The sequence below is a fragment of the Hyperoodon ampullatus genome (assembly GCF_949752795.1).
Source record: "Hyperoodon ampullatus genome assembly, chromosome: 5".
NCBI classification, from domain to species: domain Eukaryota; kingdom Metazoa; phylum Chordata; class Mammalia; order Artiodactyla; family Ziphiidae; genus Hyperoodon; species Hyperoodon ampullatus.
Genome location: NC_136918.1, coordinates 73602873 through 73730469, shown reverse-complemented (window position 1 = coordinate 73730469; position 127597 = coordinate 73602873). Strand labels below are relative to the sequence as shown.

The 127597-nt window shown below is 39.6% G+C and overlaps 1 protein-coding gene across 1 annotated transcript; it reads left to right on the top strand.

Moving 5' to 3' along the window:
* Window positions 1-40191: 40191 nt before the first annotated feature.
* On the top strand, window positions 40192-127149 carry PIK3R4 (phosphoinositide-3-kinase regulatory subunit 4; the record flags this gene model as incomplete). Its single annotated transcript, XM_079704569.1, has 19 exons — window positions 40192-40924; window positions 49136-49269; window positions 50399-50981; window positions 55741-55875; window positions 57486-57707; window positions 68641-68814; window positions 76916-77061; window positions 79019-79222; window positions 85919-86124; window positions 88081-88264; window positions 89035-89245; window positions 91768-91933; window positions 117165-117329; window positions 120077-120288; window positions 121920-122051; window positions 124902-125002; window positions 125625-125713; window positions 126015-126123; window positions 126979-127149. The coding sequence occupies 19 exons, from the start codon at window positions 40192-40194 to the stop codon at window positions 127147-127149; spliced, it is 4077 nt and encodes a 1358-aa protein (XP_079560695.1).
* Between the last annotated feature and the right edge of the window lie 448 nt (window positions 127150-127597).

Below are 127597 nucleotides of genomic sequence, written 5' to 3'. Positions count from 1 at the left end.
TCGGTGGACAGAATGCCGTGCTGGCTCCGGGCCTAGTGCTTGGAAGCCCCGAGCTGCGTGTGAGACGTCTGACCACGCTGCTGGAGGGATCACGTGGAGATGGGGGATTCGGACCCTGAACACCCACACCCAGCCCCCGCTGAGCCCTGCCCAGATTCCCGAGCCACGACTGTGTTGACACAAGATGGGCCCATCCAGCTCTGCACGCAGGGTCTGCAGCAGCAGACCATCAGGACACTGAGAAAATTCTGACCCACGCAGCACCTGTGGTATTTATTTCTTCTCTCCTCTTTCTAACAGACTGTTTAAACGGTCGTGTTTGTGAAAACTTCACTCCTGTTTAAAATGAAAAAGCCTGAAAAAGATAGTATATACCTTGAGAATTTTTTCCCAAGCTGCGCGGGCTTCAATTACATTTAAATGCTAACGATGACTCAGGTTTTACGCCATGATCCATCCCAGGGGAAGGACTAGTACAGAATGGAAACCTTCAAACAGAAAACACACAAAATTAAAAATCACACGTAACTGAACTCTCTTTTTCGTTCCCACTAAGTATGGTCACCTCCCATTTCCATGTCCAGCTCTGCAACTCCCCCACCCTGGGCCTGGGCCCACACTCTCCCAGGACACTTGGAAGCTTGCAGGAGTAGCTGTGGCATCAGCACCTGTGCCACCAAGGACCACGCCACTGTCCTGGTCACCCAAGTCTTTCTGCAGGAAGGACTCTCCTCTACAAAACACAGTTCTCACCAGAGACAACATACAACGTCATCGTAAATGCACTAAAGAAATCACCCATGTAAAAATAAAGTAGTGCTCTGAATCAGATTCTTAACACACAGTTAGACACTCTTCAAGAAATCTTGGGCTAAAGCTTAAACCACTGCAAACAAATACTAATGTCACATCAGTTTCTTTACATATAATGCTGCTTTTGAAATAGAAAACATGACATCTAAACTGAAAATTGTGTTGCTGGCGTTTAACACTATTGCCACGTTACCTGCCCCACACGGAAGCTTGGGCGCTTCTTCCGACTTCCTAGGAACAATGAAAACCTGGCCGATGCAACTGCGGGGTCCAAGGGAAGCGCCAAGCCCCGAAACCCTGCTGCTGCCGGTCACTATTCACAGATTACAATGCAGATTATCTCGAGACTGTCACCACGCAGTAAGCTCCTAAAAGAAGACAACAAAACAGTTTAAAGATTTAAAGCAACTATAACTAAAATCATGTTTAAGAAAAAAAAGGCATGAAGCTTTCCAAACAATCTCTTATTTGAATGTACATTACATGACCCACAAAGACACTGGGCGAGTCGACAAACAATATCCACAAAACAAAGTCCCCTGCTTCCTTAAGGACTTTTAAAGAAGGGAAGATACTTTGACTACACTCTCAAAGCAGGGGGCTGGAAAGGCCTCCGCTTGCGCACTGGTGGGGAGGAAGCTGGTGGGCAGAGGGCAGAGGCCTCAGTGGGAAGGAGGGTTTCAAAACTGATCATTGGTACCAGCTGCTTTCCAATTACAATCGTACTTTTAAGATGGACCCAGGTCAGTCAAAACCCAGAGACAGAGAGAAAGGAACAAAACATGAAAAGATGAACACAAAAATTACACATGAAAGTCATTATTTAGAAATTCTTTTCTTTTTAAATCTATTTATTTAAGTTTTGGCCGTGTTGGTCTCTGTTGCTGTGCGTGGGTTTTCTCTAGTTGCAGTGAGCGGGGGCTACTCTTCATTGTGGTGCGTGGGCTTCTCATTGCGGTGGCTGCTCTTGTTGTGGAGCACGGGCTCTAGGCGCATGGCTTCAGTACTTGTGGCACGCGGGCTCAGCAGTTGTGGCTCGTGAGCTCTAGAGCACAGGCTCAGTAGTTGTCGCACACGGGCTTAGTTGCTCTGCTGCATGTGGGATCTTAAGTTCCCTGACCAGGGATCAAACTCGTGTCCCCTGCCTCGGCAGGCGGATTCTTAACCACTGTGCCACCAGGGAAGCCCTACAACACTATACCTATGTGATCCTTTTAGTTAAAAATCTAAGGAAGATTTCAGAGGACTAATGTGATGATGATTGAACATCACCGGGGTACAGCTCATCTATGTGTATTTACACATTTAAAGAACGTTTCTCCTCCTGTGCCCTCATTCAATCACGATACCTAGTTTGCTCCACAAATGTGTCTCTGTTTCTAGGTAAGTCCGCAGTGTTAACATTTTAACACATTTTGCTTTCTAGACCCAGGACTCCCTGCCCGCAACTCACCTCTTCCTCACCTCACACCAACTGCCTCCCCTCTAACTGTGGTCTCCTTGGGTGACCTCAGAGCAAACATTCCGTCCCACCTCCTTTTAAAGAGATAGCGACCATCTCACTCTGGTCACCCCCGGCCCCCCATGGCCACCACCTCTCTCACATATGGTCAACCCATCTCAAAATGAGAAACTTCTCAGGAGAAACTGTTCAAAACAGTGAACATGTATAAAAGCAAAGAAATTACGATGGTCTCAGGAATTAAAAAGTTTTTAAGGTTTGTGTTAATCTCAACCACCCACCCAAGAAAAAACCCATGCCTCTGGATTTGACTTCTGAATCATCAGAAAAGGAAAATCCAGCTATTTCTGTTAAGTGGAATGAAGTACTTTATTCAGAATACATCATATCATTTTAGATCATCTGCTTCATTTTGGTTCTTTTTTTTTGATTTTACATTTGCAAGATCGCTTTCATAATTTCTTCCCAGAAATGCTAAGGTAAAATTTCAGGTCACGAAACAAAAACAAACCCCTATGATCAAGGCAAAAGTTAAAAGAGAAAAATTGTGTTCTGTTCCTAACACAACTTAAAATGTGGGTCCACACACAACAGCAGGTCACCAAACGGTGCTCACACCGTACTAGTAACAACTTTTCCCCAGAGGAAAAGAACGGTGGGCGGTCATCCCTGAAACTGGGAAAAAGAAAACCTGGAGGCGAACATGATGCACTGAGATACTTTTAGATCTTTACATTTCTAAGTGCAAATGTCCTCTCAGCTGAAAACGGCTCCACTTCCTAAGCAGACCTAGGAATACCAACACGAAACCTTAGGTTCCCCCAGGCCACCCAAGGGCAGGAAGCACCCCACCACCTCCCAGGCAGCTCTCCAACGTTTTGCTGTCAAGGTCCCTTTATACCCTTACAAACTGAGGACCCCAAAGAGCGGTTGCTCATGTGGGATATGTATTTCCAAAATTAAACCTGAGAAAGGCTTTCAGAATTGTGGATGTTCCCTGATACTACATCAAACCTCGACAGGCCGCAGTTCCATGAAAACTACTAGGGACACGAATCTGCAACCATAGCCATGAATGCTCCACACCTTCCTGCGTCGTAACACACTCTGAAAACATCTTTTGCCTATGTGCACGGTGGCCAGTTGGACACGTGCAGAGTCCACACGCTGGCACATTTCATTAGACGACATGAGACGCATCTCTTAATGTGAGCGCCCATCTCCTGAAATGTCTTTCATTACTGGGAAGCCATCAAGCTCAGGGTGGCAGATAAAAGCTTTTCCAAATGCTAATTTTCCTTTAACACCGGAATTTTGTCATCAGTAACAAATATAGTCAGTTGATTTCCTCGAGTCTCACGCTGTGCATCTTCGAGATAACGCCTGACACACACCACCTGAAAAATGCAGTCCATCGGCACTGCTCTGCGGCCCCTGGCTGCGGGCGCCTCTGGCCCTTCAGGGGCACTACCAGGAACCTCTGTGCCAGCAGTGCAAACGCCGACCCGGCAGGGCTGGCTCACGAGGCCGACTGTGACCCTGGACAGGGCTTCTGAGCTCTTAGCCTCCAAAGGGTTTCAAAACACACCATTTCCGGTAGCTCAAGAACGTTCTGGATACACGCCAAGCACTCACACGAATCCGCACTCCAGTGTCAGAGGAGAGGAAACATTTGCTTCCACAAAACTGTTCTAAAGCCCCACTGCGTTTTCCCTTCAGACTATACAACCCTTGGAAAACGTTAAGCTGCCAGAAGTGATTTTCTTTCAAGCAAAACCCAAAATACGCTCCCCAAACAAACAACGTGGGTGCTGCCCGACTCTACAAGCACCTAAATCTGAAGGCTCCACTACTACAAAGCTCGCCACAGGTAAGTAACCGCATCTTACCCATCTGAAGATGCTTAGTTCTATGCACTGGAGACTAATTTCTCTGGGATACTTTAAAATGTAGTATATAACCACAATGAAGCTCCTATTTTCACAGCACAACAAACACGAGAAAACCGTTGCGGCTTCTCAAAAACATAACACACAAGCGTGCACCTGCCCTGCCCACCTAGCGGCAAAACAAGGTGGTCCTCCGAATCTCACACCCCGAAACAATATTCAAAGCTAACAATTTTAATTTTGAAACAATTCTAACCTGCGGGTCACAAATTATATCCAGTGCCAGAACATAACCTCATTATTTCGCTCACAAATTATATCCAATGCTACAACGTAACCTCATTATTTCGGACTCTGCTAACTCAACTTATGGTTCTAATAGGCTGGGCCAAAGTTCACAGTTACTGATATTTCACGTTAAGAGTCTTCCGTCTCATGACGAATCCTTTGCTGGGGATGAGGAGGGATTGAGAAGGTGCTGAAAGTTCTATGAAGTACTGAAAACAGCAAGCTTGCACAATTTCACAAGCCTCTTGCACAATTCCGTTTTTGTTAATGGGACAGTCACTAACGAGGCCACGCCCAGGAATTTGAGAGGACATGCGACATCCTGCCGACCTGGCAGCGGTCCCTCTCAGCGACCCCACGCTCATCCTGACTCGACTGCCCTAGTGGCACTGCAGTCCTTTAGGTGGCCAATCCAAAGTCTGCTGCTTGCCAAATAACACTGTCATTCAAATTCCACTGAAGCCAAAGGACCCACAGCACGATAAGCTTCTCAAGCGGTAACTACAGAGAGAAATCTAGGAACCACCTGCTGTTCAAAATTTCTTAGGTGTTTTTGCTTCACAGGTCTGTGCAGACAAAAAGTAAAACTTGTTGCTTAAAAGCTCGCCACGACTGGTGCCTCGGCAAAGCTCTGGTGAGGCCGGGACCCCAGCTCCCCCTTGGCGGGCGGGCAGCGGGCACTCTGCTTTCTCTCTATCCACTTCCTAGTGAAAACACAGGCTTGTGACCTCGGTGGCCAGCTCTCCAAAAGTGTTTCAGGAACAACCAGCAGAGCCACCTGAATGCGTCCAGGGTAAGGTGGAGGAAACGAGGCTTTCCCTGTCCTCTACGGAACCGCTTGCTACCTTGGATGGACTCCTGCTGGGGTCTGCACGTTTGTGCCCCCGGAGCCCTCCTGAATGGGATATCTGCCCTGGAAAAGAGGCCCCAGACCCCACCTGGCCCTGCCACCGGGACCCAACTGCCCCGGCATCCTGACCTCGGGCCTCCCGCCTTCAGAGCTGCAAGAAATCAAGTCCACTGTGTCAAAGCTCCTAGTCTGTGGTCCTTGCCACGGCAGCCCGAGTGCACTGAGGCAGCTCCCTCTTGTCTCTCAAGGAACAAAAAGACATGGCTTCAAACACTGGCAAGGGACTCTCTGAATCCTACACCCTGGGGGTTGGTGCTTGTAAGACAAGGCCCCCGCCAGGGTCTTAGGGACCCTCTGAACTGCACAGGCTCCTGTCCTCACCGAGTCTGCAAGATGGGGCAGGTCTGGCTAAATGCCCAGGACAACACTGGGATGGGCCCCCAAACGGGAGCCTCCCCCATCCTTCCCCAACCAAGACAGAGGGTGTGGCTCTGAGGTGGGGGGGGAGGGTCACAGAAGGGACCTGGGCACAGTAAGTCGCTCCCCAGGACAGTCAGCCCTGCTGGGCACCTCAGGGGTTGCTTCCTAGGGACCCTGATCCTCCAGCTCCGCCCCCCTAACCACCCACCCTATCGCTTTCATATCCGCAGTGGTCTGTCTGGGCCCCGAGTGCACCCGGGCTGACTACTCCCTTCCAGCACCCACGGGGGCACTGCTGCCAGATCCCCGTGTCACCCGTAGCACCCAGCGCAGGCCCGGTGCACCGTGTCTCGCTGCGGCAAGAGCTGTTGGTAAGGATCCGGTGAGAGGCTGTGGGTGAGGACAGCGTACGATAAAGGCAAAATGCCACCGTTCCCTCAGGCCCAAAGACCCCTGGGGCCTCCTCACCCACAGCGCACCCCGGCTGTACTCTGGGGCTCTGGTTCCCGGCGGTCCACTTTGAGGGGGACGTGTGCACTGAACCCTCTTCACTGGGGACCACAAACTAGCCAGACAGTCCACGCTGTTCCCAAAAAGCAAGAACGTGGTTGAGGGCCCCCTGAAAACATTGCCTATCTTCTTAAAAGTAACCCATTTCCCCAGGTGTAAATGTTCAGAGTCAACTGCCTTTTGAAGTTCCCATTTCTCAACAACAAGAGCATTTCTAACCATGACCTAGAGCAGAGGTTCTCAAAGTTTGGCCCCCAGGCCTTTCAGGAGGACCGCACCAAGGTCAAACTATTTGCACAACACTAAGGGCACGGATGTGGTGGTTTCTCAGAAGCCAAATGACAGAGATAGGACGAAGGAGACAAGAGAATCCGGCTACTGTCGCTTAAGCCAGACGTTCAGGAGACCTGCAAAACCCTAGGACAACACTATCTTTCTCATTAAATTGTTTTTCTTTTGGAACATAGTTTCCATAAAGTGTTATTTACGTTATTATTTTTAAGTATATTTAAATGTCTCATTTTTAATGCCAAATATGGAAAATATCAATAGACACAACATAAACAAAAGCCCTTTGGGGTCCTTGTTAATTTTAGGTGTAAAGGGGTCAGTCTGAATATGGCCAACAGCACAGACTTGACACTACTGGCTACTTCAAAGGGCTGCTCTTGATGGGCCAGTGAGACTGAAGGGCCGTGACAGTGATGCTCCAGGAGGCTGCTCTCCCAGACCCTCCCCACCTCTCCTCGGATGACTGAGAAGGCACCAGTTATGAAACGGCAGCATTCAGAGGGACGGCCACCCAAGTCCAAAGAGAAAATGGCTGGAGGAAAAAACCAAAGGCCTGCTGCTGTCTCACAAGTACGTGCTTCATGAGTGGAGCTGCATCTCATGCCACAGGCCAAGGGGCAAAAATAATGCTTGGAGACCTTGGAAATGCAAAAGTCAAGAATTCAACTGTATACTTGAGCTGGAATCTTCCTTTCTTTCTCTGAGATTAGAAGAGGCCAATGTCTACCTTTGGGGGGCAGTGGGGAAGGTCCAAGCTTAAATAAAGCAGTTATTAAATAAAAACAGGATGTTCTGTACTGATTTTTACAGATCCAGGCTGAGCTCAACTTGAGGCAACTTCTCCGACTCCTGCCACCACTGCCTGGTCGCGAAAGTGCAGAAGAAAGCCACCTTACAAGTAAAAACACAAATACTGTTTAAATTACAATCTAACAAACCTAAAGAGTTGATGGCTAGCACTGACCTAGCCCTGTCTCCATGGGGCACTGGGGGCATTTCAGGGGGACCACTCTTTGTGCCGGCTCAGCATCCCAAGTCCTGACCAAGGCAGCCCCCAGTGTCCTCCTCCGCTGACCACAGCATGACCACACCCACACACTAACAAGTAGGGTAAGTCCTCTTTTAAGCAGATAGGGGGCTGGGAGGCTCAAGGGGCAGCACCACGGAAGAAGGCAGGCTTCACACCAGGGTGTCCCTGCCTTCAATCCCAACTGCAAACCTAACAGCTAGGTGTGCTGCCCAGGGAAATGGGGACAACTGTGAAACTCCATCGTGTCAAGTGCCAGTCAGAGTATGATAAATAGCCTGTGTCATTTGTAAGGGGGCTCCCAGCATGCCTTTTTTTTTTTTTAAATTAAGGGACACAAACCAATGTCCATCACCAGGCGACCAGTTTGAGAAAAACCCAGAAACAGCCATATGATGTAATTCTTTAAGACTGTAATTAAAGGATGATGAACTCCACAGCCCCTGCCATGGAAAGAGCCCCACACCCTTGAGCGAAGCCAGCAGGTAACAGTTCCCAGCGCATCTTGACCCCCACCCCCACCCCGCCCCAACCAAGTTCACAAACTCATCCACAGCTGTAACTGGGCTTCCAAATGGTGCCATTTCTGGGGTTTCTGCTTTCTTTATATCCTTTCATATTTTATATCTTTTCTTTATATCCTAATTTTCTCTATATATAAAGTTATCTTTGCAACCCAAACACAGTACAACTCTCTTTACATTGGGGGAGAACCTCATTTCCCTTCCTGTAGTAAAGGTGTATTAAATACTTCTTGAGTGTCTCTATCAGTATATGGAAAGCAAAACCATAGCACCTAAGTTGGACCCTCAACAGAGAAACATCTGCTTTACAAATTACAAACAAGATAATCACACCTACTAAGTAGGTTTTACAATCACGGCTACAACAAATTCTTATTAAAATGTGTACAATTACCTATTCAACTTCATGTAACAACTTACACTCAAAATTAGTGGTGACCTTTGAACAACGCAGGAACCGGACTCCAATCCAATTCCTGTGTATAACTTATACTTGGCCTCCGTATACAGCAGACTGTGCAGTACCGTACTATTAACTACTGGAAAAAGTCCCTGTGTAAGTGCTCCCAGACCGTTCAAACCCATGTTGTTCAAGGGTCAACTACACTACTCAAAAAAATAAAATGAAGAGAACAGTATGGATGTTCCTTTAAAAACTAGAGTTGCCGTATGATCCAGCAATGCACTCCTGGGCATGTATCTGGAAAAAACTCTAATTTGAAAAGATACATGCACCTCAATATTCACTGCAGCACTCTTCACAATAGCCAAGACGTGGAAGCAACCTAAATGTCCACTGATGGATGAAATGGATAAAGAAGATGTGGTTAATGTATACATCAAAACATTACTCAGCTATAAGGAAACGCCATTTGCAGCAACATACATGGACCCAGAGATTATTATACTAAATGAAATCAGAGAAAGACGAATATATATCACTTATATGTGGAATCTAAAAAAATTGACATAAATGAACTTACTTATTACAAAACAGAAATAGACTCAGACGTAGAAAACAAAGTTTATCCCACTGTCCACATGCTCGGGCAGGGGGATAAATTAGAGTTTGGAATTAAAAAAAAAAAAAAGGCCTAAGCGAGAGACTCCAGGAAGTGTGGGCCCTTAAGATCACCTAAGGACCTTACAGTCTATAGGGAGCTGGGGCTTACCCCTGGGAGCTGCCATCCCAGCACTTGGTCTCCCTGTGCATCTGGGTGTTGCTCACGGTCAAAGTCACAAGTGCAAACAGCTGTGCCTGCAGTGCTGCCATCGTACAGGACGCCCCCGTCCCCCAGATGCCTTCCTCGTGCTGCCCCTTTGAGACCCCCCACCCCACCCTGTCTGCAACCTGGAAACCTTAGAGGTTTCCTCTCTAAGGAAGGAAACCTTACAGTCTATAGCCCAAGAGCCACAACTACTGAGCTTTCACACTGCAACTACTGAAGCCCACATGCCTAGAGCCCATGCTCTGCAACAAGAGAAGCCACCACAGTGAGAAGCCTGCACACTGCAACGAAGAGTAACCCCCACTTGCTGCAACTAGAGAAAGCCCGCTTGCAGTAACGAAGACCCACTGCAGCCAAAACTAACTAACTAAATAAATAACTATAAAAAAGAATAATTATTCCTACTCATAAGTTGCTTATGATCTTTTTTAATGCACTTTTATTGCAAAATTAATACACGTTAATGATAGAAAGTTAAACAGTACAGAAGAGAAAGTCACGGCTTCTCCAAGACCTAAACTTCTCAATGATAACTATTATTAGTAGTTTCTTTTGTATCCTTCCAGGATTTAGACAATCATACACAAAAATGGCATCACAGAAAACATACACTTTTAAGTTGCTTATGGTCTTATGGTAGAGACTAGGATTGCCAGATTTAGTAAATAAAAATACAGGGAGCCCAGTTAAATTTGAATTTCAGATAAACAACAAATAAACATTTTTAGTGTGAGTGTGTCCCAACTATTGCATGGATATACTTCTACTAAACATTTATTTGCTTATCTAAAAGTCACGTTTAATTGGACACCTTGTGTCTTATTTGTTACAACATGGTGCTGTATCTGCAGTCACGGAAGCCAAGGCACAGGTTGAGGGACCACAGAGGAGAGACTGACTGAGTCTATCAGGCAGAATAAGGAAAAGCTTACAAAACAGGGCTTCCCTTGTGGCACAGTGGTTGAGAGTCCGCCTGCCGATCCAGGGGACATGGGTTCATGCCCCAGTCTGGGAAGATCCCACATGCTGCGGAGTGGCTAGGCCTGTGAGCCATGGCCGCTGAGCCTGTGTCCGGAGCCTGTGCTCCGCGATGGTAGAGGCCACAACAGTGAGAGGCCCGCGTACCACAAAAACAAAAAAAAAAAGAAAGAAAGAAAAGCTTACAGAACAGACATTTGCACTGGGACCCAATGTATGCATAGGAGTTTGACAGTTGGAATAGGAGAAAAATGGCAGGAAAGGAGATATACAAAGGACAGAGTTGTGGAAAGATTTGGGTGGGTTTGGAAAATAGGATGACCTTTAGTGTCCTGGAGGCTTTAGTGCCCAAGAAGTCTGTGGGTATAAAATAGCTGGAGCAGGAAGAAGCAAGACCACAGGCAGGGTCAGACAATGAAGGATCCTGCACACAAGCTACCAAGAGGAGTTTTTACTCTATAGACCAACATTTGCCAGCCTCTTCCTACTTCTACCTTTAAAAAAGGAACTCTGGAACCCCTTTCACAGAAATGTATAATATTGCAGATCCTTTTCGAATCATTTTTAAAATCATTTTTATGGTATATTATAAGTGAGTGAATGAAAGCAAAAATATATAACTGTTGTGTTATAAAATTTATTTTAAATACACTCCTTAATATCAGTAATATACAAAGATAAGTGTTGACTATCTCCCAATTAAAAATAAATGCATGCTGTTTGGTTTACTTTTAACTCTGTAATAAGTGTGATTTATCAACTAATAAATTAGGATATTGAGACAGGCTGGAACTTGGGACACTTTACTGCAGTGCTGCAATGCTGCACCTGGACAACCATCTCCTTGAACAGCAAAATACAAAGAAATTATAAAGGACTAAAAATAACTGCATGCATGCCCAGTTGGGGCAAATTCTGGACAGAAGATACAAAAGACCAAAAAAGCCCAACTGCTACATCTGAAGAGCTGGGAGCAAAAACAGGGTGTTGGGAGCAAAAGCAGGGCAATGCGCATGCCCCCTGCGCTCAACACCGCCAAAGGGGTGGGCAAACCACCTAAGCCACGCCTCCGGTCCGACCCCTGGACACACCCCTCCCCTCACCCCATATAAGGAACCAGCTCACCCTGCTCCCCCCTGCTGCAGCAGGGGCCCCAATAAAGCCTTGCCTGAATTTCTTGTCTCGCCTCTGATCGATTCCTATTGTTTGGGGAAGGTCAAGAACCCTGGTTGGTATCAATATGACTTATTCTGTGTTTGTCTGATGCCAAGTATACACTAAAATGTTGAAATGGAATTTAATTTTGTTCTATGGCATCAAAACGATTTGAAATTCTTTTCATGACATGATGCTTGGAATTCTTGCATTTTTGCAGTTTAAAATATCAACAGGTTTGTATTTATCTTTTTATGTTTGACTTTTTAAATGACATGATAAAAGGACTTCCCTGGTGGCGCAGTGGTGAAGAATTCACCTGCCAGTGCAGGGGACACGGGTTTGAGCCCTGGTCGGGAAGATCCCACATGCCGTGAAGCAACTAAGCCATGTGCCACAACTACTGAGCCTGCGCTCTAGAGCCCAAGAGCCACAACTACTTAGCCTGAGCTCTAGAGCCCATGAGCTATAACTACTGAGCCTGTGTGCCTAGAGCCTGTGCTCCACAACAAGAGAAGCCACTGCAATGAGAAGCCCGCACACCGCAAAGAAGAGCAGCCGCCGCTCACCGCGGCTAGAGAAAGCCCGTGCGCAGCAACTGAGACCCAACACAGTCAAAAGTAAGTAAATAAAACAAATAAATGACAAAAAAAGTAAATGACATGATAAGAGACAAGGTTTCAGACTTCTCTTGGTAAATAACACACGTACATGCTGTTTATATCTAGCAAATTAGAAGCCAAACGAATATAATTGCCACTATATTCCCTCTTTTTAATACTGTTTTTGTAATTCCTTGATGTGATGTCAAAGCTTTTGGTAAGAATTATACAATTTACAGATCTACTGAAGTTCCACTTGAGGCAAATTAGTAGCAGTATTATTTATTTTCCCTCATCATCTTGTTATATTTCGATACTTTTGTTCTACGGGCTTTCCATCTTTAAGCAATGGTCCTTACAGCTTGATGAATTATTATAGGGCAAACATCCTTGAAACCACCATTCATGTCAGAAGATAGACTTTCTAACATATGTCCTGTTCAACTTCAGCTCATCCTTACCCCAAGAGTAAGCACTACCTTAACTTTACGATATTTACTTCATTTTTTTAGATGGTTTCATAGCCCAAGTGTGCTGAACTAAACTTGTTAATTTAGTTTTGCCTGCTTTTTTTTTAAAGTTTGTCTTTGAGACTCCTAACTTACAGGTTTCCTCTTCAACTCTTTTTTTCCCCTTGTAATTATTTGTTACAGAAACATGCTGATTTCTCCTATAGTTTCCCACAGCCTGAATTTTCTGGTTATATTCCCCTTCTAACATGTTGCTCTGCCCTCTGTGTCCCTGTACATTGGTGTTGGATCTTGAGGCTTAGATTCTGATTTGATTGTTTTGGCAAGACTGTTTCACAGGTAGTATGATTTCATCAGGAAACACATATGTCTGATTGTCCCTTTTTTGTTCCCAGAGAAGCTATGGATGTCTAATGCCCAGATAATTTAATTCTTTAGGGCTTGCAAAATGACAATTTTCCCATTCTTACTTTCCTTCCTCATTTATTTGTTGGAAATCATTTGTAAAGAGAAACTTTGCCATATCTATTATTTATGTGGCAACATAGTTCACACAGGAAAGGCAGGATAAATAATTCTTTCCTTTTAATTACCAATTTTCAAATGAATAGCACTTCCAAGGTGACCAACTACCTGCGTGTGTGTGTGCGTGCACGCACATGTGCAGTAATGAACTTATGGATTTAAATATATTTGATGTGTTTAGACCTCTGCCAACTAAAGAATGTCCCTCACCATGTGGTTCTACAAAGATTAAGTCATTAGTCACTGCAGTCACTGACCTTTAACACACCCTGAAAGGAGTTCAGGGTGGCGATCAGGAAGGAGACACTCTGTGCTCTGGGAAAACTGGCAGAACAGGCCTTCAGATAGTGACATATTTTCAGGAGAAAATGTTATGAACCCAATTTCTTTCATCTTCCCATATTTAGAAAAGTACTAAAAGCATTCACTAAGATATCTGCTCCTCGTGACTAGCAGAAACTTTCTACTGAGATGTGTGCTTGGTTGCATGTACCCACTTGGTCAAAATAAAAAATATGCTGATCTCCTTCCTTACCTCTTCTGAGTGGTCCTTCAGAGCTCTCTGATAGGCTGTCTCCCAGGCTACAGTCCTCAGTATGTCCCCACATAAAACTGAAACTCACAGCTCTCATGTTGTGAGTTTTTATTTCAGTTGACACACCTCTTACAGATACTACCCTTATACATATGAAAATTGTCCCATCTTTGGGACAACTCTTCAAGTTGGCTCCCAAGTCCTCAAAAGATATATTTTTAAAGTCTTTTAACAACAAGAATCTGGATGTAAAAAAAAAAAAGGAAATAAGAATTTTGCAGCAGGGACTTCACTGGTGGCGCAGTGGTTAAGAATCCACCTGCCAATGCAGGGGACACAGGTTTGAGCTCTCGTCCGGGAGGATCCCACATGCTGCGGAGCAACTAAGACCGTGCGCCACAACTACTGAGCCTGCGCTCTAGAGCCTGTGAGCCAGAACTACTGAAGCCCACGTGCCACAACTACTGAAGCCTGCATGCCTAGAGACTGTGCTCCACAACAAGAGAAGCCACCACAATGAGAAGCCCGCGCACCACAACAAAGAGTAGCCCCCGCTCTCGGCAACTAGAGAAAGCCCGCGTGCAGCAACGAAGACCCAACGCAGCCATAAATAAATAAATATATATATAATTAAAAAAAAAGAATTTTGCACCAAAATGATTTGGTTTGGCTCAATTAAGGAATTTTATTTTATAATCTATGCCTCCCATATTTTTATTGGAAACTGAATATTATTCAGTATCGTCAGTTTCATGCCTGTGTGGGTGGCAACATTTATCAAAGACAAGCGACATTAGAATGTGAGTCACAGAAATTCTACCCGACTTTAAGAGAAATTAGAATGCTGTTTGACAGATCCAAACTATCTTTCTTGCTGGGAAATGACCATGAGTGGTCTTGAGGAGGAACTGCCCTCTACCCTCGAGGATGAACAGCCAGGCTTTGACAATAATTCACAGTCTCTGGAGCATTGGAGCTGTCTGGATCCATTTATGTCAAGACTCTTTGTCCTTAATTGCAGCGTCTCTTACTAGACCCTGGGTTGAACTGCTTTGAAAGTGCTTAGGATAGGGAAATGGTTTTTTACTGAAATATTTTAAACACACAGAGAAACAGAAAGGCTAACGTTACAAACAACTGAATGGTGGCTATCTAGACTTCACAAACTTTGTTATTTTGTTATATTTGCTTCAGACCATTTTAAAAAATTTATTTTATTGAAGTATAGTTGATTTATAATGTGTTAATTTCTACTGTACAGCAAAGTGATTCATCTACACATATATGTACATTATTTTTCATATTCTTTTCCATTATGGTTTATCACAAGATATTGAATATAGTTCCCTGTGCTATACAGTAGGGCCTTGTTGTTTATCCATTCTCTCTATAAAAGTTTGCCTGTACTAACCCCAAACTCCCAATTCATCCCTCCCCCAACCCCTCTCCCTCTTGGCAACCACAAGTCTCTTCTCTGTATCTGTGAGTCTGTTTCTGTTTTGTAAACAAGTTCCTCTTGTCATATATTAGATTCCAAATATAAGTGATACCATATGATATTTGTCTTTCTCTGTCTGACGTACTTCACTTCATATGAAAATCTCTGGGTCCATCCATGTTATTGCAAAAATGGCATTATTTCTTTCTTTTTCATGGCTGAGTAGTATTCCATTGTATATATGTACCACATCTTTATCCATTCATCTGGGGATGGACATTTAGGTTCTTTCCATGGCTTCAGATTGTTTTAAAAAAGAAAGGAAACATTAAACATATGGTCACCTTTGTTCTCTTCACTAATCCTAGTTCCCTCCCTCATTGTAGAGGCAGCCGCTATTCCAGTGTTGTTGGACATCCTTCCTGTGCTTGTTGTTATGCTAATGTTTACAGGTACATATCTGTGAAAAATACTTAGAACTGTGTGTGTTTCAAAGTTTAGATAAAAGTTATCATATTGTATGACATCTTGTCCACTAACTTGCTTTCCTCTCTGAACATTTTGTTTTTGGAATCTATCTTTGTTGATATATCAAGTTTATTGATTTCACTGCTACATAGTATTCCATCATTTGAGTATACATGAATTTATTTATTCATTCTGTTATTAGTGTACACTTATTTTTTTCTATTACAACACAATGCTTCAAATAACATCCTCGAGTATGCACGTGGTGGAGTTTCTCTAGGGATATCTGTAGAAGCAGAATTTCTGGGACACAGAGTATCATAAATCTTTAACTTCAATAAGTATTGCCAAATTACTCTCTGATATCGTTATATTAATTTACATGTCCACAAAAAGGAGTTGAAAGTTCCTATTTCCCCATGTTTGGTGTTATCAGACTTAAAAAATTTTGCCAATCTTGTGGATATGAAATGGTACCTCATTGGTATTTTAATTTTTATTTGCCTGATTACTAATGAAGTTGAATATTTTTTCATTTATTGGCCATTTCTTCTTTTGTGGGTTGTAGGGCAGGGCTCTTCAAATTGTTGGGGTGTGATGGCTGTAATGGGATGTACTTACACACTGACAGTCCTCATATCTTCTTCCCTGATCTACATATTTACCTTACCTTGAATCTATGTGTCTCCGCATTCTTCCGTACATTTTTGTATCAGGTATCTGAGAAGATAATATAAGGCAAATGAACTGGAATAAAGAGGAAAAATAATAAGCTCAAGGTTAACAATAAAATGAAAGATAATAGAGACAGTGAAATCTACTTGGACATAAGAATTGTAAGGCTCTCTCACTCTCTATTTTGTCCATTGGCTTGAGTAGCCCACTAATACAATATTTCACTAAAGAACTGACAAGGGAATCACAGACTTTAGATTTTAGGCTTTGCCTATACACTCCATAACTTTGCTTTTTGAGGTCTCCACTTCCTTCTTTATAGTCTTTGAAGGTGTATCTTCATTGTCTGCTGTTTTGGGTAGATGAACTATTGTCTGAGGTGGGCTATGCAGCGGGTAAGATTGGGGCTCTGGAATCTGGTACTAGGTTCATTGCTGGTTCTCTCACTTACTAGCTTTGTCAGTTTGGAAAAGTTTCTTAACCATCCTAGATTCAGTCTCTTCAAGGTAACAACAGTACCTACTTCATAGGGTTGTAGTAATGATTTATGGAGATAATATATGTAAATACTAAGAACAGTGCCTAGGACACAATAAGTCCTTAATGTCAGTTATGATTAATCATCTAAAGAAATAACACATAAATGAAAATATACTATATAAATTCAACATTCTTATCTTGAGTGAAGAACTCTGAACGTTTATATGACTTTCCTCGAAGTACATGTGCTATTTTCTGTGATTGATAGACATACCAGTAACTTCAGGGTGATTTAAGTGGAAATGATTCAACTGATGATAGAATTTCAGCCTGGTGTTGGAGAAAAGATGATGGTATTATGAAAGCAGTCATTCATTTATTTATTCATCAAGCATTTATTGAAGACTTAATAATGTGTTGTGAATCCCCTGTATAAGACAATGGGGAAATAAAAAAGTTAAATGATACTTAGTATCTGCCATTAAGAAGTTGAGTAGGGGAAATAGCCACATAAGTAAATTAATTAATTCAACAAATTTTACAACAAGGGTACAGTGGGAGCACAAAGAGGAGGTTGCCAATTCTACATGAATGCATTAGGAAAGCTTCCACAGAGAAGCAAGAAATGAGGAAGGAGACCTCCACAGCGCCTTTCAAATTCCAAGAGGTAGCTGCTGTTGCATGGAGCCAGGGGAGAGCACCATGGTGAAGGGTGGTATTGGGAAGAGAGTCAAGTTAGGAGGGTGCTTGAACCACGTAATCTACAGACTCATTGCCAGGCCAGAGATGCAAGGTAGTCATTGAGAGGAACCAAAGTCATGGCCAGGAATGTGGAAACATGGTCAAGTTCAAACAGGGCCACACACTCTCTGGAAAGGATCAGTGAAGTTGGAGGTCCAGCCCAGAGAAACAAGAGTAGATTTGTGGTCCAGAGCTAGCTGCAGATTCAGGCTTGTTCAATCAATAAGGCTCTTTAGCTTTGTGAAGCACCAGCCTTGGGATGGTGTGAAGTTATTTCAAGAAGCTATGCCAAGTTGAACAGATGCCGCCTAATTTGCCATCTCATAAGTTTGGTTTTCTGGCTATTTTTCCTCTTTATTCTAGTTCATGTGGATACTATCATCCTTAGCACAATTTTTACTAACATGTCCTAAAATGCTAAAATCCTGCTTTAAAAGTCTCTTTTCCATTGAGCCATATTCAGGTAGTAAAACACATGACTAACTTGTATTCTATGACCTGTGTACTATGGAATTGTGTCTAGTGTGTTAGATATAAAATTACACCATCCTAGTTAAGGCTAAATGAGGGAGTCCAAGAGAAGGGGAGCAAAATGTGATGATTCAATGTGGAGAGTGGCCCCAAAGAGAGAGTTGCTTGATGTCCCAGCTACTGAATTCATGGGCCAGATTTAAATGCTGCAAGCATGTCCAGTACTGACATCTATCACCAAATGCATGACAGAACTGCGGCCCATTTGGTAAATAACGCACATAGCGTGACTTACCTTCCTACTTGTGCTATTAATTTGCTTTCCATGGATCAATTACGGTAAAGCGTGATGAGAATTCTAGCCAGATCAAGAATGACTTATCAGTCTCTACAGGAATGGTCAGCTTGCTGGCAGGGCAGTAGCACTTCTGTAACTTTGCCAGAGTTCACAACTGGGGAGAGATAATTAAACCCAGGTATGAAGCTCAGAAGTCTTTGAAAGTTTACTGTAAGGTTACTTTCTGCTTCAGGATTTGAGGCTGAATTCAAAGGTCATCCTCTGAAAAGCCAGAAACCACCCAAATCAGCACATTTAAAATAATTCTACTAATAAAACCCCCAGATAGCTTTCTTATCATTAATTAAAAGCAGACCTGTCTCTCGTACATCTTCTTAATAAATTACTTTAGCCCCTGGACAAACATATCCTCTGTCACTCTGCCAAGTCCCTACCTACATGCTGGATCCACGTTAACAGAAGAACATAGATGCTGTCAATTGCTGCCATAAGAAAGCTCAGCCTTCCTGGATATGAGGAAGTTAGCTTCTCTGTGGTTTGGGCCTTTCCTGGAATCCAAAGTCAGACATAGTACAAAGCTATACTGAATCTAAGGTATTAAACTGAACAGAAAGAACCTTGTTCACATACTAAGCATAGTCTTAAAATTCTATATTCTCAACTTCCTACCCATAGTGGAAAAGCTTAGGAGAGTGAGCCCCTTCCAACTTGTTTAAATCTCTCTGACCATACAGATGAAGGCCAGTGTGTGTGCGTGGGGACAATGGAAGAACACGGTATGGTACTCAATGTAATTGAATGAGAATCCAAAACCAAAGACAAGGATCTAAGGAAATGTGAGCAGGTATATGAGGGACATTATGGGCAAATCTTGGGAGAGGCTGTGGGCACTCGTGTGCATTCCTTTGCTCTCTGTAGGGCAATATGTAGGTAAGTCAGATCCACTTAAAGGACTGGCATTGGATGTGTTTTCTTACATGTGTTTTTGTTTTGTTTTGTTTTTGTTTTTGGCCACACTGCGTGGCTTGCAGGATCTTATTTCCCTGACCAGGGATTGAAACTGGGACCTCTACAGTGAAAGCGCAGAGTCCTAACCACTGAGCCACCAGGGAATTCCCGGATGTGTTTCCTTTGATTCCCTCCGTTCATTTGGCTTTACATGGTCTGCTATATTCCGTTTCAAAGGCGAAACGCAGAATTCCGTGATTATTCTTGCAGCCCCTCCCTTCCTAGTGAACCAAGCACTGGTTCAAGCTTTGATATTCTCGGGAGCCCACTGCATCTTTTCAGTCTTGGTTCAGTGGGTCTTGACTCTGGGGTATGAAGTGAGATAGGGTTTTTGTGGCCAGCAGAGAAGAGTGGAATTTCAGTGGAGGCATGTGGAAGGGGGATTCTGGAATACACACAATGGGCAGACTATTTCTGTTATCCAGGAGTGTTCCCAGCAGAGGTCCTCTGGTCTTCGGCAGAGGTCGGGGTAGTAGCAGCGGGAGGAGAGTCAGATGGAAGCTACCACTTTGAGTTTCTCTATGCCTCTCTGGCATGCAGGCCTTCGTGAACTGTAGGTATGGCATCTTGGCACAGACTGGCTCCTAATTATTGTGGAGGGCCACATTCTGGGTGGAGAATTGTATCCAAATGTCATGGTAATTCGATCAGCCTTTAACTCCAGGGGTTCTGTCTCAGCAGCTGTTCAGCAACTGAGCAACTTCAGCAACTTCAGTTCTGTTCAGCAACTCTGAACCCAAATGTTGTGCTCTATTAGGTAAATGGTTTATAGAGGGTGGGAAGTGGGAAGACGGATGAATGTTTTGATATCTTTGAGTGGTATCCTACAGAATAAAAATATAATGAGGATGCTAGAGTCAGAGACTGTGCGGTTGGCCATGGAGACGGATGATTTCCTTGCTGATCAAAGAGGCAGAAGCTGGAATATATGATGGAGGAAGACAATGGTGAGAAGGGGACATAGCCATTCTTTTTGAGGATACAAGTAGGAATGTCTTTGTATGGGGGTGGGGGCAGTCTTAAGTGAAGTTTGTTGCCAAAGTGTCCCCATTTAGATTTAGAACTGGGAAAGGATATATCAGATTCTTACATCACCTTGGCCTTTTCCTTTTATGATTTTTTAAAAATTGAAGTATAGTTGATTTACAATGTTGTGTTAGTTTCTGGTGTACAGAAAAATGATTCAGATATATATATGTGTGTGTGTGTGTGTATATATATATATATGCATATATATATGTGTGTGTGTATATATATATATATATATATATATATATATTCTTTTCCATTGTTACAGGATACTGAATATAGTTCCCTGTGCTATGACCTTGTTGTTTATCCATTCCCTATATAATAGTTTGCATCTGCTAATCCCAAACTCCAAATCCATCCCTCCCCTCCCCTCCCCCGTTGGCAACCACCAGTCTGTTCTCTATGTCTGTGAGTCTGTTTCTGTTTCATAGATAAGTTCATTTGTGTCCTATTTTAGATTCCACATGTAAGTGACATAGTATGATATTTGTCTTTCTCTTTCTGACTTACTTCACTCAGTATGATAATCTCTAGGTCCATCCATGTTGCTCCAAATGGCATTATTCCATTCTTTTTTTATGGCTGAGTAATATTCCATTGTATATATGTACCACATCTTTATCCACTCATCTATCGATGGACATTTAGGTTGCTTCCATGTCTTGGCTATTATGAATAGTGCTGCTATGAACATAGGGGTGTATGGATCTTTTTGAATTATAATTTTGTTTGGATATATGACCTTGGCCTATTCCTAACTCCCAAAGTCTTTGTGATTATATTAAGGTTTTAAATGGAGTCATCCAGGGTAGTTTCTGGGTGAGAGTCTTTCAGGCTGTGAAACAGAGCAGATCATCCTACTAGATTAGAGACCTTTGAAGCCCTTGACCCCTGGGCCTCCTTTGCATAGCTCTGGAGCTCCAATAAAAGCTACCATATCTTCTTGGTCAGCTGAAAACTGCGGCTGGATGATAAAAGATTTCTTGCCCCAACACTTTCTTAAGGCCTGCAGACATCCCATTATCATCTATTGTAGATTGAATTCTCTGCCTGGTGGGGCCAGAGCTGGGCAAGGAGAAGCCAGGGATTCCACCTCAGGCTCTTGGGCACTTATTATCTGGTGTGGTCTCACGGCTGTTCTATTGTCATCAGCCAAAGAATACTCAGATCAGGGAGTTTTGTGATGTCAAGATTGATGAAGAGCTGAAACTGCCATCTGTATCCTGTGGTGCTCAAGCATAGAGAATCATCAGAATCACCTGGAGGAGTCTTTGAATGATAGAATCCCAAGCTTCTAGAACTTATTTTTTTTCTTTTAACATCTTTATTGGAGTATAATTGCTTTACAATGGTGTGTTAGTTTCTGCTTTATAACAAAGTGAATCAATTATACATATACATATGTTCCCATATCTCTTCCTTCTTGCATCTCCCTCCCACCCTCCCTATCCCACCCCTCTAGGTGGTCACAAAACACCGAGCTGATCTCCCTGTGCTATGCGGCTGCTTCCCACTAGCTATCTATTTTACGTTTGATAGTGTATATATGTCCATGCCACTCTCTCACTTTGTCACAGCTTACCCTTCCCCCTCCCCGTATCCTCAAGTCCATTCTCTAGTAGGTCTGTGTCTTTATTCCCATCTTACCCCTAGGTTCTTCATGACCTTTTTTTTTTCTTAGATTCCATATATATGTGTTAGCATATGGTATTTATTTTTCTCTTTCTGACTTACTTCACTCTGTATGACAGAGTCTAGGTCCATCCACCTCACTACAAATAACTCAAGTTCGTTTCTTTTTATGGCTGAGTAATCTTCCATTGTATATATGTGCCATATCTTCTTTATCCATTCATCCGTTGATGGACACTTAGATTGCTTCCATGTCCTGGCTATTGTAAATAGAGCTGCAATGAACATTTTGGTACATGATTCTTTTTGAATTATGGTTTTCTTAGGGTATATGCCCACTAGTGGGATTTCTGGGTCGTATGTATTTTTAGTTTTTTAAGGAACCTCCATACTGTTCTCCATAGTGGCTGTATCAATTTACATTCCCACCAACAGTACAAGAGTGTTCATTTTTCTCCACACCCTCTCCAGCATTTATTGTTTCTAGATTTTTTGATGATGGCCATTCTGACCGCTGTGAGATGATATCTCATTGTAGTTTTGATTTACATTTCTCTAATGATTAATGATGTTGAGCATTCTTTCATGTGTTTGTTGGAAATCTGTATATCTTCTTTGGAGAAATGTCTATTTAGGTCTTCTGACCATTTTTGGATTGGGTTGTTTGTTTTTTTTGTTATTGAGCTACATGAGCTGCTTGTAAAGTTTGGAGATTAATCCTTTGTCAGTTTAGAACTTGTTTTATAGAAACAAAAAATTAGCCTTCATCAAGTGGTTCTTATTATCAGCTAGGTTTAGGAACCACTGTATGCAATATCTTTTACATCCAGAATACTGAGCCAAATCCTATAATTCAGCAAATTATTGTTCTTGCTAAACTGGTCAAGCTCATTGATACCCTGGAAGCCCAGCTCTGTGTAGGTCAGGGCCACCAAAAGGGCAGGGATCAGAGACTAAGTAAGTTGAAGCAGCTGTCATGTTTTATTTACACTGCTTATTTTTCTCCTTGATACTTATGGAGGCCCTTGTTTTCTGGAGTATACCCTGGTGCTGAGAACTTTCCTTGGGATCCATCACAGTACATCTGTGATGGGCAAGTATGTTGGAGGACAGTACCTCAGCTTTCTGGTCTAATGGTGTTTCTTAGTGGTCATCAGGAGCCTGATGTTCTAAGACTCCATCCTGGTTTGGATATGGAGGTGACTACCTGTCATCCTTAGTTTCATAAGAATATATTGTAATTTAAACCTGAATTTAGAATACAATTATGTAAAGGAAATCCCTAGCCAATTTCCTTCCTCTCTATTAACTAAACATGTGGGATCAAGTAAGTAGGGAGATTTAAAAAAAGTGTACAATGAGTTAGTCAAGGCAGAGGAAGTAATGGTGATGGTGGAGATGTTGGTGATGGTGCTGATGTTGGTGGTGGTGGAGATGGTGGTCATCTTGGTGACACTGGTGATGGACATGATGTAGGAATGGTGGTTACAATCGATGCAAATCTAGCTGTCTGAGATGGCAGCTATTGCCTAGGGATAGCCTGGGGTTAGCCTTTATTTGATCTTTTTCACATGATGACTGGAGGTGAGTCAGCTACTTTTAAAAGGCTAGGAACAGTGAACAACATATAAATCAAAGCTTTCTAAATTAAATATTTCCAATTTGACTCACCATAATTTCTGAGGCATTAAATCTTTATTTCTGAATGACCGTTCACTGTCAGTGATGGAATATTTTAGCCTTAAGTTACTCTGCCCTATTTGCCTCTGTAACATCTAGTTACTTTGTAAAGAAACTCCTAAATGATTATTGGAACTCATATTTGAAGAATCATTTTGTGATGAGTAATTGGCATAGGTACAATCTATTAAATATTTCTATTTTCCATCAGATAAAAATTTTTTACACTGAGAATTCTAAGAGAAATATACTGTACCATCCCTGAGGCTACAGAGCTCATGAGGAATAATATTTAAAAGGCTTAGAAGACAAATTATCTATATATTACATTTTTTCCCTTGGGATGTTGACAGATGATTCAGTTAGGAAATTTTAAAAAGTAGCAAAAATGTGGGACTTCCCCGGTGGTGCAGTGGTTAAGAATCCACCTGTCAATGCAGGGGACACAGTTCAAGCCCTGGTCTGGGAAGATCCCACATGCCGCGGAGCAACTAAGCCTGTGCACCATAACTACTGAGCCTGTGCTTTAGAGCCTACAAGCCACAACTACTGAGCCTGTATGTCACAGCTACTGAAGCCCACACGCCTAGCCCTGTGCTCTGCAACAAGAGAAGCCACTGCAATGAGAAGCCCACGTACCACAACAAAGAGCAGCCCCTGCTTGCCTCAACTAGAGAAAGTCCACGCAGAGCAACAAAGATCCAACGCAGCCAAAAATAAAATAAATTAAAAAAAATTAGTATAAAAGAATAGCAGAAATGTGATAATGATATTCCAGACTTTAAAATGACTAAAATAACACTTTGTAGTGACATGAGAATTTTTTACTCTGATGTTTAAAAGTGCTGAAGATAGGATATTAGAAAAAACAGAATATTTATCTAAGAGAATAATTTCACTTAAAGTAAAAATATATTCCACCACAAACTGTCTAATATAAATTTCAATAAGATAAAGCAATTCAATAAACCTATAAAGAACTTAGTTCAATAACTAAAATTATTTTAATTTTCTTATGCTCCTTTTTAGTGTTTTTTGTCATTATTGTCATCAACCTGCATTTTTTGTTGAGCAATATTGTATGCTTGGCACCACGCTGGACATTTTACATATATGATCCTTTTGAATGCTCATAGCAGCCCTAGGTGGTATCTGTAATTGTCTCCATTTAACAGATGAGGAAACTGAGGCTCAAGGGTTTTTAAGCAGCTCACCCAAAGACACAGGGCTTGTAAGTGAAGACAGGGATGATTCCGAATAAGACTACTATGCGATGCTTGTCCACAAAAGCATACATAATTCTTAAAGTATCTGAATTCTATTTTTTTTTTTTCACTTAACATTATATCGCAAACATTTGCCATGTTTGCTACATTCTTAATCCAACCCCCTGGGCACATTAGCCGTGATCCTCCCCGGGGCGCACTGCCCTCTAGTGGAATTCTGTTCACAAAGCACTGTGGCCCACTCCCCAGCCCCTGGGATGAAGAGGGGTTTTCTACTGTATTACTGTCTATCGTTACTGTATTATCTTAGATGTGGTAAAATGTTAAAAGGTCTTTTTCCTAGCTCCTTTAATGTAGAGAGAGATGATTATGTCCAATTTTCTGCATTGGGGAGTTGGAAAATAAAGTGAACCCCAGAGAAGTTCTGAAATGCCCTCCAGGGAATGAGGTAAGAATTAGTTGTTATTGGTGTCGAAATCTCCATGACTACTCTGTTCCCTAAAGTAACAGGATATTTCAAACATCTCCCTTCAAATTGCAAGGAAAGGCTCGAGGATGTGTCAAACTGTGTTAACACCAGCACTGGAAGACGAAGTAAGACTTTACTGGGATCCATAAAAAAAAACTTGTAAATATATTTAAAACAGGAAATTCAAACAGATCAGGACTTGTTTTCCTCTGAGCTCACATTAATTCTTCAGTTTTCATATTCTTCTAAAGAATCTCTTTGATATTGTTAAAAATCTTCATTGGATTAAAATGCATAATTTCATGGACTTGGTTTAATTAGGAAGGACTTGGGTTAATATTGCATTGTTTTGCAGACTCACAGACATAGATAACAGACTTGTGGTTGCCAGGGGGGGAAGGTGGATGGGGGAGGGAAGGACTGCGAGTTTGGGATTAATAGATGCAAACTATTACATATAGAATGGATAAACAACAAGGTTGTACTATATAACACAGGGAACTATATTCAATATCTTGGGATAAACCATAATAGAAAAGATTATGAAAAAGAATATATATATATATATATATATATATATATATATATAAATGAATCAGTTTGCTGTACAGCAGAAATTAGCACAACATTGTAAATCAACTATATTTTAATTTAAAAAATTGTTTTGGAGAAAGCGACAGGGATGGGTTTTTGTTTTTGTTTTTAGTGAATTAGGCCATTATTTCTGCCATTGTTCATCAAAAAAAAGAAGCCCTGAGCAAAATTGCTGATGCTATCACACAGGAAAGGGCTAACTGGTGAGTTGTAATTGCTTTGTGTGCCGCTGCTGGGACACAGTGTGGAGAGGAGGGGGGAAACCTGCCAGTTTTATCTTTATTAGCAAGCTGGACCTTAAATATTAGATGTCTTTTTATGCTTAGTGAATGACCAATATGAAAAAGGAGAAGCAGCAAAGACAGGCTTACATGGCATGTATAGTGTTGATAAGAGTTATCCAAGTGTTCTTAAGGAAATTGTATTTCTTCATGCCCTCCCATTAAAATTGCTGATTTCTTCTGAGCTTAGATTTCAGGATAGGGAAGGGGATGGTCTGAAACCTAACAAAAAACAAACAATTTTTGAGACAAATACTCCCCCAAGTAATACACAAATAAATTACTCACACAAAGGGTAAAAAAGTCCATGACAAAAATGCTTAATGTAGAAATATATGTGAAAGTCATGGAATATACATATAGTAAACTCATTTTGTTCACTGAGAGTTCTTCTTTTCCAGCTTTATTGAGATATATTTGACATGTAACATTGTGTAAGTTTAAGTTATACATGTGTTATACCTGACATATAACATTGGGTAAGGTTAAGATGTACAGCATGTTGATTTGCTATACATATATTGCAAAATTGTTACCTCCATAGTGCTAACTAATTCCTCCATCACCTCACATAATTACCATTTCTTTATTTGTGGTGGGAACATTTAAGATCTATTTTCTTAGCAATTTTCAAGTATATAATACAGTATTATTAACTATAATCACCATGTTATACATTAGATCCCCCAAACTTCCTCATAACCAAAATTTTGCACCCTTGACTAACATTTCCCCATTTTCCCCACCTCCCCGCCCCTGGTAACTACCACGCTACTCTCTTTTTTAATGAGTTTGCCTTTTTCTGATTCCACATATAAATGATATCATACAGTATTTGTCTTTCTCTGACTTATTTCACACAGCTCACTGTTCTCAAGGCCCATCCATGTTGTCACAAATGTCAGGATTTCCTTCTTCTCATGGCTGAACAATATTCCATTGTATATCTATACCACATCATCTTTATCCCTTGATGGAAACTTGGGTTGTTTCTATATCTTGGCTACTGTGAATAATGTTGCAAAGAATTTGGGAGTGCAGATATCTCTTCGAGATCCTGATTTCGTTTCCTTTGGATATATACATATAAGTGGGATTGCTGGATCATATGGTAGTTCTATGTTTTTTTTTTTGAGGGACCTCCATACTGTTATCCATAAAGAACATATATATATACATATTATACATATTTCATCCCACTTGCTCTTCTTATAATGTGACCTTGACATGCCTCCACTGAGAGGTGTATAGGCAAGAGAGGGGGTTTATGTCCCTTTCTCTTGAATCTGAGTGGACCTTTGTAACTGCCTCACCCAAAGTAAGGTGGCAGATGTGACACCGTGTCACACTGAGGCTAGATTATAAAAGGCAACACAGCTTCCCCTTGGCTCTCTCTCTGGATACCCACCCTGGGAACCTATCCACCATGTTGTGAGGAAGCCTCAGTCACATGGAGAGGCTCTGTGTGGGGCTGCAGCTGACAACCGCAGCCAGGCCTCCACCATGGCCAGCACCAACCTCCAGACTTGTGAGTAAAAGAGCCTTAGGTGATTTCAACTCCCAGACTTTAAGTCTCCAGCTGAGGCCCCAGACAAGTAGAGCCGAGACAAGCTGTCCTCGTCTGAATTCCAGATCCACAGAAACCATGAGAGATAGTCAATTCTTTTTATTTTAAACCACTATGTTTTGAGGTAATTTCTTATATAGCAATAGATAACTAAAATGTGTGGGTCCATATATATATGAGGGTCTCAATCAGGAGAAAGGAGTCTCAATCTTCCTGAATTTCATTAAATACAAAACAAAACAATCAAAACAACCATACCTATCCTATAACTACCAGATTCTTCCCTATACCACCATCTTTATCAGTAGTTCACAAAAACATCATGGCATTGATTTATTATGTGGCAAGCACTGTCAAACTGAATCAATTAACATTTCTGGGGAATTTTCATTCCTACAGGCAAACCACATTCAGCTGCTAGAAACACATGAACTAAAGGCCATGGGTTTAGTTTTATTTTTCAAGCCACATGGGCATCCCTACTTGCTATAAACAAGAGACCTGTAAAGGTCAGGCTATAATATAAAAGCCAGCTCCAGTATAATGGCAAACTCTGAACAGTGATGTCCCCTGGAATTAAGTGACTGTAAAAGTTCTAGAGTAAGATAAATTTGTTAACTTTTTACAGTAATTTATCAGTTAAGGGAGCTATTTGGTTAAAAGTAGTAGAAAATCCAACCAACAGTGGCTTAAACAAATGCTTATTTTGCTCCTGTAATGAGAAATTTGGAGACTGGGGCTGTTGACGTTGGTTCAGAGGCTTGACCATTATCAGGGCCAGAATTTCTGTGATTCTCTTTTCTTTTTTCTCATGGTCTTAAACTGTGGTCACATTATGACTATTGCAGCTCTGGACAATCTGTGATCAGGGCTGGAAGAAGGTCAAAGGGAAAAAGGTAGTGCCAACAGATTTCTCCTTACATCTCAATGGGCAAAACACATCAAGGCCATTCCTATTGTAAAGGAGACTGGAGAAAAACAGTATTCAGCTTTCACAGCCTCTATAGTAGAGGCAGCAAGCGAGAAGTTGGTTGGGACTAGATGTTGGATGAACCCGCAGCGTCTAAAATTAATACAAAAATGACACTTTACCTTGGTCAAATATTCCTGAAAACATTGACCAATAGAATGTATAGATATATCGGGCCTTCTTTTCACTCATAAACTCATCCATCTGATTATAACCTATATACATATACATTGCAGCTTCCAAAACGGCATGGATTTTTCATCGATCAATTAGTATACACCGTATAATCCTATTTTTGTGAAAAACAAACTTGAATGAATAAGCATTCAAAATAATGTGGAAGAATAGACACACACTGAAATATTGACAGAATTATGCATCTTCTCCCTTTTATATTGTCTCACTTTTTTATAATAAAACATATTAACTATGAATAAGAAAAATGAGTAATACATGTAGAAAATTGGCATTTAAAATGTTAACTTTTATGAAAAAGAATATATATATGTATAACTGAATCACTAATTTGCAGTACATTGGAAACTAACACAACTTTGTAAATCAACTATATTTTCATTAAAAAAATAAAATAAAATGTTAACTTTTATATCTTTTTTTTTTTTTTTTTTTTTTTTTTTTGTGGTATGCGGGCCTCTCACTGTTGTGGCCTCTCCCGTTGCGGAGCACAGGCTCCGGATGCGCAGGCTCAGCAGCCATGGCTCACGGGCCCAGCCGCTCCGCGGCATATGGGATCCTCCCAGACCGGGGCACGAACCCGTATCCCCTGCATCGGCAGGCGGACTCTCAACCACTGCGCCACCAGGGAGGCCCTAAAATGTTAACTTTTAAAAATATAAATCAATGAGAGATAATCTCTATTAACATTGGTATATATCCTTTCAAATGGATGCACACACACACTCACACTTTTGAACATTTAAGATATGTCAAAATCCTAATATATATTAGTATTGTCTCATTTAATCCAAAATATTATGTGATAAAGTTACTGCAGAGAATCTTCATTTCTCATGTATTTATTATCGAATGCCCAGAGCTACAAAGCTGAACATGAAAACAATGGTCATAAAAAATAATCACTAATGAACAGACCCTCGATAAACCTACTGCCTAGCCAGATATTGTCCTCACTCAAAAAAACTAGCACATATTTTTGTCTAGCATATCAAGGTCTTTGTTTCTCATTTACTACTTTTGACTTACTAAGAATTTGATCTTATGTAAGGTATTAATCTCTCTGTGCCTCCATTTTATCATCTGAAAAATGGGGATGTGGAGTTAATCAACTTCATGGAATGTGTGCACAGTTGAAATGGATTAGTATCTGGCACAATTTAAGCCCTGTACAAGGGGTAACTTTTAAGTTTATTATTACATGCTTAAGTATAAAGGTCAAATAGATATTGGATACAGGAGCTCTGGGGCTGGGTAAGGGTTTGAGAGAAAAAGAAATTATTGTCAGCATACTGATGATGTTTGAAGCCAAAGAACTTGAGAGAAGAAGTCTATTTCTTTTTTTTTTAAACATCTTAATTGGAGTATAATTGCTTTACAATGGTGTGTTAGTTTCTGCTTTATAACAAAGTGAATCAATTATACATATACATACATCCCCATATCCCTTCCCTCTTGTGTCTCCCTCCCACCCTCCCTATCCCACCCCTCCAGGTGGTCACAAAGCACCGAGCTGATCTCCCTGTGCTGTGCGGCTGCTTCCCACTAGCTATCTATTTTACATTTGGTAGTGTATATAGTCCATGCTACTCTCTCACTTCGTCCCAGCTTACCCTTTGTCCTCCCTGTGTCCTCAGGTCCATTCTCTACATCTACGTCTTTATTCCTGTCCTGCCCCTAGGTTCTTCATAACTATTTTTTTTTAGATTCCATATATATGTGTTAGCATACGTTATTTGTCTTTCTCTTTCTGACTTACTTCACTCTGTATGACAGACTCTAAGTTCATCCACCTCACTACAAATAACTCAATTTCTTTTCTTTTTATGGCTGAGTAATATTCCATTGTATGTATGTGCCATATCTTCTTTATCCATTCATCTGTTCATGGACACTTAGGTTGCTTCCATGTCCTGGCTATTGTAAATAGAGCTGCAATGAACATTGTGGTACATGAAGAAGTCTGTTTTTCATTTTTTTATTTTCCATTATGGTTTATTACAAAATATTGAGTATAGTTCCCTATGCTATACAGTAGAACCTTGTTGTTTACCCATTCTGTATATAGTAGTTTGAGTCTACTAATCCTAAACTCCCACTCCATCCCTCATCCACCTACCCCCACCCTTGGCACCCTTGTTTTATATATCTGTGAGTCTGCTTCTGTTTCATAGAGAAGTTCGTTTGTGACTTATTTTAGATTCCACATGTGATATCATATGGCATTTGTCTTTCTCTTTCTGACTTACTTCACTTAGTATGATGATCTCTAGGTCGATCCATGTTGTTGCAAATGGCAAGATTTCTTTTTTATGGCTGAGCAGTATTCCATTGTATATATGTACCACATCTTTATCCATTCATCTGTCGATGGACATTTAGGTTGCTTCCATGTCTTGGCTATTGTAAATCGTGCTACTATGAATATAGGGGTGCATGTATCTTTTCAAATTATAGTTTTGTCTGGATATATGCCTAGCAGTGGGGTTGCTGGATCATATGGCAACTCTATTTTTAATTTTTTGAGAAACCTCCATACTACATACTTCTCTATAGTGGCTGCACCAATTTACATTCCCACCAACAGTACAAGAGGGTTCCCTTTTCTCCACACCCTCACCAGCATTTGTTATTTGTAGACTTTTTGTTGATGGCCATTCTGACTGGTGTGAGGTGGTACTTCATTGTAGTTTTGATTTGCATTTCAGGAGAGGGAGTTTAGATGGAGATCAAATACCTAGAAAAACAGAAGATGCTATAAGCATATTATTGAAAAGGTCCCAAGTGGTAGGCACCATATTTACTGAATCATTTACCTAACTCTATAGGAAATCTTTGCTTCTGATGCTTATTTAACATGTTAACCAATGTCTTTTCTATAAAGATTCAAAGGAAAAATCCCATCTTGAAGCTGGTCTAGGGAAAAGTTTTCTTTCCCTATTAATTAGTTTATTTCCCTTTCCTGGACAATGTGAGATGTGTAAACCACAAATTTAACTCTAGGGATTAGTTGCCACAATTTCAAAGCTCAATTGAAAATTCATCTGCAGTTCAATTCACTGATTCTAAGTACTAGTTCTTTGTTCTTTTATTTATTTATTTATTTACTTTTGGCTGTGTTGGGTCTTCATTGCTGTGCATGGGCTTTCTCTAGCTGCCGCGAGCGGGGGCCACACTTTGTTGTGGTGCGCAGACTTCTCATTGTGGTGGTTTCTCTTGTTTTGGAGCACGGGCTCTAGGCATGCGGGCTTCAGTAGTTGTGGCACGCAGCCTCAGTAGTTGTGGCTCACGAGCTCTACAGCACAGGCTCAGCAGCTGTGGCAAATGAGCTTAGTTGCTCTGTGGCATGTGGGATCTTCCCGCACCAGGGCTCAAACCCGTGTCCCCTGCATTGGCAGGTGGATTCCTAACCATGCCACCAGAGAAACCCTTCTTTGTTCTTTTAAATGAATATATATTGTTTCTGTTCTCACTGTCTGATTTAACTTTGTAGAGTCACTCCAGATCCTTTGTGGAAGAGAGTTGGTGGAGGAGCAGAAGTGGAAGAACAGTGCTGGAGTAGAGGGATGGCTCTGAGGAGTGGATTCTGTGTGCCCACCTCGCACTGTAACTGGGTCCACTCACAGTCGCTCCCCACCCCCTACACCAGACTTCTCTTGGTTCCTTGGTTCAAAATTCTCCCATCAACAGGCTTCACTTTTACTCTTTCCTCTGCTTACAACACTTTCCCCTACTCTTTAAGTAGCCAACTGCTCATCTTCCAATTCCCAGATGAAGTGCCAACCCTTCAGGAATGTCTTCCCTGAATGCTACCCTCCCCCTGCTATATATCCTCAACAGACCCTTGTACGTTTTCTTCATAGCACTTATTATCATTAAAATCATTTTATTTTTTTGACAACTCTCATCCTCTTTTAAAAACTTTCTTTCGCTCTTGCATTCCCATCTATTCAAGGACAAAGTTTCACCTAATTCCATATTCAAAGGAGTCCAGTTTTCTGGACTCGGTCTGCCAGTCCCTTAGCGCGTGAAGGGATGCAGCTCTAGGTCAGACAGCTTAGGTGTTTTTAAATAAGACCCAGAAAGTGATAGCAAAATGAAATAATTAGCGGTTTGAGAAACATTTTGGTCACTTCTTTCTATCTGAAATATTCAGTCCATATTCAGATTTCCCCAACTTTGCACCAAATGCCTTTTATGGCTATTTCTAACCCTGAATCAGGTTGAGCTTCACACATTGCATTTGAATTTTATGTAAGTTTAGAGTCTTTTGGTCTAGAAAAGCTTCTCCACTTTTTTTTTTGAAGAATCCAGGCTAACGTTCAATTTTCTAGGTTCATAAGATTGTTTCCTGATGATATGGCTTAAATTATCCCTCTATTTTATTTTTTTATAGTCTGGAAGTTAAGGCTAGAGCAGGGCTTTCTAATAAAAATATAGCCTGAACCACATATGTAATTTAGAATGATCTGGTATACACATTTTAAAAAGTAAAAGAAAATTAAATTAATTTTAATAAGATACACAAGATATTTATTTAACCTATTATTTCTAAAATATGATTTCAATGTATAATAAATACTGAAAAGGTATCAGTGAGAGTTTAAACATTTTTTTGGTATTAAGTTCTTTAAAGGCTGTGTGTTTTTCACACTTAGAGCACAACTCAATTTGGAGTAGTCACATTTCAAATGTGTCAGATGTGGCTAGTGTCTACCATATTGGACAGTGAGGTCTAGGGGCTTGATTAGATTCAGGTTAAAGATTCTTGGTAAGAATGTTTTATTGGGTGATACTGTGTACTATTAGTCATGTTACATTTGAACATGTGGATAAAGGGTTTACTGCCAGAGTTTTCCACTATAAAAGATTTATTTCTCCCCCTTTCTAATGTAGAAAGTAAACTGTAGGTATTCTTTGGGCACCATGAGTCTATCTTCTTGCCCCACAGCCTTTCACCCAATGATTTTAGAATCCATTGATGATCCTTGTGGGAACCAGTTGTTATACTGCAGGTTACAAATTGGTAATTTCCAATTCCTTTTACATCTATCATCTTGCAATCATCTACAAAAAAAAAAAAAAAAGGAAAAGACGTACTATTAACTGCAGGGTGTTGTTTACATTAGGGATTCTCTTTACTCCTTTCCCTTAGGATGCAAGCCTTGCAGAGAGTCCACGTGGACACCTCCCGGGAGTGGAAGTGAGGCAAAAGCAGCTGGGAGGAGGGAGGAATGAGGAGAGGTCAGGACGATGATGAAGTGTGTGTTAAGGTAAGGCTAATGTCCGTAGCGAATAAACATCAGCATTTCACTGGCTTAACTCATGGATGTTTGCTTTTGCTTATGTAAAGGTCCTATATGGGTGCTGGTGTTTAACAGGTGGTCTTTCACCAGACAGTAATTCAGGGACACAGGCTTCTACCATTTTGTGGCTCTGGCATTACCTACAGCCTTGAAATCCCCTGCATCTAGGCTGAAGGGAAGGAGAGGGTGAAGTTCATTCCCCTAACTGCCTTGACCTAGAAGTGAAACACATAATTTCCACTTGTACTTCATAGTGAGAGCTAGTCAAATGGCCCCACTTATATTCAAGGGGTGGAATGGGGTGGAAAGTATAGTTTCTATGGTACAGCTACTTTCCGGAAACATTAATTTTTTTCTGTCACTGCCACAATGCAGCTGAGAGGCTGTTGGCCAGAGAATAGAGGAGTGTTTGCTGGCTGTTTCTTCTTATTACTCTGCCAGTGGCAAGGAAATTTTATTTTTTAATTTACTCTGAAAAACACTAGGTGAGATTCTTTTTAAAAAATCTCCACTGGGCTTCCCTGGTGGAGCAGTGGTTGAGAGTCCGCCTGCTGATGCAGGGGACACGGATTCGTGCCCCGATCCGGGAAGATCCCACATGCCGCGGAGCGGCTGGGCCCGTGAGCCGTGGCCGCTGAGCCTGCGCGTCTGGAGCCTGTGTTCCGCAGCGGGAGAGGCCACAACAGTGAGAGGCCCGCGTACCGCAAAAAAAAAAAAAGAACATAAAAAAAATCTCCACAGGTAGACATGATTGCTATTTATAAACACAAGAAAAGAAAAGAAAGGAAAGAAAACCAAGAGGCGAGTACAGAAAGCATTAAAAAATATTTCATGAGTTATTTCACAAAATGTAGTGGTGGGGAAAAAATAGATGTGGAGAAAATGCAGTAGTACTCTAAACTGAGACAGATTTATCACATTTTTACACCATGACTTCTCTATTGGAGAGATGTTTAAAGCACTTACATACATGGTAATCAGAGTCTGAAATGTAAACATAATCTTAAAATACTAACTGCTAAATAACTGTATGTGTGTGCTAATTCTTTTATTTATTTGTTTTTTTATTGAAGTATAGTTGATTTTCAATGTTAGTTTCAGGTGTACAGCAAAGTGATTCAGACATATATATGTGTATATGTATACATATATATTATTTTCCATTATAGGTTATTACAAGATATTAAGTATAGTTCCCTATGCTGTACAGTTGGTCCTTGTTGTTTATCTATTCTATATATACTAGTGTGTATCTGTTAATCCCAAACTCTTAATTTATCCCTCCCCCCTTTCCCCTTTGGTAACAATAAGTTTGTTTTCTATGTCTTTGAGCCTGTTTCTGTTTTGTAAATAAGTTCATTTGTATCATTTCTTTAGATACCACATATAAGTGGTATCATATGATATTTGTCTTTGTCTGCCTTACTTCACTTAGTATAATATTCTCTAGGTCCATCCATCTTGCTGCAAATGGCATTATTTCTTTTGTTTAATGGCTGAGTAATATTTGTACTAATTCTCATATGTATTTTAGAACTTCCTCATCCTGGGACTCATGATCTTGTCTTTAATGGTAACATATCTGACAAGGCCACATCTATTTTATTCAACAGGCATTCTACTGAATGCCTACCATGTGTCAGATACTGTCCTAGGTGTTGAAAATATCCTGGTGAATAAGAATTACAAAATCACTGTCCTCATGGAGTTTATGGTCTGGTGGGAAAACAGACATTAAGCACGTAGTTACCCTCTAAAATGAAATGATTTCAATGATAAGTGCTATGAAGAAAAAGTTTAGGGTCCATGAGATTATTATATAATGGGCAGGGGGCGGTTTCAGGGAAGGCCTTCCTGAAGTGTTGGCACTTAATCAGGAACCTGAAGGATGAGCAGACTTTGTCAGGGTGGGCAGGGGTCAGATCATGCAGGGTCTTGCAGGCCAAACAAGGGATTTCTAAATTTAGTCTAAAAACAAGGGGGAGAATCTGGAAGGATGTGAGCATAGATATCTTGTAACTGTAGCTGTATTCTAAAAAAGATTACTGGAATAGTAGCCATGTTAGATGTTGATACAATTTTGTAGTGATTAAAACAGTACTCCCAGATGAATTAAATGTCAACTCAATGGACAGAAGAGAGACTTCATCAGAAGACTCACTATATATAGGAAATTTGTATATGGTAAATATGTCATTTCAAATAACTGGAGGAAAAATGGATTACTTGTTAACATGTTTTGATATTACAGTATCCCTCTAGAGGAAAAATAAAGTTGGATCCATACTTCAGAAATTGAAAAATACAAAAAGACCCAGAAGAAATCATGGGAGGAGTATAAAAAATAATATTGTGGGTGCAGAATGCCTTTTCTGAGCAGTAGATTTCAAAATCCAGACATCATAAGAATAATGGTGGTTTGGCTTAGGCCCTGGAGAGATGGCAGTGGGTGGCTTCAAAGCATATTTTGGAGGTGGAATCAACAAGAACAGGTGATTATTGAATGGGGTGGGTGAAAGAAGGAAAGAGTAGAAAAATGTCAAGGATGATCTAAGGACTTCCAAATCTGTAGTTTGAGGAACCCAGTGGATAGTAGTGCTGCCTACTGAAATGGGGAAGAATGGAGGAGAGGAAGTTGCTGGGATAATAAAAAAAATTCAGCTCTGGATTAAAACATTTTGTGCTTCAAAGGACACCAATATAAAAGGAAAAGACAGCATAGAGAAAAACTATTTGCAAATCTGATAAGGGGCTTGTATCCATAATATATAAATAAATCTTAAAACTCAATAATAAAAAGACAACAGGATTAAAAAAATGGGCAAAGGGTTTGAATAGACGTTACTTCAAAGAAGATATAAGAATGGCCAGTAAGCACGTGAAAAGATACTCAACATCATTAGTTATCAAGAAATTGCAAATAAAACCCACATGAGATACTACTTCACACCAAATAGGATGGCCATAATAAAAAAGATAAATAATAACGTGTCAGTGAAGATGTAGAGATATTGAAACCTTTATACATTGTTGGTAGAAATGTAAAATGATGCAGCAACTTTGGCAAATAGTTTGGCAGTTTCTCAATACGTTAAACAGAGTTACCATGTGACTCCACACTTCTGTAACTGAAAGTGGAGTCTGGCTGCTCTCCACTCAAAAGCCAATATTGGTGGAAAGGAAAGTTTGCTTTATTTTGGATGCCAGCAACTGGGGGGGGAGGGCGAACTTCTGTCCAAAGGCCGACTCCTGCCATGACAGTCAGGGGGCAAGAGCTTTTATAGACAGAATGAGGGGGCTACATGCAGAAACAGCACTGTCAGCTCTGACAGTCACCTTGAAATTGGTCATGTGGTGGTCTGACCAGCGTCATCTTGATTGCTTTAGGTACAATTAATCTTCAGTTCTAGGGTTGGTTTGTTCCCAGTTCCTTGAGGCCAGTTTTTGGAATTGTGGTAGCTTAAGTCATGGCTACAGTCTGGTCATCATGTAGTTAACTTCTTCCACCTGGTGGGGGTCTCAGCATCTACAAGGCAGCTCATAGGATATGGCTCAGAATATTATCTATAGTGCTTGAGGAGGAGCTAAAGGTCCTTGACTATGCTTAATGACTAAACTATTATTATTTAGTCTTGTTGAACTGTTTTCCTTTGTTTCTGCATTTTCTCACTTCTCTGATTAAACTTATTCTTTGGCTAAAGTTTTTCCACAGACAAAAGGCAGGCAGAGGACATGGCTGGGAAGGACCATAGGGTCCTGCTCCGTTTCACTTCCACTCCTAGGTGTTTACTCAAGAGAAGTGAAAACATATGATCACAAAAAGCCTTATGCACGAATGTCCATAGCAGCATTATTAGTAATAACCAAAAAAGTGGAAACAACCCAAATGTCTATCAACTAGTGAATGATAAACAAAATGTGAAATAGTCATGCAATAGAATATTTGGCAATAAAAGGGAATGAAATACAAGCTACAACAGGGATAATCCTCAAAAACACATGAAGTGAAAGAAGTCAGTCACAAAGACTCACATGTTGTATACCATATACACAAAATGTCCAGAATAGGCAAGAAACAGAAAGTAGATTAGTGGTTGCCTAGGGCTGGGATGGGGAGAAACAATTGGCAGAATGGGGAGTGACTGCTAATAGTTACAGGGTTTCATTTTGGGGGTCAGGAAGATGTTCTAAAGTTAGATTATAGGTATGATTGCACAATGCTGTAAAAAAAATATATAAATCCATTGATTTGTGTATTTCAAACAGGTGAACTTTATAGTATGTAAATTATATCTCTATAAATCTCTTAAAAATTCAACTTGGGATATATTAACTTTCCTAAGCCTGTGAATCCTCTTAAAGGACTCTGCTCTGGTGTACTTGGGTGAAGGGCATCTGAACAGGTCCTCGGGGATGTCAGAAAGCCTCAGAGTTTAGGGATTGGGTAGAAGACCTGGATGGGGAACAGACTGCTGTCAGGGAATCTCGTTTTCTTCGCCCAGGCTCAGGGAGCTCGGCCACTCCCCTCTCTTGTTTCCTAGCAACCAGCCCCGGACTCGCGCTCCTCCTCGGACCGTCACTTCCGCTCCGAGACAGGAAGTGGGGTCAGAGCCGGGAGCTTTCCTGGGAGTTCAGCGTTCGCAGCGTCTGCAGCCGCTGGAGAAGCGGGGTTTCCCTGCACCTCGCTGCCTACCTGTTTCCCGGGTTCCACCTCCCGCGGGTGAGGAGGTCCTCAAGGAGTTAGAGGGTCTAGAGGGTCCAGGCCCGCGCTAGAGGAAGGCGAGGCCCGGGAACGCGTGGCAGGCGGGGCGGAGGAGGGGGCTGGCGGGGCGACCCCCTGGGGTCTGGGATCACCTCAGCGTGGCTTGGTGTCTGCTGCGGCCCCGAGAGTTTCCCGCGTCTCCCCCGCGGACCGCCGGGGTCCTGGAGACTGGGACTCCTCTGCGTCCTCCTGCAGTATCCCTTTCTCCCCTCTTTAAAGGGGGACCCCTCGTAGAGAAGACTCGCCGGACTGCAGACTCCCTTCCCCGCCCAGACCCTGAAGTGACCTGCCATGACCTCCGTGTGAGCGAGCGATCGGCTTGTGACACTTCCCAGAGTCCCCCAGGGTAAATATTTGCACGTGTGTACGGTCGTGTGTACATGTGTGTTTTCATTTCCTGCAAAATCTGAGCTAGGAGAATCCTGGGCTGTGTTTGGCAAGTCGGTATTTTGGTTTACTTTTCTTTAGCATCTCTACCAGGGGTTCTTCCTTGTCGTTATGGGAAACCAAACGACTCTGTGTCTTCTGTTAGTTGAGTGGGAAGGCACACTGGAATTAGGCTGGGCGGGCTCAGGATATGCTGATTGTTTGGATTTTTTTTAGCCCGACCTATTTGTATCAAGCGATTCTTAGTTAGATTTAAGTTTTTTATGTGTTTGGGTTTTCTATTCAAGACTAAAGATTCTTCTTGGACAAAGACTGTGTCATATAGTACTTTTTTTTTTTTTTTTTTTGGTATGCCGGCCTCTCACTGTTGTGGCCTCTCCCGTTGCAGAGCAGAGGCTCCGGATGCACTGGCTCAGCGGCCATGGCTCGCGGGCCCAGCCACTCTGCAGCATGTGGGATCTTCCCGGACCGGGGCATGAACCCGTGTCCCCTGCATCGGCAGGCGGACTCTCAAGCACTGCGCCACTAGGGAAGCCCATATAGTACTTTTGTAACTCTTATAGCCCCAGCATAATACTGAACACATTAGTAAAGGCTCATTTAGTTTTAAATTTAAATATCATAAAATACACATTCTAACATTTTCAACTTAATAGAGATGGGGCCTATTTACATATAAGTCAGCTCCTGGAAAGGACAATATAAAATAACAAGATCTTTTAAGATAAATATGTCTGAAATTTAGAAGCTGCCCAGAAGGCTAAGTACAGTGCTCTCGATGGAAGAGAAATATGGTTATATCTATCTTATAGGAAGAGGCCACACAAATAATGGTGTTTCATTGCTTTTTTCTTTTTCCCTTTCTCCTTCCTTCCTTTTTTCTTTTTTTTTTTTTTTTTAAATAGGTGTTGTATCCTAACTTACTGAGGTGCTTGCTGCCATTATGGGAAACCAGCTCGCCGGCATTGCTCCCTCCCAGATCCTTTCTGTGGAGAGTTATTTCTCAGACATCCATGACTTTGAATATGATAAGAGTCTGGGGAGTACTCGGTTCTTTAAAGTTGCTCGAGCGAAACACCGAGAAGGCCTGGTGGTTGTGAAGGTCTTTGCAATTCAGGATCCCACGTTGCCTCTAACCAGCTATAAACAAGAGCTTGAGGAACTGAAAATCAGGCTTCATTCTGCACAGAACTGCCTGCCTTTCCAGAAAGCAGCAGAAAAAGCATCTGAGAAGGCAGCCATGCTCTTCAGGCAGTATGTGCGAGACAACCTCTATGATCGCATCAGCACCCGTCCGTTCTTAAATAACATTGAGAAGCGCTGGATCGCTTTCCAGATCCTCACAGCTGTGGACCAAGCACACAAATCTGGAGTCCGTCATGGGGACATCAAGACTGAGAATGTGATGGTCACCAGTTGGAATTGGGTCCTTCTCACTGATTTTGCCAGTTTTAAACCCACTTATCTTCCAGAGGACAACCCAGCAGATTTCAACTATTTTTTTGACACTTCACGGAGGAGAACTTGTTATATTGCTCCTGAACGTTTTGTTGATGGTGGATTGTTTGCCACTGAGTTAGAATATATGAGAGATCCTTCAACTCCACTTGTAGACTTAAATAGCAATCAGAGAACAAGAGGAGAGTTGAAGCGAGCAATGGATATCTTTTCAGCAGGTATGTGAGTTGGTCAACTTTGCTAGGGTGGGAGTGTGCATTTATTTTAACTCTTGAACATAGAAAATTAATTTTTTTGGTAAATCCTCCTGCACTTTTCAGATAGATGCAGTATTCTTTCACTGGATGTGTTTCAGTACTTAGAAAATCCAAAGAGTGGTCTACTCATTCAGATGTTTAAGGAATATTTGAATTCTTTCTTCTGTATATGTCAGGCACTGTCTTAAGTGCTAGAGACATAGATGGGTAATTACCTTTCTCTTTTCAGGGTGCTTACACTTTAATGGGGAGATAGATATGATATTGAAAAAAGACATTTCAGTGCACTGTGGTTTGCTGTGGTGGTGATAAGCTTAGGCTGCTGTTACAGGAACGTATGGATGCTTAAATGAATCTCTGTGGTGGTGATGGGTAGAGTGGCAGGATCAGGAAAGGCATCTCTATTGGAAGGAAGGTATTTAAACTGAGACCTGAAAGGTGATTGGGAGCTAGCTATGGGAAGGGTAGTTTGTTTCAGGCAGAGGGTGTTGTTTATATGAAGACTTGAAGACCAGAGCATGATGCATTGATTTATTAGGGGACTTTAAGTGCTTTAGTACATCTGGAATGTAGGGTGTGAGGTAAGCAAGGCCCAGATCAGAAGGGGTCTGGTATGCCCATGCTAGTCTACAGGGACATTATCAGATACATGTTTTAGACAAAACACTGACTGTAGCAGGAGATAGGAAAACCAGTTAGTAGTCAGCTGCCACAATTCAGGTAAGACATGGTCCTGACTGGCTTCAAGTTGTGACAGTTGGAGAAGGAGTGGAGAAAAGTAATGCTTCAGAGATAATTAGTGGGTAGAATTGTTAGGATTTGGTGATGGATTGGAGGATCAAGAACACTCCTGTTCCCCCGGCTTGGGAAACCAGGGGGATGGTGATACCAGTCACTGAGCTAGGAGACACAGGAGGAGGAACAGATAGTGGGTGGGAAGATGCTGAGGTCTGTATTAGATGTTGAGTTGAAGGTGTCAGGGGATATGCAGGAGAAGATATGTGACAGGCAGTTGTTACAAAGGTTTGGTACATAGAGATGTGGGGTGGAGATGGAGATTTGGTAGTTATCAGGAAATAGGTAGTAGTTACTGTAGCCAAGGGAATGCATTTCTAGTCAGGGAGTTTGTGTGGAGAAGTGATTCTTTTTTTTTTTTTTTTTTTTTTTTTTGTGGTACGCGGGCCTCTCACTGCTGTGGCCTCTCCCGTTGCGGAGCACAGGCTCCGGACGCACAGGCTCAGCGACCATGGCTCACGGGCCCAGCCACTCCGCGGCATGTGGGGTTTTCCCAGACCGGGGCACGAACCCGTGTCCCCTGCATCGGCAGGCGGACTCTCAACCACTGCGCCACCAGGGAAGCCCTGATTCTTTTTTTTTTTTAATTTTTAAAATTTTAACCATTTGAAGTATTCTTTTATTATTATACCATTTCTGAAATGAGGATGAGTCATACAATCGCTGTGCTCATTTAAGAAGGTAGGGTTTATTTTTTCTCCTGAAAAAAAAACGGTTAACAAATTGATGATGCATCTCACAATCAGTGGCATCTTTTTTTTTTTAACATCTTTATTGGAGTATAATTGCTTCACAATGGTGTGTTAGTTTCTGCTTTATAACAAAGTGAATCAGTTATACATACGTTCCCATATCTCTTCCCTCTTGCGTCTCCCTCCCTCCCACCCTCCCTATCCCTCCCCTCTAGATGGTCACAAAGCACTGAGCTGATCTCCCTGTGCTATTCGGCTGCTTCCCACTAGCTATCTATTTTACGTTTGGTAGTGTATATGTGTCCAGAAGTGATTCTTAAGTGTTTTTGGCTCCCCTTAAAGACTCTGATGAAACCAGTGACCTCCTTCTTTGGAAAAAAGTACCATACATTCATATACTTTACATACACAGACCACATGAAGCTTGGTCATGGATTGTAGGCTATCTATGAACTTCTGGAGGAGAAGTGGGCTGAGGATGGTATCCTGAGGAATACCATATGAACTCTAGCATCACTGCCATTTTTTGTAAATTTTGCAAAGGTTGGCTTTAATTTTTTCCCCCCTGTAGGTTTCCTACAAAGAAAACATAAATTGAGTTGTATTTTAGATTATTTAGGAAAAGTGACATAATTAATGAAGAAATGTATTTCATCTAGGGGAACAAATGAGCTTTGTTACACAGAATTGTACCTCTCTCTGTTGGTCTGTTCAGCTCACTAGTCTGTGTCCCAAGGTAATACTGAGGGAGGGTATTTTTGATGAGGTGGGGTAGCTTCCACATTGTAAATATAACAAGATTAGAAATGTAATCCATCAAAGTCCCAACCTGATCAGTGAATTTATCTAAATTTTTCTTGAACTATTTTTACCTTTTAAACTTACTGTTATGTAAATAGAACTCCTCCAGCTTAGAAATGTGATCACTTTCTAGCTTCAGCGGATCATTTATAGCTTTTTTAAAAAATAAAATGGAGGTATAATTGACATATAACATTAGTTTCAGGTGTACAACATAATGATTTGATATTTGTATGTGTTGGGAAATGATCACCACAAGTGTAGTTAACATCTGTCACCATATGTAGTTACAAATTTTTTTTTTCTTGTGGGTGAGAACTTTTGAAATCTACCCTCTTAGCAACTGTAGTCACCTTGCTCTGCATTCCATCTCCATGACTTATTTATTTTATAGCTGGAAGTTTGTTATAGTTTTAAAATTTCAGGGATTGATGAAGAGTTTATATTTATCCTTTCTGTGTGCATTATAGTCATTATAGTTTTGTGAAGTTCAACAGAATTCTTACTCAGCATTTGTTTTTCCAGACTAAAGAGCTCTACATTGTTTTGCCTGAAGATTTCATTTCTTTCATTTCTTTGAAAGAGGTGGGTGGGATCTGTTCACCTCCCACTGCTCCTAAGATTTGATTTAGGCTCTTTGGGTTTGAATGTTAGGCTCTCTGGGTTTGAATGTTACTTTTCCCCATCCTAAGGCCTATCCATGGTTCCTGGCTGCTAGTTTGGGAGAAGTGTATATATTCTCTGTCTCTGGTCATATATATGGGCAGAGCCTTGTTTGCTGGCGATCTTTCATTCATTCACTTGACAAGTATTTGAGTGCCTATTATGTGTAAGGCACTGTTGTGTAGGTGTTGGGAACGCAGCTGTGAACGATATTGATAGAGTTTCTGCACTCATGGAGCATGCATTCTAAGTGTGGGCAGGGAGAGAGAATAAAAAAGTAAGTAAGTAAGAAACTTAATTTTGATTAGTGGTAAGTGCTGTGATGAAGTGCTGTGATTTCTAAGTGGATGACAAGGGCTGGTAGATAAAATGAAGGCCTCCCCTGAAGGTGACATTGATCTGAGATCTGAATGATAAAGAAGGACTCAGTGATGATAAAGGCAACTTGAACAAATTGTTCTATAGAGAAATACCACCCCATAACACCTCTTCCAGAATACCATTTTAAAAGTTGCAAGAAAGGGGACTTCCCTGGTGGTCCAATGGTTAAGACTCTGAGCTTCCACTGCAGGGAGCATGGGTTCTATCCCTAGTCAGGGAACTAAGATCCCACGTGGTGCGTGATGCATCAAAAAAAAAAACATTGCAAGAAAAAAATAGCCTGTATTTACCTCTGTATTACTTTACTAGGGATGACATGACAAAATACTCCAGACTGGGTAGCTTAAACAAAAATTTATTTTCCCTCAGTTCTGGAAAGTTCCCTTAGAGCCTGTAAGTCCAAGATCAAGGTGCCAGCAGGGTTGATTTCTCTTGAGCCCTCTCTCCTTGAGTTCCAGGTGGCCACTTTTCCCCTGGTGTTCCTTCCTCTTTTAAGGACACAAGTCATAATGGATTAGGGCCCCACCTTTATGACCTCATTTAACCTTAATTACCTCTTTAAAGGCTCTGTCTCCAAATAGTCACATTCTAAGGTGTTAGGGCTTCAACATAGGAATTTAGGGGGGTGGTGAGGGATGTAGTTCAGTCTGTAAACAATCTCCATTTAGTTGTAAATAAATGTTCTTTATTTTTACGGTATTTGGAAATAATTTCAAACTTAAAAACTTGCAAAAATAAAAATAGTACATAGATCCTACGTAAATCCTTTACCCAGATTCACCTGTTGTTAACGTCTTGTTCCAATTGCTTTATCACTTATACCTTTTCTCTGCACTCCGTACCCCACACTCCCCACCATTCCTCCCCACTCCCCACCCCTCCACGGCCCTTTGCCCCAAGTACTTTAGTATTTCCTAAGACCCCAGTAGTCTCTTACATAAAGCTTATGTAACTGTAGCAGTTACCAACTGCAGTGAATTTAACATTGATACAATTATTTACACTTTTTATTCTATTTTTGTATTTGACCCAGTAACGTCCTTTATAGCATTTTGCCTCCTCCAGGACACGACCCAGTCTAGGGTCAGGTATTGTATTTAGTTGTCATGTCTCTTTAGCTTCCTTTAATCTGGAACATTTTCACAGTCTTTCTTTGTCATTATGATATTGACATTTTTTGAAGAATACCTCTCCCCTTAAATTTTTAAAAATTATTTTTATATTCTTTATTTAAAGTAGTAGACTCATAGTAAGTTGCAAAAATAATGAAGAACCCTTCACACAGCTACCCCCAGTGACATCTTATATGACTGTAGTACCGTATCAGAATCAGGAGTTGACATTGGTGCATTACTGTTAACTAGACTTACACCTTATTTAGTTTTCACCAGCTTTTACCTGCACTGTGTGTACGTGCTCAACCTTACCTCTTTCTTTTTCAATAGAATGGTCCTCATTTTGTATGTATCCTCTGTTTCCTTGTGATTAGATTCAGGTTATTCATTCTCAGTAGGAATACTGTGTAGGTGGTGATGTCTTCACAGTATCGTATCTGGAGGCAAATGGTGTCTGTTGGTGATGTTAATTTTGATCACGTGGTCAAGTTCATGCCCAATTTCTCCCCTCTGTAGTTACTTCTTGTTTTTTTTTAATCCCTTGCAACTAATAAGCAACCTGTGGGAAGAAACTTTAAGACCATGCAAATAACCTGCCAGTCATCACAGTTTCCTCTTTGATTTGGTGTCTGTTGATCATTCTTGCCTGATGCGATCTTTACTATGATGGTTGCAAAATGATGATCTTCCAACTCCAGCACTACCTCCACATTTACCAGTAGGCCCTCAGCATTCTTGTGTGCTCAAGTGTCCTGTCTTTCCCCTCATTTATTTATTATTATTGGTATGGACTCTTTAATTCCTGCACGCAGTTTGCTAATATTTTTTGGAGGATTTTTATCTATATTCAGGGATTTATATTTATCTATATTCAGGGATTGGTCTGTAGTTTGCTTTACTTGTGATGTCTTTGTCTGGTTTGCTACTAGGGTAGCCTCATAGAATGACTTGGGAGGTGTTCCTCCTCTTCTGTTTTTGGAATTTGGCAAGGATGGGTGTTAATTATTTTAATGTTTGACAGAATTCACCTGTTAAGCCATGTTGGCTTAGGTTTTTCTTTGTGAGAAGTTTTTCATTACTAATTCAGCCTCTTTAAAAGGTCTATTCAGATTTTCTTTCTTTTTAAGTCACCTTTGGTAATCTTTATCTTTCTAGGAATCTTTCCATTTCATTTAGTTTATCTGTTTTTTGGCATACATTTGTTTAAAGTATTCCCTTATTAATTCTTTTCATTTCTGTGAGGTTGGTAGTAATGTCCCCTTTTTCATACCTGATTTTCATAGTTTGAGTCATCTCTCTTCTTAGAAAAGCTTGTCAATTCTGTTGAGCTTTTCAAAGCACCAACTTTGGGCTTCCCTGGTGGTGCAGTGGTTGAGAGTCCGCCTGCCGATACAGGGGACACGGGTTCGTGCCCCAGTCCGGGAAGATCCCATATGCCACGGAGCGGCTAGGCCCATGAGCCATGGCCGCTGAGCCTGCGCGTCTGGAGCCTGTGCTCTGCAACGGGAGAGGCCACAACAGTGAGAGGCCCACGTACCGCAAAAAAAAAAAAAAAAAAAAAAAAAAAAAAAAAAAAAAGCACCAACTTTTGGTTTTGTTGATGTTCTCTATTGTATTTTATTCTCTATTTCATAAAATTTCACCCCAATATCTATTGTTCCTTTCTTTCTTTTTGCTTTGGTTTTAGTTTGCTTCTTAAGGTTAAGATTATTGTTGTTTTTTAAAAAAATAAATTTATTTATTTTATTTATTTATTTTTGGCTGCGTTGGGTCTTCATTGCTTCGCACAGTCTTTCTCTAATTGCGGCGAGCGGGGGCTACTCTGTTGTGGTGCGTGGGCTTCTCATTGTGGTGGCTTCTCTTGTTGTGGGGCACGGGCTCTAGGCATGCGGGCTTCAGTAGTTGCAGCACACGGGTTCTAGTTGTGGCTTGCGGGCTCTAGAGCACAGACTCAGTAGTTGTGGCACACAGGCTTAGTTGCTCCGTGGCATGTGGGATCTTCCCAGGCCAGGGTTCGAACCTGTGTCTCCTGCATTGGCAGGCAGATTCTCAACCACTGCACCACCAGGGAAGCCTTTGGTTATTGTTTTGAGCTCTTATAAAATAGGTGTTTATAGTTATACATTTTCTCTAAATGCTGCTTTAGTTGCATCCCATACACTTTTGTATGTTGCTTTTGTTTCCATTCATCTCAAAGTATTTTCTAATTTTCCTTTGATCGTTGGTTATTTATGAGTGTGTTGTTTAATTTCTACATATTTGTTAATTTTTCAGATTTTCTTCTGTTACTGATTTTTTTCATTCCATTGTGGTTTGAAGGATGTAATTTGTATGATTTCAGTCCTTTTAAATTCATTGAAGCTTGTTTTATGGTCTAGCATGTAGTTTCATCTGGAGAGTGTTCCACATGTACTTGAGAAGAGTTTTGTATTCTCTTGTTAGATGGCGTGTTCCTTTGATGTCTGTTAGATCTGGTTTATAGTATTGTTCAGTTCTTCTATTTCCTTCTTGCTTAAGGTGTTCTTAATAGCTATTTTAGTTTTTTATTCTAAAACTTGACACTGTATGGATAGAAATTAAGAAATTTATTGAGTGTTTATTATGTATCAGGAGCTGTCTTAGTTGGTGGAGATTTTTCAGCGAACAAAATAGACAAAAATCCCTTATGGAGTCTGCATTCTAGTGGGTATATGGACAATAAAGAAATAAATACATAAAATATATAATGTGGCATTTGGTGATGTGGGGAAAAACAGCAGGGAAAGGGGAAGGGGAATGTGTTAGATAACGAGTGTGTGGTAGTTGTAGTGCGGGGGCTTGGAATTTTAAACTGGGCAGTCAAGAAATGCCTTACTGCTAAGATGACATTTGATTCAAGGTCTAAAGGAAGTTTAGGTGTAAGCCATGAGGGTGCTTGGGGGTATAGTATTCCAGGCAGAGGAACCAACACATGCAAAGGCTGTGACTAAGTTTGTTTAAGGATCTCCTTAAGATTTTTTAAATGCATGTCATATACTGATTCAGTGAAACTGCTTTGTCTTTTTGGGAATGTAGTTGCTTTATTTATTCTTTCTTTGAAGATTATGTAAGTGCAAAATGAAAGGTATCTCTCTTTCCCTCTAATCTTACAGCCACACTTCTTAGCACTTCTCATTTTATAAGTGTGTCTGTTCCCTGGTTTACTTTATTTCTTTCTTCCTAGAATGAACGCTTCATGAGGGCAGAGTTTTTATCTGTTTTATGCACTGAGTCTAGTGTGTGGTAAACACCTGATAACTTTTTGTTTAATGATGAATAAATGAGTTGTCAGATGTTACTTCTCAGTAGTTTCTTATAAACGTAATATCTATAAATTCATATTTTAAAATAACACTTTCTTATGGCTTTTAATCTATCTTTGTATCTCTGAATGTATGTGTATATATAACATGTGTAATATATTTGTTTTCAGTTATAGAACCAGGTAGTAATTTTATTTGATTTAATTTTTTTTAAGAAGGAGAAAAATTAAATAGGCCTTTTTTGACTTCATACTTTTAGAAACTGATGATTAGGCAATAGACATTTTTCCTGTCTTGCTGGATTGTAGTTGTATGTTGCATTAAACATTTTAATTCGGTTTACTTTGAGTTTTGCATCTTGAGTTTTATGAATTCTCTGAATTCTTGATCTGTATTAATATCTTGCATTTCATTTTTAATGGAATTATATCTGCTATTTTCCAGGTTGCGTGATAGCTGAGCTTTTTACAGAAGGTGTGCCACTATTTGATCTCTCTCAACTTTTGGCTTACAGAAATGGACAGTTTTTCCCTGAACAGGTGCTGAATAAAATTGAAGATTGCAGTATCAGAGAATTGGTAACTATGCTACAAATATTTCTCACTTTTGCATTAGTCAGTTCTCTGGAATGTTCTGAATTTGGGACAAGCAGTAAAACCCCATAGACTCATACACCAGCCTATTGTTTTTACTTTGTTAGGCAGAAGTGTACAATTTTTTCCCCCTTCTTAGGCACAGAGCTCATTTGACTATATATTACACACACAAACACACGCACACGCGCACGCATCTTTCCATTATAATCTTTAGCTCTGCTTTGGACAGATTTGGAAGGAAGTAAGGAGGTGTTTGGGGGTTAGAGATTGTCCAGGATAGAGCTTGCTAGTAAGAAATGAAGAGGATAAATATCTAAAATGAGGAGACAGGAAACAGCAACTTGAACGTAATACAGCAGTATAGGGGCATTTCATATAAAAGCAACTAGCTTTGTGTACCTCCCTTGACCCTGAGGGCAGGTCTGGAAGGGGAACTGTAGAATCACACATCAGTATAGCAGAACAGATGCGAGGAATTCTTTGGGAGGTCATGTAAGCCATATATCCACAGTACTGTTTGAGGGGATCTTTTCTAAGTCAATCAATACAGTAAGTGATGCATATGATGATGACTCTGAGCCACGGAAAGGTTATGTATATTTAAAATATTCTTTAGTAAGGTAGGGAAACATGCATTTTGATTTCTCTTACAAATGGCAAATATTAAGAAATAAGATGCTCCAGAGGAAGCCAATGTAGCTCACGTTCAGTGAACAGTACACTGGATTAGGAGTTGGCATACCTGGCTGTTCTAGGTGTGGCACTCATTATCATGTTGTGTTGGCTAAGTAACTTTATGAATTTGGGCCTACCTTTTCTTAACTGTGAAAGGAGTGAATTTGACTAATTTTTAAGACTAATCCTCTTTATGTGTCTGGCCCATCTGGACTATGTTAATACGTGATTTCTTGTTGCTTCATAGGATGATAGTAGAGTCACATATTACTCAGTAGTCAGGCTCTGAAAGTAGTTTGAAAGATAAAGATTAGAAAGAGTCAGAATTACCTCAAATATCCTTTAAATCATGTGTTAAGTTGCCGTTGTAGCTTTCATCTGATTGAATTTGCTGTTCTCAAATCTATTTTTTACTCCCTTTCTTGCCTTGGTATAGGTGACTCAGATGATTCACCGCGAACCAGATAAACGTTTAGAGGCAGAAGATTACTTAAAGCAGCAGCGTGGCAATGCCTTTCCTGAAATATTTTACACTTTCCTTCAGCCCTACATGGCCCAGTTTGCCAAGGAAACATTTCTTTCTGCAGATGAGCGTATTCTGGTTATAAGGAAGGATTTGGGCAACATTATCCACAATCTCTGTGGACATGATCTGCCAGAGAAAGCAGAAGGAGAGCCTAAGGAAAATGGGCTGGTTATCTTGGTGTCAGTTATAACGTCCTGCCTACAGACCCTTAAATATTGTGATTCCAAGCTTGCTGCTCTGGAACTTATTCTCCATTTGGCCCCAAGACTAAGTGTAGAAATTCTTTTGGATCGTATTACTCCGTATCTTTTGCATTTCAGCAGTGACTCTGTTCCTAGAGTGAGGGCTGAAGCCTTGAGGACGTTGACCAAAGTTCTTGCTCTTGTCAAAGAGGTTCCTCGCAATGATGTTAACATCTACCCGGAATATATTCTGCCAGGCATAGCCCACTTAGCCCAGGATGATGCTACTATTGTTAGACTAGCCTATGCTGGTAAGAGCTTATTGTCCAAGTAATAACCACTCATATTTTTGAAGTTAGTGACTATAATACCTCTTGTTTCTCTGATATCTTTGGGAATTCCAAGAGTGAACTTTGGTCCTTGAACTATTTGTGTACATTTTAATAATATTTATAGCCAATCTGTTCCTGGAACTCAAGCTTTGTGTATATCCTTATTTTTGAGGTTATCAGAATTATTAAGTGAAAAATATATAATACCAGAATCTTATGATTTTACTGGGAGTAGTATTATTATTATTTTTCAGTCCAAAGCTTGGGAAGCAGAGCGGCAGTTGTTTTGTTTTTTAAATTTTATTTATTTATTTATGACTGTGTTGGGTCTTCGTTTCTGTGCAAGGGCTTTCTCCAATTGCGGCAAGTGGGGGCCACTCTTCATCACGGTGTGCGGGCCTCTCACTATCGCGGCCTCTCTTGTTGCGGAGCACAGGCTCCAGATGCGCAGGCTCAGTAGTTGTGGCTCATGGGGCCTAGTTGCTCCGTGGCATGTGGGATCTTCCCACACCAGGGCTCGAACCCGTGTCCCCTGCAGTGGCAGGCAGATTCTCAACCACTGCACCACCAGGGAAGCCCTGGGAGTATTATATTTAATTTGGAGTAAAACTAATGTTCACAAGTACATTGTGAAGTGCTTCTGATCTAGTGTCTTTAGGCCTTTATAAAGTTTCTCTGAACAAATACGTTTGTTTGAATATCAGTATTAGGATATAACAGTCTATTGCTGTTGAAAAAGATTAATTTTGCTGCGTAATTTGGTGTTGAAAGGACCTAGCCTGTTTGTTAAGTTACTGAATTTTAAGATCCTTTCAGTTACTATGATGCTTAAGACGTGTGGCTTCTTTGTGATGAGGTGAGTGTGTTATATAACAAACTTACCTGTTTTATTTGTAATTCTTATAAAATAAGTGATACGGATTCATATTTTTAGCTCCCCAAATTAATTTCGAATGCTTATTTCTGCATGGAAAATGTCATTGAAACATTTACATAATTTCATCATTTAGTTTTAAAATGTAATCTGATGGAAATCAGGAATTCTGAAATCTTTGTAAGTAGTACATAACGTGTGGTGATGATATTGTCTCTTTTTTTGAAAGATACTTGCTTATTCATTATTTTATGATTTACTTGTCATTATTTTAACGAAATGTGAAAAATCGTCTTTGGACTCTGTCTTTATGGCTAGGCACATCCACAAAGTGATTGGTGGTTGTTGGCTTTGTAAAAAATACGTATTTTTAAAAATATTTATCCATCTGCCTATTTACTTATGGTTTCTGATTTCCATAGCTTTATAGGTGTAAATTTTAGTCTTAGAAAATTCAGGATTTCTTTAAGACATATCCAAGTTTATCATTTGGAACAAAGCATGTTTACAATTCACTTGATAAATAGAAATACAGTTGACCCTTGAACAGCGTGGAGGTTAGGGACGCTGACCCCGCCACACAGTTGAAAATACCCATATAATTTATAGTTAGTCCTCTATCCATGGTTCCACATTTGTGGATTCAACCAACCATGGATTGTGTTATACTGTAGTATGTACTCTTGAAAAAAAATTCGAGTGTTGTTCAAGGATCAACTGTAATTGAACTGGATAAAATTAAATGAAAGAAAAGCTTATGATTTTTAAAAAAACAAGCTGTATTTTTTAGACTATTATGACCTACTTTTGGCCCAGTGTATCTTGGTCTTTTCTCAATTGTGGTACTTAGGTAAGGTTCTGATGTGTAGGTACCATATTAACATACTTATATTCAATTTCTAGCAGTTACAGCATAAAACAATAGCTACTGTTTATTGAAAAATCTGCTTTGTATATACTGCTCAGGGTTGAAAGGGTTAGTTGCAAAAGATATAGAGATTCTAAAATAGGTTCTAGATTCTAAGATTTTAAGATCTGTGTATCTCTTGAAACTGACACTTGGAACAACCTTGAGCAGTAGATGTTTTAGTGCCTTCATTTCCCAGCTGAGGAATTGGGGATGGGAGAGGCTAAGGGACACGACCAAAGGGTATCTGGACTAGTTCTTTCTCAGTTCTCAGAGCTGCTGGTCTAGACCTTGATTTTGAAGCAACTGCTTTTATTTTACCCAGGCGTGCTGGGTCTTAGTGGTAAGAGTCCATGGTAACCCAGGGTCAGTGCCAGGACCTTGCAGTGCCCATGCCATCCAGCCATGGTGAACCATGGCTTAGTGCATGATAAAGCTGCCTTTTTAGATAGAATCTAAAGTCTCTTTGAACTTGTATGGTTAAGTGTAATTAAACCACACATGTCAGTAATTATAAAAGTTTAAAAATCAATTAACAAATTTCTTTTATAGCATTGTTTTTAAACTCAGAGATGCTGGTCTAGATTTGTTTCTTGTGTAAAGTGAACTGACAAGTGTGTTGTAGTTTATGAACTTAAATGGGAAGATAAACATAGATCTGCTCAGACTTGAGAGGTGCCCAGGAAAGTAAGAGATTTTTCCTAATAAAGATATTTTCACTAAAGTGGGGATATTCATCTAGAACCATCAGAGGATGGTGTAGAATCTTCCCATCTTTAGGGTGAGCAGGCATTGCAGGGTATTAATAACTTGCTTATTTAGAGGTAAATTTTTGTTCTACTCAGAACAGTGTTGAACCTGGCAGCAGTGGGTCGTGGGACTCCAGGATGAAGGGAATCACTGTATTCAGTAGACTCAAAAATGTCAGTTATTGGGCTTCCCTGGTGGCGCACTGGTTGAGAGTCCGCCTGCCGATGCAGGGGACACGGGTTTGTGCCCCGGTCTGGGAAGATCCCACATGCCGCGGAGCAGCTGGGCCCGTGAGCCATGGCCACTGAGCCTGCGCGTCCGGAGCCTGTGTTCCGCAACGGGAGAGGCCACAGCAGTGAGAGGCCCGCGTACCACCAAAAAAAAAAAAAAAAAAAAGTCAGTTATTGTGGGATGCATCTCAATTTCGGAGATGTTAAAAAGTGAAGAAAAAGTGAGTCTTAGAATCGATAAAATAAGGTAGTTTATGTTCAGTGCTACTCACTGCTGAGAAGGAAGAGTGCAGTCTTTGCGGGTATATTAGGAAGCATGGAAGTGGGAGGTGAATAAGGATAGAGGCACAGGAATAAATAACAGTGGAAGGAAGAGGAAAGTATAAGCAAAGAGCAGATATAGCTAACAGCACGTGTGATAGCAGAACTTAGAAGTAGATACTTTCACAGTGGTGAGGAGTATAAATAGTCTTAATAGATGATCAGAGAGAAAGAAGAAGATACAGACCACTGCAGGAGTGTGACAAACAGTCTCTCACCTTGGTTCACTAAGAACCTCAGAGTATCACTTGTAAAGCAGTCCAATAAGGGTTGATGCACTTTGCTAATGGTTCTTTGAGGTGGATGTGACTCAGTTATGTATGAGGAAACTGAGACTCAGATTGGTTAAGCAGCCAGCTAGTAAGTGCCACAGTCAAGGTTTTTTTTTTTTTTTTTAAATTAATTAATTAATTTTTGGCTGCGTTGGGTCTTTGTTGCTGTGCGCGGGCTTTATCTAGTTGCGGCGAGTGGGGACTACTCTTCGTTGCGGTACACAGGCTTCTTATTGTGGTGGCTTCTCTTGTTGCGGAGCACAGCCTCTAGGCTCACGGGCTTCAGTAGTTGTGGCACGCGGGCTCGGTAGCTGTGGCTTGAGGGCTCTAGAGCAGGCTCAGTAGTTGTGGCACACGGGCTTAGTTGCTCCGCGGCATATGGGATCTTCCCGGACCAGGGCTCGAACCAGTGTCCCCTGCATTGGCAGGAGGATTCTTAACCACTGCGCCACCAGGGAAGCCCCCAAGGTCAAGGTTTGAGCCAGGGTCTGTGTGATTCCAAAGGCCAGCTTGATCTGTGATTTTAATGTGAAAATGTGTTTCTCTGTTAGCCTACTGCGTATCTCTTACCTGATAAGAAACTGTTTAAAAGGTAGGTCTTTGTGGAAGGATTCAGCTTTTTTTGCCTCAGATGTTTTGAGTGCTATATTTTGGGCTATTTGGTATTTTTTCCCAGTTTTATTGAGATATAATTGACATACATCACTGTATAATTTTAAGGTGTAGAGCATAATGGTTTGACTTAAATATATTGTGAAATGATTACTACAGTAAGTTTAGTTAGCATCCATCATCTCACATAGATATAATAAAAAGAAAAAAAAAGAAAAAAAATTTTTTCCTTGTGATGAGAACTCTTAGGATTTACTCCAATAACTTTCATATATACCATACAGCAATGTTAACTATAGTTATCATGTTGTACATTTCTGTTTTTTTTTTTTTTTTTTTTGCGGTACGCGGGCCTCTCACTGTTGTGGCCTCTCCCGTTGCGGAACACAGGCTCCGGACGTGCAGGCTCAGTGGCCATGGCTCACAGGCCCAGCCGCTCTGCGGCATGTGGGATCCTCCCGGACCGGGGCACGAACCCGTGTCCCCTGCATCGGCAGGCGGACTCTCAACCACTGAGCCACCAGGGAAGCCCACATTTCTGTATTTTTAAAAGAAGCTTATGATTTATTATTAAAACAGGTAGTTTGGGTATAGTTGTAGATTATGAGATTAGTTACTAAAAGTCTGATTAGGTTAAGTGCTAAATTGAAAAGTCCTGCTTTTCTTTAGTCTTATGATTATTACTTATATGTATTAAGACTTAGGGAAGAAAAGTTGTAAGTATTACACACATTTATGATTATAATTATTATGCATTTTCTCCCTTTTATAGAAAACATAGCTCTGCTGGCAGAAACAGCTTTGAGATTCCTGGAATTAGTACAGTTGAAAAATCTCAGTACGGAAAATGACCCAAATAGTGAAGAAATAGATGAAGTTACACATCCCAGTGGAAATTATGACACAGGTAGTATGATTTTCTCTTCCAGATTTTCTGTTATTTAGAATGAATTGCTGATGTGAACTTGCAACAAACTCTCACTTATAATTTTAATGTAAAATGAAAGAATACCAGATTTATAGAGGGAAGGATTCTGCTGTCTGACTGTTCTCTTTTACTCTTATACATTGTTACCTAACCAGAAAATGACCAACTTGTCACCACAGATTCTAAGCTCAGTAGTTTTTCAGCCAGAATTGGTTTGTGTCAACAGCAAAGCTAGCTGAATTATATAATTCTTACAGGATAAAAGAAAAAAACATTGGAAACACCATAGACAAAGAATCTAAACCTTTTCTCCTTATGTGAGTATATTTTGAGTGTCCTCATTCATAAGCTGTGTTTCTTTCATACTACCTATGATTTATGTATCAGAACCCACACCTTTTACTGTAAAGGAACAATGTGATGGTAAATTCTGTGAGGTCAGAGTCCCCGCATCAAGTTTCTCTACATCCACACAGCTTTTAAGAGGCTTTTAATGAATGTTTATTATGTTAAAGATTTAGAAGTCAAATAATGTACTTAGATCTATTTCAAGATGTTTCTAGTTCAGAAAAAGTAGAGAAGTCTACTTTACAGATTTTTATGCTGTAGACAACTGTAGTGTCTCAGTTACTTGTTAGAATGGATCATTTTATGCAGCAAATATTATTTGGAGTTGAAGACACTGGAATAATTTTAAACTTATAGAAGGATGTATCAGAAAGGAAATCCTCACTTTTTTTCACGGAATTACTTAGAAAATAATACTGTCCTACATCCTATAACCATGTAATTGGACCTTTTAAATAATGAAGCTAGGCATTAAAACTTTTGGGGAGTTAATCTGAAGTTTTTCTTAATGTGAACATAGAATTGTGCCTTTCAGACTGCGTTTTCCCTTGACAGTGGCTGCCCTCATTCATTTAGTTGGCATATAATTGTTAAACATAAGCTTTGCATCAGGCAATTCGTGTGCTTGCTGTAAGCACTAGGGATATAGTGGTAAATAAGACAGAAAAGATCCCTGCTCTTGAGATTGTTTCAGTAAGGAAAAGACAAACAACTAAGTAAATAAATAAATGAAAAGGGGAGGGTAGGTAGGTGATAAGGTCAGAGAAGAAGGCAGTGGCTAGATCATGTAAAGCCTTGTCAGGACTTGCAATGTATTTTCTGGCTTTCTAAAATATAATTAACTGACCTTTAAAAATGCTTTCTCAAAGGATTGCCTTGTACCATCAGATTATATCCTGAACCAGTCCAGTAATTTCAAGTCCTTGATTAAGCTGATCTTATTGGGGCAGTATGATCTCCCTCTGGTGCTTCCCCATAGTTTTTCTTTGAGCCTTATAAATTAACTAGTTAGATAGTAACCATGCCTGTGGCATCTGCTTATTAGGATGTTTTTCAATCTATATTTCATTTTCCCAACTATCCTTCAGAGCTTTGAGTAGTGGAAAAACTTAGTAATTATAGACTTTCTCTGGTGGCTTTTGTAATCATTCTGTTTTCTCCAAGGAGTGAGAAAGACTGGGTCTATATGTTTGGAGAAAAGAAAATTGATCATATTTTTCCTTTTTTTTTTTTTTTTTTAGAGCTCCAAGCTTTACATGAAATGGTCCAGCAGAAAGTTGTCACTTTGCTAAGTGACCCTGAAAATATCGTGAAACAAACCTTAATGGAAAATGGAATAACACGGCTGTGTGTATTCTTTGGACGTCAGAAAGCCAATGATGTTTTATTGTCCCACATGATCACTTTCCTGAATGATAAAAATGATTGGCATCTGCGTGGAGCTTTTTTTGATAGTATAGTTGGTATGTTTTTTGTTTGTTTTTAAATTTAAGATTTGAATTATCTTCTCAAACAGATACTTTCATGCAGTCTGAAAGGTGACAGTACTACCAAATTTTATTAGTAATGAAATGAGTTCCTGGTATTTCTGTCTTCATGCTGCTTTTGGTTGATGGAAGTATCTTAGTTGATCAAGGGATTGGTTAATAAAACTGATATACCCTTATAAAGGGATACCATGTGGTCATTAAAAAGTATGTTTTAAAAGAAAATTTAATGACCTGGGAAAGTACCATGAAATATTATTAAAATGACGGAACCCAGTTGTGTAAAGGTAACAATAACAAGTCTGAATATACTAAGATGTGAACAGTGATTATCTCATATCTGTCAAATTTTCTATAGTAAACATGCATCACTTTTACAATCAGAAAATAAAGTATAATTATGATTGAAAATCAATCTAATTAGAAAGAATTAAAGATTATAGGCTTTGCTTTTTGTAAACTGAAAATTTGTGAAAAATTGATCAGCTTTGGGCTTCCCTGGTGGCGCAGTGGTTGAGAGTCCGCCTGCCAATGCAGGGGACACGGGTTCGTGCCCCGGTCCGGGAAGATCCCACATGCCGTGGAGCGGCTGGGCCCGTGAGCCATGACCGCTGAGCCTGTGCGTCCGGAGCCTGTGCTCCGCAACAGGAGGGGCCACAACAGTGAGAGCCCCGCGTACCGCAAAAAAAAAAAAAATTAATCATCTTTTTTCCTACTCTTTTTTCAAAATGTTGCAATTCTTAATTTTCAGATTTATCTAAAGAAGAGAGACATCTTGTATTTTATCTGCATATGACTCCTATTGCATTTAGATTTAAAATTAGAAAGAAGTGGACTTTGGTAGATTGTCATGTTTGACACAGATTTAATATTTTTCTTTTTGGAGTAATAACTGATTATTTTCCACCTGATTGTACTGACCTTTTCAATTTTAGTTTTGGTCATTTATGAAATGTTATATGCTAAAGCCATATTATTAAAATTACCCACTAACCCTTTTTATATCATTTTACACGTGATTATAAAGCTTGTCTGTTAACTCAGAAGATTTAAAGACTGTTCTGCACACTGGAAAGCTTTGCAGGTATTCAAACTTTCTCATGTAGTAGCAGAAGGCTGTAATAGAGTTTAGATTTTGATTTCCAGTAATCTGGGAAAGTAACTGCTAGAAGGTTTGCTGTTGGATGTTTTTCCTAAAAAATAAAAAAGGAAAGAAATTCATATAGCAACAGTATTCCTATTTTTGCGAATATTATTGTGTAATGTTTTGGAGGAAAGGGTACTTTCTATTTTTGGAAAGCCTTGAAATTGCTGTTCTTGCTTTGTTATAACTGGAGATTACTGTACCTCCTCTTTTCAGACATCTCTAGTTTGTTTTTAATTTTTGCATTAGTTTATTGATTCATGTCAGCCTTCCATCTTGGACTCCATCTAACTCAGTTCCTAAATACAGTATGCTTCTCACACCTTTCTGTCTTTCATGCTCTCTTCTTTCAAATAATCTTATTTTTATTTTTTTTTCTTGGGAAAAGGTGGTTCCTGGAACTTCATCTGTTGGTTAATTCATGTGTATTTTGAAAAATGGTCTTTTTTTTTTTTTTTTTTTTTTGAGGTACACAGGCCTCTCACTGTTGTGGCCTCTCCCATTGTGGAGCACAGGCTCCGGATGCGCAGGCTCAGCGGCCACGGCTCACGGGCCTAGCCGCTCCGCGGCATGTGGGATCTTCCCGGACAGGGGCATGAACCCATGTCCCCTGCATCGGCAGGTGGACTCTCAACCACTGCGCCACCAGGGAAGCCCAAAAAATGGCCTTTATATTAGTTCTTTTTTCATTTTAAAATAATTTTCATTGATTTTTTTGTTTGTTTATAAAAGTAATATGTACTTGCTGTAGAAAAATTGGAAAATCGTGAAAACAAATCCCCTCCAATCCTCTAGCCCATGAACAGCCTCTGTTAATATTTTGGTTTTTTTTCTTCCTGTGGGTCATCCTCGCCTTCCCCTTGTACCCATTGTCCCGTTCTGCCATCTGTGAGGCACGGTCGTGTGCTGGCTAAGAGCAGGCACTCTTGGCGACAGACTTCTGGGTTCAAGTTCTGGCTTTGTCACCTACTGGTTGTGGTTCTAGGGGAAATCATTTAATCTTTTGTGTGTCTTAATTTCCCTATCTGTAAAATGGGAATAATAATATTACCTAACTCACTGGTTGTTGCGAAGATAAAATGAATTAACATATGTAATAGTGCCTGGCACATAAGTGCTATGTATGTATTATATTACTTCTTAGTCTTGTTATTTTTTAAACCTTTTTCTAGGATCATATGTATATTCTAAGCATTTTCTCATGTCATTAAAAATTCTTTGAAACCATAATTTAATAGAAATATTTCATTATACAGTTTTATCAAAACTTATTTAACTCTTCTTTTGAATATTTAAATTGTTTTAACTTTCGTCAACCATATATTATACACATAATCATTTACATAAATATTTGCCTGATTATTTTCTCAGGCTAGAAGTCTGAAATTTTAATTACTGAGTTAAATAATATGAACATATTTTTAAAACTTGACACATTTTATAAGCTTTTCAAAAAGATAATATAATTTACTACTCTGATCAGCATTGTTTGATAGTACTGCACAGCCTTCCAGTGTGGAATAGGCTTCAATCAACTTTTGCCTGTTGGTAGCTAAAAACAATGACTTGCTTTAGTGTATATTTATTTGCTTATCGGTGAAGGTGAAAAAAATTTCTCATGTTGATTACTCATTCATGTTTCTTACTCTTTGAATTTTTAATTTATTATTTTGGCCCCTTTTTTGATGGTGTTATGCTTTTCTTATTTATTTTTTCTGAGTCTTTTATATATACATTAAAAACAATAACTTTTTATCTTTTCTATGGCACTTTTCTTGAATAACTTGACTGTTATTTTTTATGTCTTTTAAAATAATTTTAGTGTTGTCAATTTATTTGATCTTTTCCTTTGTGGTTTTTTTTTTTTTTTTTTTTTTTTTTTACTTTTGTGCTTAAATATTTTCCCATTTCAGAATTAGGTTAATAATCTGTTGGGCACATGTCTGTTTTGTTTTGCTTTGTTTTTTTTTGTTTGTTTTTTTACATCTTTATTGGAGTATAATTTCTTAACAATGGTGTGTTAGTTTCTGCTTTATAACAAATTTAATCAGTTATACATATACATATGTTCCCATATCCCCTCCCTTTTGCGTCTCCCTCCCACCCTCCCTGTCCCACCCCTCCAGGCGGTCACAAAGCACCGAGATGATCTCCCTGTGCTATGCGGCTGCTTCCCACTATCTATCTACCTTACATTTGGTAGTGTATATATGTCCATGCCTCTCTTTCGCTTTGTCACAGCTTACCCTTCCCCCTCCCCATATCCTCAAGTCCATTCTCTAGTAGGTCTGTGTCTTTATTCCTGTCTTACCCCTATGTTCTTCATGACATTTTTTTTCTTAAATTCCATATATATGTGTCAGCATACAGTATTTGTCTTTCTGACTTACTTCACTCTGTATGACAGACTCTAGGTCCATCCACCTCATGACAAATAGCTCAATTTCATTTCTTTTTATGGCTGAGTAATATTCCATTGTATATATGTGCCACATCTTCTTTATCCATTCATCCGATGATGGACACTTAGGTTGTTTGCATGTCCTGGCTATTGTGAATAGAGCTGCAATGAACATTTTGGTACATGTCTCTTTTTGAATTATGGTTTTCTCAGGGTATATGCCCATTAGTGGGATTGCTGGGTCATATGGTAGTTCTATTTTTAGTTTTTTAAGGAACCTCCATACTGTTCTCCATAGTGGCTGTACCAATTCACATTCCCACCAGCAGTGCAAGAGTGTTTCCTTTTTTCCACACCCTCTCCAGCATTTATTGTTTCTAGATTTTTGGATGATGGCCATTCTGACTGGTGTGAGATGATATCTCATTGTAGTTTTGATTTGCATTTCTCTAATGAGTAAAGATGTTGAGCATCCTTTCATGTGTTTGTTGGCAGTCTGTATATCTTCTGTGGAGAAATGTCTATTTAGGTCTTCTGCCCATTTTTGGATTGCGTTGTTTGTTTTTTTGTTATTGAGCTGCATGAGCTGCTTATAAATTTTGGAGATTAATCCTTTGTCAGTTGCTTCATTTGCAAATATTTTCTCCCATTCTAAGGGTTGTCTTTTGGTCTTATTTATGGTTTCCTTTGCTGTGCAAAAGCTTTTAAGTTTCATTAGGTCCCATGTGTTTATTTTTGTCTTTATTTCCATTTCTCTAGGAGGTGGGTCAAAAAGGATCTTGCTGTGATTTATGTCATAGAGTGTTCTGCCTATGTTTTCCTCTAAGAGTTTGATAGTGTCTGGCCTTACATTTAGGTCTTTAATCCATTTTGAGCTTATTTTTGTGTATGGTGTTAGGGAGTGATCTAATGTCATACTTTTACATGTCCCTGTCCAGTTTTCCCAGCACCACTTATTGAAGAGGCTGTCCTTTCTCCACTGTACATTCCTGCCTCCTTTATCAAAGATAAGGTGACCATATGTGCGTGGGTTTATCTCTGGGCTTTCTATCCTGTTCCATTGATCTATCTTTCTGTTTTTGTGCCAGTACCATACTGTCTTGATTACTGTAGCTTTGTAGTATAGTCTGAAGTCAGGGAGCCTGATTCCTCCAGCTCCATTTTTCATTCTCAAGATTGCTTTGGCTATTTGGGGTCTTTTGTGTTTCCATACAAATTGTGAAATTTTTTGTTCTAGTTCTGTGAAAAATGCCAGTGGTAGTTTGATAGGGATTGAATCTGTAGATTGCTTTGGGTAGTAGAGTCATTTTCACAATGTTGATTCTTCCAATCCAAGAACATGGTATATCTCTCCATCTATTTGTATCATCTTTAATTTCTTTCATCAGTGTCTTATAATTTTCTTCATACAGGTCTTTTGTCTCCTTAGGTAGGTTTATTCCTAGATATTTTATTCTTTTTGTTGAAATGGTAAATGGGAGTGTTTCCTTGATTTCACTTTCAGATTTTTCATCATTAGTATATAGGAATGCCAGAGATTTCTGTGCATTAATTTTGTATCCTGCTACTTTACCAAATTCATTGATTAGATCTAGTAGTTTTCTGGTAGCATCTTTAGGATTCTCTGTGTAGTATCATGTCATCTGCAAACAGTGACAGCTTTACTTCTTCTTTTCCGATTTGGATTCCTTTTATTTCCTTTTTTCTCTGATTGCTGTGGCTAAAACTTCCAAAACTGTTGAATAAGAGTGGTGAGAGTGGGCAACCTTGTCTTCTTCCTGATCTGAGTGGAAATGGTTTCAGTTTTTCACCATTGAGGACGATGCTGGCTGTGGGTTTGTCATATATGCCCTTTATTATGTTGAGGAAAGTTCCCTCTATGCCTACTTTCTGCAGGGTTTTTATCATAAATGGGTGTTGAATTTTGTCGAAAGCTTTCTCTGCATCTATTGAGATGATCATATGGTTTTTCTCCTTCAATTTGTTAATATGGTGTATCACGTTGATTGATTTGCGTATATTGAAGAATCCTTGCATTTCTGGAATAAACCCCACTTGATCATGGTGTATGATCCTTTTAATGTGCTGTTGGATTTTGTTTGCTAGTGTTTTGTTGAGGATTTTTGCATCTCTGTTCATCAGTGATATTGGCCTGTAGTTTTCTTTCTTTGTGACATCCTTGTCTGGTTTTGGTATCAAGGTGATAGTGGCCTCGTAGAATGAGTTTGGGAGTGTTCCTCCCTCTGCTATATTTTGGAAGAGTTTGAGAAGGATAGGTGTTAGTTCTTCTCTGAATGTTTGATAGAATTCGCCTGTGAAGCCATCTGGTCCTGGGCTTTTGTTTGTTGGAAGATTTTTAATCACAGTTTTAATTTCAGTGCTTGTGATTGGTCTGTTCATATTTTCTATTTCTTCGTGATTCAGTCTTGGCAGGTTGTGCATTTCTAAGAATTTGTCCATTTCTTCCAGGTTGTCCATTTTATTGGCATAGAGTTGCTTGTAGTAATCTCTCATGATCTTTTGTATTTCTGCAGTGTCAGTTGTTACTTCTCCTTTTTCATTTCTAATTCTATTGATTTGAGTCTTCTCCCTTTTTTTCTTGATGAGTCTGGGTAATGGTTTATCAATTTTGTTTATCTTCTCAAAGAACCAGCTTTTAGTTTTATTGATCTTTGCTATCGTTCCCTTCATTTCTTTTTCATTGATTTTGATCTGATTTTTATGATTTCTTTCCTTCTGCTAACTTTGGGATGTTTTTGTTCTTCTTTCTCGAATTGCTTTAGGTGCAAGTTTAGGTTGTTTATTCGAGATGTTTCCTGTTTCTTAAGGCGGGATTGTATTGCTATAAACTTCCCTCTTAGAACTGCTTTTGCTGCATCCCATAGGTTTTGGGTCGTCGTGTCTCCATTGTCATTTGTTTCTAGGTATTTCTTAATTTCCTCTTTGATTTCTTCAGTGATCACTTCGTTATTAAGTAGTGTATTGTTTAGCCTCTATGTGTTTGTATTTTTTACAGATCTTTTCCTGTAATTGATATCTAGTCTCATAGTATTGTGGTCAGAAAAGATATTTGATACAATTTCAATTTTCTTAAATTTACCAAGGCTTGATTTGTGACCCAAGATATGATCTATCCTGGAGAATGTTCCATGAGCACTTGAGAAAAATGTGTATTCTGTTGTTTTTGGATGGAATGTCCTATAAATATCAACTAAGTCCATCTTGTTTAATGTATCATTTAAAGCTTGTGTTTCCTTATTTATTTTCATTTTGGATGATCTGTCCATTGGTGAAAGTGGGGTGTTAAAGTCCCCTACCATGAATGTGTTACTGTCGATTTCCCCTTTTATGGCTGTTAGCATTTGCCTTATGTATTGAGGTGCTCCTATGTTGGGTGCATAAATATTTACAATTGTTATATCTTCTTCTTGGATCGATCCCTTGATCATTATGTAGTGTCCTTCTTTGTCTCTTCTAGTAGTCTTTATTTTAAAGTCTATTTTGTCTGATATGAGAATTGCTACTCCAGCTTTCTATTTGCATGGAATATCTTTTTTCATCCCTTTGCTTTCAGTCTGTATGTGTCTCTAGGTCTGAAGTGGATCTCTTGTAGACAGCATATATATGGGTCTTGTTTTTGTATCCATTCAGCCAATCTGTGTCTTTTGGTGGGAGCATTTAGTCCATTTACATTTAAGGTAATTATCGATATGTATGTTCCTATTCCCATTTTCTTAATTGTTTTGGGTTCGTTATTGTAGGTCTTTTCTGTCTGTTGTGTTTTTTGCCTAGAGAAGTTCCTTTAGCATTTGTTGTAAAGCTGGTTTGGTGGTGCTGAACTCTCTCAGCTTTTGCTTGTCTGTAAAGGTTTTAATTTCTCCGTCAAATCTGAAAGATCCTTGCTGGGTAGAGTAGTCTTGGTTGCAGGTTTTTCTCCTTCATCACTTTAAATATGTCCTGCCAGTCCCTTCTGGCTTGCAGAGTTTCTGCTGAAAGGTCAGCTATTAACCTTATGGGGATTCCCTTGTGTGTTATTTGTTGTTTTTCCCTTGCTGCTTTTAATATGTTTTCTTTGTATTTAATTTTTGATAGTTTGATTAATATGTATCTTGGCATATTTCTCCTTGGATTTATCCTGTATGGGACTCTCTGTGCCTCCTGAACTTGACTGACTATTTCCTTTCCCTTATTAGGGAAGTTTTCAACTATAATCTCTTCAAATATTTTCTCAGTCCCTTTCTTTTTCTCTTCTTCTTCTGGAACCCCTATAATTCGAATGTTGGTGCGTTTAATGTTGTCCCAGAGGCCTCTGAGACTGTCCTCAGTTCTTTTCATTCTTTTTTCTCTCTTCTGCTCTGCAGTAGTTATTTCCACTATTTTATCTTCCACGTCACTTATCCGTTCTTCTACCTCAGTTATTCTGCTATTGATCGCATCTAGAGTATTTTTCATTTCACTTATTGTGTTTTTAATCATTGCTTGATTCATCTTTAGTTCTTCTAGGTCCTTGTTAACTGTTTCTTGCATTTTGTCTATTCTATTTCCAAGATTTTGGATCATCTTTACTATCATTATTCTGAATTCTTTTTCAGATAGACTGCCTATTTCCTCTTCATTTGTTAGGTCTGGTGAGTTTTTATCTTGCTCCTTCTCCTGCTGTGTGTTTTTCTGTCTTCTCATTTTGCTTATCTTACTGTGTTTAGGGTTTCCTTTTTGCAGGCTGCAGGTTCGTAGTTCCCGTTGTTTTTGGTGTCTGTCCCCAGTGGCTAAGGTTGGTTCAGTGGGATGTGTAGGCTTCCTGGTGGAGGGGACTAGTGCCTGTGTTCTGGTGGATGAGGCTGGATCTTTTCTTTCTGGTGGGCAGGTCCACGTCTGGTGGTGTGTTTTGGGGTGTCTGTGGACTTTTTATTATTTTAGGCAGCCTCTCTGCTAATGGGTCTCATTGTGTTCCTTTCTTGCTAGTTGTTTGGCATAGGTTGTCCAGCACTGTAGCTTGCTGGTCGTTGACTGAAGCTGGGTGCTGGTGTTGAGATGGAGATCTCTGGAAGATTTTCGCCATTTGATATCATGTGGAGCTGGGAGGTCTCTTGTGGACCAGTGTCCTGAAGTTGGCTCTCCCACCTCAGAGGCACAGCACTGACTCCTGGCTCCTCAATTTGGGATGATTTGTTGTCTATTCATGTATTCCACAGATGCAGGGTACATCAAGTTGTTTGTGGAGCTTTAATCCGCTGCTTCTGAGGCTGCTGGGAGAGATTTCCCTTTCTCTTCTTTGTTCTCACAGCTCCCGGGTGTTTTGCTTTGTTTTAATGCTTTATTTTTTCACATAAAAATATGAACTGTTTAATTGATCTTTATTTGGGGCTGTGGTATGAGGTGAAATCTAAATTTTTCTCAGAAATATAACCAATTTTCCTAACACTATTTACTAAACATTTCATTCATTTTCCATTGATTTGTGAAGCTTCTATTATCATCTGTTGTATGCATATATCTTTTATGGTTACTTTTCTAGGTATCCTCTTCCATCGATTTTTTCTACTTCTGTACTCAATATTATACTCTTTTTATAGCTATATTATATTTTAATTATTTTATATTTATAAGCAACTTTAGTATCTGGTAGAATAAGCTCCCCAGATGTCATTCTTCTTTTCCAAAATATTTTGAGCTATTTTAGCTCATTATACATTTCAGTTTGTAAAGTTTTTAAATATAATCCACTGGAATTTTAGACAGCGTTTTTTCTTTTATTACAGAAAAAAATTCTAAAATTATTTCTCAATATAGTGGAAATATGCTTTTGCAAATCATTCAAAATATATGAAGTAAGTGTGAAAGGCAATAGTTGCACTTTCCAGAGGCACCTACTCTGGTTTGTGGTTTTGGTTTGATATCTTCAGGTGATTATTGCCATGTCTTTAAATAGTATTTTCATATTACTCTTTTTAGGATTATCAACTTTACACTTTATCTCTTGACTTTTTTCTATGCCACATGAAGATTTAACTCAGTCATATCATACCCTTATCCCCCTTCACCTGTGTTTTGAGATTCAGATCTTTAGTTTGTTGTTTTTATATCTTTAAATAATTCAACCTGTTTCTTATTGGTCTACTTCTGAGTTGGACTACAAGGAATTTAGTGCCTGCCTTCCTCCCTTCCTCCCTTCCTTCCTTCCTCCCTTCCTCCCTTCCTCCCTTGCTCCCTTCCTCCCTTCCTTTTTTTCGTTTTTCTTCCATTCTAATTCTTTTGTGGGTTGATAATTCAACTAATTGTTAATTGACAGTTCAACTAAACAATTGCATTTTCATAGTTGATAATATTTACATTCTGTTATGTAATTGTAATAAAGTCTTTTGTGCTTGTATAGACTGATTCTGAAAATTCAAAACAATTTACATGGTTAAGAATGTGTAACTTTTTTTGACTTTAGAGCCAAGTAGTGCACTACATTTATAACTGCTTCACCACAATTCTAATGCCATAACTCCTTTATCACTTGATGATAATGTTTATAGCGTCAGGGTCAGTGGATTCTTCTTTCTATCGTCGGCAAACTACTAAATGCACATTGTAATTTATTTCATTTTTACAGTATGACTTCCTTGAACAACTTTTTTGTTTGTCATGGAGTTTCAGAGTTTTCTATTTTCCTTTTAGAGAGAAAAGTAATATACCTTCCTCACTTTATGTTATCTAGCTTCTTTCTTACCAGTTTTATCTACTGCTTGTAGTCTGTTCTATTTTTCTTCTTGATAACATTTTCAAAGTTTATTGACCTTTAGGTCTAATTTGGGCTGATTAATTTCTAGCTCTTTATTAGCTATTATCCTTTCTTCCCCATTGAATTCCTGGGTTATATCTACCATTTTGTACATTCTACATTTTCTTTATTTTTCTGGAGTACATCCCTAAGAACTTTCTTAGAAATGTTTGCATGGGAGGTAAACACATATAGTTTTGGCATGTCTCAAAATGACTTATTTTTGTTTTCTTATTTTATTGACAGTTTGGGTATAAAATTTCTTCCATAACCTTGAAGGTCTTGCCCTGTTGTGTTCTAGCCTACATTGCTGCTGAAGATCATCTGATGCCAGTCTGATTCTACTTCCTTTTTATGGAATCTGTATTTTTCTTTCTGTAAGCTCATAGGATCTTTTTTTCCCTTGGTGTCACAGAATTTCTTGCAGATTTGCATTGGTGTGGGTCTTTTTCATCTATTATGCTGGGTAGGAAATGCAGCATCCCTGTCTGGATTGTTGCTCAATATATTTGACTTTTGATTAATTTTATTGTTTTACTTAATGGCATTTGTACTTTCAGGTATAAAACAATCATGTAACATTGCTTCTCTTTTTCAGGTGTTGCCGCCTATGTTGGCTGGCAAAGCTCCTCAATTCTCAAACCCCTGCTGCAACAAGGCCTTAGTGATGCTGAGGAATTTGTTATTGTGAAAGCTCTTAATGCTCTTACCTGTATGTGCCAGTTAGGGCTGCTGCAAAAACCCCATGTCTATGAATTTGCCAGCGATATTGGTAAGTTTTTGTTTCTCAAAATTAGGATGGGAAAATTAGGGAGTAGTAAGAGAAACAACAACTGATAGGGCGTTATAAAGTTTCTAGGCAATCTAGAGTGAGATTTTCAGCTTCATTGTCCCTGTTGTGTGTGTGTCTGTGTGTGCACACCCATGTGCATGCTTATGCCTGCATGCTTGTATGTATGTGAGGGACACATAGGCACACACACAGGAGCACTGGCCCTCCAGCCCAGGTTGGGAAATACACCTTTGTTTTAATCTGTAGTTAAGTCTTGATGATCCTTGAAAAATGAAGATTTTTTTTTTTTTTTTTTTAAACACAATGTGGATTAAGTCTTTAACTGCTCTGAAGTGTCAGCTTATGTTTTTGGACACTTGACCATTAATCAAGTTGAAACTGGATGTGGAGGATTGTCTGTGACTTCTGTCATTGCACTGATCGCCAGTTAAGCATTCGTAGTATTGACGTTACTACTGTTGGTAATTTTATTAACCAATGAAAGGAATTAATTCCTTGACCTTTATAACAGTTATCTAGGTCCATCAACTTAAAATTCAGAATAAGAGCAAACCAGGTACATGTGACACACTGTAAAATTAAAAATATTAGAAGCTCTTAGTCTTCTTAACACTTCATTTTAAGAAAGTAACCAATGTATTGATACGATTGCAAGTTGGCTTTGTACTGAGAAGACATGAAATCTTAGGAAATTGCCTTTTTAGATAAAATACTTTATTGCTGCTGAATGCTTTGCCAAGAAAATTTATAGAAAGCCAAAATTAGTTAGATTTGGTTAATAGGTTTTTCTTGAGTCAATCCTCAGAGAAAAAAGACAAAGGAGTTTTTATTTTGATAGTTGAAATTAGATGGTTAGATAGTAGAGAGGTATAAAATGTCTGGAAGTTTTTAGGCATGAATGTAGCTTTTTAAAAGAAAAATTTTGTGGAAATCTGAGTATATGTAGGTTTCTTATTTTGCACTCTTAATATTTAAAATCATTCGTTTAGTTTGTAACACTAATTTGGTTTGAATGTTTTTGATGATTATGTTAAAAATAATGACAAATTTATTAGAAAAGTTCTGAGTATTGGCAACATAATCATGATAAAAATCTCTATTACACTGAAATACTTTTGATTTTTTGTGTAAGCTGCAGAGTGCTAAACCTTGAGGGAGTCATCTCTGTTTTCTTCCTAATTTTTAAAAGAGCTAATAGCTTGGGAAGCAAAAATTATTAATATAATAAAAGATGTTAGAATGTTTTTTGAATTTCTGATCCTGTGTAGTGTAAGGCAGATGTAGAAAGCACCACTTTTCATAATAATATTAAAGAGAAAATGTATCATCTTAACACACATATTTTGCTGCCTGGAATATTTTCCTGCTCATTCTCATTGTGTGAATTCTCACATCAGTGTTTTCTTTTTTTCTCCTGTGAAAGTGGCATTACCTCCTAAGGGTCGAGTTTTTCTTGCTTTCGACTTTGATCTTCTTCATTCTAATGAAAATCCTTTGTATATAAATATGTACTTGTATATTCTAATTTCACATAATACATTCCTTCTGTTGCCTAATTATTTGGAAATTATTTTTGAGATTTAATATGGCATATAATTAGCATTTTATTTATCTGAAAAATGGATGTCCATCAATTTTTAAGCAAAATTTATCATAAAAGATAGTTTTTTACCCCTCCTGTCAAATTTTGCAGAAATTTTTCTGAGTCCTATGGGTTTTAGTCATTGGTCATAGGATGAACATATGGGGTCCTCATGTATCTTAAGTTTAGTATCAAAATAAATTATTATCTTTAGGTATAGAATAAACCCAATGTGGTATAACTTTTTGGGTGTGATGCTCCCTTAGAACTGGAACTAAATTTGGTACTAGCTATGGGGAGAAAAAAAAAAAACCCTTGCTGAGAAAAATCAAGCAAATAGTCATTTGTTGGCATTTTGAACTATTTAAAAGAAGAAAGTTTTTAATAACTTACAAACACCTACTTACTTAAAACAAGTGATAAACTGTACGCATCTCTCTGTTCTGTCTTTATGTGTGGTTAGCCTGTTGTAGTGATTCTTAAAGGGAATTGTGGTGGTGGTGATTATCATGATTAAAAACTATACTCTTCCCACTTAGACATTATGAAAACTCACCTTTCCATCTGCTTGTCCCCAGATAATTGGAAATATAATGGATGTTCTATGGGAAATCTTCGATTCTGGTTTCTTGTATTTGGAGTCTTGGAGGTTCTTTGTATCAGTTAGCTACTGACTGATATAATAATGCTGTACAACAATCAACCACAAAATCACAGTAAATCCTTTGGTCAAGTTCTCAGCATGCATTTGCGAGCTCAGTGGGCGGCTCTGCTTTAGGCCTGCATCTCCCAGACGCCCGTGGTGATTGTGGTTTATCTGTCTCATTCTGGGGCCCAGGTTGGAGGGGCAGCAACCACCCAGGTTATGTTCTGGGTGATCGCAGAAGCCTAGCTATGCCACACATTTCAAGCCTCTGTTTGTGTTACATCTGTTGACATTCCATTGGCTAGAGCAGGTACTGTGACCGAGACAAGAGGGAGGGACAGAGAAGTACCCTTTGTACACCATGAGCACCAGGCAAGAGTGACTGTATAACAGAGATAACGCAAAGAATCGGGACCACTAATTCAGTCTCATCTAGTGCCTAACTCCGCCAGTTCATCTTGAGTTTATTTATTTTTCAGAGGTTTTTCAATGTTTTTCCAGTCCTCATTTTCTCTGTTGTGAGAGGGAAACTACCAGCCCTCCCTTGTTGGCCCCAGAGGCTGCGGGGTGTTTATGAAATGATCAAAATCACCTCCATGTGTAGTTAGAAGAATTGGAAATGGGAGAACTTTGGAGACAGATACCTTGAACAATTTTCTTCTCTTCCCCTATTTATATAAGTAATATTAGCATGAAATAGTATTTTTTTATCATTTCTTATTTTTTAAATTTACTTTTTATTGAGGTAACATTGGTTTATAACATCATTTAAGTTTCATGTGTACAACATTATATTTCTACTTCTGTACACACTACAGTGTGCTTACCACCAAAAATTTAGTTTCTGTCCATCATCATTCAGTTGATCCCCTTTACCCATTTTGCCCTCCTCCCTGCCCCTCCCCGTCTGGTAACTATTACTCTGTCCTCTGTATCTATATGCTTGCTTTTGTTTGGTTTAGTTCATTTATTTTACCTTTTTTGTTTGTTTGTTTTTTATATTCCACATATGAGTGAAATCATATGGTGTTTTTCTTTCTCAGTCTGACATATTTAACTTAGCATAATACACTCAGGGTCCATCCACATTGTTGCAGATGGCAAGATTTCACCTTTTTTATGGCTGAGTAATATTCCATTGCATCTTTATACCACATCTTCATCCACTGATGGGCACTTAGGTTGCTCCTATATCTTGGCTATTGTAAATAAAGCTATGTGATGAACATAGGGGTGCATATATCTTTTTGAATTAGTATTTTCTTATTCTTTGGATAAATACACCAAAATAGCTGGATCTTATGGTAGTTCTAAATGTTTCGAGGAATTTCCACTCTGTTTTCCATAGTGGCTGCACCAGTTTACATTCCCACAGTATATGAGGTTTCCTTTTCTGCACATCCTTTCCAACACTTACTATTTCTCATCTTTTTGAAAATAGCCATTCTGACGGATGAGAGGTGATGGCTCATTATAGTTTTGATTTGCATTTCCCTTATAATTAGTGATGGTGAACATCTTTTCATGTGTCTGCCATCCAACTGTATGTCTTCTTTGGAAAGATGTTTGTTCAGCTCCTCTGCTCATTTTTTGTTTAGGTTGTTTGTTTTTTTTGTTGTTGAGTTGTATGAGTTCTTTATATATATTGGACATTAACCCCTTATCAGATATATGACTTGCATATATCTTCTCCCACTCAGTAGGTTGTTTGTTTTGTTGATGGTTCCTTTTGCTGTGCAGACGCTTTTTAGTTTGGTGTAGTCCCATTTATTTATTTTTGCTTTTGTTTCTCTTGCCCGAGGAGACATAGCTAGAAAGATTTTTGCTAAGACTGATGTCCGAGAGCATGCTGCGTATGTTTTCTTTTAGTGGTTGTGTGCTTTCAGGTCTTTAATTCATTTTGAGTTAATTTTTGTGTATGGTGAGAGATAGTGGTCTAGTTTCACTTTTTTGCATGTAGTTGTCCAGTTTTCCCAACACCATTTAAGAGACTGTCCTTTCTCCATTGTATGTGCTCTTTTGTTGTCCACATGTGTGGGTTTATTTCTGTCTGGATGATGATTTACCCATTGATGTAAATGGGGTGTTAAAGCCCTTACTGTTACTGTGTTGCTTTCAGTTTCTCCCTTTAGGTCTGTTAATAATTGTTTTGTATACTTTGGTGCTCCTATGTTAGGTGTATATATGTATATTAATCACTGTTATGTCTTTTCAGTGAATTGTCCTGTTTATCATTATATACTGTCCATCTTTGTCTTTTGTTACCTTTTTTTGGCTTGAAGTCTATTTTACTTGATATGAGTTTGGCTACATTCCCTCTCTTTAGGCTGTAATTTGGAGTGTCATCTTCCATCCCTTCACTTTGATCCTGTGTCTGTCTGCAGAGCTGAGGTGAATCTCCTGGAGGCAGCATATAGTTGGGTCTTGTTTTTAATCCATCTGGCCACTCTGTGTCTTTTGATTGGTGAAGTCAATCAATTTAAATTTAGGGTGATTACTGATAGATGAGGACTTAGTACTGCCATTTAATCTTTTGTTTTCTGGTTGCTCTGTATCTTCATTGTTTCTTTTTCCTTGTGTTTCTGTTTGCCATTTTGGTTTGGTGGTTTTCTGTGATATTTTTCTCAGTTTCCTCCTTTTTTTTTTTTTTTTTTTTTGCGGTACGCGGGCCTCTCACTGTTGTGGCCTCTCCCGTTGCGGAGCACAGGCTCCGGACGCGCAGGCTCAGTGGCCACGGCTCACGGGCCCAGCCGCTCCGCGGCATGTGGGAACTTCCCGGACTGGGGCATGAACACGTATCCCCTGCATCGGCGGGCGGACTCTCAACCACTGCACCACCAGGGAAGCCCCCCTCATTTTTTTAATGTTTCCTGTCTCTGCTCTAGATTTACGTTTTGTGGTTACCGTGAGGTTTGTATAAAACATTGCATAGGTAAAATAATCCTTTTTCTACTGATGGCATCTTCATTTACCTCTGTGGGTTCTGTCCTTTTCCACTTCCCTCTTTGTCTTTTTGTTGTCTCAAACGATCCCTTTTTATGTTGTGAGTTTGTTACCAAATTGAAGTAGCTATAGTTGTTTTTTCTGCTTTCCTCCCCCCTTTAACCTCCTTTATTATGCTATAATAAAGTGTTTAAAAACCTGTTCTCATAAAGAGTTGCTATTTTCTGAGTCTTATTTATCACCTTACTCAAAGTTCTATGTACTTCTGCCTTTTTGTTTCTGGTAGATGGCAGGTCTAGTGTTGATGAACTCCCTCAGCTTTTGTTTGTCTGGGAAATTCTTTATTTCTCCTTCATATGTGAATGATAACTTTGCTGGCTAGAGTATTCTTGGGTGACAGTTTTTATCTTCAATGTTTTGAGAATGTCATTCCATTCCCTCCTGCCTGTAGAGTTTCTGCTGAGAAATCTGGTAGCCTGAGTGGGGTTCCTTTGTAGGTTACCTTTAAAATTCTTTCTTTGTCATTGATTTTTGACAATTTTAGTACAATATGTCTTGGAGAAGGTCTTTTTGCATTAAGGTAATTAGGTGTTCTCTTAGCTTCATGGACTTGTATATCTGGTTTCTTCCCCAGGCTTGGGAAGTTCTCAGCTATTATTTCTTTAAATAAACTCTGTTTCCTTCTCCTTCTCTTCTCCTGGGATACCTATTAGCCTAATGTTGTCCTTCCTAAAGGAGTCTGATAGCTCTTTAAGAATTTCCTCAGTTTTTAAATATCTTATTTCTCTTTCTTCTTCTACTTTTAGATCTCTAGTTTCTATCTTTGAGCTCACTAATTCTCTCTTCCATATGGTCTGCTCTATTTCCAGTGCTTTCTAATTGCATTCTCCAACTCGTTGATTGAGTTCTTCAGGTTCAGATTTCTGTTTGGTTCTTTTTTTGAGTTTTAGTCTCTTTGGTAATGTGTACCTTCTGTTCATTAGTTTTATTCCTGAGCTCATTGAACTGTCTCTGTGAGTTTTCTTGTAGCTCGTTGAGTTTCTTCATGACAGCTATTTGGAATTCTCTGTCAGATCTCAGTATTCTTTGACTTTAGTTTCCAGAGATTTTCATTTCCTTTTTGTGGTACAATGTTACTGTGGTTCTTCATGGTGCTTGATGAGTTGTTCCTCTTCCTGTGCCTTTGAAGTAGTAAAAACCTTTCTACTTGATTCTAATGACTCAACAGGTTGGAAGTTAGAGGTCTTTCTCTTTGTTTTCCAGTAAGTAGCCCGACAGCACAGGTTTTTAATTTCTCTTACCTGAGCTGCCTCTGGTTATATTTGAGAGTCTACAGTTTCCACCCTCCACTGCCTCTGTTAGAGGTGTCACCCTGTGACCTCATTATTGCTTCTTGTGCCTCTGGTGTTGTTGGTGCCTTGCTGCTGCCAGTGTTGCTGGCGTCATTGCCTGGGTCACCAGGACGGTGAGCTCTCCTGCCACGTCCAGGATCCTCTGAGTCCCAGGCTCCACTGTCACAGGGTGAGGGGGAGGATGGGGTGGAGCTGGGATTGCATGGGCATCTTTGCCGTGTCTGGTATTGTAAGGTTTGAGGGCTTTGCTGCTGTGGGTGGAGGTGTGGGGGGCCGGAGGTGTGGGGGCCCAGAGTTGTGGGTGCCTCTGTGGCTGGAGGGATGGGGTCCCAGGCCCCACTGCTGTTGCTGCCCATTTACCTGTGGCTGCTGCTGTGGGGGAAGGGCAGAGCCATGTGTACACCTCCCCTGCTGCTACCATGTTCTCTGGGGCTGCAGGCTCAGCTGCCGTGGTCAGAGGTCCAGGACTACAGTCACCACCTGTGCTGTTCTCCTGGTTCTACCTCCTCTGTTTGTTCCAGTCCACCCACCTCTAGATGTACAGATAAGTGGAATTCTCCTGCATCTGGTGTGTTGGGCAGAGGCACCTTTGTTGAGTTGTGGATGTTTTACTGGTTGTAGATTAAAGGGGAGACACAAAGGGAGCATCTCACAGCACCAAGATGTTGACATCACTGTGATAATATTCTTATTTCTCTATTAGCCTGAATTTCTTATGAAATTAGTATACTCTAAATGCTGATGCTTTTACATCCTCAGAACAAATACTTTTTTTTTGCTTTTAGAAATTTGAATTTTATTCTAAATCAGGTTAGTTTGGATGTTTGAATTTTATTCTAAATCTTACTTCAGTTAGTTGAATCATTGACTTTAGGTGTAGTACAGAAAATACTTAAAATAAAAGGTGTGAAAAGATATTCATTTAATTTTCTTATATCTTAAACTCTTTAAGAATGGGCATCATATGTTTTCTGTCTTTTAGTTTCCATTCATAACGCCTTGTGAATGAATTTATGAGTACTGTATTTGATGTCATCAAATCTTTGCATTAAAAAGAATGTCAGTCAGGCGAAATCATTCCCTTAATTTAAGCTGTGGCTTGGAGGAGAAACAACTCAGTTTCTTTGTCCTTTATGTGGTATGGTATGTCCTTGGACTTTGTGGAAGTATTGGGTGCGGGAGTAATGGTTTGCTATATACTGTTGGGACTTTTTATGTCTCTCTCCGATAGTTTTTAAACCAGTCTTGTAAATGAGTATATGCCCACTGATCTTCAGCCCTGACTAAAAATATAACAATTTAAATCCCAAGAAAAGAGGTAGCTATTTTTACTCTTCTATGGTATTGCTGATATTTATGGTAGGAAATATTATAATAGCAGTATGTTCACTTGGTTCAGTTTAAGTCCCAGGATAATTGAGTATATGAAGGCAACCTGATAGTAACATTTGGTATAATCTCTTTATCAATTGTGTTATAAGGTGAAAATTTGTTTATCTTGATAGTGTGAGACTGTTTATGAACATCGTTTAATCTATACCTTTTTTTCCCTCTTAGCCCCCTTTCTGTGTCATCCCAATCTATGGATACGCTATGGTGCTGTGGGATTTATCACAGTGGTAGCTCACCAAATAAGCACAGCTGATGTCTACTGCAAACTGATGCCTTACCTTGACCCATATATTACTCAACCAATAATACAGGTATGCATGTTCCAACTTGGAATCAGTCTTCCCTCCAAACTGTGCCCCTTTAAAGAAAGGTTTAGAGAGTCCTATTTTTATTTAAAAATTTAAAGATTTAAATTGGGCTACAGCGTTTTCACATTCCTTTCAATCTAGTTAATGTTAATGGAACAAACACTTTGGAGGGTGAGAGAAGTTCAAGAGACTTACGTGTACATCATGTTGTACGTAATGCAGCACTCAGTAGTTCATCCTTTTTCCTTTTGTGCAGTGTTGTAAAGCATCTGCTATTAAGTGAAATATAGCAGAAACGTATATTAATGGACCTGCTTTTGTTATAAAAGTATAACTGATTTCAGTCCAACTCCACATTTGTAATAAATTTAAAAAAGTATGTTTCAGAAGTTTGTTTTTGGAGCACTAACTGGTTCTGTTTTTTTGTTTTTTTTTTTTTTAAATCTAATGACTACCCCACACCTCTTGCTCCCTCCCTCCCCCCGCTTACCAAGCAGTGTAGCACTTGATGATAAACTTTGGGTCTTTGGTTTATACAAGGCAGTTATTTACCAGTTTGTCAGTGTTTATACCCTTCATTTTGCTGGACAGCCAACTATCAAAATAGATATTTAAATTGAATGGACTGTTGAGAGATGATTCTGGCTGTTAAAACATCCTAAAATGTCCTATTTTTTTTTTTAACTAAAACTCTAATTTTGCTTTTGCAAATTCCCATTCCTCTCTAGCTTTCTCTTATGTAAGCCCCAGTGCGCCTTCCCTGTGGTTGGAGAAAATGGCCTTGGATATCCTCTGCAAACAAGTGGCTTTGACTGTCTTCAATCCTTACTTTTCATAATAGATTAATCCAATTTGGGAAATCATCATTCTCTATTTCATAGAGTTTGTAGATTTAAAAATATTTATCCCAAGAAAAATTTATATATCCGTGAAAGATGGATAATATTGCTAGAAATTATGTCCCCCCTTTTTGAAGTTTATTACGGCTTCCTTGGAAATCAGGTCTAGAGATTCCTACTACTTTGACTACTTATTGTATTTAGAAGTTTGGCTCTTAAACTCATAATGAAAGAAAGAGAAAGTGTTTCTGGGATTGAAAATTGCATGTGTTTGTAATAACTTTTAGTTGTGGCTTACTAAAATAAATCTGATATATAAGTGGTTTGTTAGAAATCACCATTCTCTTTGTTTTCTCAGAAATTATTATTATTATTACTTTTTGCTTTTATCAGTGTTTTATATTTTGAAAGGCCAGGCTCAGGAGTTGAGAGACTGATTATCTATATGCTTCATATTTTTTACCTTTCTGCAGTTTGGATTAGACAAAAGATACCTTTTTATGCTGGTTTCTACTGACCAACTTACCAGGTAGTTAAGTATATCTAAAGAAAGTCCGCTTGGTTACTGTTTAGTAATGCTCATCCTTTTTATTATAAGTGCATTGGCAAGGAGAGTATTCTTGGGGATTAAAAAAGGAGGGATTTTATGAACTCTGTGGAGAGAGTAATGTTTTTTAGAAGTGGTTGAAGCTATTGGGAAAGCCTGATGACTGAAGGGTGGCCCTGTGGCTGTTGAGCATCTTCTCTGGATCAGTACTTTTGGCTACTTGACCTGTGAACTGCAGGTACTTTTTAGATCTAGGAAGTCATCTGACATTTTGGGATCTAGAAAACTTGGGATCTAAACTTTTCTAGTCTGGGTATTTATTAGTAGTATTCAAGTATGATAGACACAGATGTCTACTCAGATGCTAACAATGAATGAAGAAATACCGTAGCTCTCTAAAGGTCACTGGTATTCTTTTTTCTTCTAAGCAAAAATTGCAGATATTGATATCTCCCATTTTCTTAGAAAACGAATATCTATGTTAACTTTACACAGGTTATTTATTTATTGAATTTGAAAACAGATGTACTCTATGTTGTATCTTTGGCTGATTCTTTTTATTTTTCTAATACAGATTGAAAGGAAACTTGTTCTACTCAGTGTTTTAAAAGAGCCAGTAAGTCGTTCTATATTTGATTATGCTTTGAGGTCTAAAGATATTACTAGCTTGTTCAGACATCTTCACATGCGTCAGAAGAAACGAAATGGGTCTCTTCCTGACTGCCCTCCACCTGAGGACCCTGCCATAGCACAGCTTCTGAAGAAATTGCTCTCACAGGTTGTATCACCTTTCTGAAATCTTAACATTTAAATGCAAATTTTATAAAAACATTGAGATATCCATGTCACTCTTAAAAATATTTTGATTAAGTTGTATCATAACAAATGAGTAAATAAATCTGACAAATATGCATTTGCTTTGGTATCTAAGACATATTATGATGATGATAAGGCATTGGGTTGAGCTAAATAAGGAATCATGGGAGACCTAGTAAGTTTTTTGTGATTACTGACTATGTAAATGAGGGAAAGAGTAGGTATAACCTTAGATTTAAATAATATCCTTGATTGCATTTCATACTTCATCAAAAATATAATGAAATTCAGTTAAAAGGAACATTACAAAACACAGATGCAATGCAGAAAAATCCTGGTTTATTTCAATTCGAATTTAGAGAGTCTTCACTACGTGCAAACAGCTAAAATAACGGGTTTATAATGCGTCTTAGACTGAATAAACCAGCAGTTTACTGCTGTATTTTAAAAGTCTGTGAATTTGGATCCTTTTAACAAATCTCATTAGAACTAGGAAGTAATCATTTTATTATGCTTGGCATTAGTAAGTCCTCTTTAGAAATATTAAATCTAGATTCAGCATCCTGTTTTAGGAGGGATGTGTGGATCCTGGAGAAGACAAGGTAGGAGTGAAACTGGTTAAAAATAAAGGCTATGGTTTCTGAATAAATGTTCTATGAGCCTTAAAGTGAATACTGAGGGACACCTGACTGTCCTTAAGTCTGCAGGACGTCTTGGTTAAGAGGATGAGTATCAGTCATTGTCTTGTCTAAGAGAAAAGAAGATGAGAAAATACTTCCGTCGCAGAGAGAGAATTGGTCAGCTTTGGGCTGTAAATCCTTTCATGTATTGTACTTGTCACTGAATGTACAGTGCTGTTTGATGCCCAGACATTGGCTTGGGTGGTTGAATGAGTAGGCTTCTGTGGGAGGCTGGTCAATAACCATCTTGGTTCTTTTAGGTCTAAGTTTATCTGGAAGCTAGAGCTGCCTCTGAATGTCCCTTCTAGGCCAGTGGTTCTATTTCCTATATTTCAGAGGACTTCCCTTTGATATGACTTGAATTGCCAGAGAGCTTTTTCTTTGAGTTTTCTTCTAACATTGGCTTGTACATTAGATGTATTTTCCAGTTTATGGAAAATTGTGTATTGAATCACATTTTTCAGTTGTTTCTCCTGAGTAAGTAATCCTTAACAAGATTTCAGCATGCAGTAAAAACCACCCCAATTTAGATGTTTCTTTGAGCTTGGATGGTGCGATTCTTTGTATTTCTCTCTCTCCTGCAAATCCCGTGTATTAAGTTGAAAGCTTCTATACTGAAGTTTTCTCTTCTTTGTAAGTCATTAGTTACTTCAGGGAGCCACTGCAGTTCCTAATACTTGCTTTTCACCTTGCCGCGGGTGTCAGTTTTCCATTGCCATGGGTAAAAGGAGGGAGAGGGAAGGGACAATTTCTGTAGCCCTTCTACTTCCTGCTTCCTACTGCTCTTCTCCCAAACCCTCCCACCATTGCTGCGCTCCCTTGGTGCCAACCCCCATCACTGGTGCCATGATGAAATCACTAAACCCACTGCCTTGTATTCCTCTACGTGTCAGTGCTTGATGTATTCATTCATCTCTCATTTGTATGAGTGGAAAAGGGGAATGTGGAATTCCCTGTTTTATGTTGTTTCTGTGAATAATAATCTTAGGAGACTCCTCAGGGGCAGGAATACTCTTTATCAAGGTGTAGTTGCTGCTGGTGAAAGGAACAGCAGGCCAGAGTCTCTGAGGTCCTCAGAAGTAACAGCACAACACTGGCTTCCATTGTTTGAGGACATACAGTGAGTCTATACCTTCTATATTGTGTGACTGTCCTTGAAATAAGCTTGAACAATAGTTAGCACCATTTTATTAGATAAGAACACTGAGGCTCAGTGAGCGTAGTTAACTTCCTGTGTGCACACAGTTCAGTAAGTTTCAAAGCTAACATTGGAACCTGAACCTGTCTTTACTCCACACACCCCCCACTGTGCCATCTTGCCTCTCAGAATAAACAGAGGACAGGGAGCTAAAGGTGAAAGGCTTGCTTGAGTTTTATGTGGACTTAGGAAAAAGTCCTTGGGCGGCTCATCTCTTCCAGCCCTTTGCGAGCCCTTTCTCTGCCTTTCCTTCTTTTTGGTCCCTGCACTACCGAGTTTCTTGGGATTACTAGAAGAGGCTTGGAGCCAGGGGGCGCTTTGGAGGTAGGAATTGAATCCTTTTCCTAAAGTCAGGGATACAGAGGGAAGAGACATGTTTTTAGCCTCCGCAAGTGGGAATTCTGAAACCTCCTGCAGAATTTTTTTTACTTGGGGTTCTGCAGTGCTCTTTAGTGTAGGAGCACTTGAGGACGCTTGAGATACAGTGTGAGTAAAATAGGCCTTTCCAGAGCAGCCTAGCATTGTTTCTGTGGTATGTTCAGAGCACCAGATGATAGACTTAAAGAACACTTTTGGAACATGTGGGAGTTGGAATCTGCCTATACTCCAGATTTTCAATAGGACTTACCATCTGGAGATGACCAATGGCAGGGCTGTTTTAGGTTGATCTCATCTATGAGAGCTCCCTTTTTTTTTTTTTTTCTTATTTATTAAATCAGACACTTATACAGAGTACAAAATGATTTCACTCCTTACTTTAAAAAATGACAAATACTTTACATTTTAAACTTTAAAATATTTTTAATTAAAATTCTTTTGACTGGGTAGTATAGACACAAGGTGTAAAATTGAAAAGGTATATAAGAAGATATATAATGAAATGTAAGTATAATAAAATGTCTGTATAATAAAATGTAAGTTTTCCTCTAACCTCTGACTCCTGGCCATCCAGTTTTCATTCTCTGTTGATTGTGACTTTTATGCTGTTGGGTGCTGAATCCCTTTATACAGTTGGCCTTCTGTATCCATGTGTTCCACATCCATGAATTCAACCAACTGTGGATCGAAAATATTAAAAAAAAAAAACTCCAGAAAGTTCCAAAAAGCAAAACTTGAATTTGCCTCATGCTGGTAACTATTTACATAGTTGTATTTACAACTGTTTACATAGCATTTACATTGTTTTAGTTATTATAAGTTATCTAGAGATGATTTAAAGTATACAAGAGGATGTGTGTAGGTTCCATGCAAATACTACGCTGCCATTTTATATAAGGGACTTGAGCATCTGTGTATTTTGTTATCCACAGGGGTCCTGGGGATGGCTGTATAGTGTTGGATTTGTTCTACAGTTAAAGTTACTTGGAATTGGTTTGATTCTGTTAAGCCTTGTTATTGAGCTTTGTTAGGGCAGATCCAGAGCAACCTTGGGTCAGTGGCCAATTTAGCTTGACTCCTAAGGACTTGTGAGGACATGATGCTCTGTCTGGTGAGGTCTCTCACCTCTGGCTGGTAGGAACATGAGTGATCTCCAGCCCTGTGTGAGCTCTGGGATTGTTTGGCTTACTGCTTTCTGGTTGCCTTTCTCTGGTCCCAGGTGATCCTGTTCACACACGTGTAGTTCAGCACTCAGGGGAAGGCTGGAGGAGCCTTGACCATAGCCCTTGCTCTGTGCCACATCCCTCTTCTCCAGGTCTCTGCCCCACACATTTAGCCTTTTGGCTTCCTGGAACTCGGATTTGTCTCTTGAACGTGGCTTTATTGAATCCTATTTGAGTTCCATGGCCTGGAAACTCTTCACAGAATAAGCTGGGACAGTCATAGGACTCATCTTTATCTTGGTGAATCACAGCCATGTGCTTCCTGTTTTCCAGTGTCTGAAAGTGTTTCATATTTTTTTCTCTGGTTTTAAAGTTGTTTAAAATGGGAGGGTAGATCTTGTCCCTGTTATACATCGTGTCCGGGAGCAGAAGTCTGAGGGCATGTTAATGGACTCACATTAGTATTGCACTTTGCTGGGCTTGACCTCTGGTTAGAGCAAAATCTCCCAGTTTGTTTTGCTTTTTCAAGATTGTCTTGGCTGTCCTTTGTCCTTTGCACTTCCATATACATTTTCCAAATCATGTGTCCAGATATTTCATCTTGTCACTTTAATTAAAAAAATTGTTGGTATGTTGATTGAGATGCATTGGAACCTATAGGAGAGAATCAGATCTTGACAGTGAGTCTTCCAGTCCATGAACATGGTACGTGTCTTCATTTAATTAGATCTTTAATTTATCACAATAGTGTTTTATGGTTTACTTTGTAGAGCTTTATGCATCTTTAATTATAAATATTTTGGGTATTTGACTTTTAATGCTATTATAATTGGTATATTAAAAAATTGTTTTTGCAGCTGGTATATAGAAAAAAGTTTGTTTACTGATCTTGTATCCAGCAACCTTGTCTGACTTAGCAATTCTAATAACTTGCTTATGTGCTTCTTTTGAGTTTGTACATTCACAGTCCTACCATGTGTGAATAGTAGTAACAATATTACTCATTTTTCTCCTGTGTGAATCCTTTTGTTTTCCTTGCCTTATTTAAATGAGGATCTTCAGTGTAGTGTAAATGGAATTTGTGATAGTGGGCATTCTTGTCTTGTTTCTCATCTCAGTGGGAAAATTCTCAACATTATACTATTTAGTGTGATGTTTGTTAATAGTTTTTTTGGTACAATCTTTTTATTAGATTAAGGAAATTCTCTTCTATTTCTGGCTTGCCAAGAGGATTATTATGGAAGAATGTTAAATTTTATCAAATGTCTTTTCTTTATTGAGATCATTGCATGGTTTTTCTTTTATATTGTTAATGTGGTTAACTATACTGATTTTCCTATGTCATATCAACCTTTTATACCTAGATTTTTGGACTAATCACAACTTAAGCATATTATATTTACATTTAGATACGTTTTTATGTAAAATACATAAAAATAATAAATATAAACTCAATTTAAATAGTATAAAGTAATATAAATATTTTGCAAAATGTTTTTATGCAGTCTGGATTTCGTTTGCTGATACTTATTTTTTTAAAAATATTTTTAAATTTAGACTCATGAATGACTTGTCCTTCAGTTTTCCTTTCTTGTAATTGTCCTTTTCAGGGTTTTTTCTTTTTTTGATGGTGCACTTCTAACATTTTTTATTGAGATATAATTCACACACAATAAAATTCACTCTTTGAAAGTGTACAATTCAGTGGTTTTTAGTGTATTCACAAAGTTGTGAAACCATCACCACTGTTTAATTCCAGAGCATTTTCATCAGCCTAAAAAGAAACCCCATTCCGGTTAGTTGTCATTTCCACATTTGCTTCTCCCCCTGGCAACCAGTAAATCTACTTTGTGTTTCTATGAATTTGCCTGTTTGGGATATTTCACATAAATGGGATCGTACGATATGTGACTTTTGTGTCTGGCTGCTTTTGCTCTGCAAAATATGTTCAGAGCTCCCCCTCTACTTCAGCCTTCATTATGGCCTTATGATGGCCTTCCCTTGTGTGGACTAAAGCAGAGCCTCCTTGTGAGCTGAAACATAGACTAAAAAAAAAAGAGTAGAACTCTTACCACAGCTGTAAGATTGTCTAGGCAAATTTTAGGAGAAGTGTAAGTAAATGAATTTCAGGTTAATATTGGAAAATATTCAGTCAAGGATCCCTTATAATTATTGTATCACTACTTTAATGTTATTTTAAGAAACAAGGAATTTCTTAGCTTTCTGACTTTCTAGAGTTTGTGTCCTCTTGTGCCAGCAGATTACGACTATTACCTTAAACTCCAGTTTTAGAGGGATTTTATATCGAGGCCTTAGGGAATTGTCATTTTATTTTTTTTCGTTTGCATAATAAAAACATTCTAGAGGAGTCTGTGGATGGTTGGAAAGTTAAGAAAATGCAGAACTGTTCCATGTACCAGAATATTTAAGTTGCACATTGAATTCATTATTTAAATTAATTAGTATTCTTTAGCTGTCAGACAATTTGAAGTGTCTTGGGTGGATTAACTTATTAAAATTTGATAATAACCTTATGAGATGGGTGCTAATAATTATCCTCATTTTATAGATAAATAGAGGTCCAGAGAAAGTGGGTAGCTTGCCCAGGGTCATACAGATTGTAAGTAATGGGGCTGGAATTTGAACCGAGGTAGCCTGACTCCAGTCATCCTGTTACCCTGGAATGCTGGTGGGTGTGTTGCTTACATTTGCCTGTCAGTCCCTGAGGTGTGCAGAATGCTTTATATATCAGAGTGCCTTCACAACAGTGTCCCACTGCGTATTCTCAACACATCTAGGGACCAAGTTGAAGTACATACACTTTCTTTTGCTTCATATTATATTTCCAGAATTTTTGTTTAGATACTAAATGTTTGTTTATTCAAAGTTATATATTAAAGATCTGCTAATTACCAGGCACTGTATCAAGTTCTTTGGAGATTTCAAAGATGAATTATATTTGAATGTTGCCTTTTAGAAAGAACATTAAGATATAAATCATGATACAAGGTGGAAGATGCCACAATAGAGGGAGAGTGTTCTGGGATATCAGAGTTATGAGATGTTGTTCTTTATTGATAAATTTCTGTTTCTCTTGCCTTTGTTTGCTTCATTTTACCATTCTGACTCTGAAATTTTAAACTGTGTGGTTTGACCCTTCAGCTGTTAGTCATTTTGAGGCCTGCCTGATATTAGTTGCAAAAAAAACCCCTAGGACATATGGTTTCATTTGGTTTTAGGGAATGACGGAGGAAGAGGAAGACAAACTCTTGGCACTGAAAGACTTCATGATGAAATCTAACAAAGCAAAGGCCAATATAGTGGACCAGAGCCATCTACATGATAGTAGTCAGAAAGGTGTAATTGACCTGGCAGCCTTAGGCATAACTGGGAGACAAGTTGATCTTGTTAAAACCAAACAGGAACCAGATGACAAGCGAGGTCAGTACATTTATGTGTGTTTATGTTTAGCTTGTTATTATTAGTTATTTCATAAGGCTAGTTTTAGCTGATTAGTAGTAAAACTAAAAAGTCACATTTCCCAGATATAGAACTTTCAAATATAGTGAGTGAGTGACTCCATTACATAGCAGGAAGATTTGGGGGAGGAAAAGTGGAGAAGTGGACTAACAGTTAAGAAATTAAGTAACCTTCCAAATTCACAGGTCTGTATGTGTCAGAGTCAGAATTCAAACCAAAGCCTGACTCCAAAGCCCTCCTCTTGCTTCTGTGGAAGTATATGATTGAAGGTGAAATTCTATTTTTTAGTCCTTTAAACACCAACCCAAGGCCAATAGTCTATATGAAATGAGGTAAAGTTTCCTAGCTTGTTGCTAGTAGGTAATGCCCAGTGAATTGAAAAGAATAGTCTTGCAAAGGAGAGACTAGAGACACCTTCACCATTTGAAGTCTTGAGATTTAAAACTGTCGGCTCTTGGGACAGTGACATTGACTCTGATTGTGTGAGGGTTTTAAGATCTCATGCATTCTTTCTTTAACCCTTTTTGGAGATACACTCACTTCCAAGCACATGCCTTTTTTTTTTTTTTTTTGCGGTACGCGGGCCTCTCACTGTTGTGGCTTCTCCCATTGCGGAGCACAGGCTCTGGACGCGCAGGCCCAGCGGCCATGGCTCACGGGCCCAGCCGCTCCGTGGCACGTGGGATCTTCCCGGACCAGGGCACGAACCCGTGTCCCCTGCATCGGCAGGCGGACTCTCAACCACTGCGCCACCAAGGAAGCCCAACCACATGCCTTTTAATATCCCTCTATTCCAGTATCAGATTTTGAGGGCAGCTGACGAATTACATTTAAAAAAACTTCTAACTGCTGAACTTGGAATAAAGTATTTGCAACTTAATTATTAATGGTTTGCAGCCATAAAATGTAAAGTATTCTTACAGGTTAATAAAAACTGCAAGCATCTGAAAGAAAAATAGGGAAGGACATGAGCATACAAGTGATAGAAGAATAGAAATACACGTTTGAAAGGTCAACAATTAAATGAATGCAAATAGAAATGAGATGCCATTCTCTGCCTGTGTGATTAGCAAAGACTGATGATGCCTGTGTTAGCAAGGGGGCAGGGAAATGGGCATTTTCACTCACTGTTGGTGAGATTATAAATTGAACATATTCTTTTTTTTTTTACTATTTGACTCACCATTGGAAATTTCTCATAGAAACGCTGACAGACATGTGAAGAAATATGTATAAGAATGTTCTCAGTGAAAAAGGAAATAATTGAAATGTCCATTAATAGGAGAATGGTTAAATGTTCAGCTGTATTAATTAAGTAGGAGAAAAAGCAAGTTGTGAAACAGTATGTATTATTTAATTTTTGCAAAATAATATAGTAATATATCATTCAACTTTATAGTTTATGAGGTTTATAAAGTTATGGGAGCAATTCATGTTACATATTGGATGCCAAAACTTTGTTACTTAGTGTACTTTTTATAATCAAAGTTTTTGAAAAAAGCGTTTCTCATCTATCTGTAGTCAGGGGGTGACCGTATTGCAATTGACTTTTTATTCTTTTTTTCCCCCTGTGTAACTGATACTGGATATAGAGAGGTCATATTTAGCAGTGTGGTCAGTGACATTTGAAAAAGTTGTTTTTGTTGTTGGTTCTTCAGATAAAGTGGTTACTTGAAATTGAGCTAGCCTTGGGAAACTAGGAAGCAATTAGGTCTAATTATTAATACTGTTGAAAGAGTGCATCTGTCCATCTGCCCCAGAGATGAAATGAGAGCTAACAAGTTTATATGTAAATATAAATAAATTGGCCATCATAAAGAACAAATAGCACATGAAGTCCATTGCTGTCCCCCTCCCCCCACAAAGAGCAATAAAAGCACATATTTGTTGTAGATTATTCTCAATCTTTTTTCATAGCTAGAAAACATGTAAAACAAGACTCAAATGTAAATGAAGAGTGGAAAAGCATGTTTGGGTCACTGGAACCACCAAGCATCCCACAGGCCCTACCTAAAGGGAGTGACCAGGAGGTGATTCAGGCTGGGAAGCCACCTCGTTCCGAGTCCTCTGCTGGCATTTGTGTCCCTTTGTCGACTTCTCCACAGGTATCATCATCCAGGCAGTAGAGCACCTTTTGTCTTTGGATCCCGTTCTACTGTTTTGGATGTTTAAAGGCTGTGTACTGTATTGGAAAAATCAATACAGTGACTTGTCCTTTAGGGAGGATCTGTTTCTTTCTAAGAGAGGTTTATCTTTAACTTTATAGCTAAGGGGAAATCTAGTATTGAAAGCACCAAAAAGGTCTCGTTTTAGAGTACTCACCAAAAAAGTGGTCTGAAACTGGGATGAAGATGTCATTATGAACTGTGATTCTAATTATGCTGCAGTGAACCTTTAAAATCTTCTTATTCTTCTTCTAATATAACATAATTATATCTGTAAAATAGCAAAAATACTTCTGGGAAGAAAAGGCCCAAGTTTGCTCTGTGTGAGAAATGTCATCATGATTTTGATATATTTGAAGTAAGTTTGTAATTTGAGGTAACTCTTCCCTAGCCAATTATATTTTAATTGAAAAATATGAATTGAACCAACTGATAAATTAAAATTCTCTTCAGTTAAATTAATGAGGATTTTTGTTTAACGTTATTGCTACACTGATATTTTTTTAAAAATATAGAGCCCTGGAACTTGTGGTTAAACTGCATTTAAACTAGACTTTCATTGAAAAAAAGTCCTTATATTTAAATGGGTTTAAAAATTGGTGCATTAATAAGGACAGAAGGCTGGTGTAATGAATAGAGAGAACATGGGTACATTTTTATCATCAAATACACTTTGTGACACAAATATGTATATTCTTTTTGTTTTGCAGGTTCCAGAAGTGACAAACGTCCAAAATAGAAAACCAACAATACAGGTTTTAAGTAGTACAATTTTACCGTCCACCTACCAGATTCGGATCACAACGTGTAAAACTGAGCTTCAGCAACTCATACAACAGAAACGGGAGCAGTGTAATGCCGAGAGGATAGCTAAGCAGATGATGGAAAATGCTGAGTGGGAGAGTAAACCGCCACCACCTGGTAAATGTGCCACTGATAGGTAGTTGTATTCCAGCCCAGGTGCCAGAGCCTGGAATCTGATGGATGAAACTGATAATCAGTTACCAGGCAAAGGAAGTGGGAACAAAACTGTCACTTTGAAAGCCCACAGGAAGAACCAATAAGTGAGAAATCCCAAGTCATTATTTGTGAAATTTGGATCTTCTTAGCTGTGGCAGTGCCTTTTAGGCCAGTAACCTACTGTTTTGTCCTGTGGTCCATGTTCCTCACGTAGAATACTAGGTTTTACCTACCTGCTTAGTGTCATGCCACTTTCTCATTGAATGTCAGGCTTCTTAGAGTAAACTCTGGCTTTTTATTTCTGAAGGGTTTAATAACTATTAATTTTATTTAAACAAAAAGGTAAAAACATTTAGAAAATAATGGGTGCTTCAGAAAGAAAACAAAATCACCTATAACCATCACTCAGCAATCATCAACATTAAGATTTTGGGGAAGGCACTTCTGTATTCTGAGAAGATTTAGAAGAAACTTAGAGATATTTCAGATGAAAATTGTAGCTCACTGTGTTAACAGACATGCCTAGTGTTATGTGGTGGAGCTAGTCTTTGATATTGGATTGGCAGATTTTTAAAAACATTTTTAATGAATTTCTGTATAGATTTTAATAATAAAAATGTAGCTTGAAAACTGAGAAGAAATGTATAGTGTGCTTATGTGTAGAGACTGAAAAATCATGTGAATCCCCACGGGCTTCCATTGTGAACTCAGGGAAAATTCTGGTGGAGAGCAATGGTTTAAAGATTTTAGAAATATTATTAAGTGGTAAGTGGCATCTATAGTCACATAAATTTTTTTTTATGAAAATAAATATCCTGGAATGTTTAAGTTGTTTCTGTAATATAGTTCAATATGATTTACCAGCCCTGCTTTAAAAACAAAAAAAGTTGACCACACACTATTTTACGATAGAATCTGTCGTTATAAGTGGCATTTTAAAGTGGAGCTATACATTTTATTCAGTAATCCCAGAAAAGGTGTCAGATTTTGTGGTTCAGGAAATGTGCAGTGACTGTTGGACTTCTGATTTTTTCTTTCCACACTTGAGTGGTTGTGTGAAATTGATTTTCTCTAGGGAGAAATGTTCAACCTAGCCTGCTAGATTATCTAGACTTCATGGCAAAGTGTTTTTGATTATTCTCAAATCCAGCATATCTTCCTTAGAAGTCGCATTCAGCTGTTCTTTCCACACATTTGAGCTAGAGATCCAAGGGGAAACATTTTTCTACCGTTGAGTATGCCAGGTTTGGCAGTGGTCTTGGTTTCATTTTTGTTTTAGTAAAGGAAATAAGTTGATTTTAAAATGACTTTATTATTACTTAATTAGGCACAGTGCTGCTCCCAATACAGTATAATCTTCAGCATAGCTGTCTGTTTTGTTTTATTTTAAAATTGATTAATATTAAATATTATTAAATGTTATGCCTAATATAAAAGTTTATTCATCAAACATTGAAGATTGTTATATGCAAAGACCTATGCTAGCTATTGTGAATGATTCAGAATGGATAAGACATAGTCAGTTCTCTGGCCTCAGAGTATTTATAATTTATTAGAGGAAATTAATTGTACACAAAAAGAATATACATAAACAGAAGTGTATAGATGTCATAAAGAAAGTACTAGAAAATCCTTGGGCATTCTGAGGCTATAATTTATAGTACTGTTTATACCAACCTGTTGATATCACAGAATAAATGATTGCAGGTAGAGAAGAAATAAATCAACATTTGGGTGTTTACTGTGGCCCTGGGACAGTGTTAGACTCTTTTTTTTTTTTTTTTTTTTTTTTTTTGGTATGCGGGCCTCTCACTGTTGTGGCCTCCCGTTGCGGAGCACAGGCTCCGGACGCACAGGCTCAGCGGCCATGGCTCACGGGCCCAGCCGCTCCGCGGCACGTGGGATCTTCCCGGACCGGGGCACGAACCCGTGTCCTCTGCAACGGCAGACGGACTCTTAACCACTGCGCCACTAGGGAAGCCCAGTGTTAGACTCTTTATATCTCATTTACCAATACAGTCATCCTTTGGGTTAAGTAATTTCCCCCTCATTTTACGTTTGAGTAAATTGAAGCTCACAGAGTTTAAATAAGTACACAAAGTTCACACATGAAGGTGTGGTGGATCTTCGAGGTTTTCAGGACTGGGCTGCCTCCCTAGTGCCTGATTTCTCTAGGTCAGGGTAGTCACTACCTCTTGCTATTAAACAAATAGTCAGGGTTTTTCCGGGTAGCAGGTGACTATTGTGCCTTCTCAGACACTGGAGAAGGGCCCAGTGCAGTCTTTCTAAGGCTATGTGAACATGGGTGTCTTTCTCCATAGGCAATAGTATCTGTCGTAGTCCAGTATTGGCTAGCTGTTGGGACCCTTTGTTTAGTTCTTATGATTGTTCTCCTGTTGGCTGTTGGTGCTTGTAGCTAGGGGTGAAGGAAAGATTGTGTTTGTAAACTGCAACTTAAGACACACTCCTTTGCTTTTCCTTAGGGTGGCGGCCTAAGGGGCTACTAGTTGCACATCTTCATGAACACAAATCTGCTGTGAATCGCATTAGAGTCTCTGACGAACATTCACTTTTTGCCACATGTTCAAATGATGGCACAGTGAAAATCTGGAACAGTCAGAAGATGGAGGGGAAGACCACCACCACCAGGTAACCTATGCATAGGCGGAGAGTCCTACCATCCATCCATTCAGTCAGCAAGTATTTATTGAGTGCTCATTCTGTGACAGGGGCTATTTTAGGTACCAGCGATACAGTAATGATAAATGGACACAAATATATGTTCTGTGGAGCTTTCCTTCTAATGGGAGGTGACAGACAATAAACAGTGTAAATAAGTAAAACATATAGTGTATTAGATGGTAAAATACATTATGGAGAAAAATATAGCAAAAAATGAGAGAGAGAATGCAGTAGGTGGGGTAGAGTAGAGTTTAAAGAACTCATCTGCTGCCTCACGGAGAAGATGTCATTTAAAGGGAGACCTGACAAATGTGAGAGAAAATGCCATGTGGATGTCTTGGGGAAGAGCATTCTAGGCAGCAGACACAGGGGCTTCAGAGGTTCTGAGGCAGAAAGATGTTTGGCATGTTTGAGGAAGAGCAGAAAGGTCTGTGTGAGTGGGAAAGAGGGTCAGAGGGCCCGAATGATACAGGGCCTTGCAGGCTTTTGTGAAGGACTTGGACTTTGACTCTGAGTGAGGTGGGAGCCTTTGGATGGTCCCGAGTGGTGGAGAGACATGATCTGAATTAAACTTCCACAGAATTACTCTGGCTCTTGTGTTGAGAATAGACTGAAGAGGTGCAGGGCAGAAGTATTAGGAGGCTTTTTCTGTAATTGAGCGAGAGGGGGTAGTAGTGGGAAATGATCAGATTCTGGGTATGTTTTGATGGTGGAGCCATCAAGATTTGCTGAATGGGTTAGAGGGAGTATGAGCATGGGAAAAGTTGGAAAATGATGGAGTGGCCAGCTGTGTAAGGACAACACATATTGTAACATGACCCACTGGAGTAGTCAAGAGAGAGGTAATTATTGAAATCTTTAAGACTCTTCAAATATGCATGATGTGATTATGATAAGTGGGATTATAAGAATTATTTTAGGTTTGTACAACTTTATAGTTATCTCCCTACTTGATATTCATATTTGTTCTGTGCCTAGTTTGGTCTCGGTCTGAAAAGAAAGCTACTAGAAATCAAAATCGAATCTTACGTACATGAAAAGATGTGGGGAACCTTTGGTGCTTTTCTCCTTATCAGTTCATTGACCAGAGTTAACCACAAAATGGTCAAACAACAAAATATCTTTGATAAGCTAAAATAATTCAAAGGTTTACTCTTACCAACCTGATATGATTTTGTTCTGTTTATTTTTTTAAAAGGGCTCTATATTTTTACAACATGCTTAATTCTTTTTCATGTTCATTCTGTCTTGGCATTGCATTGGTAAGAACATAAATTGAAAACCAGTAAAAGAATCCTGGCTCCATGTAGCAATTTTTTGTCCATATTTTATTACGAAATTTTCAAACCTCAAGTAAAGTTGAGTTTTGCAGTGAACAAGCATATGCTTGCTGCAAGATTCTAAATAATTAATAATTTTACTATATTTGCTATGTCATATAATTATCCATCCTCTTATCAATTCATCTTTTAAAAATGTGTTTCAAAGTGAGTTGCAGACATGAGGAGATTTCCCCTGAAAACTTCAGCATGCATATTGTTAATATTTGTTTATATTTCTCCCTTTCTTTTTTGGTATAAAATTCATACTCTGTGAAGTACGCAGATCTTAAACATTCCATGAGTTCCAGCAAATACACACACCTGTGCAGCTTAAACCACACTCAAGATACAGATGTAACCAGAACGAACCCTCATGTTCCTTTGCATGAAATCCCTGCCTCTTCCCTGCCTACGACCATTCTTTTGATTTTCCCCCACCATTATTTGCATTTTGATTAATATTTTAAAAACCTCTTCTGATAATTATTTTCCAAATGGTTCTTTGTTACTATCATCGTTAGTTGCGTTCATTATTGCTTTTATTAGGAGGGTGAGTTTAATTGACTTGAGTAAACTTAACTTTGCAAAAACCTCTCTTGTTAATTCCAAATGATCTTTAACACAGAGCCACGCCTTCTGTATCCCAGTGTCATATTTTAGGCAGTGGTATACCAGAAAATGCGGCAATTTAGCTGACAGTAACTGTAGTCTTCGGGAAGTTTGTATGATGATTAGGAGATTGGGTTCCCTCTGGCCACAGCTGCTCTCTTGCTTTGCTGTAACACCTGCTCTCTTGTTTGTGGACTACAGTAGGCCTTGGCTTGGAGGTGCTTCATTCTAGGTCCAGGGAGGGGAAAAGGGGAAGGGAATAGAAAGTGTTGCCTTCATCACATGCTTTTGTGAACTGATGAAGGAGAAGGAGGCCATTATTATTGCTAGAACCATGTGGGGAGCAGCTCGTGGCTGGGAAAGAGCAGCAAAAGTGATATTATATTTTCTTAGGAAATCTACTAGTACATTCTGACTACTGAGGCTTTTCCCCTATGCATTATGTTGGCTGACCACCCAGTTTCCAGTTCTTACTTTCTCATTGAATTTGGATTCGTGATTTAGGCCATCTGGATCTTGGCTCTGCCATTTTCTTCTTTCTTATTTGAGTTAAACTTTTAGTTTGTCCCTTGGGGACTAATTCTTGAAAATTTTCTGTTTTTCTACACTTTTACATAAATATTTTTCAATTTAATCCTTTGTAGTATTCTAAACTGTATTTTCCATATACACTTTTTGTGCAACCCCATTTTTGGCTCATTTAGCTTCTCAATTTTAGGGAAGATTGATGCATTTGGTACTTGCCGAATTTGATGGTAAAACATCTAAGTGGAGTTTTGTCCCAATGAAGAGTTGAAACAATATGAAGCATGTGCAAGAAAGTTATCAGTGTTAAGATTACATATTTTAGGGTCACAGATAGTGTTGGAAGCTGAAATTTTTGAGTGCTATCGCTACCCTGAACTAAAGGGCTATAAAGACCTGAGGAGGCCTGAGGCCTGAATTTTACAAAATTGAATTTTGGGGACAGGAAGCGAGTAGTCAGAAAAGAAGGGAGAAGAAACCATTTAAGTTATGTCATACTGCAACAGAAGAGAGGGTTTAAGAAAGGGACTTATAAACAGCTCTCAAATGCAGTAAAAAAACCAAGTGGCATGAAAGCCTAGTAAAGCATTTGGGTGTTCTCACACAGTGCCCTTTGGTGAAGTATAGTTCATACATCCATAATCCCTGGAGGGCTTTTGGACATTATATATTACAAGCCTTTATGATGTACATATCCTAAGGATGCACTAAGAATAAACTCAGAGATTTAGTTTTAAGGCTGTTCAGATTGGCTTTATTTTTAATTGTAAAAAACTGGAAGCAAACCAAAAGTTCAGCAGTAGGGGTGAAAATGGATACATAAGTGATTGTTGTGGAAATACATTTTTTGATATGGAATATATTGATATAGTGTGTGGAAATATAGGTTTGAGAAGTAGGTTTAAGAACCCAGGTAGGGTTTCTGTTTTTAGAATGACAGAGTAAGGACTTAAAAAAATCTGTTCCTCTATAAAAACAATGAGAACACTGGCAAAAACTGTCAAAATCAACTTTTTCAGAATTCTAGAAATTAAAGTCCTACATCAATCTGAAAATTGTTATTCAAGAAAAACAGCTGACTCTCAGAACAGTGAGCCATGTATGTGGTCCCCAGTTTCATCCCCACTACCAAGCTCTGTGATGGCTTTGAAGACTAACAGTCCCACAACTACAGTAACTATGGAAACCAACAGCTAAGTAGCCACTGGTAGGGTCGTAATGGCTTTGGAACTCCCCCAAAGCCCCATCTCCAGAGAACTGTCACTATTTGACCAGCTTGCTGAAAAGCTCCATAATCAGGGCCTATCTTTATTTGACTTGACTATTGCCTTGTTCTTTGAGAAAAACTCTACCCATAGGGCATTTGTTGAAATTATTGGTGGTATTTGTTTAACATTGCAGCTGGCTGAGGTGGCACCCAGTTGTAGCTCATAAGAGGCTGACAAAAAACTTTAAAGGAAGAGTGAGATATCAATAGGACCCTTTTTAAAAGTTTGGATGTATCCATGGATATCTGTAAGACCACATGCACTTGCACGGTTGTGCACAAGCCCAAGAAAGAACTGAGGAGACCGTAGGTTCTCACTTCTGGCTGACCTTGAGACTCTGTGCAAGCAGGAAATGTGCAAGCAGGAAATGAAGGATAAGGCCAAGTTGTAAACTGCTTTGCTGAAGGTGTGCCACAGCGAGCACAGAGAACCTCAACAAAGGCTGGAGCCCTTATCAGTTCATGAGATGCAAGGAAATGTCATTAGCTGACCACTAATCTAACTGAACAAAGAGTTCAGTGGCCACACAAGAGAATGAATACAGACTTTGTAGAATTAGTCCAGGCAAGTCATTAAACAAACAGCAACAACATTGGTATATTATTTCCGAAGTTGATACATATCAATTAGAATGTCCAGTTTTGGACAAAAATTGCAGGTCAAGCAAAGAAATCAGAAAGTGTGTCCTATACACAGGAAAAAATGCAGGTAATAGAAACAGTACCTCACTGATCCCAGACATTGGACTTACTAGACAATGACTTTAAATTAGTGACTAAAAATATGTTCAAAGAATTAGAAGAAACCATGTCTAAAGGGTTGAAAGGAAAGTATGAGAAAAATGTCTCAACAAATAGATAATGTCAGAGGGATAGAAATGATAAGCAGAAATCCTGGAGTTGAAAAGTATAATAACTGAAATGAAAAATTCAGGGCTGAACAGCAGATTTCAACTGGCAAGAGAAAAAACCAGGGGCTTGATGATAGATCAGTTTGACATCCATTCAGAGATAGAAAAACTAAAAAAGAATAAAGAAAACTGAACAGAGCCTCAGAGACCTGTGGAACCAACATACACATGATAGGAGTCCCAGAAGGCAAGGAGAGAGAAAAAGGAGCAGAAAGAATATTTGAAAAAGTGGTTTGAAACTCCCCCAGATTTGACAAAAAACATTAATCTGCACATCTGAGAAGCCCAACAAACTCCAAGTAGGATAAAGATCAAAAAGAGCCATACTAGGGGCTTCCCTGGTGGCGCAGTGGTTGAGAGTCTGCCTGCCGATGCAGGGGACGCGGGTTCATGTCCAGGTCTGGGAAGATCCCACATGCCGCGGAGCGGCTGGGCCCGTGAGCCATGGCCGCTGAGCCTGCGCATCCGGAGCCTGTGCTCCACAACGGGAGAGGCCACAACAGTGAGAGGCCCGCGTACCGCAAAAAAAAAAAAAAAAAAAAAAAGAGCCATACTAGAGACATTATAGGCAAATTGATGAAAGACACAGAGAAAATTTTGAAGCAGCAGAGAAATGTGACTCGTCTCGTACAAGGGATGATGTAAGGTTAACAGCTGACATTTCATCAGAAAATGATGGAGCCCTGGAAGTCAGTGGGAGGATGTATTCAGAGTCTTGAAAGAAAAAGACCGTCAATCAATAATTCTATATCCAGCAGAATTGTCTTTCAGAAACAAAGGAGAAATTAAGACATTCCAAGTTGAATAAAAATAGGGAATTTATTGTTAGCAGATTTTCCCTAAAAGAAATACTAAAAAGAGGCTGTTGTGCTTAAAGGAAAGGACATGAGACTAACTTGAACCACATGAAGAAATAAAGAGCATGGGGTAAGGGTAAAGGTAGATACATGAGTGAATATAAGACAGTACAAATTATTTTTTTCTGGAACTCTATTTTACCTGCTGTCTGATTTGAGAGAAGACTATATAAAGAAATAATTATAAAACTGTGTTGATGGGCTTATAATATATAAAGGTGTAATTTGTATTACATTAATAGTACAGACAAGGGAGGAGAGAACAGATATATTGGAGCAAAGTTGGTATTAATCTGATTGTTTTTAGACATTAATTGTATTTCCCAGGGAAACCACTAAAAGAAACACTTAAAAACATTTAGTAAAACACAAAAACACATAGTAAAAGAAACTAGGGGATTAAAATGATGTACTAGAAAATATCTTTTTAACACAAAAGAAGGCAGCAATGGTGGAATAGAAGAGCAACAACAACCAAAAAAAAATCATCCCCATGTAAGACACAGAGAAAACAAATAGCAAAATGTCACACATAAGTCCTACCTTATTGGTAATTCCATTAAATGTAGTCAAAAAGCAGAGTTGGCAGAAAGTATGACAAAATATGATATGACTATGTGTTGTCCAAAGGGACAACACTTTAGATTCAAAGACACAGTGTGAGAGTGAAAGGACTGAAGAAAAAGATACTTCATGCAGACAGTTCCTAAAAGAGAGCTGGAGCGGCTATGCTAATATCAGACAGAATAAATTTTAACACAAAAATTGATACTAGAGACAGACAAGGACATTTTATAATGACAAAAGCGTCAGCGCATCAGGGAAACATAGCAATTACAAACAAATGCCACCAACAGCAGAGCCCCCGAATGGAGAAAAAACTGACAGAATTGAAGGGGAAAATAGACAATTCAACAGTAATAGTTGGAGACTTCAGTACTCTGCTTTCATTATAGATGGATCAACAAGGCAGTAGAAGACTTGAACAACACTGCAGACCCACCAGCTCTAACATACAACTATAGAACACTCCACCCAAGTACAGCAGAATACACATTCTTCTCAGGGGCACATGGAACACTTCAGGTTAAGTCATATCTAGGACAGAAAACAAGCTTCAATAAATTTAAAGGCACTGAGCCATATCAACATATATGTTCTTTAACCACAGTGGAATGAAACTAGGTATCAGTAACAGAAAGCAGTTTGGAAAATTCACAGGTATGTGGAGATTAAGCAACATATGGCAAAATAAGCAGTGGTTCAAAGGGAAACTAGAGAATAGTTCAAAGGGAAACTAGAGAATATTTTGAGATGATTGAAAATGAAAACACAGCATACCAAAACTTAGGGATGCAGTTAAAGGAGTGTTCAAAGAGAAATTTATATCTGTACACATCTGTATTTAAAGAGAAGAAAGATCATAAATCAGTAACTTAGCCTTAACCTTAAAAATCTAGGAAAAAAAGAGCAAAGTAAACCCAAAGCAAGTAGAAGGAAGGAAATCGTAAAGACTAAAGAGGAAACAAATGTAATAGGGAATAGAAAATAAAGGTGAAAAACCAACAAAAGCAAAAGTCACTTCTTTGGGAAGATCAAAATTGGCAAAGCTTTTCTACAATAACCAATTAAAAAAAGGAGAGGACTCAAATTATTAAAATTAGGAATGGAAGAGGGGATGTTACTGTTGAGTACACTACTATGGAGTACTGAGGAATACTACGAACAGCTGTATACCAACAAATTAAATGACCTCGGTGAAATGGGCAGATTAGATTCCTAGAGAGATACAGTCTGTCCAGAGTGAATCAAGAACAAATAGAAAATCTGGATAGACCTAAAACAAAAGATTAAATTAGTAAGTAAAAGAAAAACTTCCCACAAAGAAAAACCCAGGCTGAGATGGCTTCATGGTGAATTCTACCAAATGCTTCATGAATTAACACCCATCCTTCAAAAACTTTTACAAAAAATAGATGAGGGAACATTTCCTAACTCATTCTATAAGGCCAGTGTTACCCTGATACCACAACCAGACAAATATATCACAAGAAAACAGCAGACCAAGACCCATAGTTAATATGGGCATTAAAATCCTCAGCAAAATACTAGTGAACTGAATTCAACATAATAAAGGATTATATACCATGACCAAGTGCAGTTTATCCCAAGAATGCAAACCTTTTTCAACATATGAAAATCAATCAATGAATATATCATATTAATAGAGTAAAGGATGAAGACCACATATCTCAAAAGACTCTCAGAAAACATTTGATAAAATCTAACACCCTTTTATGATTAAAAACAATTCAACAAACTAGTTATAGATGAGTACTGATAAGGACATCTATGAAAAGCCCACTAACATCATACTTGATGGTGAAAGACTGAAAGCTTTCCCCTAAGGTGAGCCAGATAAGAATGTCCACTCTCACTGCTTTCATTCAGCACTGTACTGGAGGTTCTCGGTGGGACAGTTAAATAAGGAAAAGAAATATAAGGCATGCAGATTGGAAAGGAAGAAGTCAAACTATTAGCTGACAGTATGATCCTGTATATAGACTGTCTTAAGCAATAAAAAGAAAAAACAGAGGGACCTTCAAGATGGCAGAGGAGTAAGACGTGGAGATCACCTTCCTCCCCACAAATAAGTCAAAGATACATCTACATGTGGAACAACTCCTACAGAACACCTACTGAACGCTGACAGAAGACCTCAGACTTCCCAAAAGGCAAGAAAATCCCCATGTACCTGCATAGGGCAAAAGAAAAAAGAAAAAACAGGACAAAAGAATAGGGTCCGGACCTGCACCACTGGGAGGGAGCTGTGAAGGAGGAAAAGTTGCTACACACTAGGAAGCCCCTTCACTGGTGGAGATGGGGGCTGGGCGGGGGTGGGGAAGCTTCGTAACTATGGAGGAGAGCGCAGCAGTAGGGGTGCAGACGTCAAAGCGGAGAGATTCCGTACAGAGGATTGGTGCCGACCAGCGCTCACCAGCCTGAGAGGCTTGTTTGCTCACCCGCTGGGGCGGGTGGGGCTGGGAGCTGAGGCTCTGGCTTTGGAGGTCAGATACCAGGGAGAGGACTGGGGTTGGCTGCGTGAAGACAGCCTAAAGGGGGCTAGTGTGCCACAGCTAGCCAGGAGGGAGTCTGGGAAAAAGTCTAGACCTGCCTAAGAGGTAAGAGACCATTGTTCCGGGGTGCGGGAGGAGAGGGGATTCCTTCCCTGTCTGCCCACAGAAGGCAGAGAGCACCGCTTAAATGAGCTCCAGAGATGGGCATGAGCTGCAGCTATCAGCTGGGACCCCAGAGACAGGCATGAAATGCTAACGCTGCTGCTGCAGCCACCAAGAATCCTGTGTGCAAGCACAGGTCACTATCCACACCCTCCGGGGAGTCTGTGCAGCATGCCACTGCCAGGGTCCCGTGAGCCAGGGACAACTTCCCCAGGAGAACACATGGTGTGCCTCAGGCTGTTGCAACATCATGCTGGTCTCTGTTGCCACAGGCTCGGCCCGCCTTCCAATTATAACCACTGTACCCCTCCCTCCCCCTGGCCTGAATGAGCAAGTGTCCCCTAATCAGCCACTGCTTTAATCCCCTTCTCTCTGAGTGGGAACACATGCCTGAGGGCGACCTACACAGAGAAGTGGGGAAGAAACCAAAGCTGAACCCCAGGAGTTGTGCAAACAAAGAAGAGAAAGGGAAATTTCTCTGTGCAGCCTCAGGAGCAGTGGATTAAATGCCCACAATCAACTTGATATACCCTGCATCCGTGGAATACCTGAATAGACAACAAATCATCCCAAAATTGGTGGACTTTGTGAGCAACTGTAGACTTGGGGTTTGCTGTCTGTGAGTGATTTGTTTCTGATTTTTATGTTTATCTTAGTTTAGTCTTTAGCGCTTGTTATCATAGGTGGATTTGTTTATTGTTTTGGTTGCTCTATTTTTTGTATTTTAAAAAAATATTTTAATTTTAATAATTTTTTTATTTATTACTTCTTTTTTTTTAATTTTTAATTTTTTTTATTAGTTTCTGCTTTATAACAAAGTGAATCAGTCATACATATACATCTGTTCCCACATCCCTTCCCTCATGCATCTCCCTCCCTCCCACCCTCCCCATCCCACCCCTCCAGGCGGTCACAAAGCACCGAGCTGATCTCCCTGTGCTCTGCGGCTGCTTCCCACTATCTATCTACCTTACATTTGGTAGTGTATATATGTCCATGCCGCTCTTTCCCTTTGTCACAGCTTACCCTTCCCCCTCCCCATCTCCTCAAGTCCATTCTCAAGTAGGTCTGTGTCTTTATTCCCGTTTTACCCCTAGGTTCTTCATGACATTTTTTTTTTTTAATTCCATATATATGTGTTAGCATACGGTATTTGTCTTTCTCTTTCTGACTTACTTCACTCTGTATGACAGACTCTAGGTCTATCCACCTCATTACAAATAGCTCAGTTTCATTTCTTTTTATGGCTGAGTAATATTCCATTGTATATATGTGCCACATCTTCTTAATCCATTCATCCGATGATGGACACTTAGGTTGTTTCCAGCTCTGGGCTATTGTGAATAGAGCTGCAATGAACATTTTGGTACATGACTCTTTTTGAATTATGGTTTTCTCAGGGTATATGCCTAGTAGTGGGATTGCTGGGTCATATGGTAGTTCTATTTTTAGTTTTTTAAGGAACCTCCATACTGTTCTCCATAGTGGCTGTACCAATTCACATTCCCACCAGCAGTGCAAGAGTGTTCCCTTTTTTCCACACCCTCTCCAGCATTTATTGTTTCTAGATTTCTTGATGATGGCCATTCTGACTGGTGTGAGATGATATCTCATTGTAGTTTTGATTTGCATTTCTCTAATGATTAATGATGTTGAGCATCCTTTCATGTGTTTGTTGGCAGTCTGTATATCTTCTTTGGAGAAATGCCTATTTAAGTCTTCTGCCCATTTTTGGATTGGGTTGTTTGTTTTTTTGCTATTGAGCTGCATGAGCTGTTTATAAATTTTGGAGATTAATCCTTTGTCAGTTGCTTCATTTGCAAATACTTTCTCCCATTCTGAGGGTTGTCTTTTGGTCTTGTTTATGGTTTCCTTTGCTGTGCAAAAGCTTTGAAGTTTCATTAGGTCCCATTTGTTTATCTTTGTTTTTATTTCCATTTCTCTAGGAGGTGGGTCCAAAAGGATCTTGCTGTGATTTATGTCATAGAGTGTTCTACCTATGTTTTCCTCTAAGAGTTTGATAGTTTCTGGCCTTACATTTAGGTCTTTAATCCATTTTGAGCTTATTTTTGTGTATGGTGTTAGGGAATGATCTAATGTCATACTTTTACATGTCCCTGTCCAGTTTTCCCAGCACCACTTATTGAAGAGGCTGTCCTTTCTCCACTGTACATTCCTGCCTCCTTTATCAAAGATAAGTTGGCCATATGTGCGTGGGTTTATCTCTGGGCTTTCTATCCTGATCCACTGATCTATCTTTCTGTTTTTATGCCAGTACCACACTGTCTTAATTACTGTAGCTTTGTAGTATAGTCTGAAGTCAGGGAGCCTGATTCCTCCAGTTCCGTTTTTCGTTCTCAAGATTGCTTTGGCTATTCGGGGTCTTTTGTTTTTCCAAACAAATTTTGAAATTTTTTGTTCTAGTTCTGTGAAAAATGCCAGGGGTAGTTTGATAGGGATTGCATTGAATCTGTAGATTGCTTTGGGTAGTAGAGTCATTTTCACAATATTGATTCTTCCAATCCAGGAGCATGGTATATCTCTCCATCTATTTGTATCATCTTTAATTTCTTTCATCAGTGTCTTATAATTTTCTGCATACAGGTCTTTTGTCTCCTTAGGTAGGTTTATTCCTAGATATTTTATTCTTTTTGTTGCAATGGTAAATGGGTGTGTTTTCTTGATTTCATTTTCAGATTTTTCATCATTAGTGTACAGGAATGCCAGAGATTTCTGTGCATTAATTTTGTATCCTGCTACTTTACCAAATTCATTGATTAGCTCTAGTAGTTTTTCGGTAGCATCTTTAGGATTCTCTATGTATAGTATCATGTCATCTGCAAACAGTGACAGCTTTACTTCTTCTTTTCCGATTTGGATTCCTTTTATTTCCTTTTCTTCTCTGATTGCTGTGGCTAAAACTTCCAAAACTATGTTGAATAAGAGTGGTGAGAGTGGGCAGCCTTGTCTTGTTCCTGATCTTAGTGGAAATGGTTTCAGTTTTTCACCATTGAGGACAATGTTGGCTGTGGGTTTGTCATATATGGCCTTTATTATGTTGAGGAAAGTTCCCTCTATGCCTACTTTCTGCAGGGTTTTTATCATAAATGGGTGTTGAATTTTGTCGAAAGCTTTCTCTGCATCTATTGAGATGATCATATGGTTTTTCTCCTTCAACTTGTTAATATAGTGTATCACATTGATTGATTTGCGTATATTGAAGAATCCTTGCATTCCTGGAATAAACCCCACTTGATCATGGTGTATGATCCTTTTAATGTGCTGTTGGATTCTGTTTGCTAGTATTTTGTTGAGGATTTTTGCATCTATGTTCATCAGTGATATTGGCCTGTAGTTTTCTTTCTTTGTGACATCCTTGCCTGGTTTTGGTATCAAGGTGATGGTGGCCTCGTAGAATGAGTTTGGGAGTGTTCCTTCCTCTGATATTGTTTGGAAGAGTTTGAGAAGGATGGGTGTTAGCTCTTCTCTAAATGTTTGATAGAATTCGCCTGTGAAGCCATCTGGTCCTGGGCTTTTGTTTGATGGAAGATTTTTAATCACAGTTTCAATTTCAGTGCTTGTGATTGGTCTATTCATATTTTCTATTTCTTCCTGAGTCAGTCTTGGTAGGTTGTGCATTTCTAAGAATTTGTCCATTTCTTCCAGGTTGTCCATTTTATTGGCATAGAGTTGCTTATAGTAATCTCTCATGATCTTTTGTATTTCTGCAGTGTCAGTTGTTACTTCTCCTTTTTCATTTCTAATTCTACTGATTTGAGTCTTCTCCCTTCTTTTCTTGATGAGTCTGGCTAATGGTTTGTCAATTTTGTTTATCTTCTCAAAGAACCAGCTTTTAGTTTGGTTGATCTTTGCTATCGTTTCCTTCATTTCTTTTTCATTTATTTCTGATCTGATCTTTATGATTTCTTTCCTTCTGCTAACTCTGGGGGTTTTTTGTTCTTCTTTCTCTAATTGCTTTAGGTGCAGGGTCAGGTTGTTTACTCGAAATGTTTCCTGTTTCTTAAGGTGGGATTGTATTGCTATAAACTTCCCCCTTAGAACTGCTTTTGCTGCGTCCCATAGGTTTTGGGTCGTCGTGTCTCCATTGTCATTTGTTTCTAGGTATTTCTTAATTTCCTCTTTGATTTCTTCAGTGATCACTTCGTTATTGAGTAGTGTATTGTTTAGCCTCCATGTGTTTGTATTTTTTACAGATCTTTTCCTGTAATTGATGTCTAGTCTCATAGCATTGTGGTCGGAAAAGATACTTGATACAATTTCAATTTTCTTAAATTTACCAAGGCTTGATTTGTGACCCAAGATATGATCTATCCTGGAGAATGTTCCATGAGCACTTGAGAAAAATGTGTATTCTGTTGTTTTTGGATGGAATGTCCTATAAATATCAATTAAGTCCATCTTGTTTAATGTATCATTTAAAGCTTGTGTTTCCTTATTTTCATTTTGGATGATCTGTCCATTGGTGAAAATGGGGTGTTAAAGTCCCCTACTATGATTGTGTTACTGTCGATTTCCCCTTTTATGGCTGTTAGTATTTGCCTTATGTATTGAGGTGCTCCTATATTGGGTGCGTAAATATTTACAATTGTTATATCTTCTTCTTGGATCGATCCCTTTATCGTTATGTAGTGTCCTTCTTTGTCTCTTCTAATAGTCTTTATTTTAAAGTCTATTTTGTCTGATATAAGAATTGCTACTCCAGCTTTCTTTTGATTTCCATTTGCATGGAATATCTTTTTCCATCCCCTTACTTTCAATCTGTGTGTGTCTCTAGGTCTGAAGTGGGTCTCTTGTAGACAGCATATATATGGGTCTTGTTTTTGTATCCATTCAGCCACTCTGTGTCTTTTGGTGGGAGCATTTAGTCCATTTACATTTAAGGTAATTATTGATATGTATGTTCCTATTCCCATTTCCTTAATTGCTTTGGGTTCGTTATTGTAGGTATAGTCCTTCTGTTGTGTTTCTTGCCTAGAGAAGTTCCTTTAGCATTTGTTGTAAAGCTGGTTTGGTGGTGCTGAACTCTCTCAGCTTTTGCTTGTCTGTAAAGGTTTTAATTTCTCCATCAAATCTGAATGAGATCCTTGCTGGGTAGAGTAATCTTGGTTGCAGGTTTCTCTCCTTCATCACTTTAATTATGTCCTGCCACTCCCTTCTGGCTTGTAAAGTTTCTGCTGAGAGATCAGCTGTTAACCTGATGGGGATTCCCTTGTGTGTTATTTGTTGTTTTTCCCTTGCTGCTTTTAATATGATTTCTTTGTGTTTAATTTTTGACAGTTTGATTAATATGTGTCTTGGCGTATTTCTCCTTGGATTTATTCTGTATGGGACTCTCTGTGCCTCCTGGACTTGATTAACTATTTCCTTTCCCATATTAGGGAAGTTTTCAACTATAATCTCTTCAAATATTTTCTCAGTCCCTTTCTTTTTCTCTTCTTCTTCTGGAACCCCTATAATTCGAATGTTGGTGCGTTTAATGTTGTCCCAGAGGTCTCTGAGACTGTCCTCTGTTCTTTTCATTCTTTTTTCTTTATTTTTCTCTGCATCAGTTATTTCCACTATTTTATCTTCCACCTCACTTATCCGTTCTTCTGCCTCAGTTATTCTGCTATTGATCCCATCTAGAGTATTTTTCATTTCATTTATTGTGTTTTTAATCGATGCTTGATTCATCTTTAGTTCTTCTAGGTCCTTGTTAACTGTTTCTTGCATATTGTCTATTCTATTTCCAAGATTTTGGATCTGGGAAATAGAATCTTGGATCAGCTTTACTATCATTATTCTGAATTCTTTTTCAGGTAGACTGCCTATTACCTCTTCATTTGTTAGGTCTGGTAGGTTTTTATCTTGCTGCTTCACCTGCTGTGTGTTTTTCTGCTTTCTCATTTTGCTTATGTTACTGTGTTTGGGGTCTCCTTTTTGCAGGCTGCAGATTCGTAGTTCCCGTTGTTTTTGGTGTCTGTCCCCCGTGGCTAAGGTTGTTTCAGTAGGTTGTGTAGGCTTCCTGGTGGGGGGGACTAATGCCTGTGTTCTGGTGGTTGAGGCTCGATTTTGTCTTTCTGGTGGACAGGTCCACGTCTGGTGGTGTGTTTTGGGGTGCCTGTGGCCTTATTATGTTTTTAGGTAGCCTCTCTGCTAATGGGTGGGGTTGTGTTCCTGCCTTGCTAGTTGCTTGGCATAGGGTGACCAGCACTGTAGCTTGCTGGTCGTTGACTGAAGCTGGGTGCTGGTGTTGAGATGGAGATCCCTGGGAGATTTTCGCTGCTTGATATTATGTGGAGCTGGGAGGTCTCTTGTGGACCCGTGTCCTGAAGTTGGCTCTCCCACTTCAGAGGCACAGCACTAACTCCTGGCTGCAGCACCAAGAGCCTTTCATCTGCCTGGCTCAGAATAACAGTGAGAAAAAGTAGAAAGAAATAATTAGTAGAAGAAAGAAAGAGAGATTGAAAGAAAGGAAGAAGGGAAGAAAGGAAGGAAGGAAGAAAGAAAGGAGGGAGGGAGGAAGGATGGAAAGAAAGAAGGAAAGAAAGGAGGGAGGGAGGGAGGAATGAAAGCAAAAGGAAGAGTGAATGGAAGAAGGGAGGGAGGGAGGAAGGAAAGAAAGAAAGACAGGAGGGAGGGAGGGAGGAAGGAAAGAAAAAGAAAGTGGAAAGAAGAAGGGTGGGAGGGAGGGAGGGATGGAGGAAAGAAAAAGAAAGAAGGAAAGGAGGAGCGGAGGGAGGGAGGGAGGAAGGGAAGGGAGGAAAAAAAGAAAGAGCAGGTAAAGTAAAATAGAATAAAGTATGAAATATAGTAGCGTTATTAAAATTAAAAAGTAATTATTGAAAAAAAAAAAAAACATGGACCGATAGAACCCTGGGACATATGGTGGAAGCAAAGCTATACAGAGAGAATCTTACACAGAAGATTACACATACACATTCACAAAAAGAGAGCAGGGGGAAAAATCAAAAATCTTGCTCTCCAAGTCCACCTCCTCGATTTGGGATAATTCGTTGTAAAAAGAGGAAAAGGGCGAAAAGTCTGAAATCTTGCTAAGTCCACCTCCTTAATTTGAGATAATTCGTTGTAAAAAGAGGAAAAAGGGGGGGAAAGTCTTAAATCTTGTCCTCAAAGTCCACTTCCTCAATTTGGGATGATTCGCTGTCCATTCATACACTCCACAGACGCAGGGCACATCAAATGGACCGTGGAGCTTTAATCTGTTGCCTCCGAGGCTGCACAGAGAGATTTCCCTGTCTCTGCTCTCACAACTCCCGGGTCTCAGCCTTGGACCTGGCCCCGCCTCTGCGCATAGGTCGCCGGAGGGCGTCCGTTCTTCGCTCAGACAGGATGGGTTTAAAGGAGCCGCTGATTCGGGGGCTCTGGCTCACTCAGGCAGAGGGGAGGGAGGGGAATGCCCTCTCCTCGCGCACCAGGCAACAAAAGGGAAAAAAGTCTCTTGCCGCTCCGGTAGCTCCAGACCCTTTCCCCGGACTCCCTCCGGGCTAGCACTAACCCCTTCAGGGTCTCTTCCTGCCGCCAGCCCCAGTCCTCTCCCTGCGCTCCGACTGAAAGCCGATACCCGAGCCTCAGCTCCCAGCCCCGCCCGCCCTGGCGGCCGAACAGACAAGCCTCTCGGGCTGGTGTGTGCCTGAGGGCACCGATCCTCTGTGCCAAAATCTCTCTGCTTTGCCCTCCGCACCCCTGTTGCTGTGCTCTCCTCCGCTACTCTGAAGCTTTCCCGAAGCTTTCCCCCTCCGCCACCTGCAGTCTCCGCCCTCGAAGGGGCTTGTAGTGTGTAGAAACCTTCCCTCCTTCACGGCTCCCTCCCACTGGTGCAGGTCCCGTCCATATCCTATTGTCTCTGTTTATTCTTTTTTTCTTTTGACCTACCCAGGTATGTGGGGAGTTTCTTGCCTTTTGGGGGGTCTGAGGTCTTCTGTCAGCGTTCAGTAGGTGTTCTGTTGGAGTTGTTCCACGTGTAGATGAATTTCTGATGTATCTGTGGGGAGGAAGGTGATCTCCGCGTCTTACTCTTCCGCCATCTTCCTCGCCCTCCCTTTATTACTTCTTAATTCTTTTTCTTTTTTTTTTTTCCTCCCTTTTCTTCTAAGCCATGTGGCTGACAGGGTTTTGGTGCTACAGCCTGGTGTCAGGCCTTAGCCTCTGAGGTGGGAGAGCTGATTTCAGGACATTAGACCACCACACACCTCCCAGCCCCATGTAATATCAATTGGCGAGAGCTCTCCCAGAAATCTCCATCTCAATGCTAAGACCCAGCTCCACCCAGTGGCCAGTAAGCTCCAGTGCTGGATGCCCCATGTCAAACAACTAGTAAGACAGGAACACAACTCCACCCATTAGCAGAGAGGCTGCCTAAAATCATACTAAGTTCACAGACACCCCAAAACACACCACTGGACGTAGCCCTGCCCACCAGAAAGACAAGATTCAGCCCCATCCACCAGAATACAGGCACCAGTCCCCTCCACCAGGAGGCCTACACAAGCCACTGAACCAACCTCACCCACTGGGGGCAGACACCAAAAACAATGGGAACTAGGAACCTGCAGCCTGCAGAAAGGTAACCGCAAACACTAAGTAAGACAAAATGAGAAGACAGACAAATATGCAGTAGATGAGGGAGCAAGGTAAATACCCACCAGACCAAACAAATGAAAACGAAATAGGCAGTCTACCTGAAAAATAATTCAGAGAAATGATAGTAAAGATGATCCAAAATCTTGGAAATAGAATGGAGAAAATACAAGAAATGTTTAACAAGGACCTAGAAGAACTAAAGAGCAAACAAACAATGATGAGCAACACAATACATGAAATTTAAAATTCTCTACAAGGACTCAGTAGCAGAATAACTGAGGCAGAAGAACACATTAGTGACCTGGAAGATAAAAGAGTGGAAATAACTACTGAAGAGCAGAATAAAGAAAAAAGAATGAAAAGAATTGAGGACAGTCTCAGAGACCTCTGGGACAACATTAAATGCACCAACATTCAAATACTAGGGGTCCCAGAAGAAGAAGAGAAAAAGAAAGAAACAGAAAATATTTGAAGAGATTATAGTTGCAAACTTCCCTAACATGGGAAAGAAAATAGTCAAGTCCAGGAAGAACAGAGAGTCCCATACTTCCCCTTGGATAAATCCAAGGAGAAACATGCCAAGACATATTAATCAAACTATCAAAAATTCAATACAAAGAAAAATATTAAAAGCAGTAATGGAAAAGCAACAAATAATGTACAAGGGGGAATCCCCATAAAGTTAATAGCTGATCTGTCAGTCAAAACTCTGCAAGCCAGAAGGGAGTGGCAGGACATATTTAAAATGATGAAATGGAAAAACCTACAACCAAGATTACCCAGCAAGGATCTCATTCAGATTCGTTGGAGAAATTAAAAGCTTTACAGACAAGCAAACGTTAAGAGAATACAGCACCACCAAACCAGCTTTACAGCAAATGCTAAAGGAAGTTCTCTAGGCAGGAAACACAAGAGAAGGAAAAGACCTACAAATAGAAACCCAGAACAATTATGAAAATGGTAATAGGAACATACATATTGATAATTACCTTAAATATAAATGGATTAAATGCTCCAACCAAAAGACAGGGTGGCTGAATGGATACAAAAACACGACCCATATATATGCTGTCTGCAAGAGACCGACTTCAGAACTATGAACACATACAGACTGAAAGTGAGGGGATGGGAAGAGACATTCCATGCAAATGGAAATCTAAAGAAAGCTGGAGTAGCAATTCTCATATCAGACAAAACAGACTTTAGAATAAAGACTACTACAAAAGACAAGGACACTACATAATGATCAAGGGATCAATCCAAGAATATATAACAATTGTAAATATTTATGCACCCAACAGAGGAGCACCTCAATACATAAGGCAAATACTAACAGCCATAAAAGGGGAAATCGACAGTAACACAATCATAGTAGGGGACTTTAACACCCCACTTTCACCAATGGACAGATCATCCAAAATGAAAATAAATAAGGAAACACAAGCTTTAAATGATACATTAAACAAGATGGACTTAATTGATATTTATAGGACATTCCATCCAAAAACAACAAAATACACATTTTTCTCAAGTGCTCATGGAACATTCTCCAGGATAGATCATATCTTGGGTCACAAATCAAGCCTTGGTAAATTTAAGAAAATTGAAATCATATCAAGTATCTTTTCTGACCACAATGCAATGAGACTAGATATCAGTTACAGGAAAATATCTGTAAAAAATACAAACACATGGAGGCTAAAAAATACACTACTAAATAACCAAGAGATCACTGAAGAACTCAAAGAGGAAATCAAAAAACAACTAGAAACAAATGACAATGAAAACACGACCACCCAAAACCTATGGGTTGCAGCAAAAGCAGTTCTAAGAGAGACGTTTATAGCAATACAATCCTACCTCAGGAAACAAGAAACATCTCAAATAAACAACCTAACCTTACACCTAGAGAAACTAGAGAAAGAAGAACACAAAAACCCCAAAGTTAGCAGAAGGAAAGAAATCACAAAGATCAGTTCAGAAATAGATGAAAAAGAAATGAAGGAAACAGTAGCAAAGATCAGTAAAACTAAACGCTGGTTCTTTGAGAAGATAAACCAAATTGATATACCATTAGCCAGACTCATCAAGAAAAAAAGGGAGAGGACTCAAATCAACAGAATTAGAAACGAAAAAGGAGAAGTAACAACTGACACTGCAGAAATACAAAGGGGCATGAGAGATTACTATAAGCAACTATATGCCAATAAAATGGATAACCTGGAAGAAATGGACAAATTCTTAAAAAAGCACAACCCTCCTAGACTGAACCAGGAAGAAATAGAAAATATCAACAGACCAATCTCAAGCACTGAAATTGAAACTGTGATTAAAAATCTTCCAACAAACAAAAGCCCAGGACCAGATGACTTCACAGGCGAATTCTATCAAACACTCAGAGAAGAGCTAACACCTATCCTTCTCAAACTCTTCCAAAATATAGCAGAGGGAGGAGCACTCCCAAACTCATTCTAGGAGGCCACCATCACCCTGATACCAAAACCAGACCAAGATTCCAGAAAGAAAGAAAACTATAGGCCGATATCACTGACGAACACAGGCGCAAAAATCCTCAACAAAATACTAGCAAACAGAATCCAACAGCACGTTAAAAGGATCATACACCATGATCAAGTGGGGTTTATCATCCCAGGAATATAAGGATTCTTCAGTATATGAAAATCAATCAGTGTGATAAACCATATTAACAAATTGAACGAGCAAAACTATATGATAATCTCAGTAGGTGAAGAAAAAACTTTTGACAAAATTCAACACCCATTTATGATAAAAACTCTCCAGAAAGTAGGTATAAAGGGAACGTGCCTCAACATAATAAAGGCCGTATATTACAAACCCACAGCCAACATTGTTCTCAATGGTGAAAAACTGAAACCATTTCCTCTAAGATCAAGAACAAGACAAGGTTGTCCACTCTGACCACTATTATTCAACATAGTTTTGGAAGTTTTAGCCACAACAATCAGAGAAGAAAAAGAAATAAAAGGAATCCAAATTGGAATAGAAGAAGTAAAACTGTCACTGTTTGCAGATGACATGATACTATACATAGAGAATCCTAAAGATGCCACCAGAAAACTAGCTAATCAATGAATTTGGTAAAGTAGCAGAATACAAAGTTAAAGCACAGAAATCTCTTGCATTCCTATACACTAATGATGAAAAATCTGAAAGTGAAATCAAGGAAACACTCCCATTTACCATTGCAACAAAAAGAATAAAATACCTGGGAATAAACCTACCTACGGAGACAAAAGACCTGTATGCAGAAAAAATAGACATTGATGAAAGAAATTAAAGATGATACAAATAGATGGAGAGATATACCATGTTCTTGGATTAGAAGAATCAACATTGTGAAAATGACTCTACTACCCAAAGCAATCTACAGATTCAATGCAATCCCTATCAAAGTACCAATGGCATTTTTTACAGAATTAGAACAAAAAATTTCACAATTTGTATGGAAACACAAAAGACCCCTAATAGTCAAAGCAATCTTGAGAAAGAAAAATGGAGCTGGAGGAATCAGGCTCCCTGACTTCAGACTATAGTACAAAGCTAAAGTAATCAAGGCAATATGGTACTGGCACAAAAATAGATATATAGATCAATGGAAGAGGATAGAAAGCCCAGAGATAAACCCATGCACTTGGTCACCTTATCTTTGATAAAGGAGGTAAGAATGTACAATGGAGAAAAGACAGCCTCTTCAATAAGTGGTGCTGGGAAAACTGGACAGCTACATGTAAAAGAATGAAGTTAGAACACTCCCTAACATCGTATAGAAAAATAAACTCAAAATGGATTAAAGATCTAAATGTAAGTCCAGACACTATCAAACTCTTAGAGGAAAACATAGGCAGAACACCCTATGACATAAATCACAGCAAGATCCTTTCTGACCCACCTCCTAGAGAAATGGAAATAAAAACAAAAATAAACAAATGGGGCCTAATGAAAGTTAAAAGCTTTTGCACAGGAAAGGAAACCATAAACAAGACCAAAAGACAGCCCTCAGAATGGGAGAAGATATTTGCAAATGAAGCAACTAACAAAGGATTAATCTCCAAAATGTATAAGCAGCTCATGCAGCTCAATAGCAAAAAAACAAACAACCCAATCCAAAAATGGGCAGAAGACCTAAATAAACATTTCTCCAAAGAAGATGTATGGACTGCCAACAAACACATGAAAGAATGCTCAACATCATTAATCATTAGATAAATGCAAATCAAAACTACAGTGAGATATCATCTCACACCAGTCAGAATGGCCATCATCAAAAAAATCTGCAAACAATAAATGCTGGAGAGAGTGTGGAGAAAAGGGAACCCTCTTGCAATGTTGGTGGGAATGTAAATTGATATAGCCACTATGGAGAACAGTATGGAGGTTTCTTAAAAAACTAAAAGTAGAACTACCATATGACCCAGCAATGCCTCTACTGGGCATATACCCTGAGAAAACCATAATCCAAAGCACAGTGTTCGTTCCAGCACTATTTACAATAGCCAGGACATGGAAGCAACCTACGTGTCCATCGACGGATGGATAAAGAAGATGTGGCACATATATACAGCGGAATATTACTCAGCCATAAAAAGAAATGAAATTGTGGTATTTGTAGTGAGGTGAATGGACCTAGAGTCTGTCATACAGAGTGAAGTAAGTCAGAAAGAAAAACAAATACCGTATGCTAACATATATGTGAAATCTAAAAAAAAAAATGGTTCTGACAAACCTAGGGTCATGACAGGAATGAAGATGCAGATGTGGAGAATAGTCTTGAGGACATGGGGAGGGTGAAGGGTAAGGTGGGATGAAGTGAGAGAATAGCATTGACATATATACAGTACCAAATGTAAAATAGATAGCTAGTGGGAAGCAGCTGCATAGTACAGGGAAATGAGCTCCGTGCTTTGTGACCACCTACTGGGGTGGAATATGGAGGGTGGGAGGGAGATGCAAGAGGGAGAGGATATGGGGACATATGTATACATATAGCTGATTCACTTTGTTATACAGCAGAAACTAACACAACATTGTAAAGCAATTACACTCCAATAAAGATGTTAAAAAAAAAGAAAAACCTGTTTGAACTAACATGAGTTCCATAAAGTTGCAGAATAGCAGATTATGTTGTATTTATGTGTACAAAACTCAGTTGGATTTCTGTTTGCTATCAGTGAACAATCCAAAGATGAAATAAAGGAAACAAGTCCATTTACTCTAGCATCAGAAAGAATAAAGTACTGAGGAATCAATTTAACAAAATAGCGCAAGACTTGAATAGTGAAAGCTGCAAAACATCATTGAAAGAAGTGATATAAAAAAAGAAATTATAGAAGACCTAAATAAGTGGAAAGACATCCCAGTTGGTCTTCAGATTCTATGAAATCCGTATGAAATTTCCAGCTGCCTCGTTCTGCAGAAATTGACATTCTGATCCTACAATTCATAAAGAAATGTAAAGGACTTAAATAGCCAAAACAGTCTTAAAATTTAGGAAAGAACCAAGTTTGAGGACTCACACTTCCAGATTTGTTACGAAGCTACAGCAGTCAGGACACTATTACTGGCATAAGGATAAATATATGAATCAGTGGGCTAGAACTGACATGCAGAAGTGCATTTATGGTCACTGTTTTGTGAGAAGGGTGCCAGGACAGTTGAATGGGGGATAGAATAACCTGAAAAGATGGTGCAGGGATTACCGGGCAGCCACATGCAAAAGAATGAGTTTGCGGAGAATTTTTCAAAATGGATCATAGACCTAAATGTAAGAGCTAAACTATAAAACTGAAGAAAACATAAGCATGTAGTTCTTCATGACCTTGGATTAGGCAAGAGTTTCTGAAATATACCATCAAAAAGCACAAGTGACAAAAAATAGATGTGACTTCATCAAAATTATAAACATTTGTGCTTCAAAGGACACTGTCAAGAAAGCAAAAGGAAAACCCACAGAATGAGATAAGTATTTTAAAATCATATGTTTAAGTACCCTGAGTATATAAAGAACTCTTAACAATAAAAAAAAACAACTCAATTAAAAAGCAGAGAATTCAGACAGTGTCGGTCCTTCATACCTGTGGGTTCTGTAGATTCAGTCAGCCATGGATAGAATATTTTCTCTAGATATGGAACCCTTGGATACAGAGGGCTGACTATAAGGGACTGGAGCATTCACTGATTTTGGAATCCACTGGGGGTCCTGGAACCACTCCCCCAAGAATATGAAGGGGTAATTGTAGATTTCTCTCCAAATAGGACCAATATGTATACAAAAAAGATATTCCACATCATTAGGGAAATGTAAGTCAAAACCACAGCGAGTTACCATGTCACACCTGCTAGAATGCTATAATCAAAAAGACAATTAACAGTGCTGGAGAGGATGTGGAGAAATTGGTACCTTTGTACATTGCTGGTAGGAATGTAAAATGATGGAGCAACTTTGGAAAAAAGTTGGCAGTTTCTCAAATGCTAAACATAGATTTACCTTATGACCCTGCAGTTTCATTCCTAGGTATAAACCCAAGAGAGTTGAAAACATTTGTTCACATGAAAATCTATAAATGAGTGTTCATAGTAGCATTATTCATAAAAGCCAAAAAGTGGAAACCAGAATGTCTATCAGCTATTGAGCAGATAAACAAATGTGGTGTATCCATACACTGGAATATTATTTAGCCACAAAAAAGGATGAAATACTGATGAATGCTACACCAGTCACTGAATTATACACTTTAAAATGTTATACTTTATGGTATACAAATTGTATTTCAGCAAAGCTGCTATTAACAAAAAGTGAACTAGAAAGGCATGATTAATTAAAAAAATATAAAATATGATTCCATATTAATTTGAAAAGCAAATATGAATATATTGTAATATGAATAGGAAACTTTGGAAGGATATATAAGAAAATGTTAATAGTGTTCCTCTCTGGGTGGTAGAATTATGGTTTTACTTTTCTGTATTCTTTTCTGTATTTCAATAATTTTTGTATATTTAATATGTTAATTTGTATAATAAAATTAAATAAATTACAAAAGATAGACATGAATAAATTTGGTGATTAGGGGCTTGTGACCTTTTAGGGGAATGGCCCCTTAGAAGGCTGAGTATGCAGCCCTTGCGGAGGGCAGTGAAGGAGGGACTTTGTGGTGATGGAGGCAGGCACCTTGTGTAGGTCATGGTCAGTAAGTTTGGCAGTGAACTTAGAAGGAGGATAGGCAGCTTGAGAGGTCAACGTGTGTGAGAGAGACTGAACATTAAAATAATATTGTGCATTAATGTTTTATGACATATATTATTTACACTATGTCCCAGTTGCATAAATTGGGCAGTCTTTGTTTTGTAAATGAGTAAACTGAGATGCAGAACAGGTTAATGGCTTGACCTAGATCATATGGGTCGTCAGAGTGGAACTCAGCCCTTTGATTCCAAAGCCAGTGCCTTTCCTGCTGTGCCAGGCTGCATCTGAGGGATTATAGAATAACTGCAGGGGTAAGAGTAGGGCTTAGGAATTGCAGAGAGGAAGGAGAACTGGGTCAGGGCCACAAGTATGGGAGTTCCAGCTGGAAAGGAGGATGGACAGTCTTTCTGTGATTGGAGAGAAGTGTGTGAAGATGGCCATTAAAAAATATCAGAAGAGAAGGTGATTTTGTACCAGTGCTTTTGAGGGGGATTATTGTTTTTGTTATGAGGTCAAGGAGTGAAACAGACCTCAGAGTAGTACTTTTTGTTTGTTAATAGTCATGTGGCTATTTGATATCAGCAATAATAATACTCTTGAGGCTTTTCAGAAACGCAGTCTTACTTTTCTTTTGTGCAGGTCTATTCTTACGTATAGCCGAATTGGGGGACGTGTCAAGACACTCACATTCTGCCAGGGTTCCCACTACTTAGCCATAGCGTCTGATAATGGTGCTGTCCAGCTTCTTGGAATTGAGGCCTCTAAGCTGCCCAAGTCTCCTAAAATTCATCCTCTACAAAACAGGTATCTATCTTTTGTGTTTTTTAAACTGCATTTAGTATGATAATTTAACCCTCCCTCTCTAACACAGTTTGGATCAACTGAGGACCTTTGAGAATTTACTTCTTTTTTTAAGCACATGAAATAAATAAAATTGTGTTTCCAACTCAAATCTACCACACATAGTTTCAGGAAACTATGTCTGCCTATTACTTTCTGCCAATTTGCCAAAAGGTCAGAAGGGCAGCTTTGAACTTGTGGCCCATCCCAGTCTGGAATCTGTCTGAATGACCTAATTATCAGTTACATCTTCTGTCTCAACTCTGGCTGGCTGATTTGAAAATGTGAGTGTTCTTCATTAAAGAAAATTCAAGTGTTGTCAGCATTTTGTTACTTGGCATTAAAACCTCTGAAAGTGATGGGAACACAGAGCAGAGGTTTTAGTCAGATGATTTGCTTATCATTTTAAAAACAAGGTCCTGACTGGTTTTATCTGAGAATTTCCTCCATTTCTTATAAATTGTGGTTGCCTGTAGATTAAACACATGCAAGGTAAGATATTTAAGATCAGGCAGAATAATTTTTCAACTGACTAGTATGTGCTGCACAATGAAAATTCCAGAAACGAATAAGATGTGTTGTACTCTCTAAGAAACCACAGTGGGAGAGACGGACCAGTGAACAGATGATTTCAGTGCAGTGTGACAGTGTGCCCTGTGACAAGGGTGGGGGGCCAGCTTGCAGGTGGATAAGGAAGAAGGCCTGGAGAGGGTGACACCAGATGTAGCCAAAGCAGAGTAGTTGAGTAGGGTGGGGCAGATAAGTCAGACCTATATGGTATTCTGGAAAACATCAAGTTATAGGGAGGAAAACAGATCCATGGTTACCACAGCTTGGGGATAGGGGTAGGGGGTGACTACAAAGGGGCTGCACAAGATACATTTTGGGGTGTGGAGTTGTACTCTATGGTTCTGTGGTAGAAGATACATGAAATGTATTTGTCATAATGCATAGAACTGTATACCACAAAATGAATTTTACTGTATACAAGATTAAAAAACACCAAAGCAACCAAGATATTGAGGGAGAGGTAGAGTGCAGCCTATGACAGTCAGTCTAACTGTTGTACAGATGAATCACATAGTCACGTGGAAGAGTAAGGGGAATAAAGGAGGCAGGTGAACAACTTGGGAGAACTGCAGGCTAATGACAAAAGGAGCTGAGCTCAAACGTTGTATTTTAGTTGGTTTTCACAGGGGTATGGTTTAATAATTCCAAAATGACTTTATTTGTACACTAGGGTTGAATAAATAAGTAAATGTACTATAGATAATGAGAGCCAGGTTTCTCACTGGAGGAAGGAAATTACAAACAAGGAAAGGGGGCTGGCTAGAATGAAGCCTGGTGCTGGATAGATATCGGTATGGACTCGATATCAGTATGACATATGACATACATCTTTGTGTATGTGTATACACACATGTATATATACACACACGTACATGTAGACACACACAAATAGATACAGAAATAGAGATGGGTCTGTGTGCATGAGGGTAGTATACAGAATATATTTACTAGCTCTGGCCGTTGTGAGGTACTAGACACAGGGGCACCCCCATAGCGATGAGCACTTAGCTCACAGACCTGGGTTTTAAATGCCACTCTCTGATAAAAGGGACCAGGACTCCTTGAAAAACTGGTTGATTCCAGAGCCTGGGCAGGGAAAACACAAGATGCATCTGGAGCATCCTGTGATGCCAGAAGGTTAGGAAGTGGTCAGTAAGAGCACATTGCAAGGGCGTTTGAGCCAGCCTGACAGAATGTCCCATGGCCAGACTTGGAGCAAGCTGAGCAACAAGAGGCAACGACTGTGTTCGGTCATAACTCAGAGGATAAAATAAATGTCCACAAGTCCATACTGACAGAGACGAGTTGACAGAGAAGTGGCAGCTTTTCCGTACAGAAGAATTCTAATAAGCGTAGAAGGACCAAGGGAAATAGAACACCACAGGCATGATTTGTCCACAGGTCCTAAAATTAGTGGACAAAAGTTTACACAGAAACAGGTTTTTGCATAGTCTGAAAAGCATTTCCCCTAAGTATAGAGTAGTTATAAATGGAAAAATAAAAAATAATAAGTTTACAGTGGAGGGTCCTGCCAGGCGCCACCTTAGCCGCATGATCCAGGTGGACATCACCGGCATCACGTGCTGATGTCAGGTGCTCCCGTCTGTGCACTGAGACGGGCACGTCACACATGTGGGCTCCCTCCCAGTAAGGTACCAACTCTTGTTTGTGAGAACACATGACATGACATTCAGAAATGTCAAGGTCGTGAAAGGACATACTGAGGCGCTGTCGTAGGTGGAGGAGACGCAGGAAACGCGGCAGCTAGATGCCGGGAGGTGTCTTGGTCTGGAGCGGTTAGGTCACCAGTGGGAAAACTGGTTAAATCCAACCATGTTTCGTACCTTATGGGTACTGTACCAAGGTCAATTTCTTAGTTTTGATAAATGGTCTATGTTTATGTAAAGTGTTAGCATGAGGGGAAGGTGAGCGAAGGATATACGGAAGTCTGTGTACTATTTTTGCAACTCTTCTGTAGTTCTAAAATAATTTTTTTAAAATGGTCAGCTATCATTGTCTAATGGGTCACAGAGTTTTTATTTCTTGACCATGGTTAGAATATAGATTCATCTTCAGTGGAGAAGGGTACTGTGTTTTTACTGACTGGAAAAGTCTTTGCCTTTTGATGTGTGTCTCCTTAGAGTCCTAGACCAGAAGGAGGACGGCTGTGTGGTGGACATGCATCACTTCAACTCTGGGGCGCAGTCTGTGCTGGCCTACGCCACTGTGAACGGCGCTCTGGTGGGCTGGGACCTCAGGTCTTCCAGCAATGCCTGGACGCTGAGGCATGATCTTAAGTCAGGCCTCATCACTTCCTTTGCTGTGGACATCCACCAGTGCTGGCTCTGCATAGGTGAGCTGCCTTTCAAGTCCTTGACTGGGTCTGGATGCTACTGTCTGGAGTGGCCTTCTTAGAAAAGCTCTTTCCTTTTTCTTCATTGGTAATTTTCCCCCGTGTCCTTTTTTCTCCCCATAATTATTATGTTATAATCACTTGTATTTTATTTTTTTCATTAAAAAACAGATTTGAAAGAATGAAATCAATATTCCAACACATAAAACAGTTTCCTCTTTTTCTTCATTCTTAAATGAGCCTCTTTATAATCATTATAGTGATCAGATTTGCTGGCATTTTCTTATTCTGCCAGGGAAGCAGCAGGCTTAGTTTATGGATGAAAGCATTTGAATTTGGGCACACTCGGTTTTAAATTCCATTAACCACTGGCAAGCTGCTTATTAACTCTTTTGGGTCTTAGTATCCTCATCTTCAAATGGGGCTCATCCTTTCAAGGGCTGCTTTGAGGAGTCAGTGAGGTAAAAGCATCCAGCACAGGAGAAGAGCTAAACAGTGGTTTCTTGTCTTGTGATTCCTCCCCACCCGCCTTTCCTCAAATGCTGAAGATGTACCCTGTGCTCTTGCTTGCTGCTTTCTTCTGTTTTAGTTTCACCTTTTTCTCTCCTAGGGCTTTGAACCTGCCCCTTTAGAAGGTACTAGAGTTTATTCATTCCCACTTGGCACTCTTTTTCAGAAGAATTATAATGTGCTGCACTTGAATATTGGTTTTTAGATTCCCTAACTTGCATGTGTGACATTAAGTATCTTTATTTTTATATAGTTTATATGAAATGCATTATTTTTTTGCCTTTTGTGTGACTAAACTGTACTGGTTTAGGAATATGTAATGCCAGGCCTAGAAGAGTAGCTATTACACATGTAGCAAATTAGCAAATGGCACTGGTGGCTCTCAGGGGGGCAGCCAGTACTGCTGTGGCTATTTGAGCCATTGTCCTGGAGAGGGGCAGGGTGACAGTGGGACCCGCTGCCCCTTTTGTCTTTTCCCACCCCTATCTCTCCACTGGAACTGGAGACCAATCTTGGTGTTGGGGGGGCATTATTCTTTGGGATGGGGGGCCTTCTCTCTATGGGGTTTAAGGTGCCATGGGCAGATATGCATGCATTCACCCCAGTTTCTACTGTGATTGGACACCCGTGCCTGTCTCCAGAATGTTTTGGAGAAAAGGGCACATGGAAATGATTGAAACTGATGATAGCTGCAAAGCTGCTACCACTTTGGGATTGGTAAAGTGATCGCTGAATGCCAGTAAACCACCTCTGGTTATTTAAGGCAGCCTGAACATTTTGAGTTATCAGATTCACTTTATGTCTTCTCTAGGCCTTCTGGGTTTTTTGTGGGCACTTTTGGCAGTTAGTAAGTGTCAGTAATTAATGAATCACTCGTTTTCACTTCACATCTGTTAGGCCGTTTTGTAGTAGCATCGTGCCAGTGCTTTGTATCTTAGGCGTAAGGCACTGTTTGACACTGGGGTTGGGGAGGGCAGCTTAGTGAAAACAAAGCCTTGTCTCCAAGTGGCTAAGCCAGGTTGAACGCGCATCCGTACAAAGCTCACAAATTACCACTTGATGACTGTAGCCTGCTGTGCTTTACCATGGGTGGTCACCTTCTGGACTTCTCCTCCCCTCAGGGACAAGCAGTGGCACCATGGCGTGTTGGGACATGCGGTTCCAGCTGCCCATTTCCAGTCACTGCCACCCTTCCAGGGCCCGCATCCGGCGCCTCTCCATGCACCCGCTGTACCAGTCCTGGGTGATCGCAGGTAAGAGGGAGGGCTGGCTCTCGGGGTTGGGGGCCTTTCTTGGAAAGTGCAGAACCCCCTGCTGCTTAGACTCATGTTCTTAGAGTTTTATTTTACATATGAGCCAAATGCTTGCTTTGGTTCAGTTCTGATTATGGAAGAAGTTCCCACCACTGATATCTCATTGTCATTTCTTATTTATCATGTTTCAGAATGATCTCATCAATCACACTACCACCTTCCATTCCTGTCTACCACCATTTCCTTTCCATTTATTTTCTTTCTCCTGTGTCCCCTATTTTTGCTAAAGTTGTCACCGTCTTCCTGGAAATCTTGTTAGAAGCCTTGAGTCATCCTTCTCAGCTGCCATTTCTGTTGAGTTTCTTGCAAGCTTCCCTCCCTTTCTCTTGTTGGCATTCAAATTTTCTTGTATGGATTCTCTGGCAAGACACTTGGGCAAGTCTTTGAAACTCATTTTCCTCAACAGTAAAACGTGGTTAAAAATACTTAGCTAGCAGAGGTTGTAAGAATTTCAGAAAACACATGTAACGCACATAGCCTGGCATGCAAGGAGTGCTTGATAAGTGGTAGCTCTCGTTACTCTTATGTTCCCTCACTGGTCCCCGTGCCTCTGGGCTCTTCCTGGTCCCTTCTCATCCACACAGTGCACCTCATGCACTGCTGCTGTGAAGGTCATCGTGCTGCCAGGTTCAATGGCCATGACTCAGTCTGCGTCTTACGGATTTGTCACTTGGTTGGTTGATCACTTCCTCTGTCTGAAACACTTTCCTCACCTGACTTTGAGGACATCACTCTCTTGGTTCTTCTGTTGATTGATTTGCTGGTTCTTCCTCCTCTTCCTACTTCTAAGCTGTAGCCAGCCTCAGGGCTCAGTCTTGGTCTGAACCTCTTCTCCTTCTGCACTGGCTCCCTGTGTGAGCACATCCAGTCCCCCGCAAAATAGTACCAAATTTATTCAGATTTTTATATGTGCCTGTGTAAAGTCTTCCCTAAGATGTCTGATAGCCGACTGAAACCTGACCTGTCCTGTCCACGCTGAACGCTTGGCTCCTCTCCACCAGCTGCCCGCCCCGTACCACCTCCTCGAGGACCAGCCTGCTCTCCCTGCAGTGTTGTCCCAGGGAGTGGCAGCATTCAGGCTCAAAGCTCAGGAGGAAGCCTGGCGTCATCCTTTGTTCTTCTTTCTCTCTCATCCCACTTCCAGTCCATCAGCCAGTTGTACATGTTCTGTCTTAAAATATGTCCAGAATTGAGCACCTTTTACTATTTCCATCACTGTCCCCCTAGTCCAAACAGCCATAATCTCTTGTCCCTATTAGTGCAACATCCTTGTAACTCCCTGCTTTTATTCTTACCAAAGACTGTTCTTTCTTCTGCTCAGTACCTTCCAGTGGCTCTCAAGTAACAGCCAAACTCCTCACCATGGCACAGAGACTTTATGGGATCTGTCCCTGCTATCTCACTGACGCTCTTGATCAGTCAGGGTTCCAACAGGAAGCACATGGCATACCCAAGGTAGGATAATTTGAGGAGGACTTATTGTCAGAGGAACTATTTACAAAGGTGTGGGTGTGAGACATAGTAAAGCACAGTGCAATAAAATAGGGCTCCAGCCACAGGGGCTTCCTGGCCTTTTCCTTGAACTAAGCACATTCCTGCTTTGGGGCCTCTGCATTTTTGGGGGGTTGTTGTCACCACTAGGATGTAAGTTCTGTGAAAAAGTGGTTTTTTTTGCATTATTTGCCTTCTTTTCCTCAGTGCCTAGGACAGTGACTGGTTCATAGTAAACATTGTTGGTTCAATAAATATTAATGAAGGAGTGAAGCCTGGGGTATTATCACTCTCTTGCTCAAAATTACTTTCGAGAAAGCCTCTCTCAGGCCTGCAGCTTCCATTCCCTAGAATCTTCCTTCCACTCTTCCTGTCAGATGTGCTCCAGTCAGACCACAGTACCCAGACATGGGTGTGTGTGCTTTACTCCTTCCATCCTTTCTGCCTGAAGTGATCCATGTGCCACCTGTGTCTCCAGCCTCACTTGCTCTTTCCGTCCCAGTGATGACACCTCCACGAGGTGGCCTTGATTCTCACCCACTGGATGTGACCTTTGCCTTCCTGAGTGCAGATGGAACTCTGCATTCTCTCTTTTTGTGCTCATTGTCTTATACTTTATATTTTTTTCTTTCCTTCTAGACTGTAGGTTTCTTTTTCTTTTTTAAATAAATTTATTTATTTATTTTTGGCTGTGTTGGGTCTTCGTTGCTGTGTGCGGGCTCTCTCTAGTTGTGGCGAGCGGGGGCTACTCTTCGTTGTGGTGCATGGGCTTCTCATTGCAGTGGCTTCTCTTGTTGCAGAGCATGGTCTCTAGGCACACGGGCTTCAGTAGTTGTGGCACGTGGGCTCAGTAGTTGTGGTTTGTGGGCTCTAGAGCACAGGCTCAGTAGTTGTGGCACGTAAGCTTAGTTGCTCTATGGCATATGGGATCTTCCCGGACCAGGGCTCGAACCTGTGTCTCCCGCATTGGCAGGCGGATTCTTAACCACTACGCCACCAGGGAAGTCCTAGACTGTAGGTTTCTTGAGGGCAGAGTCTGTTTATGCTTTGCCTTTGAACCCTACACTTCTCTCCACTTGGCTGGACACCAGTAAATATTGACTAGTAGGCTATAAAAAACATTTCTTTTTTGCACTCCAGTGTGGTGGCAGGGTCACAGTATTATTTAAAAGTATTCGTGAGTGTTTCTTGCAGGATGGGAAAAAATGGAAATGGCTGTAGGCTGACTACCTCTACCAAGACATGAATCCCTAAGAGCGGAGACCTTGTCTGAGTAACGTTCTGGCCTGTTTCCCTCAGCTGTCCAGGGCAACAATGAAGTATCCATGTGGGACATGGAGACGGGCGACAGAAGGTTCACACTCTGGGCCAGTGGTGCACCACCACTGTCTGAGTTACAGGTTTGCTCCAGTTTTTATTATAAAGGCCAACATAATCTCCCACAGCCCAAGCACTTTCAGGCATTTTGCCAAACATGATATTTGTTGGGCTTTTGGGTTATGTTTTAAATTTGGGTTTTTACTAAGTATTAGGTGGTCATTGCTACCGTGGGCTTTCCAGTTCCTGCTTACTGGTGTCTGCTTCTGTGGGTGTTTTGTTTGCCAGCTCCATAAGGTTTGTGATGTCTCTTTGGAACCCCAGTAAAATATGGGTTCATTAGGAAAAGCACAGATTAAAGCTTAGATCATTAAAAAAATGGAACATGACCGCTCATACACACTTTTTTAAGGGTGCTTTGTGGGGTCAGAAGGTAGGAAAGATTTTTTTCTCCTTTAGTTGGGGTCCTTCTCATCCCAAATAGAGAATTTTGGGAAGCTGAACAGGCTTTGCTTCTTTATTCAGGATGATATAGAGCAAACGCATTTTAAATTCCCAAAGAAAGAAGATCTAAGACATACATGATCTGTCTCTGGTCTCTTCAGTTAACCACAGACAGCTGACTTGTCTCTAGAAACGGCTACATCCTGTATGGGCTACACTGGTGTCTGTTATTTGACTCTTTATTTCTTTATTTCCTTTAAGCCTTCTCCTCACAGTGTCCACGGTCTCTACTGTAGTCCTGCAGATGGGAACCCCATCCTGCTAACAGCTGGCTCAGACATGAAAATAAGGTACAGTAAAGACACTTGATATCCAGTGCTTGAAAGGAGAAAGGTAGCAAAATGTGGATGGATACTGCGGTTACCACTAGGTGTTGCTTATTATAGATACCAGCAGCAGTGTGATGTTTAATGTCATCTGCTTCTTCAGGGACAGCTGTTAATACTTCATTTGTAACTAATTTTAGGCTCTTCTAGAAGATTGTCTTTTCCTAATGCAGAAGAGAACAAGCTAGCATTGATGAGTGTCAGCCAGTAATCATTAGTCCCTCCCCTCCTTCGAGATTATCACCAATTGTTTCCTTTACCCCAGGTTTTGGGACCTGGCTTACCCAGAGAGGTCCTATGTCATTGCAGGAAGCACTAGTTCTTCATCTGTGTCCTACTACAGGAAAATCATTGAAGGCACCGAAGTCGTCCAGGTATAAGCAGTCTTTCTTTCTTTCAACATTTGTAGGAACAAAAACGGCTTTCATAAATATCATGTTGATTCAAATAAATGGCTTGGCCAAGAGTGGCACTATTTCTTTGAATTTAAAATTATGTTTTATTTTCTCTTGACTTTTCTGTATTTTTAAAATTAACCTTTATTAAAGTAGAATGAACGTAGAAAGTGCATGTGTAAGTACACTGCTCAAAATAAGCACTTCAAACACTTGCCAAGTCCTTAAAACAACTTTATAAAGAAGTGCCTTTATTATTTTCCTTCTGCAAATGAGAAAGTTAAGCACAGCGAAATTGAACACGTCTAAGGTCACCCAGCTAGTACAGCAGCGCTGGGACTCACACCTGGCTGGTGGGGCTCAAGAGCTTGTGTTCTTGAGTCAGGCAGAGGCTGCAGAGGAGATGACGTACTTGCCAGTGCTGGGCCGGGTATGTGCTCAGTAAATGAGGGGCTTCCTTTGTCACAAGTAACAGTGAGCTTCAGAAGGGCTGGAGTGTCTGACGGGTGTTTACATCCACATCCCGGTTGTCTCTGCCTCTCTGTTCTTTCCCTTTGTTCTTTGATGTTGACAGAGGTAATATGCACAGATTATTGGCCTATTTGTAAGTTTTCCGTATTTGTAAGTCGCAACTTGTGGAGTCCAGTGACCAGAAACCTAGAACATCACTTTGAACTCTGTCTGCTCAGTGTCTTTGTGAAAGTGTGACTCCTTCACGGGAGGGCTAGCCTAAACAAGAACAGTATTCCTCAGAAGCAGGAGGACAGACAGGCGGTAGAATGTGCTACAGCCTTTAACTTCTGGCTTTCTCCTTGACTTTTAACCACGAAACAGGAAATTCAGAATAAGCAGAAAGTGGGACCGAGTGATGATGCCCCTCGGAAGGGCCCAGAATCTCTGCCTGTAGGTCACCACGACATCATCACGGATGTCGCCACGTTCCAGACGACACAGGGCTTCATCGTGACTGCTTCTAGAGATGGGATTGTTAAGGTTTGGAAATGAAAACTGGGTGATTTGTATAATTTGTAAAAATATATAAATATACTATAACTCAAGAGAAAAAGTATTTTTAGAGAACAGAGTGGACACAGATTCATTTGCTTAATTTTCAGAATCATGTCTGTTTCATGATTAAACAAATCCCATGCAAGGTGGTTAAGGAAGTTGCTGGCATACTTGTGTATATCTCAGCTGGAATTAGCCAGACAATAGTATCTGGGACTTTCTTATTGTATATATCACAGAGGTGAGGAATTTAAAATGCTAAGACTTAGGTGATCTCAGTTTACTTTGTATTAAAAAAGATGACTGAAAGTTGGTTGTAAGCTATTATAATGTAAACACATTTTTTGCTATTAAAAATGCTATTCAAACCAGCCAATAAACTGTATTCAAGTATCTTAAGGGGTTTTTGTTTGTTTTTGTTGGTGTTTTTTTTTTTTTTTTTTTT